A 144179-nucleotide genomic window follows, 5' to 3' on the forward strand; every position below is an offset into this window, starting at 1 on the left:
GCAGGATACAGAACAGTGAGAGAAAGATGCTTTGAGCCTCAGGGCACAGTTCAATGAAAAATAGATCTAAAAGCTCACTGATGCCAAAAGGCAGAGGTTTTGTTCCACCCTCTTTCCCACCTATCCCTGCTGCTAGCCATACAGTTCAGTCTGTTCCCTGGTGTTTGGGTAATTAAACCTCAAGGTCTTCCTTGTGAACGTGTAACACGGACGAGAAAATCTCCACTGCAGGGAAGCCCACATGGTCTGGCTAACAGCAGCTGATACTAGTGGAAACAGTGTGGGTAATAAAGGGAATACCCACAACTGTCTCCAAGTTCTTTTGCCCCTAAATGATAACGCTAGGGAGGAAGATGACCCTCAGCTAGGTTATACAGTAACCAGGAGACTTCCAAAAGGCTCTAAAGAGTCAGCTCAAAAACAAAACAAAACAAACAAAAAAAAAGTGCAAAGAAGTACAAAAGTTTGTAATAGTGGGATAGAGAAGACTATAATAGAGTAGGGGCCAAAACCTGGTTTGACTCCGCCAGAAATCACCCCTCTGGCATCGCAGCCTCTATCTACCTCGGCCGCACAGAGCACCTTTCCCGTCGCTGCCACGGGCGGCCTGCCGCAGCAAGGTGGGAGCCCTCCAGTTCAGCCGCTGTCACTGTGACTTAAAACAACTCCCATGGAACCTATGTTAAGCCCTTTTAATAATTACCGGCTATGACAATCATTTTTGATAGCAAAATTTTGGTGCAGATCCCTAATGGGCTGAGATTTAAGCCCCCTTCTCTACTAGTCTCTAGGCTAGTTTTAGAAAATGAAGCAACTGGTGATCACAGTTCTGCCACTGAAGTTGTGTCGTAGCGAAGAAGTCAGTACTGCTATACAAGAAAGCACTTGTGATGCATAACTTTGTTGAATTTTGCATTAGGTAGCCAAAGAAATAGCAACCAAACTCATAGAAGAGATTTCTGCCAGCTGATGAATTCCATGTAAGAATTGGTGTCCCTGGTCAGGGCTGCCTTCTGCTTCTAACCTACCCTGCCCTATGCCCAGTTTAGGCATAAACTGCTCTCTGCTAAAGGAAAATAATTAAAGTTGTTCTGTTCTCCAGCCCCCTAACAGTGTTTGCTGACAGCAGTATAGTAAGACTACGCAAGACATGGCAAGAAGATATATACATATGTAGATCTATTTTAATTCAGATTCTCCACATAAAAGGAAAATAATAAGAAACTCACTGAGACAAAGTGGACACAAAGAAATACTAAGAGTATATTTTTTAAAAAATTCTAATTCTAATGAAGGTGGTTAGCCTTTCTAGGAAACATCTGTAATAGAGAGCGAGAGAGAGAAAAAAAAACCCTTCCTCTCCCCATACAGTGTGTGACTCCAGAAAAAAAAAGTGTATTTACAGAGCAATTACAGCTGATGTGAAAGAAACAATGTCCACACTGTATACATTGCAGGAGGGTTTTCTTCAGCCCAGCTCAGTGTGATGCTGTGAACGAACGCCGCTAGAGGTTGCAGCGCATCGCCTCTGCTCCTGGAGCACCTGCTCACTCAGTCTCCGCGGAAAGGGAACGCCGCTGCAGGATGCCACCCTGCTCCGTGACGACAAACCAGGCGGGCTAAGGGAGGACTCCTCGTCTCAACTGAAGTGCTACTGCAGGGCCACTCACAGAGCCGTGCTTACATGTCTCAGCTCAAGTCTTCAAAATTAATATTACTGCATTCTCTAAATGATAACCAAGTTATTCATGTATTTTTATGATGCATCAATGTAGCAAATTTGAGCAAGTAGGGTAAATAATGCTATGATATGCAGAACCCTGTGAAAATGTCATTAAGAAAACTTGCATGTTACATGAAGAAATACTGGAATATTACAGTACATTAAAAATCTCATAGACTGGCAGAGCGTCCAGTAGCATTTCCCCAGAAAGCAAAACTAAGGACATAAATCAAACATATTAAAGTCTTGTAATATTCAGATCAACTGCCTTGTGGAGAAAGTGAGAAACAGAAACAGTCAACTTAGTAATAAATTTGCAAAGAAAAATGTTATTTTCTTAGTTTTCACCAACTGATTTACATAACATTCAGGGGGGTTTAAAATGCATCATGACTGCCTCTGTAGTACTTAGAACTTGAAATCAGGACTTTTGTCATATTTGAAAAGGAATCTGTACACTAATCTTCTGTTCCCCATATTAAAACCAAACTCACATTCATGTATGCAGTACAAAGTGTAGCAAATTACTTTGATCACAGTTTTGCAATTTCAGAATATATAAAATGAATATAGATACACATTAAAAAAACCCCTATGAATTAGTGGAATCTTTCTCAAAGTATGTCTCCTTATATATCAGCATCCCCTGAAAAGAGGATCACTGCTATTTTGATTCTTTCAATCATTTAAAATCATAGCTCCATTTCACGTTTTGAGCTAGTAAAGATTGAAGTCAAAGCCAAAAATTTAAGAGTTTTGTATAATTATCATCAATATCTACCAAAATACAAACTGGTTGCAGACTCATCCTTAGTATGACTAAATTATTTCGCTTGTACCACTGAAAATCCCTTAGCCAGATCTTACTAAGCATAAACTTCTAGCAACCTTTAAGCATGACACATTAAGAGTACTGTATCCATACACTGAGTAACCTAGCAGTGTCGTTACCTGTATTTATCATGCAAATTACCCAGCTTGTCCTCTGCTCCATGAAAATAAATAGGTAGATGAGAAACAAAACATTCTGGGCAAAAGTAAGATAACAATAGTAAAAATGTATATATTTAGTCTCTCTCCAAACTGCCGCATTCCCTCGCCCACCCACTGAATAGCCAAAAAACAGGCTTTTGTCACGAAAGATAGCAATTTCAAAAGCCTCCAGATGATTTAGGTACGCATGGCTAGTATTCAAAGAATAGGAATCTAAAAATAATAAAGAAAATCCTGATAAGATTTCAAAATAGCACCAAGATGGATACCTATTAGAATTAGGCTGCAGATTCCAGCCTTCTAAAGCTTTTCATAGTCCGTCCTTTAAAGCAAAAGCTGCCATCAGATATACTTGATATAACTTGGTAATGCCTATATTGCAAAATGACCCCCCTCCCCAATAAGATTATCTTCCAACTCGGATACAGTCGGTTATGTGCCTTGTTTTATGCTCCTTTAGGGCTGAAGTTGCAAACAAAGGATATACAGTCATTTTATTTGACTTTCTCCAGAACATTTTTGAACCTATTACCCATTTTCCATAAATACTGAATATTTATGATATTGAATTTCCCCCCTAACTGGCTGAACAGACAGTCCCCATTGAGGAGAGGCTGAAAGAACAGCTTGAAAGTTACCTGTTGTGTTTAGGCTGCTAATTAGTATAAGCAGGGCTCCAAAGCAGGCTAAGAGCACGTTTTCCCTCATCCATCTGGTTGGTAAGGGAATTAGCTGTACGCACTGTCAGGAGTTTAAAAAGTGCAGGGTAGGACCCTGGAGGAAATGTGAGAGAGTGAAATTTAATGAATTTGTGTGATGTGGAAAGGATCCGTTGCTTATTGCAACATGTGATTCAGGACACAACCCTAAGGGAAAGGGTTGTCATTAATAATATGGATTAATAATATTTAACCATCCAAAAATGGATGAAACTGTAAAATTGGTCCCTGAAGTGAGCAGAGAACCAAAACACATTAAAGAGTTCCATACGTTCCCGGTTCTGCTTCCAAGCATCTGATGGCTACAGTAACAGCGCAGCAAAGGCTGGCTGGGATCATTCCTGTCCCAGACCCGACCAAAATGCCTGTTTTTACCAAGTTGCTCTACAAAAGAACAGACTCAGAACTTAAAGACTACTATTATTTCAGCTCCACCTTAGGTCTGTACACAATCTGCAGCTCAGAGATGCTTCTGCACTACCTGTCTCCTAGTATAATCACCAAAGTCAATGCTTCAGAAGTTTTGTCTTAGAAGTTCTTAAAAAAAAAAAAAAAAAAAAAAAAAGAGAGAGAGAGAGAGAGAGAAGCTTACATAACGAATAACTGAATAGTTTTTACTTAGATAACGCCTACTTAAAACCAATCTAATGATTTCTTAATGGTCTGCTGAAGACTATTAGTGCATTTTTGTTGTTATGAAAAGTTTTAGAGAATATTCTCATAATGAGCATTCAGCTTAATTGCTTATTAACAATATTTTAAGCTGTAAAGTATCCTTGGTATTAAAAAAACCTGAAAGAATACACAAAGACTATATCAGTCTTTCAGAGGTAGCACTGCATCTGCTATGTTCTCATTCTAGCAATTATGCCAGACTTTCTGTAGCATTCAGGTGCAGGGAACCTCACTCAAACAACACACACACACACACTATAAACTTTACTTTGAGAACAGGAAAAAAAAAAGATAGAACTACTGATATTTGTTGATGCAAAAAACTATAAAAAAAAAAAAACCCACCCTGCAATAATCACAGATTATTCAGGAATTTTCTTGCAAATTGATTTGATTCTTGCAACTCTTATTTTTAAAAGAATTGCATGCAAACAGTGATTGTTTCCCTTGTGCAGAAAAGCTCTCAAATATATACTTTTCGGATTTCAAGTTTAAAAGTACATTTTCTTCAAGGAATCTCTTAAGTGTATAAGAAATGCCTCTCAGCATAGTCTATTCAGAGGTCAAAACAACAGAAAAACAAGGTTGAATGAAGTGCTCTATTTTCTGCACATCATACAAGCATGCATGCAAGTTTGCTGCATGAGAAGTAATTTTTCTGCTTTTGAAGGCAGCTTGAACTTTTCAACAACAGGAAGAGCACATAGGCACCTCATGAGCAATCTAATGCAGTATCCTTTAGGAACTGATGTCAAAGAACAGGTTCTTACATTTGTAGGTGCCCAAGGGGCTACAGGATCTTGAGTTTCATCAATGAAGAGCTATTTAGAATATAAAGTTCTGAATATGCTCAGTAGCTTTGGATTCTTGCCTCAGCTATGTTTTCAGGATTTATTGACTACCTAATGCTCTCTAGCACTTTCAAACTCATTTTCTCTAAGTCCCAAGCCTCTAGAGCTCCTAATCTTCTAAGGGAAATTAAAACATGACTAGCATCTCAAATGTAGAACAAATGAACAAAAGTAGTACAACAAAAAACCCAGCTGTTCTAGTGATAGTGGATAGATGAATTGCCTGCTCTAGCAATTGGAAAAAAAATATATAGGAATTTGGGCTACCTAGGTTTCCTTCAGATTAGGTGCAAAATGCAACAGAACGGTTTGACAAGGCTACGATGAAATGCCTAGTTTCCCAAGGGCTGCATATGCCCTCCCTCAGAACGCTGCCTATGTTTTACATTCGAGTCTTTTCACCCTTGTTTTCTGGTTGTTCGTTTGTTCTCTTTTGAAAGACTGCTTTCAAACCAGATCTTTTCTCCAAGGAGTAGTAAGTGGGCAGGAAGATAACAACTTCTTAAAGGAGCACAACCCAGAAAACAAACATTTCTTCAAGCTACCTTTCTCTTTTTTGTACTGCATTCTCAAGTCACTATTCACCTATCTTCCAGCCTATGATAAATGCTGGAAGGAATTAATTTGACTAAATGAGAATCTGTGAAACTTGAATGACATATTACTTCATATGAAAGGGGACAAGTGGGTAAAACATGATTACTGATGATGCTGTACAATCCCAGGTATCTGTAAAGTAGGGATTAGATTAAGACAGTTTTCAAAGTTTTCCTGCAATATATTGTCCAGCTGAATGGAAGGAACGTGCACTCAGAGCTCTCGTTTGTGAAGAAGAAGTTTTAGAAGTGCTAGAATTACTTCTGCAAACAAAGTTACTGCAAACTAGTTAAGAAAAGAATTTTGAGAAGTAGAGAATCCCACGCTTCATTTTATTTTTTTGGTTACAGAATTCAGGACAAGCTGAACATTCAAAACACTTCTCCAGAAACAAGCTTTCAGCCTTTCACACGGATTGCATTGACAGCTGGGGTAAAAAGAGTTGTTTTAATTAGAACTCTTCTCTGGGGAAGATTGGGTAGAACCAGCATCTGTAGCTGACCTGATGGATCTCCAGTAAACAAACAGGCGGGGTGTTTCAATACAAGCTTCAGTGTTATAGAGCATTAAAAAAAAAAAAGCAATTCTGCTAGCATTTCTGACTATAGAGTAGTACTATTTCCAACAAAGGTACCTCTAAAATACAGCTGTTTCAGAAATGAAAAATACAACTAAAGCAAAAATTTTGCTAGCTGCACATTTGTGGTTAAAAATTTTAGACTGTACAAATACAATTTATTTTTCCATATATCCTAGCATGTTTTGCACTAATCCGACTAGATCAACATTATGTTTATAATAGGAAGCTACAGAAAACCATTGCTTACAGAAAACCAGAAAGACATTTTTCTGAGGGAAAATAGTAGTTTGGAAACCCTAACATTTTTGATCAACTTAAAACATGCCCATATGATAACTGGCATTAAGGGAAGATAATTCCATAGTTTACACTATAATGACACAGTTGCATTAAAATCAGACAGGCATATGTATTTAAATATACCATTACATGATGTATTTGGAAGACAACTTGAAAAAATTATGGGATAAGGAAGTTGCTTAGACAGTCTACCACTAGTAGCAGACACCTTCAGATGCCACAAATTTCATAGTAGCAATTACAGCATAAAAATAATTACTCCCTTTTCTATTCCATCTTGAATGATCAATATTCTTAATGGAAGACTTATGAAACTTTTAACTGACCTTATCTGCATCTTCCCTCAGGCTGGCAAACACATTATGAGTATTTATTGCAAATAGATCTGAATTGTCAATATGGTTCCGTTTATAATTCTTATACTTAAAAATTATGTGAAGCTAGATTTCTATATGGTGTTTAGATCACCTTGCACTGACAAACAGGATTTTTTCCAATTATTATAAAGTAACTTTGTTTTAAACGGAGATATTTTTCCTTGAATAATAAAAAAAAAGTTTCAGGAAGTATTACCTGACTTTCAGTAAAGACGTTTCTCTTCTGTTTAATAGTGCTTTTCATGCATCTAAATAGCATCTATATGCTTTGAATGACATTGCCTTACATGTAGTGTTATTTATTGGAAAGTACAGCTACCTCCTAATTTATAGACATGATCCTTAGAAACTGTCAAACTAGCTAGGCTTTTTCTTCACTGGCTTTGGAAGAGAGGCATTTCAAAACCAGGCAAACAAACAAGAACACCACCACCAACTAATCATGAAGTTCTACATATATAGCTTGGGTACATCATATTTTATATTAAAGATCTAAAAGTATAAGCTCACTTCATAAATGTATGACCTCTAGCACAACTTGAAAGTATGTAATATTAAAATCTATTGCAAATCTTTTAACCAAATAGTCTATTTCTTAAAAGTAAGTCCTGTTTCATTCATAGTCTCCACTGTAAAATAAATCAGCTGCTCATAATTGCAATTTTCTCTTTGATTAATCTTTTATTTCATGTTATCATAAACCATACTTCACAACTTTTGGAAACTCCCCAAACTAGGTCATGATCTAACTTTGGAAACTTTAGAGAACGTTCTTACTCTGCAATGAAAATACATAAGGGATATAAGAAATAATGTACTAGTCTTTTCTCAGTTAAACAGTTTCTTTTAAGTTAAATGAAAAAAAAGTTCTTCAGAATGCTAGAATTTTGAAAGATTTATCGAGACTCAAGAAAATATGCTGACTGACACTTCTTTCAGATATATGGAATGAATAATGATATCTTTCTGTTTAAGTAACAGAAAATAGTTGCTCCTGTCACATACAACCTTATGAACTCCTTTCCTCTCTCAATACACTGCTGTGCACAAGATTTACCTATAAATTTGGGTAAAAATTAGTAAAGTAAAAAGCAGTTAAGCTGATACTCCATGAGATAATTAATATGAACAAAAGAAAATTTAGATGGGATGAGAAAAACTGATTTGCATTCTTACCAAAATTTAAACACATAAGATTACACTGTGGTTTTCCAAACAAGGCAGGAACATGGAAACATCGCATCTGGCACACGTGTGTGCGTGCATATTCAATGCTTGCATACCACTTTGCAAACTTCAGATCAGTTGTTCTTATTTTCAGTCTAGGAAAACGGGAAGCAGGAACACTGAGATGATGGGAACAACTCCTAGAAGTCTGCTGTAATCAATCTTTTTGATTTTCACTGACCATACAGAAACTATCTGGGGTTCATTTCCCCATTTGCTGCCCTTCCCCCCCCCCCACTCCAAAGTTGTCAAACTGCAAATAAACCACATTTCTTATAGGCAGGGTGGGGAGAAGAGGGAAAAGGTGAGCAGACGACTTCAGAGACTAGATTTCATTCTTACATAGGAAAGAAAAAAAAAACCACACACTATTGCAGCTGAAATCATATCTGATACCTCAGAAGTACAAAAAGAAATGCAATAAAAAAAGGTTTCAAAAAGTCATCCCTCTAAGATCTGTGCATCACTTATTAGAATATGATACACAAGAGAAATTACGAACCTTCACTTTAATAGACCTCTCCATAGAATATTTCCAAAGACTCCTATATTTATGAGCTTACTGTCATATAACATTCACTTCAAGGAAACCTCTTTATAGTCTTTATGTACCTTCAGTTCAATCAGATGTATTAGTTTTCTCATGTAAGAGGTTCCAAATAAAACTCTACCATTCAGCAACTTGCATCACACTATAAATCTTATTACCAGGAACTCAGCTGTTTGTGTTTGATGAAACGTGATATTTAAAAAAAAGGGATTCAGACTGACATGCTGCATAGCCACCTATCAAGTTAGACAAAAAACTCATAGTACAGCCATTTTGCTTGTGTTGCATAGAATTAAACACACAAAATTTAAACGGAAGGGAAAACATCATATTCTTGAATGCTGCATAATTGATTGCAGTGGAAGGACAGTATTTTATATTTTGCTGATTTTCAAACTATTATTCTGGTATTGTTATGCTGCACTGATACAGAAACAAACCTATTGCAATATAAAAGTTCTTTTCCCTAATACTTTATTAGTAATAAGAACCATTTTATAGTATTAATTTCTAAATTCTATTCATATGAATGAGCAGAATATTTCTCTTCTGATGCTTAAACTTGAAAGACAGTTTTATCTGTTTTGTGACTACACACAGATGCTATGTATGCAAAATGGAAATGTATTAGGGAACACAGCAGGAAAGGCTCTCTGACAATAAATGCAAGAGAAGTCCTTCCCTCCCACTCTGATTTGTACAAATGTTATTAATCCCATGCTTTTATACTATGTATGGATGCAACTGCTGCACTGAAGATCTTTTGCAAAAGATGAATGCTCGCCCTGCCTATGTCCCAGGACAGTCCAAGAACAGCACAGCCAAAAAATATTTTATATATATATATATAAAAAATATATATATTCTCAGGCTCATGGCTGAGAATAGCTCGGGCTCAAGCTACGTTTCCATAGCCATTAATACTGGATCTGAGCACAGCAGCATGAATTTGATTTGTATTAGACATAAGAAATAAGGATGCAACTGCATTCTTCCCCTCAAATTAGGTGGTGCACACAATAAAAGCCTTTGAGAGCTTTATGCTTTACATGTTACATGACAGCAATGGTAGAACAGATGATAGTCAATCTGGCATAAAGCCTGACAATAAGTTAACTGGTCAAAATTCCTAGAAAATTGTTGAGTTAGCAATGTTTGTAGTGGATCAGTGCTTACCATCATGTAGCTGCTACAATCTCGATTAGATGTAGAAGCCCTAAAGCCAGACTGAGTCTGCTGTTGAACCACGGCCTCAGAGCAGCTGAGCACACTTTGAGCACAGCCCCGAGCTGCAGCTTGTTGAGCCAGTTTGCAGGCACCCAGCCGTTCTCTCTGCCTCCCAAGGAGCAACGCAGACTTTACCGCACATAAAGCAAAGGCTTAAAGCAGGACTAACAACTTACTTCTTGTGGCCTTTGTGTTGCACAAAAGATGTTACAAGTAATTTAATAGGTAAAAACAGTATACAACTGTTTCACTGCTTGGCTTCCTTGAGCTGTAACTATGGACCTAATTTACTCCAGCCAAAGGTGGGAACCTTCAAGGAGAAGCTACGTGGACTAACACAGCTCAACGGGAGTAAGTAGGTAAGTAGCAGCAGCAGCCCCGTTCTAGCTGGGCAAAAAAAAAAAAAAAAAAAAAAAAAAAAAAAAAAAAAAAATACAACGGGCAGAAATGATTTGCCCAAAGCAAGACATACAGCAAAGCAGAGGAACCCACGTAAACATAGTTCGTTATCACAGCATAACAGGGGCTAGGTTATTCAAAACTTGTCAGTAAGCAATCAGATCTGGCTATGCATATTCTGAAAACGCACTTTTCCTTCCAGCAGGAAGCTCTCCTGAGCACATCCACGTGGCCTGTTACAGTGGCCCAAATGCTGCAACTCATTGGGTCACTACATTTTGATTATGTGCCTGTGTGCAAAGCAGTATGCACAGATCTAAGTCTTTAAACAGATTACTACTGTAGCCTTATCTTTGAAGTGAAGACTAATTCACGAAGACTTCTTTAGAATACGTCTAACACTAGCAACTCACTCATGTAGATATTTTAATATATTTCATACTTTCAGACAGCTTTTGCAGAATGTTTACTTTTTATCACAGTGAAGGCTGTTCTTAAAACCTTAAGCCAAATATAAGAAAGGTCATTCTCCAAGGAACCTGCAGCAACAGCGCTGAGATGCGCAGAAAGCCACATTCAGCTCAATGAAGAGAGAATTTCTCTTAAACATTTAAAGACGAGTGTGTTAGCATTGTTAAATACTTAATTTCTCATTGAAGAAAGGCCAGCAAGGTGCTTCTCAGTTTTACTTTTCCAAATGTAAACAAAGAAAATTATATCCCAGAAGTTTCCTTTATGCAAGTTAATACATTTGTTGCTCTGTCGACAGATTAGAGTCACCTTGTCTATTGATTAAAAAAAAAAAAAATACCAGTACATTTTCTTTTTAAAGTTGTTTGGAGGATTCACTACAATTATTTTCTGTTAGCAAAAAAATACAACTTAAAATGTTACGAGATCAATATTAATGTATTAAAGGCACTGAGAATTATATCCATATAAATTAACCACTGCGATTAAGAAAAAAGAAAATGAATGCATTAAAGGTAAGAAAAAAAAAAACTTTGTAATAGAGATGTTTCTTTAGAACCTTTGGTAAGTTGATTTTTGGACAATATACAACTCTTACTGCACAAGTTATGATAAATCATTTACCCTGCTCCTTTGATTTTAGAAGCTAGGGATATCAGCTTCATCTCCTGATTTTTGCTAATGTAAAATCTGTGCCTTTTGCAACAATCTACATGCAAATCACTTAAATATTCAGCTTCATTTAATCTGACAACTCAATAATTTACATGTTGATCAGTCTCACTTTGAACACTTGGAATTTACCAACACCTCCACACTTCTACTTACATGTTCTTAATTTAACAAGCTTAACACAAACATGTTTAAGTCAAATTTAGTGGAATCAAATTTCAAGTCCAATTAAGTTTTGTAAAAGCGATCTGAAAATCCACACAATCTATTATAAGGGATGTTTTATCGAGCAGATCACGTAAGGAGAAGCTATTTCAACAAGGAGCATTCCCAAGCTACCTCGGCTTGCAGAGTGTCACGTATTTCAGAATGCAACATGCTCCCCCCCCCCCCTTTTTTTCATGCATTTCCAAAATCATTCTAGCCTACTTCTGTGTAATTACTAAAATGCAGAAGTGTTCTGTTTTGGATTCAGAATTCACAAACTCTGAAAAATCTCTCTCAGGGGATCTGAAATACTATTTTGTATTTCATGCTTTTATTGGTGCAGTCTCTAGAACGGAGAAGACAACCCTTTTGTAAATCCCAGAAGGTCAAGTTAACAGAGCTACTGCATAGCTGAATGCCACAAGCAGCAGCTTTCCTCTTTGAGATACCCACCCTAGGTGTCAGAGCAACATATAGCCAGAGGCCACCAAAGAGTAAGTGGAGCTGGGGAAACTGAAGACTTTGGTAAACCTTAGATACTGAAAGGGGAAGGAGGGAAGCAATGGTGGCTACACAAGAATGCAAATAAAACAGTACTCCCGTTTCTCCTCCTCTTCACCTTCACCAGGCTGCAACACTATCTCCCCATCTCTAGCCATTCAAGACAGCTGCAACCACAGAACACAATAATCAATTTATTTCTTGGAGGAGAAAGAGAAAAGAGAATATGCAGGTTTATCAGCTGCAGAAGTTCCTGGAGTTGTTTGCCTGCTTCTCTTTTAATGCTGTAAGGCTTTATGAAGTTCCCTGCAAAACTGTGCATGCTTACTTGCTGGTTCCTCTTGTATTCCTCACAGCTTTCAGAAAAAAACTGCAAGATTCTAGAATTATGACTCTGATTCCCACTCGTTGATCACAACTTCAGACTGCACTGTCAACCAGAAAGAACGGAGAATAAATGCAAGAAAGGAAGGGCGGGGGGGGGGGGGTTAAAAATTTACTACTTCTGTGAACTACTATCATGGAGGCTTTCAAAACAAGAAAAATTTAAAAAACCTGCTTTTGTACCCCAAAACATGGTAATAGAAGAACAGAAGTTAAAAATCAATCCATACTTGTAACTTTCCCTGGTATATTTTTTCCTTAAGACAGACTGCTTCTCAATTAAAGCTAAGAAGTTATATGACTCCTTTGGGAGTTTTTCAGAAAAATCACTTAAGACTGAGACAGTAATTATTTATGAACAGGTGCCTCACTGAACACGTGCCTCACTGCTCCTTGAGTCATTTGGTTCTTGTATGTAGTTATCCTAAAATGCCAGGAACACTTCATGAAGAAAGCATTCCCTGTCCATTAACACAAAACAATTAGCCATATTATCTCCCTTGGCTTGCCCTTCATCTGAGCAACTTTTTGAAATATCCTGGCTCTACCCTTGCACGCCTAGCCACATCCACTGGAATTGCTGACATTCACAACAAGTTCTTGGTAACATTGCAAACAGACCTGTATTTACTGCCTTTTACACCTCAGCCTCTGCATAAATAGGTTTTAAATTAGAGATCTCCAAATGACATTTTTTTTTCTGTTCAATATTCAAACTGACCAATATAAATGAAACAAAAATAATTTTCTGTGAACTCATAGTATAACTTGTAATAGTCAACAGAAGGAAACATTACGTTTTGCTTTAACTCCTTTAAACTGGATGACAAATTCTAAATGAATATTTCATTCAGAATGAAGACAGAGGACTGTCAAAATGAAGTATTTTATCAAGAATTATTTATCAAGAATTACTTTGCTGTAAACCGTACAGTCTCATAGGGTCAATCACCCTATGATCAGGTCCTCAGATATTTTAGGAGGGTCTGGATTTACCTTCACTTTTCATGCAAAGAATCTAGAGTACTTCTCTGGTTTTCTTCATGGAGTTTGTTTAAACTGGGATATTAAAATAGCATGCCATCCTCAGTTAGTAAAGAAATTCCTAGCTCACTTTCGTGTTCTGATAAGCACTGAAACAGTTGACACCAATTCAATTATCAGCTTTTTCATTAATTCTTCATAGAATTCCATATACTAAAGGTGAAAATTCTGCTTTTAGCAGGACTTCTCTCTCCTGATTCTTTTCCCCTGTGCCTGACAATTAGCTTCTCTTTCTGCGAAACTGAAGCTGCTGTTCCTGATAACTCCTGGTTTTTGCATTCAAGCAGTTCAGGAGTTTGTCAGTAGTTTCCCACTCAGCTAGTATTTTTCAGTTATTGGGTGTATATATGGATCTGCTTCTGAGTATTTTCTCTTATATGCTGCCTTTTTATGATTCAGATTGTTAAGACTGCAGTGAGAATGAGCAAGTAGTCACACACTGCAACCTTGAGTCTCAGAAGGGAAATAATTTACATGGCTCTCCATTCTCCTCTTATTGTAGCTGCACTAGAATGAGGTTTCAAAGTTTTTATGGCTGATGCACATTGTGCATTGAAATGGTATACCATGCCCCTGTGATCTTTATCCGTGCCCTGCCTTATGGCTGGCTAGCCACTGGCTTCTTCTCAACCCTATTAGCCTTACTAAACCAGCCAAAAGAGATGAAGTGCCTTACTTGCAACACACAAAGTAAGAAAGGGTCAAGGCAGTAAAGCAGACAGCTCTATTTCTCAAAATATATGAAGCATTGCATTGCTGTTATCTTAGTTGCACAAAGAATATGAAACAAAAATAGTAAGTGGGCTAACATGAATCTATCTGCACAAAGACACACTAACAGAACAGGAATATTTTAAGTAACCCCTTGCACAAGCAGGTGTAATTTTTGGAGCTTTGTACCCTTGAAGGAGTCTCCTGAGATCACAACTTGAATTTTCCTTGCCATTTGGTTGATACACAAACACATTTGCATCTTAAGCTTGCTTAAAAAAGAAAAAAAAGAAAAGAAAAAAAAAGCACTACTTCAATTCTGTCATCTTACAAGGCTGATACCTAATCACAGATCGATCACAACTCTTTCCAGCTGTTGTCTGACAAAGGTCACACTGATTTGCTTTTGGCAACATGACAAAACTCTGCAATCTGTGATAACCTGCACCTCATGGTCTAAAGATGACCCATCACATGGAAATGCAGGAACACCTTCTCCTGACTTCTGCTGTGGTGCACATTTATGATCACCACGCTTATCCAAATTCATCCTAAAATAACAAGAATGAATAGATATTGTCATAGTTTTCCACCTCTTATTTTTCCCCTAGATAAACAGAAATTGCATAAGTTTAGATCAGAAATTGTAATTCAAAATTTGTGAGTGGTCTTGTATTATTTTACCTTCTACTTTTGTAAATATTTTAGAAGTGTACTGCAAACATGCACTGTAGAACCAAATATATAAGCCTTCTGAATTTGTAAAAAAGTTCCAGGACAGTAGCCAGCCCTTCTAGACAGGGGTCTTTAGGAACAGAGGGCTCTCTGCTTTCCTATTGCTTGCTTAGAAGCTCCTAATGACATTTTTATCACCTGGTGACATTTTTTAATCACCTGGATCCAAAGTCCAACCGTGTTTTACATGATTGTCTTTAGACAAATTTAGGCAATACACTTCAGACAAAGAAAAAGGTTCATTGAAAGAACAGCATGTTCAGAACTGATTCAAGGTGCAAACGGTAACCAGAAGTTAAAAATAAAGAAAAAAACCCAAAACTCCCATCATCCAAAGCCACAAGGTGAATTTAGATCAAAAGATGACTTGTTTGATAATGCTAGAGTTAAGGCATAACATAATTATTAGATCAATTCATGTTTTAGATGAGTGTTGATGCAGTAATTATATCCCCTCAAAAGACTTGCAATTGTAGTTCACTGCACGCTAACATTGTGATATCTTGTTTACGTCTGTATCACTTTCTCACTACATAAGCAATGATTACAAAGATTTAGCAATTTAAAATTTTCCTTTTAACATCTAAGTGAATACACAATGTCCAGATTATTCCATAAAATAGATTTCTTAATATCTGTTAATTGTATTTAGTGTTTACCTAGTGAGGAAAAAAAAATCTAAATGCAGACTGCAGAAACATAAAATTTGTAATATGTTGATAAGCACAGCAGTGAGCATATGAAAAATATGGTGTGCCCCATAAACTTTCATGAAATTGAGGTTATTTTCACCAGTTATTAGCTTGCTCCAAAACAAGACTAATATTAAAACAGTCATCAGAACTTCAAAGAAAATATATTCATACGTATTTTTGATGCACGTTAATCATTTTTCTGGTTGTTGAATTATAGTCCTTGTGGCTCAGGGAGTGGAAAGGAGGACACGGAACAAATATAGGGTGGAAACAACTTTTGTACAAGAGGGGTGGAACTGTTTTCTGGAACATTCTGGAGTTCTTGTTTTTGAGAATTTTAGACTTCTCACTCTTACGTAATTTGAGTTAATTCTATTTTCATTTAGTGGTTGATATTCTTTTATCCCATAGAAATATAAAATTACTACTGAAAAACACTCCAAAGAAAAATGTTTCTACAATATTTAAAAAGTTAAAATCATTTAATGTTCTGGATTAGAGTGCTAACAAACCGAGGTATGGCAACAAAAATTATTACTGAATGCTATAACTACTGTTGCACGTAGTGAAGAAAAATAAAGCCGTAGCTCCATTCACTTCTATTCCCATTTGATTTAAATTTGACTAAGCATTAGCACAGAAATGATTTTGACATATAGCTATATAATTGACTCCTTTTGATTATCATGATGGGACATTACAGGTTATCCTTTACTCCAATATATATACATATATATATATATATATATACATATATATATATATATATATATATATATATATGTATGTAAGGGGACCTTAAGGAAAAGCTGCAGCATAATTCTGCAGACAGCTCTAAAAGAGGAATTACATTTCAGAAACTAGGCAGCAGTGCCTATTTACTTGCTGCTACTTCTGCATTCTTAACAGCTAGATAGGAAAATTGACCTTTTATTTTACATTGAAATCCAGTGTTTAGCTTTCACACTACTTTGACTTTTCTCTTCAACACCAGTGACCTAATACAGCAAAAATGCTATCCAATAAACTCAAAACCTTCCACAAACCGAGCAGGACTTCTTGAGCATCATGAGGCTTGTCACCATTTCAGGCAGAGTTAAACAGAGGTACTGAGAGCTTAAGGGCAGATTTCTGAAGGTGCTTAAACGTAACGTATTCCTAAGCACGCTCAGAATGAGCATTACATGTATCTTCAAGCTGGGCAGTCAGGCTGTAGCAAACTGAATTATCTGATATTTTGATACTTCTAAATGTATTTGTACAAGTGTCTCAGAGCTGCTTACACCACACACAAGCGCAACTACAGTCCTTAACACTCAACTAAAATTACTGTTCTGGTAGGCACATTTTACAAGACCATCAGTCTTCCATAGGACAGATAGTAGAAAAAGAGACTAAGACACCCATTTTACTTACTAATTCTCCTAGCTCTAAAAAGAGGATGTGAAATAGGAAGCAAACAATTGTTTGTTACTAAGAAACAGTCCTTTTCAAAGTGACTTTGCATCTATGTCCACCTCTGTAAAGGTTGCCAGGTATGGTAAGTTCACAGCCGTTTATAAAACAAGCACAGACACCTTAAACCATGGGCTGCACACTAGTGTAGCGTGACCCTGAACCTAGCCATTAATTGTTAGAGCAAGCACACTCCTTAGTCTGAACAAAAACCGCTAGCTTATTACTACACTAATAATTTAAAAAAAGTTCTAAAAAACAGTTTTGAGAGCATCAGAGACTTAAAACAATAAAATAAGAACACCCCCTCCCCCCCAAAAAAAACCACCTTGGAAATAGCTCAGCTAGAATTATAGTGCTTTCAGAAAACGTATTCAGTACTTGGCTTATTATTTACATTCATGTGCAGGTATTCACATTAACTTCCATGGATATCTGTATGCATATTCTGTTGATAAGCAATGTCTTATAGAAAAACTCCATTACTGCTGGACAAAGATCCAGTACTGTGCACCAGCCCAGTAATGTAAGGTCATTCTAATTACCTTCTCCAGACTTTATTCCCCCCTCTGTGGCCCTAGCAATCATGAGGACTCTTTTAAATGCTGATACAGCATTTTACTGATTTATTTTTAAAGATCCTACACATAATACTAATCATAGGCATTGCATATTGGATATTTGCTGAGGTCATCATTAAGACTGTTATGCTGCATACTGTGAACAGGGCAATTCCACAGATTTGATGCTGCACAAGCGGTATGTCACGTTACTGCCTGTGGAGAAAGTCTGTAAGTAGTTTCCAACAAGCCCAGATGTTGGGCTGCTCTGTTGGAAGTCAGTCTCAAGCGACTGCATGGGATTTACTCGTGATTCCCCAGTACCGCAGTCCAAGTGAAGCGAACGACCTCAGCGCAGAGAAGGTGCGCGAGGCTCTCCCGACAAAGCGACCGTTTTTACCTTGCACGCAGTGCTTGGTGCTATGCAACCTAAGTTGCCTAGCATTTTTATTACTTATCTGTACATCTAGCCCATAAAGTTTTTGCTTCTTTCTTTTAAATACCGAGGTGTAAAATATACTCCACCAGACTACTGTCATAAAATATTCTCAATTTAGGAAAAGGAGAAGATTATGGACTGTTCACATCCACCTATTGCATTGCTTGAGGGAAAGCACTGTCAGATGCTCTGGAAAGATCAAAATCTCGTAATTTAACTCCACATTGTGGCTAACAGTCGAGCATCAGAAATGACAACTAACAACTGCAGCATCATTGCCATAATTGCCACTCCGTAGCAAAGAGCCTCCAGAAGGGAAGCAGCAATTACAATGTACTTTTACTACCGCAGTCAGAAATAATGGATTTTGTACTCTGATGATATTCATGCGCTATGAATCAAAAGGTCTGCCCAGCTCAGTAACTTCCTTCCAGCACACAGCAAAAGCAGACACTTCAGAGGAGCATAAAAGAACACGAAGTACACCATCCTCCCCTCAGCGCCCAGTCACTTCGGGCCCTCCCGCAGCTGGATTCATACCAGATCTAATTCTGCAGCCGGAGTGGTTTGCAGGGTACAACCTGTAGCTCTCCCCACAGCACTGCCCTTTGAAAGTTCCTACTTGTTCATCTGTTCCAGACTCCACTTCTGTGACCGAGAGGATAATGTCTTACGCTAAACCAAAACAAATTCATTTATAATAGCAAATATTTAATATGCAAAGCTATAAGTACACACATTGAAAATACAGATTTATATGCCTAGCTCAGATAGACAAGAATTTTCTCCTATTACATCTCTACTAAAACTCAGGTCACCAATGAAAAAATCTTTTCTTAAGAAGATTATAAAAAGTTTTATGGTAGTTTAATTCCATTTTATTTCAAGGAAAAAGGTCACATGGTATTCCAATGCAGTCTATTTGACAACGTTTTTCCATAAAGGGGCAGTTCATTTCCACCCCACACACTTAGAAAAAGACTCCATCACTAGCAGAGCAGCAGTCTTCTCAACTTCAGCAAGGACATAAGCTGCAGTCTCTGAGGACCTCTAAAAACCTCAAGCCTGATTCCTCCTCCCTCCTGCTCTCCTATGTGACCAGGAGGCCAGCTGCACTAACCAAAGCTGGAGGCAACCCTGGTGCATGGTACACCTGCACCAAATGAGGTGGCCAGCACCTAGGCTAAGTCACATGCCACTTGTGCAAGTAACTGAACATGAATGTTAATCAAAATACCAGAGATACTGGCAGTTTCTCTACTAGAGAGCGATTGCACTTTGTTTGCACAGTTGACCTCTTTCAGTTAAATGAAAGAGGCAGAGCCAGGCCCCAAATATTACGCACCAAACGGAGGAACGCAAAGAGTGGTCTGTGGTTGGATTAACTGTTCTGAAAGATCAGACTCAGAAGGTTGTCAGCATCTAGCCTAGAAGTACCTAAACCTGCAAACCGTTTTCGCAAGTGATCAAGCAAACCCGTATGTCAAATGAACTTTACTATCCACCTGCCTACTTAGGATGTATCTTATTTCCTACAGCTATCAAACTGCAAAGACTGTCTATGCATGTATAGACACACACATCATATGTCTGTCAAACAGCAATGCTTGCATATGTATATACATATATATATACACACAAGTTATATATAGTGATATTATAAATTGTTTGTTTACACACACTAGTGTTTGGTTTAACTCTCTGACTCTAAAAAAGGTAACCGAACAAACTAGAAGAGAATCAGCTAAATATTTTATTCCTATTAGAATCTGAACTCAAACCTTCTAAGACTGATAACATTTTTTATTCTCAAACAAGAAAATAAGTCTGGTCTCATAAGCTTCAACACTCACTCTATCCCATTAAATTCCATACAGCAAATGAGCAACTTTTTGAAGGAAACGATACCAGTGGCTAAAATAATCAAGGTACACATGAAAGTGCTAAAAGAGAAAAGAATAAAGAGAGAAAAGATATTACTACAGTTCTGATACTTAGGCCAACTGATCTAAGAGTATCTTTTATGCTTTCATTTTCTTTGATCTGTCGACACCAGCTTTTTGTTTGTTCTTTCAGTTTAATGTGTTCTCTTCTAGTTGAAGAGCTTTTAGTTGTGACCCTCATTTGTGAAAGTTACCCTTGAAAGCATTTCTCCCAGACTACCATCATTCTGATTCCAAGCTAACAATGCTTCCTTTATGCAAAAAAAAAAAAAAAAGTCCCCTTAATCCCCCCACACATCATGCACATACGTCTTGAAGCTCATCTTGTTGAGCAGTATGACACATGCTGTTTCTCAGCTCTTGCTGTACAGAAATCTCATCTACATGAACTGGATTATTTATTACAATTAATTATTACAATTATTACATCAATTACTTTACATCTGAAAGTGAAATAAAAGTGATCTGTTCAAAATGGCTTAGTTTACCATAATTTAGAAAGTCTATACTTAAACACAGGCACACTCCTTTTAGAGACTCAGGTTTCTATACCCTGTTACAAGCCCTACTTGTAACAATAGACTTTTGAACCACGCAAGCACCATAAATAGATTAATTCTTTGAAAGGAAAAAGCATTCTGTGGCAACAGACAACTAAAGGATTATCCAGCTTCATAATATTCTGGAAACAAAAAAAATATCAAGAGGGAAGCACATTCATTTTAACACCTTGATATTCACAATTTTACATCTTCAGACTTTAAATAATAATCTTTCTAATTTCCTATTGGCAATCAAGTGGTCTGTAGTTCTTAAAAAGAAAAAAAAAAAAATTCATCCACAGTAGTTAGTTTTGCCCTTCAGATTCAAGACGAGCTCAGAAACTAGAAACCATAACCTAATTCTCCCCAAAGATCAGTTATGAAATAACTAAAGAAATCAGTGTTAATTGGTAGGTGTGCACATAAAGTAAATACAGCGATTGCTATAGACGATCAACCACGACTTTGGAACAGAGAAGACATTTACAGATACCAGAGGATGCAAGAAGCTTCCTTCCTCACTTAAGAAGCTTACTTGATTAATTTAACTGACATAATACAATTTCTTACTCTTGCTCCACACGTAAGAAGAAAATTTAATCCATCTGCGGTGCTTAAGTATTTATCCCACTACACAATCCCATCTTAAAAATAGGAATGGGATGCAGGGGATGCCTTGGTGAAAATTCTCTCTTCCCATCACATTTCCCTCTCCAGGAGATACAGTAAATTTACCTATTCTAATATTTTTGGTTTTTAGGATTATACTCCCATTGATCATCACGTTTCCAAGACGGCATCTAAAAAACTTGATTAGTAGATATTTACTGTACAAGCCATGACATTCATCTTCATATTTGGACATAAACCTACTAATTCAATCGAAAACTAACTATTTACAGTATTGTTTAATGTTTGGAAATAACACACCAGCTCTCCTCACCAGCTTTCCCCATTAGAACAGAAAGGATGCATAAAAATGACTGTCCAAAGAGCTCTTCTCCAAGATTAAATGCTGTCTGTTAAGCAACTCGTGAGAGTTTATTCTTACTTAAAATTTCAGTTTTTCCTCTGTGTTGAAACAAAACCTCATTGTTGCAGCTTGGAGACAGCTTATTTCTTGACACTGCTTCATCACTTAGTGGCAAAAGACACATTTGAGCTCCAGCGTATTGGAGCACGTGGAGACAAACATTGCCCATTAGAAACAATGAAAGCTAGTATCAGAGAGAGGGGAGAAAAAGAAAAAGGCTCCAAAACAAAATCCTAATTCTTTCCATTGATTTTTCTGCAACTCAATCCCTGGGAGGTTTTGTTAGGAACAGACATAACTGCTCGAACACTTACTTGCATACTAGGAACTTCCCTCGCCTGCCCCAACCATTCACGTGCACAAAGCCCCATCCGGCAGCACAGAAAACAGTGTTGTGCTATACACAAAGATCATTTTTTCCATATAAACCACTGTGCCATCTGGAAACAAGTTTAAACACCAAGCTTGCGATGTTCAGAAAAGCAGCAGATTGCATTTAGGGAAACACTTACACAGAACCCTACAAATCTCTGCTGCTTTTAGTAGACTGCTGGCAATGACTGAAAGAACTCTCTACCAAAAAAGCTTAGGAAAAAAAAGAAATAGATGCAGAAAATGATCCAGCTACAGAACTGTCTTCTGAGGTGCTCCATTCTACATACAGAAATCTGAAGAATGTCAGCCCAAGATTGTCCATGTGGCAAAACACAGAGTTAAAAGATTTTCTTTTTTCAAAGATACCTTTCTCTTCCCTTTGCTTAAAGCAACTGAAAAACTTGATTCAACGTCTATACTTTGCCAAGCTTAACAAAACTGCTGGAAGTAAGTTGAATTAAGAATATTCAGTACACTTCTGTACTGGAATATTTGATCTCCTGATTCATTGTTCCAAGACTTGGAAGGGGGAAAATTAGTGCAATTGTTTTTGATAATTCACATAGAGATGAGTTTATGGAGGGGAGAAAAGAAGAAGGCAAGATTTAGTATCAGGTTTGAAATCAAATAACCAAAAGAAGTCTTAACAATCAGTACCATTACAAAAATGATTACAGACCGCTCCAAATACTACAGGGCTTAACCTTGTACGATCTTGCCCAGAGACAGCCCCAAGCTCTGACGTCCTGAGGCCAGAAGCTCCCTCTAGCAGTGTCAGCCTGCCACTCAGCGCGAGACCGCCTGTCTCGCTCCAACAACCCACTACTCAATGTCTGATAAAAACTGAAGCCAAACTGGAAGCTAACAAAAAAACAAACAAACAAAAAAACCACAATAGAACCTTCCTAGATTAATCCCTCGGTAGTAAACAAAGCAACCAGCATGCTTGTACTTTCACATTCAAATGTTCAATAGGTATGTACTTAAAATACATTTACAAAGGACACAAAGGTCTTTATTTGCATAGCAATTTCACCTTATGTTGTTTTGCATGAAGATTGTTCATAGCTATTAAGAAAAAAAATTCTCTGTCAAAAATGACAGTTTTTAAAATTATTGCTGATGACACTCGATGTCCAAGTTTCTACAGCCAGGAATTCAAAATTAAAAAAAAATGCAATAATGTAAGAATAGCTTATTTCCAATATTGTATCTTGTTCTAATTTTTCAGAATAGTGACATTTGTTTTGCTCATAACATGATAATTAGCATAATTTCATGTTATCCATTGAAATACAGTAAAATTTTTTGTTAGGTTATATTAACATTTTGTTATTCATTTCTAATTATCTTTAAATACTTAATGAAAACATGTCATAAATTCAATTATGGCATTCAATGAAAGAATCGTGAATTACAGTTGAATGAAAATGGTGGCCTTTACTCAAATTTATTTCTTCCTTCTCTGAAAGGTCACTAAACATTCCAAGCTTGAACCACCTGATGCACCAAGAAAGAATCTCTTTGTAGCATTATAGTATAAGCCATAGCTGGCAGTCAAATTAGCTTTCTAAAACACACAAGAGTAAATGTCACAAGCACTGAGCATCTTAAAAAAAAAAAAAAAAAAGTTGTAACACACACATAAATACTTACTATTACTTCTTTGCTGTAGAATCTATGTTCTCAATGAAAGCTTGAAGTTAGAGTTTGAAATTATTGCCTGTTAAAAAATCAAAATAACATGAATATGTTAATTTAATATAGACTAAACTTTGAATTGCAACAGCTAATAAGAATCTTTTCATACCATAAATAAGAAATATACTCACAATAATGTCTTTTTTTTTTCCTTCATGAATTAAGAATCACAATGCAGGGCAAGTAGAAATTATGTTTTAATACAGACACTGTCATAGAACGAACTAAGAAATGCCACCTTGGGACCATAGAAAATTTCAGAAACAGCACACACAAAAGTCTAGTTAAAAAAAAAAAAAAGCGCCTTAACTCATGCTAGTACTCCAGCAGTAGACACAAATTATTACAATAAGGATATGTTCTCTCTTATAACTGGCAATATTAATAAGCAAACGTCAAAGATGAGGACCAGGTCATGCACAGATGCATTGGGCCTTACTGCTGAGTTTTTTCACATTGCAACCATAGGGATAGTATCTGCAGTTTATCTGTCGTACCATGAGACTTTTCAAATATCTCAGATCTGTGAGAAATAGCAATCTGGTCACATTGCCAATACCAGTTCTCTTATTTCTAAAATCAGCAGTTAAATAGCACAAGGTTCTCTTAGAACATTATATTCTGATTTTTGGTATGAAAAGTGCTATTGCTACAAGAAAAACAAAGAAATATTTCATATCACTTCTTCATGTTTCAAAGTGATAACTTACCTTGGAAGTAATCCTTTCTCTACACAGAAATACCAACCTTTGTTAACTGAGCAGTAAACAGTACTACTTGTATCTAACATCAACAAAATTGGGCCTTTAAGATCCATTAAAAGTAGTTAAGCCCACAGTTAAATTTCTGTTCAAACATGCATGATCTTCAAATTCTTCATGTGATTTCATACATGCTGAAGTGTTATGAAAATTTCGTGTTTTATGTATCCAGAGGAATTGACATCTTAACACTATAAAAGCAATAAAAAAACCCAAGATAAACGTTATTTCAAAGCTGTCATTCTAAACTAAAACGATCTTTCAGAGTAAACACTTAGAAGTAAATATTTGTTTAATATTTAGATAACTTCATGTACTGTTACATTTTTTCTTTGCATGTACATTTTTATATTATAAAAGTGAAATTCTGTTGTATTTTAAAACATGATCAGTGTTACATACTCCATATAACACAGAAGTTGAGGTTTAGTGTGAAAAGCAAAATAGAATGTTATATCAAAAAAAACCAAAAACACACCCTTATTTTCACATACCAACATAACTCGGCCAGAACTTTATTTCTATTCTTTAGCCTCCAAATCAAAAAGAAAAAACAAAGAACACCACACAGAAAGAGATGTCAAGATTCACATAATGGTGATATTTATACTTACTATGGGTAACACTAATTAATATTTCAAAGGTGAATTTTATATTATGGTCCAATACCACTTATCTTTCAACAGAGAATAAAAAGGTAATGGTGTCAAATTCTGTATTTAACCTTTGACTTTGAAAAGGCTTACTCCCATGCTTAATTTGAACAGAAATTGATTGGGCTAAATCTGAATGTAAATTATTTAACAGCTTTGCAAGTGTGCACAAATACCAGGAGGCCTTTGTAGGAAAGGCTGCAACCAAGCTTAGACCAGCAGAACTTGGCGTGAGTGCCGCGGTAATGGCATGATAAGAACGAATAAACTGGTATTTTAAAAGGAGGTCCTTGCTGACCTACGCAGCAATAAAGGAAAAACCTGAAACCCCACTCCAAAACACCAACAACAAGCACCATGTGTGCAGAGATGAGATTAGATAGGTGAAAAAAACCACCAGAAGTCTCTGATTGGTAGTGTAGTACAAGACTTTAACAGATCTTTAAAAGGCTTTCTTAATCAGTGGACTAAACCCTCCAAAAACACCTGCCAGGACAACAGCGAGTTTCGCCGCCCTGATTGTGCGTTCCCACTCTCCGGTGATCAGACCTGTTCTGCAATCAGTGCAGATTTACAGAGTAAATCGTTAGCGGCATATAACGATGCTGGCCCAAGTCTGCTGGGCAGGGGAAGGATTGCAGGAGTTTCCTCATTAAAAAAAACAAGCAGCTCTCATTAAAACAGGCTCCTCGGTAAAGCGGTGTTCAATGTAATTTTTAAAAAACACTCCACCCAGTAAGAAATTGGAGCAGACTTTCTGTGCAAATGGCACAAGTAGTAAACAGAAAGGCTAAAGGGATTTGAGGGATTTCACCATATGGCTAAAATACCCGATTTGCTTGGTGAGGTGACATAGTTCCACCGATCTAACCCAACGACTTGTGGAAAGATACGGTCGTATACAACCTATGCACCTATGTGATATATCCTGCTGGCCCTAGATTTGCCAGTCCAAATAAAGAAATTCAATAGACTTGCTCTATGTATTGAAAGGATATGTATTGAATAATCCTCCAGATTTCCCAGAAAAGCTTTACTGAAGTTTTACACTACTAACTTTGAAAGTACAGAGGACATATTTTATGCTTTAGAAACATTTTAATAGCTTGTTTCAGCTGATATGTTTTGAACATGTTAATCTTGTCTCTTGAGCTTCCAGTGTTGGAAGAAAAACCAAAAATGAATTAAGTGAACAGCAAACTAAGTAGTAGTAAAAGATTTAAAATATCAGTTGTGAAAAATATAAAGAAAAAAATTAAAATTTACTATTAAGTAATGAGAGTTCTAATGGGTAATTGGACAGTAAAATCATATTTTTGAATAAAAAGTGAAAGATACAGGAAGAGTTAAAAATATTGCATTACATTATTAAACCATTACAAAAAAGTTTCTTTAAAACAGTTAAACAGGCTTAGTCTGAGGCGTAAGTGTCTTCAGTAGCCATTAAAGAAATAGTAACCAGCATTATATGATAAGCTACTCAAAATTCCAATGGTGAATTTTTTTTGACCAACAATAATGCATATAAAAATACATACGAACATATATGTTCTAAAGGATTCTTGATTGAAAGTAATTTCTTAAATATTTGAATCGACACTGACTCTCTTTCAGAATTGTAAGAAAAACTACCTTTGGAATCAGCCAGCCTTCAGCAATGGCTGACCATAACTTCCAGAGCTCAAACACATTCTCTGTTTTTTAACACGATGGATTTATCAGTGTCACCATCTCTTCTATTCACTATTAGAGAATTAGCATTCACCCTTAACATGCATATACATGTATCGTTATGAAGTTTAACATCAAAAATAGGCACTTACCACCTAGAAATTGTGGTTTTCTACATATCGTATTCAATTTGGTATCCATTTTAGGATAAATACATGTTTCTTTTTCCCTAGAATTACCACTGTGTTTTTGTAGGCACTGCGGTTTGTCTTCTGCTTGGTATTAAGCCACAAAGACTACACTGCAGATACCTCATAATTACAGTCAGTCATTGACAACTCTGATAAAAGGGACAGAAAAAGAGTCATGGGATCCATAGTGACTAAGGCAGCTCAAAGATCTCTGTTACTTCCCCAACAAAGGAAAAAGTAACATTGACAGTCACTAAACCTGATGCCCAGGAGGAAGTATGCATGCACGTCAGCTGATTCAGCTAAACAGCAGTTGAAATACTGATACACCAAATTGGCATTTAATAGGTTCCCAAGTTATATACCTTAAACTTAACAAAATGCATAGATATAATTATTTAATACTATCAATGAGGAGAATAGAACCAATTTTTCTTTCCTTTTTATGAGAACTTAACATTACAGAAAATAAGGAAGAAAAAAGGCTTATCTACAATTTGAGACTTAAATCAGATTATAATGTACTTGTGTTTTTTTTTTTCCAAAGCCACCAAACATTTCCTTTGCCTAACCCTCAAGTAAAATAAATTGACTCATCACTCTCACCTTGAAATACTTTATGCACAGTCAGAACTAATTTATGCAAAGTCTATTTTGATGGCTAATCTTGCTGGAATATTAGATCCATTATAATTTCTTGATTAATTGCCAACTTCATTTGCTGCCCTAAGTTTAAAAAAGTTTAATATCTTGTATTTCAAAGTGTCCATAATAACTTATTGTAAAATGGAGTACTCTTAAACTAGATTGTTTCAATATTTCTGTGCACTTCTCAAGACAGCTAAGAGATGATCACTGTATTTGATCAGCAGGTGTTGGTGATGCATCAGTAGAAGGCATAGGAGATAAATTAGAAACCTACAATTGATGTTAGTAGCCATTAAAACATTAATCAAATAGAACTAATGAATCTGATAAGCAGGAAACTACGATCTCACCTTTTACAGAAATCAATAGACTAGATGCACGGACACAAGGTAATGAAGCTGACAGATTAAACTTCTGTGTGTACACGCACACAGAGACACACACGCGCACACGATCTCCCAGCCCAAGCAAATGCAGCCTTTGCTGGTCTTTGCCTGGCTGGGGACTACAATACGGGTAACGATTTTAATTGTAATTATACTTTCAACAACAGTACAGTCTGAATTCTTATGTTTTTTTAAAAAAAAAACATAGTTGTTGGACTTGTAAATGTCTGAAATGCTAGTTTCTTAAAACAAATTTTACTAAGTTAATTTTGATTTCAAAAGCGTGACATACTCTCTTCCCTAAGCCAACAGTCATTTTGCCTTGAAAGGAGACTCCTCTCCCCCCACCAAAGAAAAACTTGACTTTGTTTGTATATAACATATTAAGATTTCTACTCAAGCAGATTAAAAGAATTTTAAGTATCAGGCATATTTTTGTTAATTTATATAGACATTGTAATGCAGCAAGAGAATAGCAAATGCAAATTCCAAATGGGGAAAAGCAAGATGCAAAGAAACAGCAGCCAGGAAATAAGTCTTGTGTACAGCTTCTAGAAAACAAAGAGCAATGATGCTAATCCACTATGATCCCACTCCTGTTGTCTTCCTTGCTCTTCAAAAATGTAACCAATTCCTGTCTACCATGGCCATATTAGCATATATAATTCCAGCCTAATTATTTCAAGTTGAGATAAGTAGGATTATCATATTATAAACAGGATTATCATATATACACCTTCTCTCCACAAACATCACCATGTTACATTGAACTACAAATTGTATACACCAAAGTGTTCTCAGATACCATATTATGCACAGCTAAAATTAAGAATTGAGGAATGGGACTGGAACACCACCACCAAACACTGCAATTTTTTTTCCTTTGTATTATGCCTAAAACAGCACTTTGCAAATATTAGGAAATCACTACTATCTTCGCACTGAGCTAAGAAGAGATCATCCCACACTTGTAAATTAGAAATCAAGGTCAGAAGTGTTAAATGACTTCTGGAGTAGCATTGCAGAAAGGTGAGAGGAATCAGCATCTTTCCTTCAAGACTCATGATGAAATACAACAGCAAAACTGTAGCAGTAAATCATTTTGGCATAAAGGTTTGAACCAGTAATTGCCACACTGCAAAGTTCCACGCTTTCACCAACCCAAAATTACCAAGATACTTCTTAGTATCACGGCTTTGCTACTAAGTCGCTTCAGATCTGCATCAATTCACATACAAGATAATACTTTAGTATTTGCTCCAAATTCTCATGCTCTCCTGGAAAACACAGTAGATCAAACAAGTGCTCAAAAGAATCCAAGCCTACAGACTCAAGCCCCAAATAAAACCTCTAAATGCATCAATCTCAGGGAAAGATTCCTGGCTGGGCACTAAATGCGTTGGTAGAACACTCTGGCTCATCCGAACTGATTGCCACTTGGTCATCAAAAGTAGTATTTTTGTATTTAAGATGCTTTCCCCTTTTTGGAGGGGAGAAATTACACTCCATTATTTCCTGATAGAAATTGGTTTATCCTAGTTTGGTGAAACAACTAACACATCAGAGTTGTGCTAAGCAAGCAGAGATTTAAAAAAGCCTTCCAAGCACTGCTTGGAAATTAAACACTTCACAGCACCTAGTCAACACCAGTCTACTGCCTTGAACAGGTATTAATACAAGCCACTTCCCAAAGAGGCCTATTCCAGAAGAGATGCTTGATATAAATAAAAAACTTTCAATATCTGATTTGAACACGTCTGCTGCTAACCCAATGACAGGGAATTCTGATAAGCTTCAGATTTGCAGCAGGTGCTATAGTTAAGTAACCCTACAGCTTTCACATTTACAAATATCTTTAACTCTATTCCTTTAAGGAAAACCACTGCTAAAGCTCTCCTCGATTACCTGTCTCAGTAAAATTCTGAGCAAGTTTGTGTAGTCTGGTGAAGTCCACAAGCAAAGCAACTTTGCAAAACTAAGTTAGATCTTCCTCTTCAAAAATTCTTAGCTTAATTCTGACAATACACCACCACAGGTGCAGATTGGGGCCAGCTCACACCTACCAGAGAGAGAATGGGTGCAAGAAAAATTGATATAGACTCAGTCTTATGGCATGTGTACATGACGTTGTATCACAAGGATATAAAAAAAGCTCAAAGTCAAGTGAAAAAACAATATACAAAACCAACACACTTAAAGCTTCAAAGCATCTACCTGTGACCGACTGATGTCCATGCAGTGCAAGGGCAAGATGAGACATATACAACTAAAGTAAAGCAGGATTAGAGAAGTATATGTACATTAGGTTTTGCATCACACACACAAGAAAAACCACACACACAAACAAAACACTCAAAATTGCATAAGGATTAGAAACCAGACCATCCATAATAGAAGCTCAATCTATTTTACCTATCAATGAGAATGTTAAGAAATGAAAAACAGCAATGAAGAAAGAGATGGCTTTTTAATCTTTTATATGTTTAAACGGCTAGTGCCTAGATGCTGAAGTTGTTAAAAATTCTCCAACAGAACTGGATTAATAACCACCAGGAATGATTAACCAAGATACAAAGAAGATTCTCCATCATTCTTGATTATTTACAACAAGACTAGATCCTTTCCAAAAGACAAGCTTCAGTTCAGTGAGCATTAGGATCTCATGCAGGAGGCACTCAAGTTCTCTGATAATCTGATAATCTAATAATTTTTAATATTCTTACTGATCCCTGCTCTGTCAGTTGCTGCTTAAACTTTCAAGAGGCGTTAGTACCATTAATTTTACGATTTGCTTTTCTTCCCTCCCCACCAAACCTTTTGCTGCAAGTATATCTCAATTCTTTTGCTTTAGTTTCTGTAAGAGGTCAATGGAAGAGTTCTGTCTGCTCTCAATGACTGCTGGAGACCATTTCTTTGCCCCCGTGCACCTCGCGTACACACATGAGCATGTGTGGGGAAAAACAACAACAAACTACCACACATCAATTGCAATCCTCAGAAGAGGATGATACACTCATCTAAAAAGTTGGTTTGTAAGGCAAGAATATCCATGATTAAAGTCTATTAAAGTGAAAATGCTCTATATTCTTCATGGTTTGAATTGTTTCACTTAAACCCCAAATCCCCAATCCATATGAACAAGATATGCTGATGATTATCTCTTTTTAACAACAACAACAACAACAACAAACTATAAAGTTCTTTTTGTTTTGTTAAGGAAGTTTTTTAAAAAAGTTCAGGTGAAAAGGTAAAAGCACAGCCAAAAAAAGTTGCATACAATTGAGAAGCGTTAAATAGAAAAGATGACAAAGGCAAATATTTAAATTTAAGCTCTGAATTTATTCCATCTATACCAAACCAAATTTCACACAACAATTGTACACATATATAGGGCAACCCATCTGTATGATCTGTATGATCATCTGTATGATGACTAAACTCATTAGCAATCAAAAAAAAAAATCCGTAACAAAGGAAACTGGTGAAGTTCACATTATGGCTTTTGATTTCCAAAATCTCCAAGGGGACTATCCTCAATCAGTCTGAGCTCTAGGGATTTCCTCCCTGTTTTACAGTCCATAACCTCCAAAATAATCACTTTGTACATCTGGTCGCAATGGAATCTATGCAACAGAAAAATGTGTGAAAACTGAAGGTCTGTATTTCCGTATACTTTGAAGAAAGAGGTTGGAGATCAGCTATTCCAAAGCGGTTAATTATCACCGTATCTACAGTTTACTAACAAGCTACACTGATTCTTTTGGGGCCTTCATATCACAAATTCGTGCATGCGCTTCTTAATGCAGAGTTACGTGTAAGACGCTGGCAGATACACGCCAAGAAGCTATTCACTAGCAGTAAAGTCGAGCAGACTTTTCTAGGAGATGCACACACTTCAGAGTGAAGCAAGGGCTTTTTTTGTTTGTTTGAACAAAACAGCCAGCCTTGTTTTTAGATAGAAACTAACAGGAAGAACGAAGTTCAGTCGAAAGGGCGAAGGCTCGCGGGAGCCCGAGCCGGGCGCCGAAGGCACGGTGGCCTTCGCCTGTGCGAGCCCTCTCCGGTGGGCAAGCGCTCGAGCAAGGGGGCACGTGCCTGGGCGCTCTTGCGTAGCTGCAGCCGGTGGTATAAGGTTTAACCTCATAAACCAAGGGTTGAAACCCGGACCACTACTTGGCCTAAAAGGAAAGCAAGGGGGCTGGATAAGAAAGGGAGAGACTTTTGGTGCAACCATAGCCAGAGTGTATTAAGAGTACTTCTTGACCTGCACTTTTTAATAAACATTTCTAACTACCTTGTCTATTTGAATTGTTATAAAACAGGAAAAAACCCCTCTGTTTTCTTTTTATTTTATCATGGCTGGAGTTAAACTAAGCCCACAATAATCAAATAAATAAGACAACGTTCCTCACCCAGGGCAGCTGTGAGCCTGCTGATTATGCCAAGGGAGCACACTGAGAAGCGTCCTACCTGTCGAGCACACATTCACCTTCAGCCCAAAAGTAAAATTGCTACAAAGGTCCCTATTTCAGCTTCACGTGCCTGGCAGAGAGCTGGCACCACAGAATTCAGAAGAGTAAGAAGTGTTCGCCAGTGACTGGAAACCATTCAGGTCTCTGACAGAGTTTAAGATACTGAGGCACACACAGCATGCTGTTCCAACAAGCTTGAAAGGTATAAAAAAAAGAAAAGAAAAATGGAAAGAGAAAGAAAGAAGAAAGTTAACCACAATAATCATTTCCACCTCTTGTGTCTGCTGCCAGTAAGAGCTTACAGCAGCTGGCTTGTTAGACCGCTGGTCAAAATAAATACAAAATTATATTTAACACTTATTGGATGTTGAACCTGTGCATATAAAAGTGTCTAAAGAAAAAAAAAAATCACACAGAATAAGCATCAGTACATTCAAACCAATTCAAAGTTGCTAGATTTATTAAGTGATGTAAAAAAAACAAACAAAAAAAACAAACAAAAAAAACCCCCACGATTAAGAGCTATTCAACCCTTTTGGGAGGCCTACTCCACTACTACAGACTTGAAAATGAAGCCAAAAAAACACACACACCCTACTTTGGGAAAAAATTAAGGATAAACTAAACCTATAAAGCAGTAATAAATGCATACAAGAATCAGCAGAACAGTTCTATAGAAATCAGTGTTCATACAGTAGATCACATAGAAATGAAACTTCTTTTGTTACACATAGGCGATTTCTTACATCTAGGTATGCAAAGCAGGTCCCTGCATGAGGGGATACTGAGAAGAAAACTTGATTCTATTTCTGACTCAATGTAGGCCCCACGCGTGCTTTAGTCACATTTCACATTGCCTCTTTTGGAGTCAGTGGAAAGTCCACTTTTTCATAACATATTTAGGATTTTTGGTAAATGAGTCAAGTTCTTTAGCAGAATGGCTTAGTAGTATTTTCTGTTTCAAGGTGAAACATAAATGTACACCAGCTGAGGCCAGCCGTGGCTCACGTGTCCACGGCTGCATTGGTGTCACACCACTGAGGGGTGTCAACGTATCCCTAGTCTCTTTTTTCAGGGCCTAGTACAACAGCATCCTGATGCACCTGTACCAATAAATACAGTGTAACAGTAGAGTGTACCTTTCCCCCCCCCCTTTTTAAAAATCACATCTGCTGTCTATTCATCTGCAATTAAGAATAGGTGACCTATATTCAGGACCAAACCTATTGTGTACTTTTCCAAGGTTTTCACACTTCCATCAGTACTTATTTCCCAAGGAGGAGGAAAAAAAAAAAAAAAAAAAAGGTACAAGACTTTAAGGATATTAAATCAAAAAAAAAAAAAAAAAAAAAAAAAAAAAAAAAAAACAGTCCGAGAGTAAGCAACCGTTAAAATGCTATAGATATGTTAAAAAAAAAAAAAAAAGAAGGAGAGAGAGAGAGAGAGCACGCAAAAGAAAAAAAACTTTAAAGGATTGATAATTAACTAAATAACAACTTTTTTGAGGGAAAAAAAAAAAAAAAAAAAAAAAAAAAAAACTACTTCATAGGCCAGAGCTCCATAGTGTCTCATTTAAAATAAGGTTACAACAAGTAGCATTATGGGTAGCAATAATTAGCAGGAAATGCGAGTGAGAAAAAGCAAGTTCATCTTTTAAAAGCATCAAAAAAGAAAATACAAAAAAAATTTCTCTTTTACTTCTCATGTATCTGACATTTCTAAAAGTGTTCCTAAGCCTTTGGAAAGTTGATTTAAAAGAAATCAAACAAAAAAAAAACACAACAAGAAAAAAAAAAAAACCCACACATCACGAATTCAAGACAAGCTTTCCTATATAGGAGGAATAATTGGAGTGACCCTGCTTTCTATGGTTGCTTGTTGTTTTTAATAACTTCTAAAATCAGTCATAACAGTAAGTTCACATTTACTCTCATTTTGTCACTGAAGTTACCTTTTAAAAATCCTATTTACAGTTAGCATTCTAATTCACACTTTTTCAGGTATTTTGTCTGTCAACTTTCCCTCCCATCAGACAAATACTGCTTGGTCAAGAGGCTTTCACCAGATTGAAGCATCAATTTATTCTGCAGCTTCAGTCTACATACATGCAGTTAGGAATTGCACTCATCAAAAATCACTTCATGTTGAAAATACTAGCTTTTTGCAAGCATTCACCCAGATAGCTTTGCCTAAAAAACAATTATGTTCTGAATCAACCTGCGTATATCTTTACTAGTTCATATATGAAGTGGTGAGTCATAGAGAAAACCCCTTAATCTGGTAATATGTTTTAAAAAGTGCAACTGGTCTGCTAGTCATTAGAGGAAAAATGAACTGGACAGGCATTTAGTTCTTTTTACCTTAAGAAACTCTTCCTGAGAGATGTGTAATGAGAGCAGAACGAAGTAGAATAAGTTGGGATGTGGGCAAACAGGACTAGAAGAATATGACAGAAAGAAGGAATTAGGAGACTTGCAGGCACAAAGGAATGGTGATGAGAGAATGTGGTCAGAGAAGAGAACATCAAAAAAGTATGACATAAAAAGAAAAAAAAAAAAAAAAAAAAGCCCAGGGCAAATGTGAAGAATTAAGGAACAACACAGGGGGGAAAAAAAAAAGTAGAAAAAAAGTAGATAAGACTTCAGCTGGAAAGAATAACAAACGTAACAGGGCATCGTGAAACAGAGGAAAAGCAGAGAAGACAACACATTAGGAACAGAATTTGAACTAAAAAACAGTCTTTCAGTAATGTACTCCATCCAAGCAGCAAGGTCCCTCATGTTTCATGTATTTGTCAAGGTCCAGAGCTCACTACACTGGGAGAAGGAAGCCAAGTTCCCTAGAGCTGCGCAGGAGCCTCCCCAGCATGGGAGGAATTAGTGTAACATCACTCCCTTGCAGGAAGGTTTATTAGAAATATTTCACAGAGCAGCTCAACACAGCCTGCAAGGACAGAGCCTTTAATTCCTAGCTGCTGTAACTGACCCAGGAGTATGTCTACCTTTTGTAGTTCTCACTTAAAATTACCTAGCTACTTCCAAGGTATTTCACAGCTTACTAGAATTGGCTTGCTAAAAGTTACACGCCCATGGAAGAAAGCAGGACATCCTTAACAGTACTCCCCTGTCCCCACACTTTTATCCTCACTCCTGACTTCCCTTCTTCTTTGCCATGACTAACATTTCAGTGCACATCTCCATTACTAGCTCCAACATGGAGTATAGCTAAGAAACTGTTACAGTCCCAAGCTGTTTCTACTTGGCATGCTTCATTTGGCAGTGTATATTAATACGCTTTGGGTCAAGCTCTCCTCCTATGTTTTTGATAGGGAATATCCTCCCCTCTGGCAGCACTGGTGGAGGTCACAGAGAAAGATGAGGATGTATACCTTGCTCTTGGATTCTCTGAAATGTGTGAGCTAAGTTTTATAAAACAAAAATGGGTATTGCTTCTTTTACTCATGTTCACTCATCACAGCATCAATCACTTTCCCATTAAGAGTCTCAGGCTTTTTTCAAGCCTTCAGTTCTATCACTAAGGCCCAGACTTACCATTTCCAGAATCAGCCAGTCTCTCTTTACTCTTCTGCTCCAGGGACTGCAGTAGCTACTCTGCTGCTGTCATGGGTCTTCTGCTAAGCCATAAGGCAAACAGTCCTGGTATTTTTTCCTGATTTTACAGGAGAAACATCTAGACTTACTGAGTTTTTTCCTTCAGCCATGAAACACCCACTCTTACAGCTTCTTCATTAGCAGACTATAGCATTGCCTATGCTTTTCTTGCCATTCTTTCTTCTACTTTCATTTCTCTTTTCTGCTGCTTCACCTTCCTCTCTATTTTGCAGCCATCTCCACAAATTGTCCACAACACTTAACCATATCATCTGTCTGTTTTCCTAGAGAAGGCTAGTACTTTGCTGCAATCATTTTCAGGATGTAGTTGATTTCATTTAAAAGAAGAAATACTCATCAAAGTAACCCAAAGAAACATACTCCTATAGTGAATAAAGGCAACAAAACCCAGAAACCTTGTGCTTATTTCAGAGCTGGTCCCTGCAAGTCTCCCCAGGTGTGCTCAATCAACCTTGCAAGGTCTCACCTGTTCACTCTTACCCTCTCATTTCTTTGTCTTTCATTTACTCCTCTTTGCTTCCTCCAAACTTCCCAAATTGCCCGGTAACAAAGACCACCTGACTGACACAATCTTCTCATTGCTGAAATACCACATTACCTCCTGGTGTCTTCAAATGTGACTGGTTTGAGATTTGTGCACAAAGAACACAAACTAAATTAAAGCAAGATGAGTTCCTGCTAGACTGGCTTTGCAGAGGCTTAAAACAGAAAATATATAGTTGCTGTAGTAATAAACATTTTTAATATTGTGAGCCTGTTTTCTGTACCAAAATAATAGTTTTCCTACCCTATCAGGAAAGGGACTTTCAGGTAGGTGCTTTTCAGCTACGTCCTGCAGCCAGCAGAGGCGGCTGCAGAGATTGCTTCCGCAGTTACAGGATGTTACCTGGCAATGTATTTCACTCTGATAGACTGTGGGCTGCAACTCCTCAACAATATTCCTGAACACCTTTTTCACTCAAACTTCCACTTTTTATATTTTTCCTTCTCACATAATCTAGTTACTAAAGTCTCTCTTCATCATACTTTTCCTAGTTTATTCTGTACATTTTACTTCAGTTTAAAATCTGAAACTATGTATAAAGTCAAAAAGAACCCCCAAATTAGCATGTTATATTCAAATCATCACTGTATTCATGACTCTTTTAGTTCACAACTCTCAAAACCTGGGTTTTGACACTGTCAAATTCTCAGTATATTGTTATATAGCAACCTGAAAACCTGATCTTTACTGGACTGCTATAACATCCAAATTATAATAATAAAGTTATGTGCTATAATTTTTCTGCTGTTATTTAACACAAATACTGTTAAAAATTACGTGTCCATCTCCAGAGGCATTTCTGAGAAAACGGAAAGGTGAAGCATGGCTTACCATTAAACAAAATAAAGATATTTCACTGGGAAAGAACTGCACTAATAACCAGGGAAAGTTCATCATACACACTAAAAAGACAATCTGTTTGACTCCGGATGTAGGAAAGTTGTGGTTTCAGGCAATTATGTGAGTTAGCAATAGAGGAAGTAAGAGAACCTTGATATATAGAAGGCACCAAAGAAGTGAGTTTAGCACATAAAATCCCTCAGAGAAGAGCATACATTTGTTCAGGTAAATGTATTATACTCTTGTAATTTAAAGAAGCTGAATGGCTTCTGTTCTTATTTCCCCCAAACAGAATTTCCACTTTGGACACAATCCAAATCTATAAAGTTTTAATGACATTTTGTAATTGTTAGGGAAAAAAATGCTGAAGCTTTACTTTCCTGACAATGTCAGCTATGTAGCTATGTCCAATTTTCCTTTTTCTAAAGTATTCAGAGAAACTAAATTCCTACTTTTTCCTCTTTATGAGCTGCACAATGAAATGAAAAGAATGTGTATTTTCCACAAAATGCTTTGGTTCAGAATGTATTTAAACTTTAATCTTTATGAAAAGAACTATAATTGCAAATGACAATACAACACAAAAAAATCAGTTCAAATAGTTTTACATTTTTTAAGGTAGTTGGCTCCTTGATTAAACAGTCCTATCATTGTCCGTAGTTTTATGTTTATGTATGTTATAGTGATAGCAAGGGTAGAAATTCGTAAAACATACACCAAAAGTATTTAAACTGAACAAGGAGATTTATTTGAAGAGAAAGAACTGAAGAAAAGACAATTCCAATAAAAACTGCATACATGATGTTTACATATATTTACACAATACAATACAGTCTGCCATCAGTTATGTTTTCATTCATTTTCATCACATAATCTACGCTTATTTCTCTGATCGTGTCCATGCCTGCTTACTGACTGCATTATATTTTTCATAAAAGATTGCTCTTATCCAAATTTAGAATATTGCATTACACTCGAAAAAATTACCTTATGTTGCTCCTCCAGGCAGATTTTCTGAAAAAGATCTCTGTAAATGTTTTCTAAAGTAGTTTATATGAGCATTTCTTACTATCAGTTCCACTGAGTTTTCACTTTCTAAGATTCAATATTTCATCTTACATGGCTCTAGCCATCAGTAATGAAGAAGGGTCACAGTTTACAGCATTTATCATTTTGCAGATTTGTAGTGTTTTCCAGGATGAGTTTTCTAGCTCCCATTCACTACCCCCCAAAAACCTATTTTAAAAACTCTGAAGTTGTACAAATAGTATGAATTTACCTTTGAAAATTAAACTGCACCAGTAAAACTGTTTTTATGTTCAATGTAATACAGTTATGAAGACAAAATACTGAAGATTATTTTGTAATGCCTGAAATAAGATTAGTGACTGCAACTCTAGTAACATCACTTCCTACACCTATCAGGAAAATCTCTCTTTACAGTAAATGTCAGTGCAATGAATGTAAGTTTTCAGAAAGAATAAGTATCACCACCAAGCAGTTCATATTCTGACTACTTTCAGAAATGTGATACTGTTTATGTTTTGTGAGATTGAAAAGAGTTTTAAAAATGGCATAATTGTCTCCTACAGCCATTAATATCCACTTTGCAATCATGTTCTGATCAAAAATGAAGTAATATTAGTTTAGGGTTCTGTTTATAGAAAAAAGTAAACAGTAAATATTAGGGACTTGCAGTGTTATCAGATGCAAATATTTTGTTTGTATTCTTACCAATTTCTTTTCCATATCACAAAAATAATAAATAGTTTGTTTTAAATAATGAAGCTGTTATAAATAAATAAATAGTTATACATAATAAAGTTTGTTTGAACTATTTTTAATAGTTTTTTCCTTTTAAATGAGATTTATCTTTTCAAAACTACTATATAGTCTATGCATGAGAGAGGGGCTGAAAAGAAGAGAGGAAATGGAAAAGTACTTAGGTAAGCAAGTGAAAAATTAATGAAGTGATTTATTGCAAAGAAACAACTTCAAGACACTGCGCTCAAGTGTTTTAGAAACTCAGTTTTTATATTAAACTAGCATTCCTTTTGCTCTTGAATTTTTTTCTCACATTTGTTCTTGTACTTTCTAGAGAAATATAGCAACTCTTGGAAAAAAGGAATGATGGAATGCTGACACTGTCTTTAAACGGAAAAAAAATCTGGTTTATTGATTTTGAAGAGTATGATTTTACATACGAAATTTTTTAAACACAGTACTTAACCTTGACTCCACTCCTTGGTGTCAGTCGTTCAGAGCCAACCTCTTGCACCAATTCCTCCTCTAAACCAGATGGCAATGTTTTACTTTATACCTTTACCCTTTGAACTAAATTACTTTGTTCAAGGCATTCTATTTATCCTCCTCACAAGGTATGACAAGCTAGATCAAATGCATTCTACCTTTTTATTTTTAAATGGCTTAATTATTAGCTTGAAAGGAATTTTTATGTTCAAAGACTCTAAAAATTTGTAAGGAGCCTTTCTAGTGAACAGCAGCTTCTTAAAAACAGAGGTCATGTCTGAAGAGTCATTTAATTCACATTTAATCCTGGACTCAGGCACAACATCAACTACTGCATTCACACCAGGTAGCTTAGTAGGTACCTGGCCCACCAGTATCGGTGAAGAACAGAAAGGACTCTGGTAAGCTAAGAAACCATGTGCCTATGCTCACTGAAAAGTCCATGCTCAGAAGCATGAAGTTATACCAACATGTAGCAGCTATGGATTAATTCTGGTGAAAGACAGGTTAAGAAGCTGTTCCCTACTGTAGTTGCTGAAGTTTTTCCTCCTTGACCTTTGCACTACAAGGATGTTCTCTGTATGAACAGGGCCCTGTTCTCAGGGCTTAGGCAAAGCGCCACCTCCTCAGGAGCTTTAGCTTGTGAACTCAGTCCTATCAAGGACCAGGGAGTCTCACACGTGAACACGTGAGTGTTCTGCAACGCAGGTCTCTAGTATGGGATCAGAACCACAGCCACGACGTTATGCTCATTGAATTTCTACTTTAGGCGTATTCCAAAATATTCTCCAGAGTTGCCAGGAAAATCTTCTCCAAATTAATTATTTCGGGAGGAACCAACATTAAATTCTTTCTTTTTAAATGTGAAAGATGTATTTAAGGATAGGTACCAAGAAACTAGCTGTACGACAGTGAAAAAGCAGTTCTCGTGATAACCTCCAGACTATGAAAATGCTACAGTGTTATGATACATGATTTCCAACCCTACACCGCATTTACTAATTTATTTCTGATCTTCAGACTGCTTTAAGAAGTTCTTATATTTCTTCCCCTTTTCAAAAGAAATACATAAATAGTAGAACATGTGTATACATATTCATTTAGAAGTGCACATATCTAATACGCACACACACATACACACACACACACACACTTGAATATTTCTATTCTAATTTTCTGAGGGCTTTAGGACATAAAGAAATGAAGTCACTTTGTCATCTTATAATTATGTCTATGACCCCAAAAGTTGTGCTTCTCTTTGTCTTATAAGGAACAGTACATGAAAGAAAAAAGGCAATATATACAAAAGTGAGGGCAAAAAGATAACAAAAAAGAATAATGAGAAGTAGAAAAACAAAGCAACGATGGCAAGGAAGAGAACAAATAGAGGAAGAAAAGAGAAGAAAAATACCAAAGCATAATATATGCATAAGGTGCATAATATATGAAATGAAGTGAAACAAAAGTCAAATAATCAACTAGAAGCATGAAGAACGGATTAAATAATACAAAATACGAGAATAAAATACAAGCCTATAAAACAGGAATGATGAGATGCAGGAATTAGCCTAGAAGAAATCTGTAGACCCAAAAATGAAAAGAGAGCATGTTCGTATTTTTAAAGTAGGATTAGAAGAAGTGAAATCAGGATGACTTGACTGAAGCTGATCTTGGAAATAATTGCCAGAAATCTTTTGGTACTTCCATCCCTAACATTCAGCTATTCTCCTTTGATAGTTCTTCACAGATTGAACAGATGATACAGTATTTCAAAAGCCAATAAAAGTACTATATGGCCAGAAATAAGCTATCCTAACTAGTGCAGGAAATGCTGAAGCAATTACTATAATGACTCATCATTAAAATTATTCTTCTTTTCTAAAGTGGTCATAGCTGCAAACAGCTTATGATTATCTGAAAGTAGCCAGTCTTCAAAAGAAAGGGCAAAAGTATTTTTGTTTAAGAAGTCAATTGAATGCTCATTGTGCCTTTTACCATTACCTTTTCCCTACCTCAGAAGGGTTATTTCCTCCTTTGTCACCTCATTTATATTCCACGGTGTAAGGTTCATTGATTACAATCAGGAGAAAAACTTACAATGAAGTGAATTAAAAGTTTTATTCACAAAGGCCTCCAGACTTGCAGTAAAAGTTGCAGATAATATCCCTAAGGCTTCTGAGATACGGAATGACAGAAAATTGCTTCATATTGCTTAATTTGGAAACATTAACATAATGGAAGACAATCAATAGGCTCTAATAATTACAGCAAAACCGCACAATTCCCACAAGTAAACATGTGCTTTATGTGGTATACAAATTGCTATCCTGTAAAACGCATAATTACATTCTCTGTAAAGCAATTCATCAGAAAACACAACTATCTTGTTATACTCTTGAGGGTATTTCAAAATTCATTCTGTAATACTGGCAGTATCAGTTAAAACAAGTTCTAAAGCCAAACAATAGCTAGCAGAAGCCGTGACAGTTTTGTCTTCAGGTATTTGAACAAAATAAACAAGCGTCAGAGAAAGCGAATGCTGAAGCCTCGTTCTAGCAGTAACAAATAGGAACAGAAAAGCAATTTTCGAAGGAACATTTGGGCTTTACAGCGGGAGGCATTCCCTCAGCAGCTAGCGCTCCGAGACTGCAGAGCAGGCTCCCAGGTGAGGTGTGCGTGGTTCCTTGTGCCATTAAAATACAGCGAACCATCTAGAAATACGTTCTGGGAACAGGCTTCCAGTGCCAGAGACCAGTAATGAATGATCTAGGTTTTTTTTTTCTTCCCAGCTGAAATCTTTGCTTCTCTTACATTCTTCTCACAGACACTGAAGACACTCTGCAGTTTTATGTACTCTGAAATTTTATTTTATTATAAAAATACTTCAGGAACAGTCTAGTGCCAATAAAAGACTTGGTCACTTATGAGTCAGATTCTGCAAGACCCCTAATTTTGATGAACTGCAGTTCATCAGAAGTTGTAACATAGCTAAAAATAGAGTGCCATGTTTTATCCTTAATATGTGAGCTGAACTCAGAAGAGGCAGCAATATTTAATTATTTCTGTACTTAAACATAGAATTTGAACTAGATTCAGGGCTTGTTAAGAAAGAAGATACAGGAAACAAATTTTGATTTTGGTTTACTAACGTATACTGCAGAAGGTGGGAGAAGACCCTCTGAACACACACACTTGTAATTTTAGGAAAATGAGCGTTCCCAGTGAAGCGCATGGGACGACTCAGAGGTTAAGTGTTCCTGCAGAACCAGGACCCATGTATCTAAGCGGGATACATAAAAGGTAACTGCTAACAATGCTGATCTGTGATTTAGTCAGTCATTTGCCTTATCAGCACAATTCCTGTGTGGTCTCAACTCTGTAGGTTATCACAACATAATTAGCATTTCATATGCTAAAGAGGCTTTCTTTAAAGTACAGATAAGTTAAAGCACACACAAATATGGTTAAACCTGATTTAGAAGAGCAAATCTGAGACTGAAAACGGTAACAATTTCCCAGCATTACAACTAATCACACAGTTTTGCTTTGGTCCCTTTTTAGCTACATTCTGCAACAGCTCATAATTATTTGATCTGACAGCAGCTTGTTCAAGATTCCTCAGCCTGCACTGTCCTAAGCCCTGTCTTGCCAGCAGAAATAATCTGTTATCATGTTGTCCAAGACTATGTCAACACATTCATAGATGTGAGCTACCTAAACCCTAGCAACTTCCTAAAATTTAAGTTCTCTGCTTGTAATTGTGACATCATTTAAAAATAAATATGGTGTTCAATTTTTAATAAGCAAAAGAAGGAACTCCTCCAGAAATTTAACCTTCTGGAACTATACTTTTGCCTTTCAGGTTGTAAAGAAAATGGGAACCTTTAGATTTACAGCCCTGCCTGCTACCATTTGAACTAACACTTAAAACTATAAAGAACATTTTTTTAAAAATGAACCAATCGCTAAAGGAAGAAGAATAAAATTATGCCAATCACTATATTGGGATATCCGAATGTTTTCTACACTTCTAGGAATTATGAAAATAATGAGGATCTTGGATTTGTTCTATACACTAGAAGGTAATGGTCCTTAGGAGACACAGATCATCTATTCCAAATTTCTCAATAATCTGGACTGTGGGCCCTGCTCCTATACCTCTTTGTGCTCTGCTCTAGGTTCTTTGCTTCTTGCTTTCTTTACCCAACTCCTACTGCGCCTCCATTTCTGCCCTCCCTTGCCTCTGTCTCTGTTCCTCCCCTCCATGCCCCTCTCTTCCACTTCTACTCATTTTTCGTGTGCCAGCAGTGCTCTCCAGCGCCTTCCCCGCCCAACATTTCTGTCCTCCAATGTCTTTCCTGCTTCTCCTCTCTTATGCCATTTCTGTTCTTGCTGTCTGCCCTTTTACCATTTTGCCAGCATTTTTCCCCATTACTTCCTGTTATTCTTGTCCTCTTTCTGCTCCTCACTGAACTCCCTGCCTCTTATTTCCATTTCTCCTCCTTTTCTTCGCATTGGGGGCTGACATCACAGGGCTGCCAAGAGGTGGGATGGAAAGTGGAGGCCTTGGTAAGCCCACGTAGCTCTAGAAGCACAGTCCCTTTAGAAACACGGCACTGATAGAGATCATGCTGCCAGTACCAGGAACTGTAACGTACTCAGAACACAAGAATTTCAGCAGTGATCAAAATGAAGCAAAGTTCAATTGTACATATGTATGCAAAGATCCTTCTCAAATAGGACCAAACTGTGGGACTTTTATGGAGTTGCAAACTCCATAACAGCATTAAGATGAGGAAATTTGTCTAAAATTAAGTCACTGTTCCAAAATAAATAATCTTACTATGAAGCTTATTATGACTTGTTGTAAGTGGGTTTTAACATAGGAAGAGCGTATTTTCTCCCATTACAGAACTTTTCAATCACACAAAAAAAAACAATCTAGCCTTTAGGAAGACACTGGAATTGTAAAATGTAATCCCAAACAGTTTGAGTCTGACAATATACAAGCCTTGGGCAGAATGGTTTTAAAATGGAAAAAATTATACAACCGTAAGTATACTTAACATCTCAGCCCATCATAAGTACAAATTTAGTTATTAAGTACCTTTATGCTCGCTGGAGTACAGCTAAATGATGCAACACATTCAAGTACAATCATGATGATACGTAAAGAGAAGTGGCTAGTGCAGAACAGGCAGTAGTTCTCACCCAGTAAACGAGTGTTCATACGCGAGTATCTAAAACTGCCAAATAGAAATCCAGAGCTTATGGATGTTTGAGCTTTCCTAGTACAGTGCACTCTGCTAAAGGTTTCATAGAGAGAAAGTTTGTAATTCAAAGAATGTAGGCAAAGAAATGCCTATTCTTTGGCTCATACAACTCTTCAGACCAAAGAAGGTCATTGGAATTTAACAGATTCTCATTACAGTGTGTTTTCTTCTTTTCCTCTTCTTCACTGTCTTTCCTCACTACTCCATTTTTCCCTGTAAAACTATAATCATAAACACAACAACAACAATATTTAGCTTTTCTCTACCCTGCTGTTCTTACTGTGGTGAAATTCCATTTGAACCCAATGGGAGTTTTGTCTGAGTAAGCACTACAGGATTCTCTCCTTGATTTATAAAGAACAATTCACTACAGCATCTACATGCTATTTCTAAAAATTAAAAATAGACTACATGAAGCTACTCGCAATGAATGCTATTTAACAGACCTAGTACTATCACTAAGAATACATTGGTAATCTTGGAACTGATAGCAGCAGGAGCATTTGATTTTTCTTCTTTTATGATTAATCTCAGTAGGGAATATTTTGCCTTTTTTTCTGGCTATGTCTATTTTACAGAATCCTCATAAGTTAACAAGCCTGTTGCTGAATAGTGATCTCTATAGATTTATTCTTCAAAGCACAGTAAAACTTAATTTAATCACAGCTTCAAAATATCATACAATAAAACTAATTTAATTACACTTAGCAATGGCCACTAGTCTCATTAAAATGCTAATGAGGCTTATAATTATTAAATTGCTTAATGATTGTTAATAGAAATAAATGACAAAATAAAGCTTAAGTACAAAGTCAGAATGCCCTCAGGTAAATTTTCTCAGTGGTAGTTTCCTATGATCCAGCTGGCTTGCAATATTCATAAAAATAAGGAAGATTAAAGGTTGAGGTAAGCAGGAATAAAAAAGAACAATACTGTTGCATATGTAGCCAATCAGTTGTCTGCTTATAAAATATTTAAATATAGCTAATTCAGACTTTCTTTTGCTGGAATCTTCTAGAATATTTGTTTTCTTATCATGTGCTGAAATGAAAAAAATTGAATGTTTATCTAAAATTCCCATATAGAAATCCCATTTGTTTTTAGAAATTCTTATTTTGAAAGTATTTGTAAAGTAGGTTAATAGTATTAGCATCAGTCTGAATACCACCCCATCTAAGAATAAAAATGGGACATCTTAATACTCAGAAATGGAGCTAAAGATTACTCTGCACTATTTAAAAAATTCTCACGGGTCCAGATAGTAAGATCCTCTGCATAAGCAGAAGGAAAGGAGTTCACCTACTAAGTTATGAGAAAAGGAGTTCTATAACGCAAGCATCTTCACCATATCTAGTATATTTACAGGAAAATAACAAAATACGCTGTTTTTTTGCAGCTTAAACATTAATGGAAATGAGCTGACTCAGACCGAACTTATACCAGGGTGTAAGATGAGAAGGGTGAGTATTTCTGGAATGAAAAATATCTGATCCAAATCAAAAGGAGCATTTGCACACACCATTTGCAACATACTTTAAAAGTGCTGTTGATGTCCTAACGTGAAAACACATTTCCAAATCTCAAAAGGCAGCTACTCCTATGTGGCCAGATACTAAATAACTTCCCCCCCACACACACATTTTGACAACTATTTTGCAGCTCTGAGAGTATCAGGCAAAAAATCAGAGAGACCAAAATCCAAGCTCCAACTCGGAAAGCGACAGGGGCACAGAGCCAGGCTAGGGTGGCTTAGCCGGGGTGCGCGACAGCGCGGAGCGATCCCCAGAGCTCTTGCCAAGCGGAGCTGCAGAGCTGCTAGCTAGTGAGGGAACTTCTCTCTGAGGCTTATGAATAGTGACAAGGACAGAAAAGGAAAGGGCCATAGCAAACTTCACTGCTACTTGGGTCTTCTGTGAGGACTATGCTCACAGGAATGTCTGCTGAATGGCCTCTGTCATCCTCCAGTAGGATACATTTGCCTCTAAGGCTGTATTGCAAAAGTTAGCGTATATTCCAACTATCTATCCTTCTATCTATAGTTTACAAATAGAGGAAAAGGAAAGTGGAAGGTACCTGGCACATGACCTGAAAATGAAACAAAAATGTACTTTTAAAAAAACTTGTTTGTAAACATGTATCCTAGTCCTGCTTTTGTGCCAAGTTAGCTTTCAAGCCTGTGGCTCCACATTCTTGCCATGGATCCTTTAAGGGTGGTATCAACTTGCAAGCTAGACCATTTACACTGTCTAGAAATGGAGCACCTGGGGGCTGAACCTCTGAGCACGTGCTGAAGGAAAAGGCTGCGGGCGCTGAGCCCCTTCTCTCAGGGCATCCCCATCGGCAGCACGGTAAACCTGCTTAGAAGAATTCCTCCTTCTGGAAAATCCCAACTGTGATCACATTCACAAGCCTGCATCAGCACGCAGCTCGGAAGAGAATAGCTGTTTTTTTACTGCAGTTCCACATTCTGCTCCCCCTACCCTCACCTTTTGCAAGGGTTTCCACTAGAAACACCCCTGATATTCAGCTCAGAGGGGGGTAGTGCTTCTTAGCACCATGTACTGCTCAACAGCTTCTCCTCAACCACTTGGCACTACCGCATCTGTGTCCTGTTGCTGCAGCCTTTGCCAGACCAGTATAGATAGTGGTGCAACCACCAGCACTGGAGTGGCCAGCATTTGGCTTTTCCGGCAGTTGGGTCTGTTTAAGGAGCAACAACAATTTTCATGGTTTCCAAAAGTAAGTCTCCATCCCCTTTAGGACACACTTTCATAAGCTGGATGTATATCATTGTTTCATATATTATATCCTATATATATTCATTCCTATAAAACACCACCTTTTGTTGAAGTACATTCAGTCATAATTCTAATGGATTCATACTTCAATACCTCATTAGAGAAAAGGAGACAGAGTTATAAAGTCAAAGTCTCCGTACCAATAGAAAATTGGGTAAAAGTAATAAGCAGCATTAATTTAGTGGTCTAACTCTGCAGCTATAAAAAAGACTATTATTTTTGCAGATTTTGACACTTTTGGGTCACCAATAAACTTAGAATTAGGAATTCTAAACTTTTCTAAGATGTCCTCCAATCCTTTACTTTTCTTCATCAACTGGAACACTTTCTCTGGCAAAGTACACTTTCTGAGATCCTCAGTCTGTACCACTAAATGCCATTTTGATCTCAGCTAGAGATGAATCTATCAGTGGAAGAAAACATGAACTGACAGCAGTGATGAAAAGCTTCATCTAAATATATGAAAGTGAACATCTGCACAGAATCAAGAAAGGATAAGGCAAAGGCAAAGGAGGCTTGATATGGGTACCTCAACTCACTGATGTAAGTGAATGTTTTCCTACTTGTGATTTATAATACTAGTTTTAACTGTCAAACATCATGCCATTTACACTGTTAAACATCTTAGGCTATCTTTTGGGTTTAGTAATAAAATATTTAATAAGAAACTTAACATGCTTTGTGACTGAATGCTACTATTTAATTTATCTTAAACTTGCCAATAAATAAATTAAGCCTAGGGGCAAAAAAAATCAGGACACACAAGACTACACATACTTGCACTGCACGTATTCCCTGTATGTTTAGAAAAACAAATTAAATAGTTTTTAAACAGTGGACACTATTGTATTTTTGAAATACTGAAATATAAATGCTTCTGGGTACACGCCTATTAAGGAGTTACCAGAAACCATTTTGGTATTGCTAAAATCCACATTTGGTTTAAATGACTCTCTCAGGAAGAAGTATTAGTTAATGAAAACTTTTCTAGAATATTCTAATGGACTCAGAATAATTCTCTCACTCATTTTATCCATGCACAGCAGCCCACAACTGGAACTGCTGTGCTCTCCCTTCAGTAATTCATCTGCAGAGAGAGTTCATAAACATAGATTTATTCAGTTGGCTAGAGGTTATCAGTAAATTTAAGATATTTGGAGCTATGCTCCTCAAGGCAAATGCTGAGAACCAGTTTTGGGCACATCCTGAACTAAAATTAAATAAACATGTTCTAGGCAGGTGCCCAAACAAAAACTAATGATTTGATAAGTAATAATTTCTATCTGGTTCACAATAGAAAGGAGGAGTCAGACAAAATGTAGGGTTTTCCTTTTGTAAAATTTCTGAAACAAAAGTGACACTCATTTAGTTTCTGAGACTTAAAGAAAGGCAAAGAAAAAGTAATTTCCAAGTTGTATGTAAAAAAAAATAACAAACCCAAAATAACAGCTGAGATCACTCTGAAATAATATGTGAGGAACAGGAATGGATCATCTCAAAATACATGGGAGGGAGAAAAGGTATCATTGTTAGAGAGATCATAGTGAAAGTTTTCTTTGCAGTATAAATGCAATAGCAGAAGAGGAATGTACATATCTAAGATGTCTTCACTAGCGGAGAATCTAAAGTAGGTCAAATGACAAATGCAAGTGTAATTGCAAGGCAAATTGTGTTTTCGTGGGATATATTAAGTGCTGGACAAAAACTAACCGAAACCTTTGTAATGGCAAGGCAATTTAGAATGGCCTAATTCCTGTTCTTTTTCCATACCTACACCCTACTGTACACTTTCTCCATCATGGTGTTTTGTTGCATCAACCCTGAAGCCTTGGAAACCGTTTCTGAATATCTCTCTCTATCACACAGTGATTGATCAGAAATCAGACTGGGCTATTTGCTATGTTAAATGAGGTTAGACTGTATATTTACAGGTAAGAGAAGCCTTTCTTTTGTATTTCCAGTGGAAAGCTGTTTTGCTGTAATAGTCCTACTTGTCAAAGGTAAAATAATTGGCTATATATATATAGTTTTTCCAGTCAAATACATACAGGAGTGACAGCACTTAATTCTGTGTGTACAGTTTTACCATATACACAGTATACAGGGCAGGGGAATTGTTTTACAGAAGTGTAGTGACAGTGAGTTGCTCCACCAGACTGGTTGCCTACTTTGGATATCCTACATGAATGGAGAAAGGTATCTGCGCTGTTGTGATCCTCAAGTCAGTTCAGCAAATCTATTACAGTTGAGACTTGTAATGAAACCATAGGAATTTCTATTCATAAATCAGAATCATTTAAAGACAGATTTCAAAGTCTTTTTTTCATTTGCATTCCCATTGTAATCATTATTGAAGGAGTCTTAGAATGTTCTCCCAGAAATGCAGAAATAGTTTGCTTTAGAATGGCAAAATGCAAAAAAAGTTGATTATTTTATGTTATTTTGTAGTTCCTTATTTTAAGGAAATCGACATCTGTTGAGATTAACTTTGACAAAGAAGTTTCCCTCTAAGTATAGTGTTTCCCTGCGAGGTTAGACATTTCAGGAAAATTCTTGTATAGCTAATAAGATGACCAAAGTTCTCCAGGAGAGGAAATGGAGAGCTTAGAGAAGCCAATGGCAAGGTGCGTGCACGCGCGCACACACAAACGCACACACACACAAATCATGTGCGTCTTCTTCCATTTTAGTTTCCTTATTTTTAAAATCAAACTATCACTAATGTGGGTTTGATCTTTTATTTCCACTTTTATCTACTATAAACAATTGAGTATAGGATGATCATTAGCACAGAGTAGCTCTTTGTACATGAAAAAGATTCTATTCACTATTCAGGATTAAATAGGTTGTTTTTTCTCTTGTGGTTTCTCTGAGCAGTTTCAAACATAAACAATATCTACATTCTACTTACTTCGTATTAGACTCTGTTGTAACATTTACACATTATTCCATTAATATTGGGTTTTTACTATCATGAGTTTTCTGATTTAGCTTATCATTTCAAGAACACTATACCATCCTGTTATGGTGGTTGACAGTACAGTCCAAAGCACTGACACTTTGTTATTTTGGCATAAATTTCAGCCTCTAGTGAACCTGTGGTATCTGTTAATATCTGTTTGTTTATTCTTATTTCTATCTGTACTAACAATATCTGAGAACTATCTATAACCTTTTGAGTGCTTTCTTTAGCACATGAAACTATTCCTTCACTAGCATTAAACTGCTTTTCCTCAGCCAGCTGATTAATTACTTTAATAGAAAGGCCTTGGCATTCTTCTCATTCTAGTGTATAGGCTCATTTAACTTCTTAAAATGTAAGGAATAAATCTTCTGTAAGAACTGAAAGGGCCCCAAAATAAAGCAGTGCTTTGTTCATCTTTGTTTTGCTTGTCTTACTCCTTGACTAAGCCATATGTATTCCTATGCTATTCAATGCTAGTGCTCTGGTGTTTCCTTTCTATACTCTGTCTTCACTCTTGGCACTAAAAAGGTTTTTTTTATATATATATATGTATATAGATATTCTTGATACTAATTTGGTTATTTTAGACTTCATCATTCCATAACCCATCCATTTATGTATTCTATTTTTAGCTTGTAAGTAAGCATGAAGTACATGGAAACAGTCGGAAAATTATTACTTCTAAATAACAATGCTTGCTTATCATTAATTTGGTGCATTCGAAAGAAAAGAGGCTGTCAAGAGTAAAGGTGATATAGGGCCAGTTTATGGAGATATTTATATTTTCTTTATGCCTGCATTAAGCAGATGCAGGCAAGAGCGTATCAATACTAAATGTCAATACTTAAACAAAACCCAAAGCACTTACAAGAACAAGAAGAGTATTTCAGAGAAGAAGGTTTGGGAAATCCTTTCTTTTAATGCTCTGAACCTTCTCAGCAACTGGAGAAGTTTTTCCTAGCTAGCTCCTAAGTAAGTTAGATTATTAAAACCACTTGAGAAAAGTTAAGAGACTAATTAGACAACTGTATAATGCCTCACAGCAGAAGTCCAGAAGTAGAGTGATAACTTCTGTCTCCGTTGGAAGAAATCAACCACCTGCTGTTCTCAGAAGCAAGAAGGAAGCATTTACAGGCTCCAGAGGTCCAAAACAGAACATACAAAATAGAGTGCCTTGAGCAAAAGGTAAGCGAAGATAAAAATGTGAAATCTTTTTGAAATTTTTATTAGCTCAAATAAATCGTAAAAGAATCAAGAAGCTACATTGGTTTTAGATATTCTGAGTGGGAACAGATTACTCCTGGGGTACAAAGCAAGCTTGAGGTGAGATGGATCATCTCATGGCCAAGGGACTCATCTACTTAGAGCAGTACGAGGTTCTGCCAGCTGCAGCAGTCTGCTGTGTTGAATTCTTAAGAAGGTTTCCATTTAGAGACAATTTATATTTAATCTAGTAACATGATTCTGAGTAATGAAAACACCCAATTTAAGTATTTCTCAAAAACAATTTATATATAAAATTTAAGCATAAAATCACCTCAGTTATTTTAAATTCTATCTTATGTGAAATTTATTGTACTTCAGAGCTCTACTCCAAGACTTGGAACTTCAGCAGCATGGAGGACCTAGCATAGGTCCTTTTGTGGTGAGAGGAGAAGGACACACAATCATTTAATTTTAAAAACAGATTCAGTAAAAATGAGTGGTAAAAGATTTACAAGTAATTACTTTCTGAATAAAAATATGCAGGTAAATCACATTACTTATGTACAGAAAGCTTGTATAGTAATTATGACTCATCTAAAACCTTATTAAAATCATTTGTTTTAAATCCAGGCTGAGGCTTAAGTGATGCACATTCCTTTGCATTCCCAAAGTGCACTTTCTTTGCAGAGGAACCAATTTTACTTCAAGAAAAGCTAAAGGATTAAACAAAAAATAGACTGTTGCACATTTTGTCAATAAGTATGTATAATAATTTGTTCTGCATTTCAAGCGGGAGGAAAAAAACAGATGTTATATATTCATGTTTTGAGATAAACTAGATATATTAAGCATTTTCCAGAGATCACAGATACCGGTCTCACTGGATCTCACACAGATGAAAGCTTCTATGATTTTTGGAAGCTCTTGAGAGATTCTAGTATTTCCAACATCAAATGTACTTTATGTGTTTTTAAATACATATTTCTTCTACACATGAGTTAAACCAGCTTGGACCTTAGCTATAACTAGGATTTTACACTTCCACTTCCTCTGCTGAAAAGCTGGTTTGGAATTTCATATATAATTAAAAAATATATATATTCCAGACAAGGTATTCTAAAGAACAGTAATTATTTTCTGTTTCTAGTGGGAGTATTTAATGTGTTGTATCTTTGTTAGTTAAGTTTTTCTTAGCTACAGTGGCCTGATGGCTTGATTATGCTTGATTAACATACATGTCTTTCTCTTTTTTCTTGTTTGTTCCTGTTGAATACCTGTTTAACTACAGAAAATCTTGCTTTCAGTCCCTGTTATATGGTGTTGTACTCTGAATTACTGGGTTCTCACACATATTAATCCAATTCTTAAGTTAATTCAGTTCTTCCTGTATGATATTTTAATTCTGGCCTTTATCAATGAGGATTCTCAAATCTGTGCTATTAGAAAACATTAGTAGCATGCTTCTACTTTCTGTGTCACAGTCCTCAATGAAAATATTAAATAAGATCTACCATCTAAGTCTTTAGAAACTGCTAGTAACTTCTCCTCAGTGCAAGATAAAAGTTAGCAGTGTTGTCTTGCCCTTTCTTTTGCTCAGTTCTTTAGCCACACTACAGCGATTCCGTCTTCTGTGTTTGCTAAACTTCTATTAACAGACACTTTCATTGTACTTGGTGTAATGTGTCACAACATTAAATGCTTTGTTGAAGATCAGATTGATAAGATCTATCCCCTTTCTCTCATCTAGAAATTGGTTCAAATAAATGTTGTGTATACAGATGTGCGCATAATTTTGTTTTATTACTAGTTATTGATGGGTCTCTAGATCTAAAAACAGATATAGCTGAAAGCATTTTTCTTTTTCATTTTAAAGCTGTATATCAACTGGTTTACATTTCAGCGGTTTTATGGCAGTATATAAACCAACGCAACTGGCTAGTACCACAGAATGCAGTGATGAAAAACAGCAAGTGGAATTTCATGCATTTGTATGTATATCTACTTATTTTATGATTCATATTTTAAAGTTCATAGATCTTTTAGGATATCTAAAGACACAACACTTATTTTAAGAGTTGCTATAATACACACGAAGTCCTGCCTACAGCAATATCATGCTGAAAACTATGATGACAGCAGAAAAGAGAGGATTTACTCAGCTAACTTTAAGAAAATATCTAAACGAATGTATCCGTAACAAAATCTGACTCAGAGTAGTAGACTTCCATAAAATATAGTGCAGATTACAATGTAGAAATCTCAGACTAATTGGGATTATGCTGGAGTTCACAACCTCTTATGAATCTTAGATTTTTCACTCAGAGCAAGTTTTTCTGAAAAAGTTATGACTGGTGTACAAGCTCTGAAGCAATTAGCTACTAACTGAAATACATACTAATTTTTACCAGGACATCCTTCAAGATGCCATAGTCAAATGAGACAATGATATTTGAAGAAGAAACATTTGAACTTCGACTTGGGGACTGTGACACAACCCTTGAAACATAGTTTTAAGTATGAGAGTAGCTTTATTCAATTTGATAGATTTACATTAATGTTTATAGAGAAACATATGGTTTTTTTTCTGTTTAAATCAGCATCTTCTGCCAAATGAGTTGTGAAACCTTTTCGAAATATTGCTCACATAAAAAACAAAAAGAACAGTGTTTGGGGAGGAAGGGAGGATAATCCCAGGTTTCCTTTGAAATAAGCACTAAATGCTTGTGTGACTATATGAATGAGATCACTTTCCAGATATACTTGCACCAGTTTCAGAACCAAATGAACAAAAAAAACCCCTTTTACTAATTGCTCTAGATAAGAGTCCATGAACTCTCCAAAGAGAAACATTAATTTTTCATTTCTGCTACCTATTTTCTTTCCCTTTAAAAATAACCACAATAAATCAGATATTACAGATTGAGAAACTAAATTTTCTGGGATTTGGCATTTGTTTGCTTATAATACTTTTAATATTAAACAGGAGAAACAATATTTTGTATGGAGGATTTTTCAGTATTATCCTTCCATGGAATGGATAGGAGTCATCAATTTTAACCCATTCTGCTAATGAGCTAGATAATCTAATAGCTGTTCAGATGTTTAGATAAAAGGGAATGATAATCTAAATTATAGCTCTTAACGGAGAAGAGCAAATGTAAGTCAATCAATCATCTCTTTAATCATTAGCCTTAGTGAACAGACAAAGTAGAACAGGGAAGAATACTAAAACCACCAAGTCATTCCTTTAAGTGATCCTCGAAAAGCTGGGATACAAAACTAAGAGAAAATACACAGACTGGCACTAGCAATTCTTTTACTGTATTTACAGACACCTACTTGACTCCATGGAAGTCAGTGGGAGTCTATCAACAGATCAAATGACAGTTTTGTCAGACTTCGAGAATAGATAAAATCATGAGGTATACTCTAATACCGCCTTCCAATCCTGACTGATTCACTAACATCGATTTAAGAGCCACAGACCAAATCTCAGACTGCAGCTCACGAGTTTCAAAAAAAAAAAAAAAAAAAAAAAAAAAACCAGGAGTAGTTGCTAAATGTAAAGAAAAGCCCAAGGATGCAGCATTCGCATAGGATGAGAGCAATCAGAGTTAATATGTTCCTCTACCTTTATCATACTTAATTTTATCACATCAGGATTATACCTTAGCAATCATCCTTGAGATAATTATGAGAGAAGAGATCATTTAAACCTTTTCCATCCCACACTTTCCCATCGGTTTAGATTGAATTCTTTTTTAGCAAACACTGATTATTATTCTCTGATTGTCCAAGGTCTAATGCCGGGGAGATGATTGTGAGCCTTTTAAATTTTATTGGAATATAAACAACAATATTATAAATGAAATTTTTATAGCCTTGTATCATAATGCAGTGTAAATGAACTCTCCTCACCCATCTCTGCCCTATCTACACCTGATCTCACTTTCAACACAACTTCAGTATGACATTTGGCATGACTTTGGTACTCTAAATTGAGTCTCATACACCTAATGAAATTATAAAACTTTGAATAAAAATGGCTGTACAAGTAGGCTTATCCTTAATTATATATGGATCTTGTACACAAAATAGCAGAGACTAGTTTGCTATTTTAAAGTTAATATATCTCTAAAATGAAAACTTTTTTAAATTCAATTAATTTATTGCCTATGGTATCTATATGTTTTGGAACAAAGACTCTAAAATGTTGAGAATGGTCTAGATTTTCAGAGGATAAATTGTTAATGAAAATCCTCTTTTCAGAAAGTAGCCAATTTCTTGACTTCTATAAAATTAGCAATCATCACAGGCACCAAGAGCTGATTGATGAAGATAGCTGTTGCCTATGATCAAGAACAACTTAAACATATACTGACCAAGAATATAAAAAGCAAAGTGAAAAAGACATGACAGACTTTGCAAAAGTTTCAGTGAACAGAAAACTATATCTCAACACAAAAAAACAATTTGTATTAGCTTAGTTTAGCACAAGCTGAAGTTCTAAACTGAAATTCTTCAATTCTGAAGAGTAATACTATATGGAAGATTTAGTTTGTGTTTTTTTTTTCCCATGGCAAACTTATTCTGTTCTCTCTTGCTGAATTCCTAAGCAGCAGAAGAGAAACATGAAAGAATTTCTCTTTCACCTCTGTGGTAGCTCAAATTACCTCTTACTTTCACAAAATTAAGAAAGTAAAGTTCTTTATATACATCTTGTCCTCTACAAATTACTGTGGATGTTAATTGAAGAATGCAAAGAGTTCATAACCTGTTATGATTGTTCTGCTCTTGGTTAACAACTGAGGATTAGGTGTAGATAATGAATTTATTAACTTTAAGCAAGTCCAGACAAAAAAGCCATGAAAGATAAGGAAGATAATATTGCAAACACAGATTAGTCTGTTGAGATAGTAAGCTGCTCAAAGATTCAAGAGGAGAAACACTGACATGGAAAGGTACGAAATCCCAGAGTAAATCAGAGAGTCGCGAGGCAACAACTCAGCAGCACCAGTCTGAGTAAACATAGACATAAGGTCTCACATGTGGGTGGTGAGCATGTTGATGCTTATTCTACTGGCCCATTAGTCCTAGCTAACTATATGAGGCAATAAATAATTGTTTTATACTTTTAAATTGTGTACAACCTGATTGCAGAGTTTCTTTGTAAATGGGAAAAAATAAGTATGAGACGAATATATGGCAATAGAAAGACAAAAAAAGTCCAACTATAATTCCTAAGCATGTAATTAGAAAGAATATAGAAATAATAAGCTAGTACTAAAGCTAAAATAGTAATGATTACCAAAGACTTTCTGTGGACTTTACTCAGGTGCTTAATGGACCATGTCAATGATTTGGCACTGCATACTTGTCAATGACTTGACCATTAGTGTGCTATCTCAAAGGTCTTTATTTAGAAGATGTCTCCTGTTTTGTAATCTCCCTATTACATTTTGAAGAAATAAGCATATCAAGGCAATCATTCCTCCTTAGGCAATTCACATATTTAGAGCTTAGGAATAAGTGAAGTGGTATATCAGCAACCATTCAGCATTCTGCCCTGTTGCTGGTTGAACAAATACTTTCCACTATACTATCATAATAAAAAGTCTACACTCCAGGGACATAAAATAAGCAAAGTCACCTCAGTTCCACTGAAGATACCACAGAAAAGCTCAATAGTTCAAGGCTCTTTATGTGTGTGTAAAAGTGAGCTTTACTTATTTTGCGTATTTGTCTTAGAAGAGCACTAGTATCATTGCCACACTGTTGTTCTAAGAGATACACATACTACATTATTATGAAACAGCACTTAGCCTGTGCTGTCATAGTTCAGTAATTTCATGAACAAGCCATGGGTCTGTAAGATAGCTTTTGTAATAAATATATTAAATAAAATCCATTTAAAGTATTTTAAAAGACAACTAATAATGATCTAAGTTACAAAAAGGACAATACTAGGGACAAACTAATTTCCTAAATGTAACTTAGAATATTACCCCCTTTTTGGTGGTCTTTTATACTATGTAATAACTACTAGAATTCAAGTAGAAGAACATTGATATGGATAAAAATTCATCTCTTATTGTTAACCATCTTCTTAGTCATAAATTGCATAACAATATTTTCAGAATTTAAATATGCAATAAATACTGCTGTATTTAATAATAAAAATAGCTGAACAATGAAATTATATTTTTGACTAAATAGCACAAATACATGTTCGCCTAAAAGATACTGCCCAGTCATTTAGTGTTCTGAATGAATTTGCACAAAGAACCAGAGTCACACTGAGCAAAAGAATAGTTTTGAAATGCCTACGCTAATGCTAATTTCCTTCATCTCCAAGCTTTCTTTGTCTCCAGGAACACTTCTTCCTGCAGATTGTCTGTTCCAGGCAAATTCTGTACAGAAAAGGAACAGTTGCTGAGCATGTATTCTGCAGAAAGATTTCTTTTAATCCCAAGTACTGCACTGAATAAATAAAAATTCTCTGCTTTTGAATTTTAATGTTTAAACCTCACATAAGCAGATACAGTGGATCTCTCCCAGAGTGGTCTGTTGAAATGTGCTGATTGTAACAGCACTTCGCTTTTTTTCCATAAAATATCTTGTGTTCATGACTGCAGCAGAATCTAGTCCTTACATTACAGAAAGTCCTAAGTGTAGGTAGTATGATTGTATGTAAATTATGAATTTCCCATATAAAAACACCCTGCTTTTTCTCAACAACATCCAGATTATCTCCCCTTACATTTGGTTTAGAATTTTAAAAGTCAGTGTTTAGGATTCCCCAGAGCCACGCTTCTCCTTCCCTCTGTGGAAAACTGTTTTTAAAATAACTCACATTCAATTATACAGGTCACTTATGATAGTGACTTTTCTTGGTGAGCCTGAAGCAAAGTCTGCAGTATCTGAACCATGAAAAATTATGTACAGTATTTCATTTTAAAGATGTGCCAGATTAACAGAAGGTAATTGGGGTAGATTGTGAATGGTAGCAGCTGCTTTATTTGCAAATGCTACAGACACCGCTTCTTCTTACTTAGAATTTCTTTTAGGTACCTTCCTAACAAGCATTGTATTTTATTTTTAGCTGTGTCACCCGCACCAATATTCCTCATTGAATTTTGTTATTGTTTTTTCTTGCATCAGTTTAACTCATCACTACTAGAACTGCAACACTTTTATTACTGTTTTATGTAAGTAAAGGAGAATCATGATACATTTGAGAGAGACAAATTCTCTTTGTAATCTTTTCCTTAGATTTGAAATCTGCAAAATCTGCACTATTCTAGTATTGTTAAGTATATCTGGGCAGAATTTTAAAGAAGTATCTGACAATAATAAGCATTAAAAACTTAAGTTATGTTTTGGAGGATTGCACAGGCAAAACAAAGCAAAACAACTCTTCGCCCCATCCCTCTTTGTATTCTTTACAAAAATAATTCAAAGTTACTACTCTAGCATTAGTTCTGGATTAGAAATTAGCAGATGAGCAGAATAATAATGACAAATATTAAACCTTCTTTGCATGTATGTATAGACAAGAAGAAAACTGGGTCATTTTTCGAACTTTCTCAGGAATTTACTTAGACAGTTTGCACACAGTCAGGTTTTTTGCCTCAAATGAGACTTCTCCGACATGTTAGATTCTAATCTTCCTTGACTACATCTAAGAACATGTACCACACCATGTTAAATATAAACACCTTTTGGCCAAAAGAACAAAAGGTAATTTTCCCACTTTCCTCTCTTTCATATTGAAATCTATTTAAAGTGCATTTGAGCAGACTGAAAGAAAATCCCCAAACTTTAAATTATGAATCTTCCTTGATTATTTCAAAGATTTTTATTTAATATAAATACAAGCTGGAGGAAATAAGATGTCCCATAACATTATGATATCAAATATGCAATTTGCAATAGCATTCCTTTATTAAAAACGCCAATTATCATTTCACATAAAATTTAATTGAGGTCATTACCCTCCTGGCAAGTTATTTCTAAATTCTTTCTTCTAATAAGATTTGTTATTTTAACATTTTCCACATCAATGCTTCTTTCACATCTATATACCTCTTATTCATTTATAAAGATAATAGAAATCACCTATCATTTGGTTGTATCATTGTACTATTAATAAGAAAGCTATCTATTTTACTGCTTATCTGGGAGATGAGATTATAATTTATGTGTAAAATTGCAAATGCCATCCTCTTAAAGATGTAATTTATTACTATAAAAATTATATTCATTAAAATATTAGTAATGCAAAATAACACTGATGTTATGAATGAACCTTTTAAGATTGTTTTCTTTTGTAGTCTGGATTAAAATGCTCCAAATACGTATAACTTTCAAAATACAGTTCATTTTTACAGTGTGCTTACTGCATCATTGCCATGTACTTTACAAAGTTAAATATGGCCCCGCAATTCATTATGTAGGCAAACAAGGTAGGTCATATTGTTCACTAAGAGCTCAAATAGTTGTTCCTCTTTTACTAAGAAATAATATATTCTCCAGGACAACTAAGATCATTATTATTACCTTGGCGGTTTTCTAAGCCTCATGGGATGCTTTACTTCATCAAAATACATGTGGTGCAGGGTACCTTGGCTGAAGGGCATAAAGCTTTCTTTTGTCACAACAAACTTACCTCAGGTATGTTTAGCATTGACATGCAAGTAGTAAAGATATTTAAGACACAATTCTAATTTTGGTTGTTCAGTTATTTTATACATTTAGGAAGGTCATTTATGCTGAAGTTTAATCTAAACCTAGCTCTCGCCTGAAAATCAAACTAATTAAATATATTCATTCTTATTGTAATATTATGTATTTAAACAGAACATTTTGATATACAAATGTGTAAAGTAAGAGGAATTAAAAATACAGTTAATTTTTCTATATTTTACTAATACTGGGCTTATAATTATGCAACCACGGAAAAAATTGTTCCTAGTAAGTAACATGTATGTTCCCATCCTTCGATAAGCACGTTGCATCTCAGTGCTACCAACAGACACTTTAAATCACTGCTTCAGCATAAGAAGAGATCGGAGACAACTGTTCAAGCAGTGAAGGACGTTTGCACAGCTGCATAATTCCGCTTCCAACACTGAGGCAAGAGCTGCTGCTGTCACCTGCTCCGTCCGAGACGGGGGTGACAGCAGGCCTCTCCTGGCACGTATGCAGAGCCTCTCACAGAGCTAGGGCAGCACAGCAGCTTCTTCAGTACAGGACAACCTAATTTTATTGTCATGATGGCGATAGCTGAGTGAACACAGTAATGGGGTCTTAAGTGGACCAGGTGGAGCACATAATCGAAATTAACATTGCTTTTTAAAGCTCACTTTGCCTGTAATTAAGACCTTTGTAGGCAAATGGCAGCTCAGGACCCAATGTTCCATAGGTGCCAGTTTGCTGATTTCTATCAAGCCACAACAATTTCTATTATTTCTAGACCAGAGCAGACACTGAGAATGAACTGTTTTGTCAAAACAGGCTTCCACGCACGAAGACGAGAAGAGCAGTGTGCTAAAGCTTGCTTCTGCTGCACTCATTTATTCTGAAGCTGGCCATCACTCAAAAAGCCAGTGCCAATTTAAGGGACCAAAGAATCACAAACATTTCTGTGAAGTAAAGGTAAGGAAATGTGGCTAAATGCACTGATAATAATTACATTAGTATCTCTTTCATTTGCCTAATTTTCCTGCTTGAAAACTCTACTTTAAGCTCACTAGCTTTAATATTCCTCCTTTAAAACAGTGATGCCACTCTGCCTTTTCTGAGGATGGATGCTCTAAGGGGGGGGGAAAAAAAAAAAAAAAAAAAAAAAAAAAGAAAAGGAAAAGAAAAGAAAAAGAAAAAAAAGACAAGGCAATGAACATGTTTATTTAAATTTTACATTAAATAAAAAAATAAGCAAAACTGTCTTTGGTGGCACCATTCATGCCAGCAGTGTGCAATGAGTTTGCTAAAGACATGTTGCTGCATCGTGTGACTGCCTTTTAATGCCGTTTTGGATTTCTGCCAAGTTTCGCTCTTGTATCCACCTTCTCTCCTTTTCCAGCTTCACCCCTTGGATGCCCTGGCATCAGGGCTGTGTGAAACACTGTACAGGACTTAGAAATCATCTAAAGACAGGTGAGGGATAGAACCCATCCCAGGAGGAAGAACATATTGTTTCATAATGCTAATGAAGACACCTGAAGATCTCGCTAAGAAAGAAAGGGTTTAGTAAATAATCCTTTAGGAACCTCTCTGCAAATGTTTAATTAAGCAGTGCCCCTATTATTTTAGGAGAGGTGAGAGGCACCATGGAATAGGATCCTGCTGGAATTCAACAAGTGTGAATCCACCACTCTGACAACGTACTCTGCTAGTGCTGGCAACAGAGCTAGAGGTACAGCTTCCCCTCCAACATGTCAGTACTGCACACTGCTTTCAAAAGCCCTGTCTGAGACTGCTCATTCAAGTTCGCTATAGGACTGACTGTTTTTTAAATCTATGCATATATGTTTCTTACAAATGTACCCATTTTTACATTAACCTTTTAAAAATGGAATGTATTAATATGTAACTTAAAACTTCATATTTAGAATAGTACACAATTATTTCAGCTTCTTATTTAATGCTCCTACACTTTTTGTGTAAACTGAGCTGTATGTGTTTATTTTGCAGTTACACTTGTCAGTTTAGCAGTCAAATTTCTGGCTAAATTCCAGGCACAAAATCTTTTTAAGGAAAAGAGCAAAAATGCCCTCAGTTCTATTTTCAAAAGCTATGATGAGTCTGAGGTATTAACAGGTACACCATCATTAGAAACAATGCCATAGTGGTGGAAAGGAGGTGGAAACCACAGTATAATATAAAGCATTATAGCAAATTTATTTCTTCCAAACTCAACGTCAGTGGCTTAAAGTCATTTCTTCAGTAGATTCAAAGTCATCATGGGATTCTACAATGCTTTTCATGGGAAAATTGAAATATGACTTCAGAAATACATAATGTAGAATGATTGGAGAAAAAAAAAAAAAAAAAAAAAAAAAACTACTATACTGTCCTGTAATATGCTTGCCATCAGTAGCACACATGCTGTTAGAAGAGTGAAATAACTTCATTTTATAATATACTGAGCCTTCTTGGGAAGCAGTTATATATTAAATACACTATTAAAGAAAAAAGAGGACTGGATCAAAAGAAGTGTTGCTATGTTCTTTTTCACTGAAACTATCATGACTCCAATTGCCTTCTTTTGGGGCATATGTGGGCAGGAAGATTCCAGAAATAAAAGAATTGCAGCTTTATGTCATTTTTGATCTCTGTATTTGTAATTTTTGTGTAAGGTTTTCCCATTATTTCTAATAGTTTTGTATTCTCTGAATTTTTATGTATGTTTTAAAAATATTTATTCATCAAGAATAGAACTACTCTGTTTTATTCTGAAACTCCTAGTTTAAAAAGAAAGCTTCTATCCTACGTGAAAGAATATCAATAAACAGAGGACTGTTTCCATCCACATTCTATTACTACTTTCCACATTTCTGTTGATAATGATCCTGTAAAAGCACCTACATGGCACTAGTTCAAAAAACAAAATATAAATAAATTATCTAGTAAATAAAAATTAAATTGTGGATTCTTAAACTATTCAGTTATAGTAGCAGTTATGGACCGTATGTTATTATTTCCAAAGAAATCTTATCCTAATCTATTTAGCTATCTATATATCATAGACATCTAAAATATTTACATGATGACTATTGCACTTATAAAAATTCTGTAACTTTTTCTCCACTTAATGAATGATTTAATCATAAGAAATTATAGTGCAATATTTTTTTCACACTTTTTACAGAAGGGAAGAAATTACAGAATGGAAAAAAAGAACAGGAGAGATTACCATTTTGCACGCAAATGCTTTCATTTACAAGGAAATACAGTATAGAAATTTATGTGCTTACAGTGAACAACCTTTGCCACAGACCATTTAAATGACTATAATTTTGCTGATATAAAAATTTCCTGGGAGGGTAGGATTCTATTCCTGTACTTTCATTGTCCGACGGAAGGAAAGGATATTGGTCCATAGCATTCAAAGGAGGAGAATCACGTAGGCACATGTAAGAGCCCTTCAGATGTGTGTGAATTTACGGGAGAAAAAAAAAACATTTTTGCAAATATTTAACTAGATCTTGCTTTGGTAAAAATAATAATTCTGTATTTTGAAAGCATGAACTGATCCCCTCAATTATCTATTGACTTTCAGATGTATCACACAGTGAAGAAAATATATCTCGTCATTCGTGAACTGTCTGAACTTGATCAAGCATATCCTAACTCATACCGACAGAAACCTGCATGATCTGTTAGGTATGGAACATAAAACCTATGTTCACTTCAGCTACTCTGTGAAGCCTCATAAAATTTTGAGAGAGTTACACTAAGCTAATAATATATTGCTGCATCAATTGAGGCAAGAAATACCCATAAAAGTGTTCCTTTTACATGCACTAAAGACTCCTGAAGGGAGAGGAGGGGGAGAAAAGCAGGAGAACTAGATTTTCCAGTGTAGCCTAAGTAATGAGGTCAGACGGGCTTTGTGCAAACAGTAACACTTGCTTTCTGAGAAGAAAAAAAGTGAATATCAGAAATTAATAAAATTTGATTATCAAAGTTAGTATTTTTAATAAAAACTGACTTGCTAAAAAATACATGGGGGTGTAAGAGTTTTGATTTACTCCATTATGTGTTCTTATAAGCATGCCTTAATATTGTATCCAGTTTTGCTACTAGAGGGTTATAAGGAACAACTCAGTGAGGAAGATGACAACGTATCTGTGCTGGATTGCCAAACAGATGTATTGACGGAAGGCCTTATTCTACTGCAGGATATAACAAAGTAATAAGTAGATAATCCATGTATAAAATAGATATCTTTCAACTGACTCCTTTTTTAAAAAGTACTTTCATTCTATTAAACTTGTGTTTAATTTTTCTATCAATTTAATAACATAAAATATATTTTTAAAACTCAACTTTTACAAACTCAAAAAAATCCTAAACATTCAGTGAATGAACCTCTTAAGTCTTTTTTGAGGTAACAAGTACAGACATCCCAGCTAGCTGACTTGCACATGGGAACCCGCCCATGTCAGATACATCCTTCAGGTGGAAAATCCCTATCCATCCCTGTTTAAATCACAAAAAGCTGCTTCATTCCCAAGCATTAAATGACTGGTCTCCAGACAGCAAGTTTTTGGTATAGTTACTGAACTTTAAAGCTGCATCCTAAAACATAGTGTTCACAGGATACAGGAGTTAATGATTCCTAAATGCTCTGTCTACTGAATCCTGCCAAACAGTGCTTCTAGGCAAGTTTGTGCAGAAAAAAACTTCATGACAATATGACCGGCCCTATCCTGTGGTTTGGACCTCACACTTTCTAAAAGCCACATAAATTACAGACAACAGTGCTTAAGCTTGTACTCTTCAGTCGCCTTCATTCAGTCCCCATTTCCATGAAACTGGGATTTAGTGTATTCTGGCACACATTCCCAGCGCACATTCGAGGCACAGTGAATTAGTGCTGGCCAGCTGCTGAAGCTTCTCCATAGCCCTCAGCTCCAATTTGGGATTCCTCTCTGAGAGTTTTGCACGCAGTACTGTACAACTGCCAGGTCTGATAAGGCCATTGCAACAGGTTCCTATGTGGTATTATGCAGCAGGCGGAGGAGGACCATGATATCACAGCCACTCTCACCTAAACCAGTCCACTCATCCCACAGCTGAGATGCACAGATGGCAGGTGGCTCCTCATGTTTTGTATCTTGCTGGCTAAGATTTAAGCCAGGATGTTATTCCAAGCAGGTCGGATAAGCCTCCAGAGCTGCCAGGTGATTTTGGGCTGATCCTGAGCAAAGTGGATCATGTGTTGCCCAGCTTCAGCTTGAAATTCTGGCTCTTCTCACGCATATCAGCCAGCATGCCCAGGATCAGCTCCTTGTATCTTTCCATATCTTTCCATGGGAGACACCAGCATCTTCTTCTGTTGGGACCTTGCTCCTGGCTGCTGTCAAAGATGAGTTGGCAAAGGGGCACCTCAGGCCACGGCAAGTGCTGGCCCTGCCCCAGCCATGCTGGACAGGGAGTTGGTGGGGCATGCTCAGTGGGCTGCACCTACAAGCTTTTGCTGACTGGTTCAGGTACTTAGCTAAGAGAAGGGTAAAACTGAAGCTTCAAGACCCAGCTTTCTGGAAAACATATGTTTTGCATTTCCAATAAAAAAAGAAACCAAAAAACTCTGCACATACACACAAACCTCCCCCTCCCAAAACTATGGATTAGTATGTTCCCTTTCCAGCTTTCAGGCTACAAACTGCTTGTTCCCCTTCCGACCCTATCAATTTGCATTCCTGCCTCAGCTTCAGCAAGAAGATAGAAATGCTCTTAACTAGAATATTCCTTGGTATAGGGGTTAAGACATTCTCCTGTAATTTGGATTCAGTCTGCTTTGAGCTATGAAGAGTTTCAAGCTCAGGTCTCCCTGAATGATTCCTGCTGTATTATTATACTCCAGCTGCTTGGTTATGAAAAGAAAGCCATCGCAACGTCTGTCTCAATCTCAGAGGATGTCTCAAAAGAGAAAGAAAGGTAAGAGTTTCACATCTACTAGCTCTCCCTGCTCTCGGTGGAAGATGTAGACAATTTAACCAATCATCTGGATCACTTTTTGAAGGTACCCCATTTCTACCTACTTTAGACAATGAAAGCATTTACATTTAGATAGACTGGATCTTTCTTTGTGGGTTTTCAGAGGCATAGTCTTTCCTCCACTAAATAGGCAAGGCGTTAAGCAAATTGCATACCATATACTGCATATATACTGTATGTCAGGAAAGTCTGACCTGGGTTCTGCAATTCCAATGAAGTATTGCCTGAACTAGATGGGAAGTATCGTACCCAGCGTGAGCAGAGTTAGAAACATCACTGCAATCTCTCACTGACACTTTCACCGGCTGCAATAGATTGGGTGACATTTTAAGAAAACTGTTACCGTACTCTGAGCTAACTCTTGAGAATGGGGTTGGCATTCTCAGCTTTCAACTAGACTCATCCTGAAGCAAGAATTATGCTTTTGCATATTCTTATCTTTTCCTTTAAAATAGTCATGTAGCTGGCCAAGGTCTTTAACAATAGCAGGTGTCTGTGTCAAACAAATACTTGCTTTAAAATAGGAATGTTTCTTCCTCAAGATATATGTAGCTGCTGAGCTAAAAAAACAGAAAGAAACTCAAAAGAAAAAATTAAGAGTCAGTTTCTTTCCTTGTTAAAATGTTATGACAAGTCAGTTGAATTCTCTGTGCTCACCTCTAACCATGGAAATAGTATTTTGTTACTTCATGGAAACTTTTAGTTACTAAATTAATGTGGACACTGACTTGGAATGGCCTGTCATTATTTAACTCTGTTATTTTCCTATTTTCCTTCTAAGTAAAAAAGCAGAAGCAGTAGTTACTGTAACAGCAACATTTGCAACCCATATAATAGACACCAAAGCACAAAAGCAATCAAACAAACTCTGGAAGTAATTCTGAAAGACTAACTGCCAGTTTTACTTTAATTAATAATTTTTATGCTTTGACAGAAATAGAAATTTTGGCTTTATAATTGAGGATATATCGGGAGCAGGGGAGAGAAATCTGATAAAAAAAGAAATGTAATCAGGGTTGATGAACTTCTGAAGAAACATGAGCAGAGTGTTCAGGGAAGGGCAGGTAGTTCTCTGCCCGCTATGGGCGAGTCGCAGGTTGTTAACAGCTCAGAGTCTGGATATACCAGAAGCACTACCAAGGAGACAGATGCCTACCTATGCAAACAGTATGGACATTTGAGTGGTCTGGAAATCTGAAAGATCTATATTTGGGCAGGACACATTCATACAGTAACATCTTATTTACTATTCAGATTATACATAGCAACAATGTAACTGAATGGATTACTCCTGGACTGAGTAAAACACTGTCCTGCAAATAATTTAATATTACACTCATCTCCATCATTACATTTTAATTTCTCTTTTTATTTAGAAATACTTTATTTATCAATAAAATATTCTGATATAAACTTTGTTAGTAATAATTTGTTTTTAGCCTTAGTATTAAAATTCCAGCCCTAAGCCAGGAAATTCCTCCTCTACATACATATATATGCAAGTTTCTCCTATGCAAAAATAACATCTAATATAGTTTTTTATTCATGTTAATAAATCAGCAAGAAACTCAATGAACATGACAGCATTTGACAACTAAGGTATGTATTTTATAAGCTTACTAAAGAAAAGTGCAGTGTGCAGTAACTCAAATCTTTGATTTATCGAACTGTTCAACATGGGAACTGGTGGACACTAGTTAAAAGTGAAGCAGAAGGAAGTGTGATTGTTTCAAAAGTAGGTACAGCTCACTTTGTGATCTGAAAAACTGAAAGACCGAAGTAAAAACAAAGATTTCTTCCCTTTGCAAAAGATAGTACTGACACTATTAATAAGAAAATAAATATAGAAGTAGATCTGCTAGGAACACAGGCCACCTTTTGTTCCTCGTGGGACTAGAGAAGACAGAAAGAGGGAAGGCTGCCAGTACATAAAAGTAAGTATCAGATAGGAAAATCCTAGTCAATATATTTTTTTCCTTCAGTCAAGCTATTTTTAATACATATAGTCCTGTCTCTTTCTAGGAGACATATGTTATTGGAAAGATTAGTTTTGCACTACCTATTGCTTCTGCCAACCTGCATCAAAGTAAATTTAGAGATGTGCTGACAGTCTAATACCTGCTATCAGGTTCCACCTGTAGATAAGAGGTGAAAAAGCATCTGTTGAAGGCCACCCTTAAAAAAATTCTTGGTTGGATTACAATAAGTTCTAAAAACTTAACTTGCTGGGCAATTTTTTCACAGAAGTCAAATGGTAAATGAGGGAAAACAAGAAACAAGAATTGGTTGCAGAGTTCTCATCCATACACTAAAAGCGAGACCAGAGCATTAGAAGGCTTTCATGAATTCAGCCATTATTAAAGAGAAGGGTTGGCAACACAAAGCAGCAGGCTCACAGTGGCAAATTAATTATTTTATTGTAGAAATTTGTCTTTCAAGTCACTTTCTTAGCATTTGAGCAGAATATAGTTTAATCATCTGAGGCCTGTAAATAAATCCTGTTGTTGTACCTTATTATTTCCTTTTTGTGTTTGGGTTTTAGCTAAATTTAAGTAGAGGAGATGCTTCTTACTTAGACTTAGGGGACAGTATGATATTTTGTGATGATAACTGGTTCATTCATTTTCTTTTCTCTTAATTTTCATTGAACTCCAATTCCTACACTAACACTTTCTTTTGTAGTTTACTAGAATGATGGCTTCTAAAAAATAAAAAAAATGATTTTGCCAAAGTTATTTTATTTTCATCAGGACAATAAAATATATCCTTTTAAAATCTGTTTCACTTGTATCAGTGTAGTTTTAAAATCAATATAAAACATTCTTTAGCTTGCCAGTGGACTGACTTATGTGAGCTATGTAAGTGCTCTCCCGTAACAGAACACTTTTTTTCCCACACTGGTTAGTGTGTCATGTATCTCGGAAGTCATGTGACTGAAGTATCAAAACATTTCAGATGAATCTTACTTTCCTTTTAACTACCTTCTGTAAGTGTCTCCTGCTTTCTTTAGGAACATAGTTGAACCTTCTTTGTTTTTCATTCTCAAAGTTTTTGTAGTCACAGCGGCTCTATGTCATTTGTAAAATGGAGAAACAGTTTCTAATGCATTTGGAATTAGTGCTGCTCAAGAAGGAGTCTATATGTATAAAAAGTTATTATGCTTATGCCAGTTTACATCCCTTCAAGGTTCAGACTTGGCAAACAATATTTCTGATTAGGAAAAGAATCTGTAAAAAATAAACAGAATACATCTTTCTGATCATAAATAAAATATTCACACTATTATTATTTTCTAATTTAAGAGTTTAATATTTTACAATTAGATATACCTCTGACTTTCTATTTCTTCCAGAACTTTTTTCTGTCTAGTTTGTAAGTTACTTATCCACAGACAACACTTACTAGAACAGATGTGTGGGAACATTATTTTTCATATATAATTTTGTTTTTCACTTGTACATATGCACGTTCTTGCCCTCAGAATTTATTTTATGATCAGTATAAAATTACCACTAACCTATTACATCTCCTCTATACAGACGGGTCTTAGAGTTATGATTTAAAGAAACAAGATTAACTGGAAGACACTGATATAAGAAGCAATATTTTTTAGTTTTAATCATGAATGTCAAATAAAATCTGTAAAATGTATGACACTATCTGAAAAGCAAATATCGCAAGCTTACTACTTGTAATAAAGGACAAACTCACAATTTGTGGGATTTGAAAAAGAACTTCCATTGCCTTTACCTAATAAGTGAGGAAAGTAACTGGTAAGTAACATGCACAGATTTAGTTTCTGCAGTTCCAGACCAGACTGATCTCCTGAGAAGAGTAAGTATACATTCCCATACATACAAAGAGAGTCCTCTCTCTCCAGTACTACAGGGCTAGGTATGAAGTGATTATTCCTCTCCATGAAGCACTCGTGAGGATGCATCTGGAGTTTGGGCTCCCGAGCAGAAGAGAGATCCTGCTGAACGGGAGAGCCACCAGCCCAGCAGAGAGCCACCAGCCTGGTCCACCAGGCTGGAGCACTTGACGGATGAGCAGTGGCTGAGGGAGCTGCACTTGCTCACCCTGGAGAAGAGAAAGTGCTGTCTTCAGCTAGCTAATGGGTGGTTATGGAGGCTAAGAAGTTCAAAGCACAGGCTCAAATCTGCCTAGGTTAAAAAAAAAAATTCCATAGTAAGACTTGTAATCTTCAGCACTTCCCAGAAAGCTATGAGTTACAGCCAAAGGCAGTTGATGTACACTTATTTTTCTGGATTTTGGTAATATTATGGAAAGTATTCATAAAACATACCGAGAACTCATCCTTCCTCTGGCCCTTCCACGAACTGCACATATCAAACACATACGTGGAGGAAAACAGCACAAAAACTGATTTTGGACTCTTATGATACAATATAACTTTGGAGACATTTTTATGTCATAGAAATAAATATTGTGAGTTCAGATAAATTAAAAATGGAATCTAAAAATGATAGTTGTAGGTCATGAGTTCTGGCTGAAATGCTCCTTCATGCTCCTTCCAGGCCTGAGAGTTGTCTCATTTAGACTTTTTTTTTAGGCTAACATATATGTATTTTATATATATATATATGTGTGTGTGTGTGTGTGTGTGTATAAATTTAGCTTTATTACGTGCCTATAAAGCCTGTTTAATTTCTAGGAAGAAAAAAAAATTAAAATACATGAACTGAGGACAGGACCCAACCCATCAAACAAAGCCTAATATTAAAAATTTATGCCAAGAAGCTTCTTGTTTAGTTTTTATATCTAAAACACATTTATTATTTCCAAATTCTATTTTAAGTAAATTGTAAAATAAGGCAGAAAAATTTTGGCATTCATTAATTCTTAAATGTAATTGCAAAAAAATTGAATGGAACATAAGTAGAAAAGTAAAATACCTATAAATGGTATATAAATACATCCAGATCTATACTACTCCAAACATTTAAAGTGTTGTATATTTAAAATGAGATGATACTATTTTTTATAATCATTATTTCAGTCACTGAAAACATTTTGTTTTTATATATTGGCTGTCAGACATTTTGCAAAGATAAGCACAAGTAATAGGTTTACTCTAAAATATTGGCTTGGCCTGCTTCACAGCCAAATGTGTCACAGAGCTTTGGTTACTTAGAACACGTCAAGTATATCAAATAATAAGATTCCCATAAGAAGAATACTTTTTAATGTGCTTTTTCTTTTAAATACACGGAAGCCTAGAAGGTATGTTTTTTTCCTACTAAGTTACTCCTTGCAATAAAAGAACAGTGTACCATATGTACACCAAAATGCATTCCCAGTAGATCCGATTGTAAATGAGGGTGTTTGGGGAGGGAAGGGGGGCAATAAATGACCAGACATATTACTGAGAATTTCCGCACTGCCTAAATTCTGTGCCAGCACTGTGTCAACAAGAGGGGATTTATTCTAGCGGACCTCTCCGCTCGGCTATGCACTTCCTGTTAATGAGATCAATACCTATGTCTATTAGGAGCTGGTTTAATATTATTAATTAAGGTTCATTTAAGGTTCACTCTGGTTATAAGGTAAGTTTTTTTTTTTTCCTCATCCTTTAAAAACCACTTTTTATACTTAGTATTCATTTGTAGGTAGGAAGTGATGTTCATTTAAGTTCAATGTTTAAAGTCAGGAGTAGCTACATGACTAAGAAACTGACAGTGAACAAAATGGATTTTAAAAAAAGTGCAAAGTGCTTTTTATTTTTCTTTTATCCTCTTACAATGCCTATACACTTTCATTTCTTAACAACATAGGTATAGCTCCTTGGACTTGCATGGAAAGAAATCTGTCATCGTGGCAAATCATTGTCTCTTATGACGTGTCCCTTTCTTTGCTTTTAAATGGAAGAAGTTCTCTGTTATAAACCTTGAAAAGGAAACAGTTACAGCTGGGAAGCAGGAGAGGCCACAATGCAAGGCGTGTTAAGCTACCGCACGTTTACACAGCGAGCTGCCAGCAGCAAAGGACTACACGAAGGCCAGCTCCCATGGAATCACCCAGATTTGTAGCTACTCAAAATTTCCAGCAATTAATCTTTTGTTAAACAGCCAATTACGGCCTTAGCTTTGATGAAGTTGAAATGCCTGTGTCATTTTATGTTTAGCAAACAAACTTTGTACGCAGACCACTGTTCAGGTAATACACAGCTAGGTATCGGCAGTCAGGAACTAAACATTCATCAGACGTTATTTATCCTAGATTAAAGCAGACAACTATAGAAATGACAATTCAAAGTAGCTTTTACACGAGAATAGAATTCTGAGGGCATGAGGGGGGTTTTCTGTTTGTTTGATTTCATTACTGTCATTATAAACTACCACGATGTCCCTGGAAGCTGAATAAAATCCATCCAACTACTTCCTTTAAAGAGATCAGTTAAACTGTCAGCTTAAAGGCTCGTCTCTGCATGGTTGATACCAGCTCCAGGAACTTATCTGTGGTAAATATTCCACACTGAGTAGGTATCATGTAATATCTGATGAACAGAAATAGCTCAAAGTTTTACGATTTTACTTGTATAATACAGGAAAAAAAAAATGCATTGAAGAAAAAGATGCAGTATATAAAGACGTTGGCTATAAAATGTGTTCTGGGGGAAGCAGGCATTCACAGAAACTTGTTTATTATTTTTGTTGCATCTTTTTGTTCAAGAGAAAAAAAACTGGAAAAGGCTCTAATGATAGGTAGTTTTACATTCAACTGCAATCTCAGATCTCTTCCAAGAACAAACATGTTGCTGCTCCATGATTTTAGTAATATTTTCAGTCTGTGTCTTGCTTAGTTTAACAGACATTAGTTAAATTAGCAGATAATTTCTGCTTTTAAGAGGGGTGACTTCCTAATTCTACCTAATTCTCAAGACGCTTGCACACTGAACAGGGATACAAAAGTCCATGGCTTGAATTCATCAGATCTTAGTGTCTTACAGTCCAACTTTGATCTCCCAAGGCCCAATAATAAACTTGCTAAACAAAAAATATCCAGAAACAAAACCTAACTTTTCTATACAGAGAGAGGGAGAATATTTCCATATTCATATGCATATTTTTACTATTATGTTATTTGATATATTAAAATATTTTTCACAGAGCTGAATATAAAGCTAAGAAGTATTCAGCTAACATGAGAAAGACTACTCAAATTTGTGAGGACTAACAGAAAATATTTGAAATCCCAGAAAGGTAAAAAGTGTCTTGAATTCTTGTTTCTTTCTATTCTTCATTCTGAAAGTACATTTAGTTACATTGTCCATCTTTTTTGCTTGCAAATAGGAGGGTAGTAATTTGCTTTTAAAAATTCAAGAAAGGACAGAAAATTAAGATTCTCGTGTAATTCTTAACATTAAAAGGTAGGGCTTAAATAGACACATACAATATCATGAAACTCATGATTAGATTCTAACATTGCATTTGACTATGCACCAGCACTAACACAGAAAAGAGGTGAAAAATTATTTGGATTTGTTCTAGTGAGACAATCATGCAGACCAAAAAGGGACGTAATAATCTTTTTTCTTTAATCTTTTATATTGTTCAAAACAAGAACTGATACTGTGTTCCATGTGTAATTCTCACAGTAGGAATGTACAGCTGTAAGTATAACATATCATGTTATGTTTTACATAACATAAAATATTGTTTAAAATACATCTAACCTGAGTCTCCCTGACCTGTTATCATTCATGCAGAAAGCAAACAAGAGAAAGCAGCAATTTAAACTCCACAGCATTAATAGGAAATAAATTGAAGTTGAACCTCTACCTCCTACAAAATTCCATATTGCAGTCTGAAGTAAAACATATTGATAATAATTTACAATAAACTCAAATGCCTAATGTGATTCTCTTTCTAATTGTATTTCTACTCCTTTCCAAAGGAAAAAATAATGTTGTATAAACAACGCTTTACTTGCGGAACAAAATTAGCATGCAATAATCTTATTAATTCCAGATAAGAGCAGATAAATATATATACTGCCCTTTAGCAAGTTGGTTTCAAATCAGCCAGTCCTCCTCTTAACTACAGCACACTTACTGACCTGAGAGCAAATACAGTGACCTCTTATAAAATGCATCAGCATTGTTTTTTCACCTTTATTCCCCAAAACTGGCATATGGAAGGCCTAAAAACTTCATATTTTTTCTCTTGTAAAACAATGCAGCTACTGTTTCTACATTCAGCATTAGAGCCAGATTTATCTCTTATTTAGCTATTTTAATAATAAAAGGATTCAGATGTAATATATAATACAACATATTTCTTATTCTTTGTATTTCATAGTTTTTAGATGACTTAGATAGTTCTAAATAAAATCATGGATGGAGATAAATAAAAGGGGATGCCTGCAACAAGCACATATGTTGTAAATAGATTGCAAATTTAGCTGTCCACTGATATGGACAGTGCTGTTCTCTACAACTACAAATTTAAAATACAATTTGTTTTAAAAGTAATAATGAACCTGAGCTAGTCTTTATGAATTTGGGAGGCGAATGTAATGTTTTGAATTAATCACTAAATAGATTGTGACATATTACATTCCTGAAAGAAAGTCTGGCATCTAAAAATTCATAAATTTAGTTTCCTTAATATTATATTCATATGATTATTTTTCAGAAAACCCAGCCTCAAAACCCAAAGTCATTTTACTGGACAGCGTTAATTTCTTATGAGAGTATCTTATTATATTGGATAATATCCATTTATTACTTGAATTTAATTTAGAATTTAATTTCATTTTAATTAAATTCTTCCTACATTTTGAAAAGACCTATATCTAACTGCATTCAACTTCATAAATGACTTTATGCTAACAACCAATTTATCAATGCGCTCCATAGGGATTTTATATACAGCATGAATACACAAGACCAAAAGGAGAGAGAGAAAGGGGGATAAAGCTCATTCAGCAATATTACGACATGCAAAGGGGAAAAACGTTATCTATTTAATTGATCTAATTTAGATGAAAGAATTGATGACATCAGTTTAATTGTTCTGATAATCACCTAAACATTCATACTCTTTATTATTGTTTAGTCATATTGTAGGAACAACGTTACGTATTTAAATGTTAGATAATTTAAAAGTCGGAGAAAATCTTACTACATTTATTTTTATTTACTAACGTTATTGATCTTGAGATCAAGCCTTTTTGTTGTGGGTCTTTCACAAACAAAACTCCCTATTCTAAAATGTAAGAGAACATCACTGCACAGCCAAACAAATGAGTCATAGCAGGGAAAGGAGAGACAATGTGAAATGACTTGGAGGTGCAGGGTAACTCCTAGCTCATCAGCAGTTCTTCCCACAGCCTACCAACTGCCATCATCACATCATACCCCATAAACTGAAGCATACACATTTGAAGAAGTAGTTTGAGTCTAGAAGATCTGAACTGTCATGTTCTATGTTTTGATCAGGTACTTCATCAGGATTAGGCTTGATCAGGTCTTCCAAACATTAAGAGAAATGGAACAAATTTTAAAAAGCATGATCCAGATTTTGACTGCCTCAATTCCACCCTTAGCCTTCTGCCTAATGTTTTCTATTTGCTTGTTCGAGGTTGTGATGGATGTTTCAGAGCATGTTTGTTCAGAATCTTCTAAATTTGAAACTTTGTTGGAAACATACTAACTTTAGTGAGAACTCCCTCAAACATTCATCTGGAAATCTCCAATGACTGTACTTCCAACTGAATATAGGTCAAGAATTGATACCAACTTATTTCCCTTATATGTTGGCGGTACTACGAAAGACAAAGTGCATTTGGATGTGAAGAAGGCAAAGCTAGCAGGATGGGAACAGTATGCAGGATTGAGTCTAGGTAGTACATAGGTGCATTTCTGTCTGCCTCGATACACGGTAGTCTTTTAGGAATACAGGAGATCAACTCGAAGAAGAAATACTTGAATCTAACTAATAAAAGTTGTGAACAAATAATTACCCAAAGTGTTTACTCTCTCATAGAAAGCTTGCCTATCAGGTAGTTCTGAGTGGAATTCAGCTGACTACACGAAATGCTGGTACAGGCACTTGAATCTCTGAAACATTTTCACAAGGAGGGCAGATATAACAGGGGATATTAAAGAAATCCATGTCCTCTAGAGCAGGAGCTGGAGGTCAAGAAAGATACCAAGGGCATTTTAAATGGCATTAGATGGCTAAGTTTTGACAATTGAATCTTACCCTCCTTTCTTTAAATATTCTCTTCTAACTTTCACCTCATGGTGTTTAGCATGTTTAATGTTTTGGCAAGCACTGTGTGAAAGAAAACAAGAGAAGAATTTGAATCTCAGGCTGTTGCTACTATTGTAGAAAGGAAATATATTTACTTAAACACATGATTTTGAAGTGTATCTTTTAGCATCTATTCCTGAAGGATTTAAAAGGCATAAAAGTAAGTTCAAAAGTAGTTATTTTCTTATCTTTCAGCAGTCCCAGTATTACCCACCATTTTCCACTCCTTTTTTGTTCAAAGGTATTTTTGTGCCCAGGAAGCAGAGGAAGTTTCAGAGGTTTATACTGTGTGTAGTCTGCAAGTGTCTGCGAGAGCATCTCTCACTTTCTTCCTTGACTTTATTAAACAGAGTTCATCACAGTCACTGGCTACTTCTGCAAAGCAGATGAGCAGAGCCCCTGAACTGAGTGAGTCAGCAAAGAGAGAAAGGAGGCTGACTACACTGAGAGTTCAATTATGGGAGAGACCCAAGGGATAAACTGTAAAAGCAGATTAGCACAGCTACAAGACAAAATAAAGTAACCACTTGCGCACTTACCTAGAATAAAATAAATGCAGAGAGAATTCCAGGAAGATGGAAGACTTTCCAAGACACTGCAGAAAAGTCACCAGGTTAGAAAACCTCACCTTGTGAAATGGGAAGTATAGAGCTGGTGCAAGAGGAAATGGTGGCATATCCCACTTCTCAAAAGATGTCCAAGCGCATTAAGCATAATCTTGTTGAGCTAGGGAACCTAAGTGAAAGGAAGAGGCAGGCTGCAAGGATGAGCAATCCTGCTATTAGGCACTCAGCTTGGTTTGTGATCCCAAAGTGGAAGGGCTACTGAAGCAAAGTTTAAATGCATGTTTGATTAACTTAGTGAAAAGGTGTAAAAATTATCAGTAATTGACACATTTCTGGAAGATAGGAAGCTTGTACAGGAAGGACAGACTTTCTACAAACTGGGATTAAATACAGGCTGCTGGATTTTACTATCAAGAGGGTCATGTAAGAGTTTTGAAGCTAAAGATGACAGAATTCAAACAGGTATTGTAGAAAGCCTTCAACCAAGATGTGGTAAAGGTTGGTGTATGCTCATACATGTATCATACTCATGATGAATCTAATAGTCACAAAATCCAAATAACCTGTATCCTAAAATGTTGGATAGACAGAAGTTGGAAATATTCAAGCAACAAACAACAAAGAATTGCCTGAGTATCCTGCCAGTGAAACAAGGGACAGAGAAGCAAGGATACATGTCTAAGAAGTAAAATAATGGAATGAGAATGCCTGGTTTTACATAAGGTTATTGACAGAATAATCAGATTAGAAGCTAGATGGAAGGATGATAGTCAAAGGGACATTAATATCACAGTGCAAAGTGTACACGGAAGACAGAAGAGGCTGTTACTATTGACTGGACACTCTTTATCAGTGAGCATAGTGCACATACATTCAATACATCCTTGCAGGAGCAACAGAAGTAAAAAGAAAAAAATCTCTATGGGTATACTTAATTTCCAGACGGGGTACTACAATAAAATGAGAAAACTTATTGAAAAGGAAGAAAAGGGGGTTGCTGAAATGTTAAATCTTTATAGATGTTGTAGAAAATATAAAAGATAAAATTCTGGAGACTCAGAACAAATGTGTAGAGTCACAAAGAAATGAGGAAGGTCTGAAAAGAAGCCAACATAGCTAAACAGAGAAGATAAAGATTAGCAGTGAGAAGAAAAAGGGAAGCTGTGTCTAAATGAGTAAAACAGGGACAACCATAAACTCTGGCATATTAAATTAAAAAAATGTAAATAAGACAGGCCATTAAAAAGTTTGAGGAATAAGTGCAAAAAGCATAAAATCTAGTAATAACAGTATTCTTTTTTAAACATATCAGAAGCAGGAAGTTCACCCCAGAGCCTGTAAGGCCAACAAAAGGTCAAGATAGAAAAGAAACACAAACAACTAAATGAATGTTTTGCATCTGTGGTCACCAACAGCTTTTGCAGTTGCCCACTGTTTGTAGAGGACTTAAAGAAAGAAGGTAGAAAAATGAAACTATTGATAGAAGAGGTCATGGAATAAACAGATAAACTGGGCAGTAACTAAGCCCAGACAGTATTAGCAGAAGAGTTTTAAAGGAACTCAAAGATCAAAGATTTGAACTACTAATTATGGTGTGTATAATCTCACTTAACACTGTTTTCAAATCAGAGGCTTTGAAAATAGTTAACCTCGTGAGATTTTTTAACAGAGTTCCAAGAAAGATCTGGGGAACTGCAGACCATTCAGCTGACATCTGAAACTACTGTAAAGAATGGCCCTAGTGGGCAGCCCGATAAATACGACGCTGCGGAGAAGAGAGAATCGTGCTTTGCAGACCCACTGGTGGTCTCTGAACATGCATGTGGTCACGTGAGCAGCAAATCTGGTTTATTTGGGTTTCCATAGGGCAAATGGTAAGATTCACCACACAAAGTTCATTAAAGAAATTGGCCATTGTCAGACAAGAGAAGTTTCTTAGAGCAATGATTTGATGAGAGAAAGGGGCAATGGTGAATTATCACAGGGAATGGAGTTGCAATGAATCAGGATTAAGACCTGTGCTGTTCAAGACATTCAGACCATAAATGACCCAGTTATGCAGGATAAGGACAAGAGCCATCTGCTCTTAAAATTTATATGACCTTCAAAGCAACTACACAAATTCATGGAAGAAAAAGCCATTCAAGAGAGGCATTCTGGCTCCTGAATTACAAATAGTTGAAGATGGGATTGTTTTCTGGGGTAGTTTCACTACGTAACTGCCCTCTTCCTTAGGCAACTCTTACTGGCCACTGTCAGATAGAGTGATCTGGCCTAATGGGATTTCTGTTCTTACAGACATCTGTTTCTGAACAGTAAAATAGACAAAACCTGAATAAAAATAGCTAATACTGAAATTAAACAATCAGGATGGAAAAAACAATATTAGTTTTTTTTATGAATATTTTTATGTTCATTTTTTAATTCCAGAAGATTAGAACCACTACCAGAAGTATAGTGCAGAGTCCATGGATAGTTGCTTTATAGATGAATAGATGCTGTGGCCTGCCCCTAAATAAACGAAAGCTCTTCCGTGGCATCTTTCGTTGAGCATGTGCCTGAATAGCTAATCTCCACTGAAGACACTCTATAAACACAGAAGACAGAAAAATAGTGTTCTTGCTGAATCTAGTAATTGCCTAGTAATGAGTAGTGTGGAGGGCTACTATGTCTGCATAACAGAAATTTGGCTTTACTTAGAACTCGAGATCTATTTTTGCTTCCTATTGTCCTCCTCTATACCTGAAGGTGGCAGCATCAAGATACTAATACTTTAGCAATTTTAATCAAACATAGCATCAGTTACTTTTAAAAACAAATTTAATTTGCAATTTAAAAATGAATGGTTTAACTAACAGGTCCTCAAAGGATTCAGGGATCAAGGGGTTATACTGATTAATTTAAAATAATGTCTCGATTACTCTACTCTAATCATGCACAATAGAATATGTGTTCAATAACACTTTTTGATTAATAAATGCAAATTATTATGTTCTAGATGAACAGCTTTCTTAAAATACATTCATAAATCAAAATTTAAAAGCACAGTATCCCCTTGCTTTTGTTATGGCTATTGATATCCTGCAGAGAGCATCACCTGTGCACTTCAATAGTATCTCTTCAGATCTTTAAGTAACATAAATGTTGCTTCTATATCTGGGACCACACAGGGACTTCAACCACTGCAGAATTAGTGCGGTTTGCATTCAAGGAAACTAAATGCACAATTTGGGATGTTGAACACCAGGATCAGTAAAGATGTATTTTATATCAGAGGTCTAAGAGCAAACAAGTGAGAGAATGATACAAGAAAATACAGGAACATCTATTCTGGCCTAGATTATTTTATGCTATACAGGCTGAAGATGCATCAGGTTTGGACAGATGAGTAGCAATGGAAAGCAACTTTAGCACCCTTGCATCTAAATTTTATATGTCTATCAAAAATATTGCTTCCATTCAATACTCCCTGAAATTTTCCAGGGTAGACCTCACTAGGCTATGTGCATGTAACATGATTTTGAAATTACCTGAAAATGTCTCATTAACTTTTTATGTATAAAAAGGAAAGTAAAATAAAATAATTTTATGGAGATTCATACATAACCCTCAAACTGATATCAAAAGGTTAGTATATAAGAAAGTAATTATGTACCAATATAGGTGCCATTAAAATAGCGTTGTAACAGTCAGATTAGGAGATGTACTTACTTACTGTCAAACCACAAAGATCTCAGGAAATCCTGTTAGATGAAAATAGCTGGAAGCTAAGAGATTCTAAGGTGAAAGATATCATATATGTTTGTCCTTTCCTACTTGTATGCTTAAGAATGTTTTTGGAATATTGTTGAATTCTGAATTAAATATGCAGGTCTGAGTCTTATACCCTCTCACGTAGCCTCGACAAGGATCAGGAAACATGTTCTTTCATTAGAATGTGACCCAAATTTCAAAGGCCATTGTTAAATTGGATTTAAATATTCTATATGCAGCTGAATTCTAAGAAAGATAATTTTGCATCTGATGGAGGTAGACAAGAGTATTGTAGGCATGTAAGTGTGAATGGTATAGTACCTATTTGGGAAGCGTATTCGTACAGAAGTATTTTGTAAGCACAAAGGGCTTTGTGGTTAAAAGAAGGGGGTTACATTTTAGACTGAGAACTGATTAAGCCGTTCTCTAGCACTGAATCAGCATGAGAGACTCACTACATGGTACAGGGAAAGCTGTGTAATTTCTGTCCTTTTTCCCCAATATTCATTAATGTGGTAGTAATCTAACCTGGAATAGCCACCTGTTACTGAAATCACATGACAATTCCCTTTAATAAGACTGTTCCTTCAATCTCTTCAAGTCTTACCCAGTATAGTTCACTGCTGAAAACATTCAGCTGAAAATGTTACATAGCGAGGTTTTTATTCAGGCTAAAATTTCTAGAAATATTTACTCAAAAAGTTTTCTTTTAAATTTCAAAAGAAAGCTAGGGTCATGACATTGTGTCTACTCCAAAATAAAATCAGTTAAATTAGGACTCCAAAGTTTTGAATCCAGGGCTTTAAACACAGCAGACAACCTTTCTGTTAAGGATATACAGGTTCTCTGGGCCAAAGAATTCTTCCAGAATTTACCTATGTCACAAGCTTTTATAAAAAATAAAGTTAATAAATAGGAATTCATCTCAGAAGAGTTCATTGACACTGTGTTTTCAGGCTTCTCACAAATCTCTCCATAGACAAATGAGATTGCACATAAATAATCCCAAAGAATGATACGGAACCCCAAGCTAAGATGACTTTTCATGTAATAATCTTTTCTAGAAACTCTCAGATTGGGAGGAACTAGACACCAGAACTGGAAACAAGCAGCTTGTGAATCTTTAAGTTTACAACTGTATTGATAACATACCAGGGTTTCAGGAGGAAATATTTCTCTGACAGAATTTCTGGGAATTTTTTAGTTTGCTTTGTTCAAAATCAAAGAACATATACAGTCAACAGCAGAGAGAATATTACTGAAACAGTAAAGTCAAGCACTCAAGCTGAGGCTCTGTTTGCCAACAAAAACTTACCTGGCCTACATTGCTTAGATGGATTATAATGTAATCCTTAACTACATGATCACATACACTCTTTCTGAAACGCTTCAGCTTTTCAAGGACATAGCTTGCAGAAAGAGGAAACGATGGTTTGCTAATTAACACAGTTGAATTGCATCTTACGGAAATAGTGTTTTTCCTGAGATTTCAGTAATTGAGGAAAGCAAATTTCTCATACTTAGTTCTATGCGTAGTCCTTATCTTCTGAGTACCTGATTTGCAATGATATGGTCCCATTTGCAGAAATGTTTCTCCTTCACAAATGAAACTGAAATTGATAGGAATTTTCTGTGAATAAAGCATTATGCACTGCTTAAGACTTTAAGAAACTGGGTTCTAAGTATTACCCGTACTATGGATACTTGTGACTTTGTCCTCTAAGTAATTCAGTTTTCTTTCTACACAGTGGGGTTAATTTCACCCCTCACCCACAACGGTGTTATGAAGATTAATTAGTGTTTGTGAAAAACTCAGATAATATAATGATGCGCACCACAGAAAAACTCTAGAGGAAATTAATCATTCCCTCTTCAGAGCAGGAACCAAACAGACCAGAGTAAATAATATATGGGGCAATGCAATGAACAACGAGAAGATGACAAAATATTGAAAAGCTGCTTATTAGCTGAGCACTACTTATTCTGTGTACTTAATAAGGAAGGGGTGCCGTAACTAAAGACTGTCATAATCCAAATGCAAGAGGTACGAACTAAGAGTGGAGAAATATTTGAATTCTGCATCTTCATAATTCCTGTGTTTCTTGCAAACATAGTAATGTTCTCTTAATTTTTTAATAGAATAATAAAGACTATGTTAAAATACTTTTTTTTTTATCTAAACAGCTTAAAATTTCTAAAGTATTTTAGTATTCAGTAATGGAAGACGATATAGCTAATTACCATTTTAAACAGCTATTTTGAACCAAAAGAAAGAAGAAGACAGAACAGTGGATAACTCACTGCCTGTCAGACCTGAGATCAGAGCCAATACAAATTCACTTCTTATATGTTGAGCTGTCCATGAGAGATAACAATATGGAATAGAAAATAACCAAACTTGATTTTCACTTCAGCAGGCCACATGAGAGAATATAAACAATATTTAAATTGGAATAGGAAAATAAACTTATAATTACTACGGTATTTTCAATAAAGTAATTTTAACTGCTGAAGTGAAAAGTGCAACTTATTAGACATGTAAGGAGTACTGTTTTTTTTCTGAACTCCTGTTGTTCTGGACTACAATATATTATCTGACTATCTTCACCAATTACAAACCAGAGTATTTAGCAACACAAAGTGCAGTTAAAAATGCTTTAAAATGATCTTCGATAAATGCAAATTTAAACTTTTGCTCCAATTTTCAGGTTTCTAGTAATAGAGTATTTGAGCCTTATAAATCTTAGAAATCTAATTAGACAATGTTAAGTTCTCTCTAGCTGAAGTCACAGATGTTTCATACTGGGAAAATCAGCAAGCCCCAGGGTTTGTTTGGTCTAGTGTAGTGTCAAATTTTCATGGATAATTTAATAGCTAATAACTCTAATTCTTTCCCGTAAAACAAGAGATGATAAATAATGATTGCTTTAAAACCATAAAATTAATCCTCTAGGCTAAGAAAATTTTCCAGAAACTGTTGAGGAGATTAATTTCTGGTACTTAATGTTTCTTTATTGCCAATTGTCCCTAAGTTGTATACACCCTGCAATATGACAGAAAATGCAAATAAATATACTGAAATTGTGCATTTCAGAAAGAATTAAACATCAAAGATCCTGTAAGTATCTTAATCTGTTATGCATACTGACGAGTCTACAGTGGAATGTAAGACTTTTCTTTATACAGGGCTCTACTATCAAAACTTTGTAGTTACCTCCAATGTTTCCTCTAAGAAAATACCAGTTTCTGTCTTGAAAAGAGATTTTCTCTTGCCTTAAAAGTTAAAAAAGAATAGCATGATCCCTTTTTTGTTTCACAGAAGTGGTAAATAAAAAGCAACAATTATTACTGTTTTAAATAGAACATAGACCTACAAAGATGATTAATATGACTTCATATTCAAAAGTCCAGGATTTTGTGAGAGGACGCACTGATTTTTTTCTGAAGAATGTCAAGAGTAACTTTTAGTTGGTTTTAATACGGGTAATAGCAGGATCATTCTTATTTGCTTTTATAGAATTGTGTGCAGAATCGTTGCGCAGAATGAAGTGGGTGTATCATGTGAGTAACATGCCATTGTATATTCTTTTAGAAAAGCCACCCCATCAGTAATATAGGTTTGCAGATAATCGTCCATTTTCTACATTCCATCATCATATCAGTTCGTAACAGTCTTTCTCTCTTCTGTTTTTTAAATGCATAGTAGAAAGGTTTAGCTTTAAGCAAAATGGAAACAGAGTGCTGGCAATAAATAAAGGTTTGGAAGAATGCTTAACTCTGGAAACTCAACAAAATTCAGGAAGCATAAATTCTAAAGAGATACTACGATATTTGGGAAGAGCAGTTTATCTAATCAAAAATAATGTGCCAAGTATGAAGAGACTGTTACAGAACTGAATTTTTATGGATAACATTTACAAATTATACCACCACTGAAAAAAATTATACTGAATATATACATTTTGAGAGATAGCATAGATTAAAAAGGAAAAGGATTTCAACTGACCATAAATAAACTGACCAAAAGACAAAATGAGATGGTCTAACCAGCCATTCTTCAGCTCTTAAGTGATTCTTTCATGTAACTGCTAGTTTTAATTAGGAGAAGCTTACTGTGAAGAACCTCAAGGACACAGAAAAGGTTGGTACATTGGGAGGTTAATGGTAAATCATCTTTAAAGTTAATTAATTCATATGTGAAAGGAAAATAAACGATTCAAACAATTCACATCACACCTAGAAATACTAATGAATACTTGGAATATGAAGACCTTTACATTAGTATTAAACATTGCTTGTTCCTCTGATCTACAAAACTTTGGAAAGAACTATGGAACTATTGGCACGTAATGAAATCAAAATCAAATGCAAGTCACAGTTCTTACCGAAGACTACAAAATAGCCTGGAAGATTATTTCCAAGTCTGCTCCCAAGTTCTTGCTACATCTTCTAAATGCTTGCTCAGAAGACACACATGAGACTTGCTCAAAATCAGCTGCTCTGTGCTAAGAATTCAATGCATTTAAATTGTTTCTTATTTGACTTTGTCTTGCCTAAATTCAACTCTCCTTTCAAGGATTTACATTAGCCTGCAGCCTTAGATACATGGGTAGTTTATTGTACTTTAACAACATATCACAGAGAGCTGTGGTAACTCTATGTACAGCAGATGAGAAGTAAATAAAGTTATTTTAGCTAGTAATTAAAGGATAGAGAACTACCTTTTCCCCCTTATATTACTTCTGTTTAGGACTGTCCACAAAGGCAGTTACTGTGTCTTAGCAGATGCATGATAACTGGCTTCCTTTCTCTCGAGTAAGATCACATTCAGTCATTTCTGTTCTGCCTTTTTCTCTTACACAGGTTAAGACAGTTTACATCTTTCCAGGTGCTGCAGGAGTAACTATCCTAATGCGACAACATCTGCCTCCTAATTCAGCTGACATAAAAATGTTTTCATGAGAAAAGGGATTACTGAAAAAGCAATAGCAAGTCATTACCTTTTAAATTCAGATGCACTAATCAATACACAAAATGTAACAAGTCTAGCTCGAAAAAAAAATACAAAGAATATATATTACATATTTAACATTAACATTATTTACCTATTTAACTTTCTTCCTGCAGATAATGGTCAGACTGCCCATCTTCTGCAGTCTCAAAAGCCCCTGATCTAAGTTTTACTTTTTGTTTTCTATTACACCTAAGGAATTGTCTCCTAAAACAAGTTTGCCTTGGCTTTGTCTTTCCACAAGAAGTAACAACCTAACCAGCCAGCTCCTGCCCATTCCGTGTACTTGGCTTTTGGGTGCCGATCTGGAAGTGGTCCTCAAAACAGAAGCAGGTATTACTTACAAACAAATATTTAAAAGTCTAAAATAATTGATCCATCAAACAGTTATTCTGAGTGTTTGTGTTTCTTTATATCATTTTTCTTTTTCAGAGTTGAAAGCATCGACTATCTGGTATGTTTTTAATGAACCCTTTTGAATACTTGTTCTGCTGGTATATAAAGTGTACTGATGAAGTCTTAATTTTTGCCACACCAAGATGATACAGATGGCTCCTAAGAATGTTATCTATGTATCTTATATATATATTGGTAATTATATGTATAAAAACCATTATTAGCAAGGATTAGTCTCCTTCAGCATCTGATTTGGTTGTCTCCATTGCTTCCAAAACCCTAATCTCCTCAGGTTGGTGGGAGACCAGTCACTATCTTCACGGCCAGAGGGACTGGATATGGTGCAGCATGTCTGAATGATCCTAGAACCTGCCTCGGAAGGAGAAGGAGTCCCGTGAGGAATCAGGGTATTTGGACACTCTGTACCTAAGGCAAAGCAAACTTAAGGATCAGCTGGATGGTACAGAAGGAAGAGCCTTACGCTCTGCCTACCAGACTGTTCCTGGAAGGCCATTTAGACTTTCTTTAGTGAAAAACTTGAGGTAATAATATCTAGTTGAACTTTGGCCTTCTGCAGATTTTATGAGGATGCTTCATCCCCAGAAAAGAGTCAGATTTATCAGCAGAAGTTTTATGTCATTACTTGTAAAAAAAAAACAGTGAATTAAATGCAATAGCATTTCTGTGGGGTAAATTACAGCAAGAAATTGGTTGTTTGGGAATTATTCCCCTAGAAAAGTTAATTTCTTCGTATGCATAATTTTAATACTTAAAAGTAATTAGGAAATACACCTCATAAGCAATTTTAAAATAAAAAAATACAGTAATTAGTGCTTTAACGTATTTTTGAAAATAGACACTTTGCTGTGTTAGTTCTTAAAGGAAGTTCTTCTAGCATATCAGTTCTGCGACTTTTGAACAAAGCCTCCACATTAATTAAATGTATCACTTGGCATCACTTGGTTATCACGTGTTGTATTATAAAGTGAGTAGAAAGTAAATTTTGAAATATCAGTACCTACAATTTGTTCTTTTGTTTTTAAATGAGCCTGGTAGCTTTACAAGGTGTTACCTGTCCTTTGCTCCCACAAACTACCTCTGCTTGGAGAACCTTAGCAATCACCCAAAGATTCTCTCTTTAATAGTAAGAAAATTCCAATCACACCACTTAAATAAGGAGACACTTCACTGCCATGGTAAACATACAAAAGCAGAACAAAAGAACAAGCAAAAAAAAAAAAAAAAATATAGGGTTATGTCATTTCCCATTTCACACAGATGAGGTAACATTTTGTTACAGGCCACTTAAAACAGACAGAAGTTATTAATGATGCCTCTGATTACAAAGCCTCTTACACCTTTAGGAAAAAAGATGCTCTTGCTTGGGGTTGGGTTTTAGCAGCGACGAAGCTATTGAAGGCCACTGCTGATGTTGTTTAAGACCTGTATTCTTTTAATTCAGTCATTGACTTTCTTGTTGTTGCTTTTGCCAGCAGCAGTTTACCTCTTTCTCATACCAACTGTATTAAGCTATCAAAACACCATGTACAGTTATATGCATGTCTAATCACATCTTGCTGCTCAATTATAGCTTTATTTTTAAAGTCATACATTTTCTGGATTTCTTAAAGCCTTTCTGAATCATAATCATAATTTCTCAGTGGTACACAGAGATAGAAGAAGAAGCAACAGACACAAGCTGGGATACAGGAAATTCCGATTAGATTAGGAAAAAAGCTCATTTTTTTTTTTCCAGCAGGGTCTATTACAGCGGGATCTCGTTGGAGCTGTTCCAGACTCGACTGGACATGGCCCAGCACCCTGATCTAATCAGACATGCTCTGAGTAGAGAGTTGGACTAGATAACCTCTAGAGGTCCTTTCCAACCTCATTTATTCTATGAGTCTATGAAAGCAGTTGCCTGTGTTTTCCATTAAAATAATGTAAGCTTTTAAAGATCTTAAACTGCATGAATAGGATGAGGAAGGGAAAGAACTATGACCATAGCCCAGCTACTCTCAGTATTATTGACCCATTTTGTTCTGTTTCTCTTTAATACAAAATACATAAACAAAAATGAAAACCAGGATTGCCACTTTTACTTTAATCATTTGGATTAAGAGTTCAGCTCCATGTTTCCTCACCTGAACTTTACAACACTTTATTAGTTTCTACAGTGGGCATCAGTAAGGAAGGAATTAGATTTGAAGTGGAAAAAAAGTGGGTCAACCACCTGCATCTGAATCCTGGAAAGGTTTTCAAGGCATGGATACTAATTTCTTAGATGTCAAACTTCTAATACAGAGCTATAATCTCGTATTCACGTTCAAGTGGGATTCATGAGCAGCACCTTTCTTCATCAAATTGTAAGGCTAGTTTAGGTAATTCCTGTTCAGTCTTCTGGTTATTGTGAATACATTTCTCAGTCCCAAGTCTATCCTTGGAATTGAAACTGTGACAATTAAGAACATAGTGAAAAGAAACTTTCTGACTCAGTAACCTTGACCAAGCTGGAGAAGCCTAGACTTCCCTCCTCTTCTCTACAACTTTCTCTTCCCATTTCTTCCCATGAATGAGCCTGGACTCCACCCGCCCACAGGCCAGGCCTGCACCCCAGATCCAGTCCTGGGGCTGTGCTACCTCTCGCAGGAGGCAGGCAAGCAGTCTGCTTCAATCTCCTTCAATCCCTTAAGAGTGTGGAAGTGTTCTGCTGTCTTGCAATTAAATGTAGGATCAGTAACATTACTTACTACAGAATCACAAAACAGGAAAAAGTTTAAAATAATCTATAAAAGTTCTCACTCTATATTGTTGTTTACATTTTTCTCTAAACATTCAAAAATCATCAGAATAGTAAGATATTTGATCCCTAAAAACATGTTTTGTCAAAATAAAAAAAAATATTAATTGGTGGCTATGGGATTTATTTTGTAGTAAAGGAAAAACAACTATCAAATGGGCTGAAATGCTAATCCGCAATTCTATCTATTTTTGCTGAATGTAGTTTAAAGCTTTGATTTTAAAAAGGAAGTAAATATGGCTGTGATAAGCATGTGATAAGTATGGCTCTCATAACATGAGCTAAGCCAATTATGTCTTGCAAACAGACTGACTGAAATACCCTCTTCATAGGAAACTGCATATTTTTACCTACTCACAGTTGTTACTGCATGATACTAAAACAGGGAATGGATGCTTTATCAGTTTATACCACTTGAGATGTATGAATATTACCTTTTAATTCAATGTGATACCTATTCTACCTCACTGATACTAGTTTAAGCTTACTTTTACACTTAATAATACAATGACTTGTCCATTGTTTTAAAACATAGTCTAAGATAAGATAAGGAGTGTCAACATCGTTGTTACTGTTTCTTGCTTTAGCAAAGACATCCAGCTATAATGCTTATAAAATGTGATCGATTATTATTATCCATAATAATAGTTGCATTTACCTATAGAAAAATTCTGTATTACCACCTTCTAAGTTTGTGCTGTACAACTGGTTTGTGTTAGAACTTAGCAAATTATTTGCAGGTGATGTCTAAACAGGAAGAAAAACCATATAAACGTGATCTGATATTCTAGCCTGACCAAACATGGTTTTGTTTTTCTACAGCTCACAGACACAATATTACTACCTCTTCAAATGTTCTCATTATACAAACGTGAAAAATTAATGAAAATAGATCATTATTCAGCATCTACTTCCGTGAATACTGTTGTGCCCTATACTGATCACCATAATGTCATAACAGAGTTTTGCTATTGCCTTTGATGGCATTAGGATTATGTGCAGTGCCTAAATGTGCATGAATTGACTTCTGTTGACTGGGTGCAGCTTGGAAAGGACTTTGACTGCCAACAGCTAACATGCTCTTCCTTTGAATCAAGTGCTACAGGCCTATGTTTTTGAAGTAGTAGGATCAGAGTTCTTAGATCTGCAGACTGTGAAGGGTGTTAAAGTTTTTTATTGATTTCAACTAATTTCAGAGCTGAAGAATGGTAAAGGTACTCTTTTTTTGCAGGCAAAACTACAGTGCTTGCTCTTTTCTATTTTAGATTTATATATTTCTTTTATAAGTGAAATGTGAAAACTGTGGTGAATAATTTCCCACAATATTCTGTGGTCCACGCCCCATCAGTTTTATTATTTACTGACTGGGATTTTTTGACCATCTCAAAGTAGAGTTAAAGTGTCTTAGCAAGCATGTCTGGTGATTACATTATCAGCTGCTATAATGTAAGTTGAAGCCAAATGCACTGAAAAAGCCTTAGATACAAATTGATATGGGGAAACCCAATGCAGAGATTTTCTTCTGGGGGAAGACAATATATATGCTATTATAATATACAGAAAAAAAATGTATCCAAAATAACAAGTGAAATTGTGCAGTCATTTGCAGAGAGAGAGAAAAAAAAAAGTAATGCTCAATAACAAGCTCTAAAAGTACTAGTGGCCAAGAAAATGTAAGTATAGCATAAAAAAGTATTGCATCATGATTCTTCCTAAGATTTGTTAAACAATAAAGAGTGACAACACGTTTTTACATCAGATATTTCTTCCAAAAGCACCAATATCCTTCTGATACTGTTATTTTTAAGAGCTGACTTAAAAATATTTATGCATCATTTCCTTACTGCAAGCTAAGGTATATATAAGGTATATTTAAGGGCTTAAAGTCCTCATAATTATCAAATGGTGTAAACAGCATCATTGCAGATTATTAAGAATGCTGCTTAATAATTCAAACAGGGCACTGCACTGTGAATGTCACATCAGGATATTTACATTTTTCTGGTGGCTGCAATATTCCTAGACTTTGCATTTAACAGCACTATGAGTTATTGCTTTATCACAATCTGTGTAGTATCTACACACAGTAGACTAAAGGATTAGAAAGGTTGCTTTGATTTAAATAGAATTGATACAAGGAATGCTCAGCTATTTTGTATTTCCATTATAAAAACCTATCAGTGTGAACAGATGTTCTTCACGTCAAAATTTGGCTAAAAGCTGCCTTGAATTATACAGGGAAAATCAAACATATTGCTGAAGCCCAAACTAAAGGAAAGTGTGAATTCACAAGGCCCTTCCATAGCACGAGGAGTACTGCTGCCTCTCTGAACTGCACACGACGCAGGAGAGGGCATTTGCTTGTTTTGGAAACTTCTCTGTGCATCCCTAAAATGTCTTAAGCCAGTTAAAAAAGAAGGGAAAAGTTCAAAGCTTTTCACCTGTGGTAAAACGCTTGCACAAAGAGTAAGACTTTCTAGTTTTAAATCTTTTAAGCAGATTTAGAAAATTCACATTTATAAAATCATGTATATTTAAAGATGAATTATTACTCATTAAAAACAGATATTAAACTCATCTATTTCTAGAATCAGAAATTAAATACCATACACAGTGTATAATGTTCTTTGGGCCAAGTCTCTTCTGCACTTCTCAGAAATGGGTTTCTTCTTTTCTTAGTGGCTGTTTTTTAAAACAAAACAAGGAGACTGTTCTTCCAAAGAATACAGCTGCTTGTCACCAGTAAGATGCTACTGGTTCCACATTCTGCATGACAGGAGTGACTAAACCCTTGTCTGCTGGAAGACTTCAAACAGATGCCTGTGCTGAGCATTTCCTGATTCACGGACTTAGATGTCTCCCTGCATGGCGTACAGGTATTCTGATCCATTACTTTGAGACTCCTGATGCTACAAAAAAAAGTCAGGGATCAAAACCCACTTACCCTCGCCTGCATGTTCTGCTTTGGGAAACAAACTGCCTCCAGGCCAGACTGTGGCATTTTCTAAGAATACGGAAACATGCAAGGTCTTCCCCTCTCCTCCACTTTTTGTTATTAACTGTCTGTGTGCCTGCTCGTTAATCAGAACACATTTTACTGGATAGTTTCTAAATAGTTCACAGGACAATGCTAATGTGCCTAATCTAAAATATTTATTTTTAGTGAAGGTGCAAAAGTTATGGTGATGCTGCTGACACATTTTATTCAGCTATCTATTCACTACACAGTTCAATCCTTAAAGAGGACAGACTTCTTTAAGGGCGAGTTCAGATCTAACAAATTAAATTGTGCCCTGCAACATCTGGAATGGTGGCAAGCGAAGGCTATTACAGTTATATTAAGGCTTCCAGATGCTTTCTAAATTATGACATTTGTTTGGATTTAACAGTAGTCTACACCTTTCTTCAGAACAGGACATTTTGAGACTGTGCTTCCCTTTAATATACTGCCAGTATCATTTTAAAAATAGACTAAGGCCTAAGGTAATAGCATATGTTAATTAGAAGAAATCAGACAGGAAAAGCAATTACCCACTATAAATAAAACATCCAGACAACCTGTCAGAAAAATACAGTATGAAAGAAGTATTCTAGCCACTGATAACCACTACACCTCTGTGGGTACGAAAACGGACAAAGCTGAATAAAACGGCCTGGCACGATACCAGCCCTGTCTATTACACCAAGTCTTATTACGCACATGGGCAAATGCAACCTCGGACCCGCGTCCAGATTCTTTCATAGAATGGGATTCCTTTAGAAGGGGGTGTTAAAATAACTTACCATATTGCAGCAATTTCTTACATAGACAGTTGTCTTCTTTTTCATTCAGTCATGCGAATGTTAAAAGCTAACTAGTTACTAGTTGGACTTAGACTCTTCATACAGGTAACATTTTATCAGTGGTTTGTAAATAAATCACATCTTTCTGACCCCTAAGCTGCACTTCTGGAGTCATCTCCTTTGCTTGTTGTCAATACAACAGCCAACTGGTGATGCCTGAAAAGTTCCTTGAATTTTATTATTTATGCTCCCTCTATATTTCAAAGAAGTTTTCACCTTTGGTAAGAGAAAAAAAAAAAGAAAAAGAGAAGAAAAAGAAAAAAAGAACAGGAAAGCAGGAATAGAAACAAAAAGAAAGAAGAAAAGGAAGAAGAAAAAAAGAAAAAAGGAGAAGAAATGTAAAGATTTTCCATCCAAGAACTGTAAAAAACTGTATTTGGGTAAAAATCAGTACAATGACTGATATCATATGCACAGCTTGAATGGCTTATGTACGAATTCTTTTTGTTGTAAGATTTCTCTGTGCAAATCACAGAATTATTTGTAACTTATTATTGGTATTGGATCATGTTCAAAATCACTTATCAATTGGATCACATATCAAAATATCATGATGTAAATAACCTCCATACCAATATTACTGCTGTCTGTATCCTCAATATTTTTTCCATGTATGTGCCCAGAAGGGAATAGGTAGATTATCTAGATTTTATTCATATGTTAATGCTTGCACCTGATAGTTCATACAGAGATGTAATTTCTTAAATCTAAACCATAAGACTTGCTGAAATATATTCACCAAATCTGTGTAATTACTTTGCAAACATTAGGTGTGAAAAGCAAAATAAAACATCTCCCAGAAATTACTGTAACTGAGATTGCAAGAGGAAAACATTTTTGTAATGTTAATGCTATATGCATGGCATTTATTTTGGACTGATTTCAAATGACAATATCTCATTTGTTTAAAGACTTGGTATTTCTTTAATATGCAAGCACTCTTTGGGTCATACATAAAGATAATTATGAATGAGTAATTAAAACAAAAACAAACAGGCTAAAATTGATTTGGAAGCAAAAGTATTTGCGATCAGATCATCACTCCTATAAAAGATTACGCACTAGGGGTTAGACATTAGGATTTAGAGCTCTATAGCTTTCTTGGTGCAGGCAAGTGCCATAGAAGAGGACTATTTTCCGTAAGAAGAAAGGTAAAGGAAATTATATCAGCTTTCAACAGGCTTCCAATACATTTCGAAAGCTTAGACAAGCTAAGATGTCACAGATGAAATACTGACCTGGAAGACAGAGATAACCCTGAGCTGGAAGTATGAAAATACATATATCCTTACTTCCATTTCCTAGTTCACAACAATGAATGGCAAAAGCAAATATATTATCAATCCTTAGACAGCAGACTGCAAAAGATATTGAACACTTTGAGAATCAGACAATATTGATAAGAATGAACTATATCCTAATTCTCACAGAGAAAAGGTTTAGTTTCCTATGGTAGTAAGTCAAAGGATAAATGGGCAGTGGTTTTATAAGGAAGACTTGTAAGATTCTAGGTACAATTTAAACTTCAAAATTCCCTGGCTTTTTATTCTTCGCACTATCACTGCTGTGGTAATTTTTAGCCAACTATATGCATGTATCTTTTATAGGTATTATACAGTAATGACATCAAAACTACATTCTTCAACTAGTATCAGTCCTCTCTTCTCCTTATTTTTTACGTTAAAGTTCAGTTCTTACCTTCAGATCTAATTATCACAAGGCCGATGAAAGAATTTTATAAGGGTAAATTACATCACTTAAAAGATCAGCGGCCTCTGCTGTCAGTCAGACAAGAATCACTGAAAACTAGCGAACTATGTTGTTCCAAAAACACTCTTAAATGAAGACCTGGGTGATGATTCAGCCACTGAACCACTGAAACTAATAGCTATCATCAATGTGAAGTATGCAGACAGGAAAGAATAAAGAACATTAGCAATATTGTATTAAATGCAATTTATGCAAATAACATTCTAAATAGTTACTTCAACATTACTGCTGATACTAACATTTACTAAGTCTGTGTCCTTTTGTAAGATTTTTTTGATTTCTTATTAAATCAAAACTGCATATACTGGATCTACTTTGCCATTTTTATTATTGAAGTTCACCTCATTTTCGTGTACTACTTTGTCCTCACGCTAATTGTTGTAGTTATATTAGTACTGGTACCCAGACAGATAAAACCTTCTGATGTTACACTGAGTGATGCACAAAACAGCGCTCTCTTACAGCTTTTTGACTTATCTAGTTTAAGAAATTCTTCTCTGAAGCATATTGATCTCAAAGTTGTTTTCAAAGACTCAAAAGAAGATCTGTAACTCCTTTATTCAGTTTGAAATAGAGGCTAAATACCACGGGACTTTGGAAACAAATTGTGGAAAAATAACTTGTCTCGACCTTTAATTAAGTATTACCACAATCCTCTAAGTGCAGATTAATGTTTTCTGTTAAAGACGACATACCTCCCAGGCAGAAGAATGATAAGACAGATCAGCTATCTAGCCGAATGCTGCCTGGGAAGCATTATACTGGATGTTTCATAATTGAACTAAATCATCTGGCTATTTAAAAAACAGCCTCTCTCACCTTTGTACAAAGTGCAAAACTTTACCAACTGCTGCTCACATTTCTTTATGCTACAAGATCACGATTGCTGAGCACATTCAGGTTTATCTATCATTACGGTGCACTTAAAATATTCTTTCTTTTGAGAATCAGTGCTTTTGCAGGGCACATGTTTCTCATCTAAGGCAGGGCTGTGCCAGTCAAGGTAAAACTAAGACCATAGCGGTAAAAAATACAAACACAAATACAGGAAATACATTCCTTCCTTCAAAGAAAAATGAGAGTGTTTGTGGTAAATAAAAAAAAAATGTGTGACATAGAAGAATACTAAAACTAAAGCAGTAGTTTTTAAGACTGTTTTGCAAAGCTTATCAATGCTATTTATCTTATTAAAATTGTAATCTCTTAGCTGTCATCATACTCTGGAGTTCCACAGTCTTGATTGACTCAAGAAAACAGGAAAGATGAGTAAAACTCTCTTGCTCACTTTCTCACCCTCCTCCTCCCCACTTGTTTGCTGATGCTGCCGTAGGTGGACTTTTTGCTGTTCCTGTTCTGAACTCTCAACTAGATGCCCCTTAAAATCTATAGGAAAGGATACAGAAAGTTCACAGGAGTCCCACTTGTGGATACCCTGGTTATAGCAGGGATTAATTAAAGAAAGAAATAGGAATACAGTATTGCATTTCATTCTGGCACTTAAATCCTATTGTGCACGGATACCTTTGGAACAGTCTTTTGGTAGCGCTGCCATCATTACTCAGATTCGTATAAGAAGGGGCATACATGGCTCTCAGTCGGCCTACGTGTTAGCAGTAGCAAAGTAACAAACCAAATCACAGGGCAGTAGTACAGCTTTGCCTAAGATGGCTAATTTGTTAGAATGCAATTTTTCCATAAAGAGTTATTTCTATCTCACTATGCAGTAGGCTGACACCTGCGGTTGGCAGCACCTGGTACTGCTCTTAATGAGTTCACCAGTGTTTCCAGTGAAACTGCTGACTTCAAAAACCATGATGGTACATTTGCTACATAAGAAAAAGTACAAACCCAAATTCAATGGATTAAAAAGGTCACTGTAAGAAATTTGTTACTTTTCTGTGCTAATGATGTAGTTAGACTGTAATTGGTAAAGAGAAAGGAAGAAAAGATAGCTTCTACACAAATTTTCATTGTCACAAATTCAAAAGAGTAGTTCTTTCATAATGTATATCTGCAGCAAAAAGTTACTTTCCGCTCACAACAATTTTAAACAGTTAATAAATCATAGTCAAATTCATTTAAATTGGATGGTCTGTAATTCTGTCTTTAAACATTACTTGAACTATATGGATTGTTGGTCAGTAAGCATTCGGAAAGAATTCCGTCTTTCTACTGCAGGCTTCAGTGACTGAAAAATAAAAGAGAAACTGGATTTTCACATTGGTTGTAGGTGATCTGCAGTGATATCACTGGTGCCTACCAAAGAACTTTCACCTCAGATCACCAAATCTGGGAATATTTTTCCCTGATAATGTGCTATTATTTACAGTGCTTTACACGTTTGACGCAAAAACTTAGGAATTATTATTCATCTACGTATCTACAACCTTTAGCCTTCATGGTAATTCCTATCCTTTCTTTTTCCCTAAAAAGCACAGGAAATAGCAATAAACTTGTCTAATGATCAATGCTTACTATATCTATAACTAACAATATAGCATATATAATATTTATCACAAAAATATTATAAAACATTTATTATGAATTTATCAATTTTTGGATTACTACTAACATATGCCAGATATAGCATCGATTCTTTGTAAATTACTGAAAACCAACAGTTTCCTCGAAATTGCACATGAAAATAACTTCATTTTGCAAGTTATATTTTGCCAGCTGTAAATGTCAAATCAAGATGATAGCATATCTGGAAGCTTTGATGTCATCAGGAGAACAGTATTCTACGTATAGGAATGTAACTTACAATCCCAGATATAATCTCATTCTTCTGTACCACTGCTTCTCCCACACTTTGTGCTAGCAACACAAAACCCATTATAAATCTGATACAAAACAAACTGAAGACCAAGGCACAAAATTCATTAACCTGAAAAAAAGTCTCTTCAAGTTTGATTTTTCGCAATAAAACTCAAAAGCTTTGATGTTTTACATGATTGTTGAGGTTTATTATGAATATTTCCTGTAATCCAAACTTGGCAAATATAAAATAGAATTAGATTTTTATGTATTACAGTTTAAAGAGATCAAAAGCCTTCTTTAACGTCAGAATTTTATATAAAATAACAATTCACAGTAGAGACATTTTCAAAGTCGCTTTATAAATACAATTTCAAAGCATCATTTTATTTAAAAATGAAATATTCACCTGAAGAAACTAAATATAGGAATTCTCTTTCTTTCTTCCTCATTTTAAAAGTATCTTTGACAGCTCAAAAATACTACATTTATCCATAATTATCTTTTCCATAGCGTTATTCCTAGATGTACTACTTCCAGAAGGCAATCCCATTCATCAGCATAGTTACTGTAAGAAAGTGTGAAGTGTGTTAGAGAATATGGGATGAGTAACACGTATTTCATTGGTATATCTTATGTAAACATGGGTTCACTGTGATTGTGTACTTAAGTAAGTCCATTATCTCAAAGACTGTATCAAGTTTGGCATCCAATGAAACAAAATGAAACTAAAGTGAGTGATAGTGGTAGGAATTCACTATCACATGATACATTTTTCTACCCTCATTTTCGTTTCTCTCTCTTACCTGTAAGGACAGAGAAATACTCTTTGCAAAACACTAATGATTAATAATGGTTGAAGTTATATGGCATATGTCATACTAAAGGTATGCTTAGAGTACTTTACAAAGAAAAAGTTAAATACAAGGTGTAGCATCATGTAAACTGCAAAACATGCAAAAACAAACCAAAAAAAAGAAATATCATTAAGCTTATGGTTGAACTAATCACAAGTTTATAGTAACAATAAATATGCAATTACAGTTTGACTGTACCTAAACATTATGCTTATAATTTTCCTTTACATTCCTTTGGCACAAAAAACTCCATATAAAATCCAAACACACTAAAATCAATAGGAAGTGTTTCATTAGATTCAGCAGATTTTGATCAAATTTTACATTTGAAAATACTTTTTAAAAGTAAATCAATGAGGAAAATAGTATACAATTTGCTCAGATTTTCCTGGTATATACTGAAATAATCTATGGGGTACCTATATATGTTCTATGCCACTGCATCTGAAGAAATCCCCTCCAAATGTTTCAGGTCTTATCAAGTGTCATAGATGTGTAAGCTTATTCAGTAAATGTAAATAAATAATGAAAACCTTTACATAAGGATAAGATATATGACAAGTAGGCAAATTGTTGTTACTCAACAGAAAGAATTAAGATTGTCGGAAGTTCAACCATCTGGACTTGAAATACCAATAGCTGAATACGAACGATTAGAAAGAAGTATACCTTGGAGTGCTTCATTTTATGAGACAGCAGTGGTAGAAGCACGTTTCATCTTACTACTGAAAGAAAACTAGCTAGAGCCCATTAATCACAGAAGAGTATAGATGAAGTTAAAAGAAAATAAATATGAAATACTTTAACAGATAAAAATGTCTAATGAATTTTTTATTTCATAACTTGGAAAGTAAAACCAGTGCTGGAATATGACCCAGAAAATTAAAAAGCTAAAAGCTTAGATCTAAATCGTTCTAGGAATGAATGCAAATAGACAAACTGAATAACGAGTAAGATCCTTGACAAAGGTTTACATGTAAGACTTAACCTGTGACAGAGGCCCCTGGTTTACATGACAGACTGACTCTGAAAAAGTGACCATATTAACTAATTCTAATATCAATTAATTGCCTTCATTTTTATTTAAATAACTATAACAGAATACCACAAGGTGAAAATACACAACAAAGGCAAATTACATTTAATTATAAGATAACAACATGAAAATATTTTGGCCTCAGAAGTTAAAAAAACAAACAAACAGCTAATTAGGTGAAGTACTTAAGAGACCATTAGCAGCTCTCACATTCAGCAGTTTTCTATTTTGCATGTTCCACTGCAAATTCTGCATGTACAATTCAAATGCATGCTTTAGTTTATCTCGGACAGAAAGCCAATTAAAAGCCTTGCTTAGTGCAAAGAAACTGAAAAAGATAAATTTTAACAGTTTTGCTCAGGTTTATGTACTGCATGTATAAGAAATAAAAAGGGAGTAAAACTGTCAAAAGTGAAGTGTGTGTGCATGTGTACCTTCAGTAGCTGAAGAGAAATGAGCCAAAAGACAGGACCCCATGTGATACAGAAAACATCTGCTGTGAAAAACAATTATTCATGCACAAGATGAGTTACATTTTTCTTTATTCACACATCTGTAGGAAATTTGCTACAATTCATTTCAGCTGGAAAGGGTTTTTTATCAGTACCACAGGGGATGAGGAAAACAAGCAGACATCCAGTACAAAGTGTTTGTATAGTGGACTAACAACATCTTGAAGCAGGCACAGAGAGAGCGAGATACAGGTATTGCAACAGGTCTGTCTTGCCTGACAAAAGTTCCCTATACACTATTAAAAAAAACAGTATCTTGAAAACTAGCAGACACACTCAAGAGAAAAGATTTTAGAAAATAACACAGCACCCATTGAAACACTGTGTGTTAGTGGGGGTAGAAATCAAGCTGTTTCTTCTTGCACAACGTGGTGAACTGAGGAGGGCAGAAAGGAGCCAGGCGTGTCTCACACTACTGAAGGCGTTAGGCTAGGTCTGGTTAGCCGGTGCCCCGCTTAGGGCAGGTTTTGTCTGGAGCTTTCCCTAGCCCCAGGGAGGTGTACAAGCAATGTGCAGACCAGATTCTCTTTGAGACTTGCAGCAAGGGAGGAGCTGGCCTTTGGTTTCACTGTAAACCCAAACATTTTCATTATTGCTGCTTTTCATTTGAATTCAATATCCACAGGACTCTTCCTTCAAAACACTTTGAAATATTCAGCCACTAATTCTCATAACACTCTTTCAAATTAGATATAAACGTGTTGTTAAATGAACGGGAGCAATAACAAAAAAAAAATTACACTTTGCAAAGTAAGTCATCCTTGTATATAATTAAGGATGATTACAGCAATCCTCAGCCGAGGGGAGTGTTTTAATGAACTCTCGAGAACTGCAGATGTGAATGCAGCCCCATTCCGAAGGGGAAGAGAGAAGAGCAGGGAAAGCTCATCAGTTACATGAAGCATAGAACAGAAAGTAAAATAAGAAGTCCTGAACAGAGCTGGAGTTACAACGCTCTGTTATAGACAACGGGAGACATTTGTACATACCTAAAACAGCAAGTGTAACAGAAGGAGTGCAGCAAAATGCCAGGAGGAAATACTCCTCTAAAACAGTGTTAAAATAAACTATAACCTCTGATTTAGTCACCACTTGAAAATACAAATGTTTATACCTTGTTATCTGTGGTAACTTTAATCTCAGTCAAACTCTTGTCTCTCGTTTGATATTAAAGATCTGGGAAAAGTGACTGATCTTATACTGTCTTCTCAATACTCTTCATATATTCAGCAGTCGTGGTTTTTTTCAAAATGTGTTTATGTTGATTGTTTTAAGGTGAAGCAATACTTCAGAGGTTGTATCTGCTTCTTGAATGATTGTATATTTAAGATTTTTCCAAGGGCTTTCTTTGAGAAATAAAAGCAGGAACATTTGGAGAATTCACACTCTTTATGCAGAGTAAATCATTTAAATTATAGATGCTCTCTATGGAAAACAGAATATATTTAGACCTAAGGCATTAGAAAAGAAAGACAGCTACTTTAGATTTATCTCCTCAATGCAAGACACTTTGAAAATTTCAGGCAAGACTTACTGCAATGTGTACTGTTATATTATTGTTTCCTGTCCATGATGACACAGATTATTCAGTTTGCCCAGAATAAATCATCGAATGTAAGCTGGCTGCCCCTGGAAGAGGCCAAAACTTGTCTAACTTACAGCTCTTTCTCTCCTTCCCGTTCACTCTTAAAGTTACTTTGTCTCTTACTTTGATGTATTTTACCTTCTACCATGTGCTCAATCCTTCCTTCTGTCTTACTTAACAGCCAGCTTGCATACAAGAGGTAAGTGAGCATTTCCCCATCTTTACAAGCACATTTATATTACCATCCTTGAAATTTCACACCAGAATCCCAGTTATGCCAACATACTGGTATGTTCCCAGTTGCCTAAGCATACATACTGCTCCCTCTGCAGAGATGAGCCCTGTGCATGCTTGGATTACATATGCTCTGTGCCCATCCCAGTGGCCTTCAGGTAAAGCTTAGAACATGACCATGACAGGCTGTTCGGGAGCAAACTTAGTTGCTTTGCTGCTAATGCTGAATGGAAAATGTATGTGGCCCATTTCTCCAAGAGAGGAATACATGGGGGGGGGGGGATCTACTGCTGCTCTTTGACTTCCATGGGAAGCAGAATAGCTCCAGACATTTTATTGTAACATATGTAAGTAGTAGTTAAATATTAGGGAATAAGCAAAAGGTAATTTCTCTACTTGTATTACATGATGCCAGGAGGGAAATTATAGATTTTGTAAATAGACTGATGCACAGTACACTAACAACAGTTTTCAACACACTAACCTTGGCTTTCTATGGCTGCCTTGACTGTCATTGATTTGAGCCTTAGGAGCACAGCAGATTGAATTACATGCTGTGATATTTGTCAGTGATATATTTAGCTTCTTTCTTGTCCATGCACTTTCTATAGTCAAATAGTTGTGATTTTTATGGATAGGATTAAATGGCAACTGTAACAGTTTGTGAAAACATTTGTTCCCTAGGTTCAATATGAACCGATAACTATAATTATTTGCTCTCCCTTTCAGCTAACTATAGCTACGTTTCTGTTCTTTTACCTGTGAATTTCTATAATACACACCTGAATTAATCTACAGAGAACATAGTAAAGATTTATACTTACTACTTTCTGAATACAGTCTTTAAAGGATAATATGAAAGTAACCCATGATGACATCAAATTTTTCCTTTTGATATCTGAAGTCAAATGAACTATTGCTGTCTCTCTCTAGAGAGACATTTTTTGACATGTTTATTACAGCAACCTCTGATCTCAACAGAAGAAATACACTCCAAATTACTGAGGAAAAATACAAAATACCAACTCCAAAGGACTGAAAATAGCTTTCAAAGAAAAGGTAAAATTAAAAAGACAGTATAGTAGCAAAACTTGCCCCCCACATTTTGTATTACTTTGAGGAGGAAGAGAAAGCAAATGCAGAGAGAGAAATATGAATTCTCTTTAATCTGTCCAGTCCAAAAATACTGAGCTTCCTTCACCTTGCTAAAAAGAGAAGACAAAACTGCAGGAATACAAAATATATCTAATGTAGAAATTTTATGTCTTGAAATAGTTCAATTTAATTACAATTAAATTGTAGCATCTTTATACTGTTTCAGTATATCCTTGACTAGGGCGGATTTTCAGTCAATATAAGTAGCGTGAGGTCAAGGAAAGCTTTTATCATTTATAGACTCTTGCTAAACTATGGCCTTTGCTGCTGCATGCTGACCTGCAGATTGAGTGCTCTGCCTTTATCACTCCGAGACTGGGTTACCCACTGAACCCTGCACACAGCTGCCTACAAAGCTCTTTTGCTACCAGAATGCAGCAGCAGGCTTTTATCATGATTATATTGTGAAAAACTGCCTACCGCCCATGAAGTGACAGTTAAGAGTCAAATACTATGTTTAATTAGTTCCTCATGCAGGATGTTACAGCAGAATAGTAAATACCAGCCTTTCGATATCTTTTATATCATTGCATATCTTAAAGCCGATTAAAACATGAACTCTGATTTTTGTGTTCATTTCTGAAGCTAGGTCGATCTCCAAGCTTTTGCTTTGGTTGGTAATCCCATTGGTTGGTAATCTTTTGTCATTTGGTAGATATTCCAGTTTTAAAAGAAAAGGAGTATTAGTAGATTCTGTTTTACATTTATGTCTTTCTTTTCAGTTTAACAAAGAAATATTTTCCTGAGCGCTGAAATTAATGGACTCCTGTCAACAGTTTTAAGATGTTCATAATGAACATACTCATGGAATGACCACAAAATCTACATTTTCTCTACTGCTGCGCATTCAGCTAACAGCTACAGTGTGGAGGCCTAACAAATAAAAATGAATCAGATGAAAAATATCAAAAATAAAGCTCTGAAACTGGATCAAAGTAAATGCTATAGCAGTAAACTGAATGTCCAAATTAAATACTGCTACATTGGAACACTTCTTCATGCCCTGTAAGCCATGTGGTGGTTACTTGGGCCCCCAGAGTATGTCCCTGGCAGGGCTGACCAGGGCTGTAGGGAAGCGGATCTCTCAGCAGTCTTGCAACGTAGCCATCGGAACTGAGACACTAAGTGAAGCAGCTCTTCACTGTGCACTCACTTTTGGAGTGGATACTGAACACTAGACATTATCACACTAAAGAGAAAAATAAAAAATAGAAGAAATCATCATGAGTAGAAAAAGGGAACGGCTAAAAGATCCAAAGGGTTAAAACCTTCTGGACAGCTGGATGAAACTCAAGCTGTGTCTCAATTTAGAATTGCAAGCAATGTTTGCCTGTCAGAATAAACAAACTTCTGAAAGTTGCTTTTTTATTAAAAAATGACTCTGATGCCCTTCAAAGTTTTAAGGATATTTGATTAATGTAGACACAGAGTATAATAGTGAAGCTAAAGCACAAAATTTTGAGGATTATTGTATCCTACACAAGCAAGAATGAGAAAAGATGTATCTTTAATTGGAAAAGATGTAATTTTTCCAGATGGAAAAGATGGATTTTTTTTAAAAAAGATAGATTTTTTCGAAAGGATTGGAAAAATGTATGTTTCTACAGAAAGAATGGTGAAACCATACCTAAATTTATGCCAGATCTGCTCTCAAAAACAGCCTTGCACATTTGCAGATAAAAGGGTAGGCAGTAAACAGTTTGCAAGTATGGCAAAAAGGAATAATAACAGCATGACTCGTTCATATTAATTTCTCAGAGTGCCAGATAAGCTGCAATAGCAGGTGATTACATGATCAGCCTTAATTATATATTTATTGTTTTTAGGTTGGACACTAGTGCATAAGTTGCTATGGTATCAGAAACAACATTAGAGCCTCTAATAGAAAGCAAGAGATATTAAAATGCAAACAATTAAAACTGTGGCCTTATTTCCTCTGAAGTCATACAATGATTAGATAATAGAGAATTAGAAAAGAATTTGTAACAGTATCAAGAAAAAGGGTGCTCATTGTTGGCTTAAAAGTCTGTCCAGTCACAGGTTTCATCTAAAGAACATTGCCATTAAAGAAGAAGAGAATTCATGCAAATGAAAAAGAGCTTTAGAACATCAACTAGGGAAAATGGAAAAAAGTAAAACCATCCTAGTATTCATACCCTTAAGGAAAACGTTTTTTTTTTTCAAGCTTTTAATTAAGAAAAAAATCCCCTGGGCTTTGCATAGTACTGCATCTGGACTTGCTGCTCAGAAAAAGATATTAGTCTTACAAAGACTGAAAGATGATGTAGGCTGTTTCCAAAGATTTTTCCTAGCCATATGCCTCTCGGGATTCTCAATAGTGTCCTTAGAAAGATATGCAAGGTTTGTGCACACTGCATATAAATTTTGGAAAACACGGTTTTCATGGACTCCCATTTGCGATGTACTTGGCTCTTCAGTTTTTCACTGGAAAACACAGCAAATTTTTGATGATCTCCTTACATGGGGGTTTGAGCTGAAGGAAAAACAAGAGCACACAAGCACAGTAAAGCTCTGTGGAAAGCTATCAGATTAAACTAACAAAACTATAAATTGCATTTCCTAAAATCTGAAGGAAGCTATTTGCGTAGCAAAGTGTACTTATAGATTGCATTAGGATAGGTGACATCGCTGACCTGTGAATGAGTAAGGACTAGAGAGCTTATGAACTATCTAGCCAGAGGATGGTGAAATATCGAGTAGAATTCATGTCTAATCTCCTTTCCGGAATAGCAAGCCCAGCAGCACTATTGCATAAAGTTCAAGAGATCTCATTCTTAATAGAAATCTTCAGAAACAGAGATAATTAATTAAACAGATATGTATCCAGGCAATTAGCTCAGAACAATCTTTTACAAGGATGTCTTCAGAGACAGTACTCATGAAGTAACCTAACAGCAACACAGTTAAAACTCAACACTGGCAGGCTTTGCTTTCTAGATAAAAACTGAATTGGTGGGATCATGAATAGGTATGAACTTGGCTAACATAAATGAAGACCGTTGAAGTTCTCTGTCTCTTAGAGATTTTCATCCTTTCTCTAGAGGTGATTGACCTGATTGCAAACCAGATCCTGAATGACCTTAAATTAGAGCACAGAATATTCAGTGCCTGCAAGAGAAGAACAGGGGCAGACAGCTGGGGCACTGACCCATTTGTCAGCGGTCTAAGTCCATGTGTCAGAGCCTAGAATGTCAAATTTTGGAAGCTATTTTTGCTTTTGTTCACAAATCTAAACATTTCATATTTTTATTCATGGGAGGCATAAAGTACTTATTTCCATTGCCCCAGAGGGCCCAACAGTCCTCCTAGTCTTTTGAGAGAAAAAGGAATTATTTTTCAGTTACAAATGTATCCTGGAAAAAAAAAATGAAGTGCAAGTTTTCTATCACTTAGACTGTGATTAATTTGCTTACAGCAGATTTTACATTGCATTTCATTTGCTTAGGGCTAGTTTCTGGCACTGTCAATTACATACAGAATCATACAGAATCACTCAGTTATAGAAATCAGGCGATTTGTCAGAACCCCTGCAAGTGACAACATCAGCATGTACAAAAAGTCTTACATTCTTTCTGGTTCCCTCAAGAGAGACAATTTCATATTGTAAAGGAGCAGAACAACTTAAAACTAAGATAACTTCCTCATGATTGGAGACTTTGCTATCTGCACTGATCAACTTACTAATAACCTGCAGAAAGTCATACTGAAAGGTACATTAAGTGCTGAACAATGCTTCATCAGTGAATTCTTGTGCATTTAGTGGTCTCAAATCTTGCACCTGATTCAGACATGACACAAGTTATGGGAAGTTCAGAGATTTTGATGATTTTCACGAGTGTTTATCTCATCCAAGTATTTCTGGGCCAGAGCTGCACTGCACCTAGAATACATGGAGAGCCTTTAGGCTGCAGGGAGACAACCATTTCAGCTCTTTAACACTCAGATATTCTTTAAGTAGAAGAAAAAAAAATAGGTATTTGACTAGAAGAGACTTATCATCTCTTTTCAGTTTTTACCTTCCATTTGTACAATAAAGGGCTTAAATAGCCTTCTTTTTAAATAGACTACTGAATAAAATAAATACATATTCCTTTTAAAGAATGTATGCATTTGAGAGATTACTTTCTGTATGTACTGTGCTCCTCTTGTTGAAAAGATCTTGGTAAAAAGAGTTTATTTGTTCAGGAACATTAAGTGACAGAAATATTCATTTACACTGTAAGCACACACAAGAGCAATGCCTAGCAAAATGAGGCACTGTTCCTGGCAGCTCTAGGTACTCCATAGTTACTACTCTAATATTGCCAGTGACTCTGTCTCTGCATGGGGGAAAAACAGAACAAATAGATCAGCTATATTACTAACTCATTAAAAGATTAAAATATCCCATTAAAATTCAATTAAAGCCTATTAGGGTTCCTTGGCACATTTGGACATTCCCTCTCAACTACAGCTCACAATGTAGGCATGTTGTGCCCCATCAGTGAGCCGCAGCCTCACTCACAGTGGAGACTCCCACTAAACACAGCTCCACAGCCTGCGACGTGAGCCGACTCATCACCTGACGACTCAGAGTCGGGCGAAGGCAGCTGGTTTTCTTCCCAGACTTGTAGATTTGTCTTGAATCATTACAAGCTAAGCTATCTGTGGAATAAACTTTCTAAAGACTAAAATAACCGTCACCTACTGTTAAAAGAAATACTGCAACAAGAATGTGACTTACTGACTAATGAAGAACATGATGAGGAAACACGACATGACCATTACCAGGCTTGAATGTGATGTCCCTGATTTGATCTAACATAGAAAGTTTCATCTTCATTTTGTCCTGAGTGGATATAAAAATACATCTCTGCATGTCCAAAGAAACAAAAATCTATTCAAAACTATCAAATCCAAATCCTTTAATTCTGCTGATTCCTTCATACAACCACTACCAAATCACAGTGCTAGTTTTCTACCTGTATCTACAAATTTACACGGAAGACATAATTTAGACATTTTAGGCCAGAAGAAAGAGACTGACCCATGGAATGATCCACGTATATACCAGGCTGTGAAATTACAAAGCATGATGAAATGAAATAAAATAATATGTGCTGTGTTAGAAGTCAAATTTATCACAAGTATCAAAAATAAGCAGTGTTTTTCTTTTTGTCTCACTTTTAATTCTGGCAAAGCTTGATAATTTTAAATACCTTTAGGGTCATAGAAACTTGGCTAGCAGAAGCTACACAGAGGAGGCACTGAAAGCTCAACTAAAGAAAACAAGTATATGACAGCAATGTCCACGTTTAACCGTTCTCAAGATCAGATAAAATTCTGATGTTTCCATTAGCTTTAGGGAGTCATAATTGAATCTCATTTTTCCGAAGTAATTGGAACAGCTACAAAACACTCCCATCCCCAATTTATATCTTTTCTACATTAGGTAGGATATAAACAGATGGGAACAATTATTTCTCTTTTGCTGTGCCATTCACCTGGACAATCCTTTCAAGTATTGCAAAATCTACCTTTTCTGTCAAAAGGAGAGTTTCTATGATAATTCGAAAAGCAGATTTTTTTTAAGTTGATGAAGAGAAAGTTATATTAATGAGATGGAAAAGAAGACTCTAAGAATTTCAGTCCTGCAAGAACTGTCTTCTAGTATCTCTAGCTAGTTCATTCCAAGGGGTGCTCCTCTTTCACTTTTCCATTGGAAGCGTTTCTTTTTACATTACAAAATATTTGTTACCAATATCCTCATGAAGATATTTGCAGCATCTCCATTTGATAAAGTCCTACTACACTGGTTGTTTCTTTAAATTCAATGTTCCCTTCACCATGAACTTAAGTGTAGATGGTTGGGTTTTTAATTAAATAAAGTGAATCTAAGTCCTACAGTCTCTATACTTTGACTGTAAAGGCGTAATAAATTAAAAGGTTTTATTACCTGCACTCTATTCAGTGGAGGAAATGTTCAGCTTAAATAATGCAATTAAAGGTGAGAAGAGAGTAATTTTCTACAAACTCTCTTTGGTGGTTTTATCAGTAGGAGTCCTAAACCTTTAAACACCTTCACAGTAGCAGTCTGTTCATTTATCACTCGCAGGTTTTATTTTAGCAATCATTACAACCTACATCAAGACACTTCTTCTAAATGTCATAGACCTATGGGAAGTCTGACACACACATAAGATACAAATACTTAATTCTTTAACTAATAGTAGCAACATTTTTTGAAGTCAGGGGTTTCACAAGGTTTTAGTCAAGAGTTTTGATCGGTGTGATATACTGATTATGCAATATATTTTTTCTTCTGAAATAAATTTAACAGCTTTCATAAAAAACAAGATACAAATCAAGATGTAAATTATGTTTGCTGTCAAAAGTTCACTCAACACAGGATGCTATAAACTGTTCAGACGCATACATACACACACACACACACACACACACACACACACATATATATATAAAATACTTGCCTATACCAACATATAGAGTAAGTCCCATTGGAGAAAACAATTCATCTATATCTGCATATTGTTTTTGGAAGCAGAAAATATCATTTCTATTGCCAGTACACACAAGTTATAGAGCAACTATGGAAAGCTATCCATGATAAACAGCAACTTATTTCGGTCAGTGAGAATTACACTCCCAAACCTTCAAATACAATTAAATTAATTTGTTACTTGTCCTTTATGAAACAATTGTAGAAGACTGCTTAATTCCTAAAATATATAAAATAATGAGATACCTTAGGAGATTTGGATGTTTGCAGTGGAGGAAACAGGGAATTTTGAAAAACTAGTACAGCCTCTGATAAGACTTCAGTTTGTAATGTTTATTATTTATGCTAAGTGCTGTGGAGCCAGAAATAAAACACAACATGACAGAATAAGAATGAATCATAAATCCCTGAAAGAAAAACCTGGAACATGTAAAAGGACTGAACATGTAGCCATGCAATTAATAAGGCACCTAGAAGTGCAAGAGTCTGGAAAACACTTAAAACTAACAGATCAGAGGCAAAAGTAATTTTTAAAAGTACCTTACTACTTTCATGAAACCATCCTGAATTTCAAAGGAATTTAGATTCTATAAACTTGTGCATATCTATTGCAATACTAGATGTTTGAGGGAAAAAGTTAAAATCACAATTTCACAAACAACAAATAATTGGGAGGCTTGTTTCAATGATAATAATAACCAAATATGGTTTATATTGTATCTGAAAATCTTAATCATTTAAAGAATTCCAAGTATTTCAAGTAAAAGCAGATTTATTTCAATTAAAAGCAGATTTGTTCAGCAGCATGTAAGTTCCAAATAAAAGTACCTATCTACAGAAAAGGGGAAAAAAAAGCAATCAGGTAGGGTTTGTTGAAAGATACTTCCTAAATGAGATGTTCAGTGCAATTTCTTGACTCTAGCCTAATTCTGATACTGTTCAGGTGGATGTGAAAATGAAAATACGCTCAAATAAAGTATCAACAAGGCTGAGAGAATCTCTTATTCCAAACAGAAGAAAAGTGCTTGCAGGGAAACTCAAACATGCTATGTGTCTTTTTGCTTCAAGATAAAACATGAGTTTTAAACAAAACATTCAGACTGATTATTTTCTAGGAATCTTTTTGGTTTTTTGTTTCATTTAGCAAGCATGCAAAAATGAGATGTAAATAAAGAACAGGCATTTTAACTTTGAATGAATTGTCAATATTCTTTTAGGTGCCTTAATGCTCAGCTTAGGACATTCATTTATCTTCATGCATTATCCACACAGAACTTTCCCTACATTTTTACTATTTAAGTTGTACCCTCTACACTCTATTCTGTAGTTTGCTCATGCCCTTGACCCTTCCATCATGTTTTTGTTCTATTTAGGGATTCCAACCAGTCCTCAATCCTCTGAGTGCACACTGCAAAATTCTTCTTGATGTATTTTATGGCCTTAGTTCTGAATAAATTTTCAGACGTATACTAAGGAAACACTGAAATGCTCTTTATAATATAATTTCTTTCACTATGAACCTAAAAGAGATTCAGGAAGGTCATTCCAGGTTGCTGAAAGGCTTTCTTTATTCTAGTGCTCAGACTCTGGTAGCTGGTCTTAAGGACTGCAGAGCATCGTGGTAGCTAAGAACAACCAAATTTTCTCTTACTGCTTCAACGTCCTACTGTTGATGCAAGGAACCCTACATGAAAACATTATACATATTTCTTTTCCCCTTTTGGTAGCTCATGTTTCAACTCATGGAAATTACCAAAATGCCTAATTTCAAATAAATCAAAACCAAAACAAGTTAAGCATGTTTTTAAAGTTATTTCTTCATTAGAGAAAATGATCAAAACACTTTAATTCATTTATCTAAATCAGGTAGTAAGTCTAAGTATTCAAGTCTTATCTTTAAAACAAAAATCCTAAGGAAACTGCAGCAGCCAATTACTGCTATTTCTGTGCATTTCTTGAAAGATAAGAACTCAGAATGTATAAAGAATGCTTTCTTTCTGGTGATTTATCAACACAGGCGCCTGCCTTGGAAAAGAGTAAATTCAGCAGGAAAGGGAGTTTATCCTGCAGTAACATAATACATACTGGCTCATAAAAAAAAAAAAAAAAAAAAAAAAAAAAAGCACAAATTTTAGGATAAATAGTGCAATTCCTGGATGAATGCCTGACAAGAGCTATTCATGTATCAACATATCAAGCATCTTTCATTAATTTGCCTTATAAAAATTTTTTTGAAGTCCTCAGAGTTACAAAGATGTATTCCAGCTAAGAACCTAGCTCTTATACACCTGTTTTTGAATTGTGGTTATGCTGTGATGCTTCAATTGCACTGTAACAATGTTAATGAGTCTTCAGTTGGACCTAAGGCATATTTGCAATGTGTCTTCATTGCTCTCTACTGATACTATATTGGATATAAGTTACTAAAACACATCCATTAAGTCAAAAGCACTAAATGCAGAGGACAGTTTTAGTACCTGTTGAAGAACTTTGTCAAATAAGAACAAGCATGTTCAGTATGGTCAAATATTGCAACCATAACATAAGACAGACAGTCCTCAATGAATCCTTACGGAGAGTTTGCACTTGGACAATGCAAAGAACAGGGCTATTAAAAAGTCTTGTATTATCAAGTCTCCTTCAACAGTCACACAAACATTTAGCGGACTTTTTGTAAGAAGTTTAGCCTGCAGACAACACAATCATAATTCAGCTTTAGGTCTAGGGCTCTCGATACTCTTAAGAAAATGACAGGTTTCTATACATATACTATATACTATATACTATATATACTATACATATATACATTATTCAAACTGGGGCATCACCTATTTATTTTGTACCATATCAATACATTTTAAGAGCACCAGTTCCATTTAAAACAGAGCTGCTCCCCAAGTACCATGTATGTCTCCAAAGTTTGATGGAGAAGTAAAAGATAATTCAAATGAGCTGTTTCTTGCTAATGTGGCAGATAAGAGCCAAGCAGAAAAAGAGCAAAAGGGAAGAATTCTTCTTCCTTGACCTGTGATCCAATCTGCCACTGCCAGTGAAAAATATTGCACAGTGCAAGATCCACATAAGTTCTCAGCTCACAAGGGAGTCTGAAGGTCATGCCATTTGGGAAAGATTGATCTCCCAGAGGCACCCAGCTCCCACAGCTCAGCAAGATGTGGAAGCTGAAAGCTCTTCCTTGTCACAGCTGCAAGAAATTGCTGAGTTTATTAGTGAAATCTTGCAAATATAAGAGGAAACAGTTACCTCTGAAGTAAGGGAAGGTTTCAGAAGTACACAGTGGATGTGAGGTGGCAGACCCCCTCTTAGAGATCCCACTGAGCTTAGCAAGATCCTCACTTCTGTTTAGCTATAGTTACTGTTTCCCCATTTTTACATAATTTTTTCCCTTCCACTTTGAGCACTGTATATACAAACCACACATGCTAGTTTTTAATTCCTGGTATCTATTTTGTGCTTTCCTTACATAAGGAAGGAAACCCAGATTTTTAGACTAGCTTTTAACATTGCTTTAATCTACAAACAACATTTTGGAGTAAACACTTGCAAAGGGCAGCATATGCTAGTATGTTCTCAAAGCAGAGGTGACAAAATGAATCCAAAGCCATAATCTGCCTTTAGCTCTCCATTTTAGTCTCAGGGAAAAAGGTTCAGTACAGCACACTTTCCAGGACAGTTGTCTTGGAAACTCCACTATTAAACGATACCGTTAAGCACATGTGGGAAGGTGAAGGCTCTACCCTCTCATCCTTCCAAGGCCACTGGAGAAGATCTGTAAGTGCCTGGAGAGTGTTTTGTTCAATCAGAGTACTTCTTCCAGTGGAAGCGTCAGTGTTCAGAGTGATTAAGGAAAAGATATTGCCTTTCTCCCTGTGTGCAGGTTTGATTTTAAACTAGATCCTTCATGGGCTGGACTTTTAAGAAGATTCAAAGACACATAGGTGTGTATGTATGTATGTATACACACATATACGCACCACTAAACATAATTTTCTCTTGGTAATGCCTACATTAGGCTACTATTGTCATTCCTCTACTGCTGTCACTGCAAACCAGTGCAGTACAGTGCAGGATTTTTTCTTTTTTGACCTCTATGTGTAGCCTGTATTGATTAATCCTATTTTCTGCTATAGTGCCTTCATTTCTATATGATTTCCTGAAATAAAAACTTGCAAACTGACCTATGCTGGTTTGATGAAGATTAGTCATGAATGGTATTTTCAGCATCTGCATATGTATACTCTGAGTAGATCTACTGATGTCCTTTTGCTGTAGAACACAGTAAATAACATAATGTTTAATGTTTTTGTATATTTTAAGACTCTCACTGCACTTTCAGTGGGGCCACATGTTGAATTTGCATGGAGATGAATGCTGTAATAACAGCTGTAATAGGCTGTAGAGCCTACACTCACCCTTCTACATAATAATACATTTATAAAAGGATTAGCAAAATCAAGAGCCAAAGTTAGTTTTCCCAAACACTGGTTATTTCTTCCGAACATCATTTAGTAGTAGCTGCAAGGAGGTCAGAAATTATCTATTACTTCCATATCATAGAGAAAGGTTCTACATCTTTGGTTCCAATCGATGTCTGAGGCCAAAACAAAATGTTTTGATGATATTATTCATAGCTGTTTGAAGTCTGCTACTCAATTATGGCAAGCTATAACACAATAGAAAACTTTTATATTTTATCAAAAATCTAATAAGTCTTGCTTTCTCATGAATACTCATCTCCTTGATTTAGCTGTCACTTTTATTTTCTCTTTAATATAAACAAAAATAGATACTTGTGCTTGTGCAGAAAAAGACTAAAAATATAAACTGAATATACCCCAGACACTCAGAAACAGCAAGGGAAAGAAAATAAACATTTCTGATAAAAGTTTGCTGGTTTTATATAATGTTTTATATAATATTTTATATAGTGGAAAATCATGATTTCCTAATGGTTGATATTAGTAATGTGATAGGAATCAAAGAGAAATATTTGCTTCCTCAATATGAGCTGGCAAAGATGGTATGTTTTCTCTGTATGCTGAATATTAATAGTTGCTTCAAATTTGTTCTGAAGTTTAAACGAAGCATGTGAGTAGATCCGATATAGAACATGTGGAAAGCTTAGAAATGTGAGAAACATGTTGAACTACTGAATGTACGCAAGGAGCAATTTTCATAAGACGATGCATTTTTGTGAGAACATGAAACATATTAGAAATACCTTACTTCAAGAACATCTGCTTGTCCCATGTTATGTTGTTTCCCTACATCATGGAGGCTTTCAATACACATAAGCTTGCATGATTTCAGCATCACCTTACAGGACAGATACAGGCCAGACATTAGAGAGCCTTTTCCTGTTGAAATAGATGTAGCTGCCTTCATACTTTCTTAATTCTGATTTCAATTGCTCTTACATTGTGAAAGGCAGGGCTCTTCCTGAATGACCATGTTCTGCCTTTTCTTTAAGAGTGCTTTTTTCTTAAAAAAAATAGAGTTAAAATCAGAAAAAGCATTTTAAAGCTATAGGCTCCTAATTTTTGTTTTAAATGGTAATTTGGTACCTGAAAATGTAGGTATGTTTTTATACATCCTTGTTAAACTCTAAGTGAAATAGACACAAATAATGTGTACCAAAATCAAGAAAATGCTACAAAAATTTGATGGTAAAGTGGCTTACTACTATAAAAACAAAATGAAAGGAGAAACAGTAAAAATAAGATTCATTTGAGCCTTGAAAAGCTGCTCTAATCTTGAATCACTCCTATCAAGCATTCTAGAGCATGAACACTTTGAAAGATAAAACATTTGCTTTCAAAAGTAGGCAACAAATACAACAAAGTTTTTCCAGATCAGTTCAATTAGGCTTTAAATTCTTTTTTTTTTTTTTTTGTGTGTGTGTGTGTGTGTGTGTGTGTGTGTGTGAATAACGATAACTTTTGGAGTGAGATGTTTATTTATAATGATTTTAAAATCTTTTAAAAATCCTTTATAGTTTTAAAATCTTTAAAATTTTTTACTTACACAATTTGGAAAAAAAGCTCTTTTTTACAACAAAGGTTGTTATTTCTTCTCTGATAGATCTACTTAAAGATACACATTTGAGTAATTAAGACAGTAATTTTTTCTTATCTTGTCATTTACAAATGTATATGGCATCTATACTAGTAGATTTGATTTTGTTTATTTCTCTGGATAAAACGGATTTATTCAGTACTTCTTTTCAAGCTAATCCCAAGTTGCAAACTGTTCTATGTGCTCACCACAAACCCCTAACTCCACTGAATCAGTTTGAAAGCTGACTTAAAAGGTTCTTTCTTGATAAATTTTTGTAAACTCACTGTTAGGCTACAGAAAGCATTTTTGCCCAACTGTTACGTTGTTGTGTTATCTAAATCATGTTTTATGTCAAGAAAAGATTGTCTGTATATCACAAAGCCTCAGTGAAAATTGAGCTTAGTCAGGAATAAAGCACTCTCTTAATGTGCTATGATATAATTAATCACCCAAAGTTCAAAAAATAAAATGTGTCCTTTTGCAAAGAAAAAAAAATGACCTGGCTATTCAAGCTGTGGTAGAGTGACTTCTACATTGCAGAGATATGACAATATGGCTCGTTATTTCCCTGTGCTACCAGGAACTAGGAGGCAATGTTGCAAACCAATCAGTGATGCAGCAAGACAAAACAAACTGCTTCTTACTGACCTCATCCAAGCGGTAAAGAGTGTTATTAAATTTAGAGGGAATATATGTCCATTGATTTTATGTTAGAATGTCAAGCACTTAGAAAAGTGCAGTGAGATCTTTGAGAACTTCTCCAAAAACGCACTGTAAGAAATAAGCTAAGATATGAATAACAGGGAATAATGAGGGGGGAAACATGAATAAGTCACCACCATTATATTAGGTCTACAGAGAGTAAGCACTGAAGGGACAACCAGCTCATCTAACCCTATCTCCTATTACTGTGGGCAACCACAGCTTAAAAACTCATTCATTGTGTATGTTCACTTTTAATTTGCCTACACTACTGTCACAGAAAGCAGTTCTAAACCTTGTGCTTGAAGATGAGAAACTTACTTACAGTTTCCAACTCAACATGATTTGTACTTATTGTTTGTTTGTTGATATTCTTCAACAATTTCTTTTTTTTCTCTAACACTAGTGGACATACCTTCTCAATTCATGCATTGAACATATCTACTTTTTTCATGACTGCGCATTTTGTAATCATCTGACGAATACAGCCTGGTCTTTTTTTTTTTTGTATTCCCGAAAGATAAGATTAAATAACAAGTTATAGCAGAAATTTTTAGTCTCTCAGTGTCTAGCACTGCACTTCACAATGCCATATTCTTGTAGAAAACATTGTGACAGCAGTGCAAAGGAAGAAATAATAAATGTTCCCTCTATTGCTTGCTGTCCAAATTTTGATAAGAAAGCATCAGAATTTTCATTCCCTTAAAAAAAATCCTGCTTAAAACCAACACTCTAGCAGCAGATCTATTATCCCATGACTCACAAACCAGGATACCCTGCATTCTGAAAAACTTCTCACACAGTGAGAATCGAACCCAGCAACTGAGAACAACATTCACATGGTAATTTCTCATAAAAAGAAGTCTCTTCTACACTCATTAATTACTGGAGACCTAACATTCATGACAGTATTTCCCTGTCTGGGAAGGAGGGGAAGTCTTGCAATTTAGCACATTGGCTCAACGTTCTTTTTAAAGGTCCTTTTTTAAAGGAATGGTCCAAAGGCTGTGGATAGCCTTGCCCTGTATGCCCATTTTGCATGAGAAGTTTGATGTCCTTATCTGTACCTGAATTTCAAATGTATTAGCCTGCATTGCCTGTCCTAAAAGGAGTAATATGAAAGAAAACCAAATACTAGGTCTAATAAACATTGCTTTGATTGGGAGCCTGCATGGCAACGTGTGGTTAACTCAGTAAAATTCTAGTGCATCACATTATACCATCTTGTATCATCCCCTCTAAAGACAGTATCACAGTATAGATTAATGCACACACGGAGTACTAGTTATTAAAAAGATTCCACATTGTTCTAAGACATTCAGGCCCACTGTACAATATTCACACTTGATACGGTCTTATTACCACCACGTTAGCTCCTGTGGTGACTCTTACAGTAGTTACAATCCTGGGGTGTGTGTGCTTATAACAGATAGAACTACATAGTTTTAAAAAGGATTCTAGAATTCTTGGTAGAACAGCAAAAAAGTATCATTTTGACTAGCACTCCTCATGTGATTCACATGGAACAAGGAAGCACTATTAGAAATGCTGGATGAGTTACAGAAAACTGATACAGTCTAGAAATTAAGCAAAGGCAAATCAGACATACAGCACAATGAATAAAATGAAGCAGAATGCAAAGGGGGAAGGTAATCACGAAGGGAGACTTTCAGAAGAAAGGACCAGAGAAAATGAATGGAGTGAAGCCAATGGAGAATTCAGAAATACGATGAAGAATGAAAGCAAAAACTAAATGAAATAATTAATAAAAGCACAACAAGTAAAGACAGAAAAGCAAGTGTTAAGAAAGGTAAATTAGGAATAACAAAGACAAAAAAGAGTATCACAGAAAAAAATGAGAGACAATACGATAAACAGAAGATGAAGGATAGGTCCTGGGCCTGGGCCTTCAGGGACACATACATGCAGAAGACCATCGTCCTGGGCCCACTGTTACTAATTTAATTACTAGTGATATTCCAATCTCTGCCTTCTCTGCTATCAGGCTGCTCATTGCAGACCTTCAAGGAGTAATGTTCACTTCTGATGATTCTCCAAGCTTGGTAACTATAGGATTTCAGTGCCTTAGGTTTGTGCTTGAGAAATTGCTCAAAATAAATTGTATTTTACTACAGTTACAGTCTTCCGTTTCAGGGGATGGACAGACTACAGATGTGATCAACTCCAAGTTTTAACCTGATTTTTCTGTCGTTTCAAAACTACTGTTTATTACAGAATAATTGCTTCTTCAAATATATCATTTTTGCATCTTGAACAATAATTACTGCATATCAAGTTGCAAAAAGCTAGGCATAAATGATGCCTCTGAACAGGTGAAGAATGCAGATTAAATTTAGAGCCTGTTAAATGGGGCTGCAACACTTTAAAAGACAGCTAAATACGCTGCTACACATCACTGTAGTACCTTTCAGCTGGAGTACCAGTTATTCATATTCTATTACTTGTAATTTCAAGCAAGCAGAAGGAAAAAAAAATTCATTGACCTTGAACAACCTCAAATAAATTTGGTCTATAAAATTTGATAGATCCTTCCTACTAGCTGCAGTATCTTTTTCAATATGCAAGTTCTCTTCTAAGAATAATAAAAAATGACCATTTCATCAAGCTTTTCAAACTATCAAGACTGACTGATTTAACTGAAAAAAAGTTCACTATAGTGCATGGTGACTAGTATTAATTACTAATTTTATGCAAAATGACATGGCAAATTAATTAGCGATGAGCTATTTTAGTGGATACACGCCAAACCTCACATTGTTTTGGGCAGAAGTAGCATGGTATTAAATATTTAACATGCTGTGGAATATTCTGGTTACACTGGTCAATCATTAATTTCCTTTGATCCCTAGAAAGTAATTTTTGTTGCACTCAGCTGTAACTGATTGCAAACAGCTTTTTTATTCAGGCTTCTAATGTACTTTTTCCCCAGTTGCTTTCCTCTGATTGAAACTATTTGTAGTTCCACACTTTATCATAAAGCACAGCACCATTGCTTTTCCGTGACTAGGTACTAATAGTTATCTAGTACTATGTTTTAATCTGGTTTGCATTCATAGGGTTATTTTGAAAGAAATTCTAGAAGTACAACAACAGCAAATATTTGAAATGATCAACTGAAATTGGAGAATATCAGAAATGTGCACAATAATGTTTTTAAATCTGTAAAAACTAAGAGAAATCTCAACATTTTACATTTTAAATTTGCAAAAATGCAGTTAAGTTAAAAAAAGCAGACTTTTTTACTTTTTAAAAGGTTGTGAAAGTATAAGGGAATGATTGCATCAATATAACAGAATATTTTTATGTGGAAGCCAAAAATTAAAAATCAGACTATCTTAACCATACATTTTGGGCAACGTTTTATTACCACACACCATTTTACTGATTTGGTCTTAAATCTGGGTAGCAGTTTTTCTTCAAAGTAGTCTGCAACCTCACTGGCATCAGACTGCTGAAAATAGAAAGCATTTTATAACTTTTTTTTTTCAAAAAAAATCTGTTATTATGGAAATCGAACAATATTTGGAAATGCTGTAAAAATGTAGTGAAATATTCTAATATTCAGTGAAATATAATTAAAACAGTGAGATTAAATAAACAGCTGAGTTTGGAAGGGGCCTCTGGAGACTGTCTAGTCCAACCTCCCTGCTCAAAGCAGGGACAACAAGAGCAGTTGAGTTTTCAGTATCTCCAAAGATAATCTTAAGTATTTAACGATTATATGTATTCTAGATTTAAGAAGCAAACTAAAGTAAGACTTTTAATTCACATGTAAAAACTATCTTCTCTGTTTTTCAAAAGATTGCCAAACATTATGGCTAATCATCATTATTAGATCATCAAAATCAACACATTATATTGAATTTCAAGACTTTTCAGATGTTTAGAAGAAAACAGTATTTCTCAAATATTCAATGAGAGGATGAATTAATAAAAAAAAAATCTAGAACCCCCCCGAACCATTTATAAAACTTTGAATCAGAAGGCATTAATTTGAATTTTGATATCAAAAAGCATTAATTATTCACTTTTGAACATTGATATACTTTAATTTTAGCTTCCCTTTACAAATAAAACTTAAATTAGTAAAGCTTTACCCTAACAATATCCTCATGTTATCTTCATGTTTCTGGAAGGAGAGAAGGAAAGAGGCAAGGGCATGTTAAGAAAATTAGTACTTGTCAGTCCTTGCTACAATCAAGCACTGGGCAACAGCGATAGGTGCTCAGCTGGAGTAATAAGCTCTTCATCTTTCACTTGTCACATTCTAGTGTGATTTATGTCCTACGACAATTTTGGAAAGACATGTAATCTTTGGAATCAGCACCATCTCATTCTCCTTCTGTGGATAAAGAACATCTTCAGGCCCTCCTCCTAAAATCCCAGGTTCTGACATCTGACATACAGCTTGGCATCTCTTTACATGAAGCTTCTCAGTTATTACCTTCGGTAGCTCACTTTCCTCTTCTTATTCCAGCCTAACTACTTCAACTTTTATACGTAATACTAATACATGAAAGGATGTAACTAACAGGCAATCTTCTCTCTTCTTATTAAAATGAATAAATTAAAAAAGTTAACATGATGGAAACATCTTTTACTTTGTTTTTTAAAGTTTAAAACACATATAAAACAATATTAACAATGTGTCATATATAAGAAATGTGTATAACAGCTTTGCTTCTTATTGCCTACCATTTATACCTATTATTCAACTCTCAGTATGTTTTATATCTAAATTAATAATAAATTAAGACATAGAATTTGATACTTGCTTATTTCAAGTAACTGTTCCACTATGAAAGAAGTGAATGCATTCTACTATATTTTTGAAGTCTAGATGAACACTGACAGGGCACTGAGAAAGCACGATTATTTTTATTTTCATTTTTCAAATGACTTATATACGTTGCAAAGTCTTTTTTGATGGTGTCAAGATTTAAATGGAACATCATAGTTCAAGATGAAAAAAATGCAAGACATGCATAAATTCATTGTACTGCCTTATTTAAATGTCTTAATTAGAAATGTGATATATTTTAAAGAAATAAATGCCCTTTTTTATTATGTTACACATAAAATTGTCACTGATATTGATTGTTAATTTGACATAACAAAATGAACACAGGAAACTATTATCGTGATGAAAATATATGTGCTATTTAGTATTAAGTAAATTAATTTATGCAATATTCATCATTTCTGTATTAGCACATGTATTTAGTTCTGAAAATTCTTGACAATGTTTTGGTTTAAGTTTTGCTTTTTATAAAAAAAAGTTGGAGGATTATTTCTAAATTCATAGAAGAAAACCTATCATCAGTGTTGTCTTTTTTTTTGTCTGTCTTACTACCGTCCTCTCACAGTTCAGCCTCCATGCTTAGATGTGTAAACTGCTCCATGAATGACTTTACCTCACCTATTTTACTGTTTAATGAAATGTTGCTACACTGTGGGGTCATTTCAACTCCCTATTTTAAGGAGACATGAACATAAGAGATGCATTCTGCTAAAGAAACATGCCTGGATATAGATACAGTCTTCATTGGATAATTTTCTCAAGAGAACTGGGGTATATTTATATTATACTTTGAATAAATTTTCTATATTTGTAGGGATGGAAGAATAGAGACTTCCTTTTCCTGTGAGAATAAGGCCTCTTTTTTTTCTAGAACAGCTGAAGACATTACAAAAATTGTAAAATCAGTTATCATCTACTGCATTTGAAATACTGAATATATGAAATGTTTGAAGACAGCAGTTTTGTTAGTGATGAATGAATAACTTGCAATGAATAATTTATTGAGCAAATTGAGCCTCTTTTTCAACTTCCAAAATACACACAAGCAGATCACGATTTTTGCTCATTTATTCATTAGCTGAAACCATTTGCCAAATTCTTGTATGTGATACTTGTAACTGAATATTGATTGTGAAGGGATCTCTCCAAGCACTCCACACAGGAGCTAGGTTTGTCAGCTACGAGATAACTCACAGGGTGGTAAAGCTTCTTCACTGAATGGATGAGTGCCTAAGCATTTCCAACACAAATACGTACGTGGATTTCAATTCTGGTTTATACATATTTTTATGGAAATGACATCGCAGTTCACCTCCTGTGAACTTCATGTTTTGTAAAAATCAATTGTTCACTGTGTACTGAGGATAACAGCAAAACACCAGCCAGAGCATCAAATGAAATTCCCACGGCAGCTGAAATATATTCCTTTTCTTTAAAGATGAGTTGATTTTTTGTGGTAGGCGACACGGGGCGCTGCGGAAGATCACGGGATGTGACGTCCTGACGAGGCAGGGTTAAGACAGGAAAAGACAGTGCGAGCGCGTATATAAAGAATTATAACGACGCAATAAACGCCATTTGCCGCATCCTCCCTAGGGAGTCAGTGTGGTGTGGCCCAGGGGCGGGCGGGGTTGCGGGCTCCTGACCTCACCCTAACTCTGGGTATTGTTGCGACGGCAACAAAGTGGTGACCCCGACGTGATAGGGTGAGGGTGGTCGCCGGGGCGACGGGGGTGGCGCCAGACAGACGATGGAAGCGGTGATTAAGGTAATTCACACGTGCGCGAAGGAATGGGGAACTTCTGTGAAGTCGAGCGCAATTTCGGCGTGTGTTGAACGCCTAATCCAGGAGGGTGCTGTACAGCGTCCTGCTGACATTCTTATCTCATCAAATTGGCCTCGGTGCTCCGAGGTGTTAGCAGAGCGTACTATGTCCGGCCACTCGGGAAAAGACCTTAAGGCTTGGGGTGTCGTGCTTACCCTGCTTCGCCGAGCGCGGGAGGAGCAGGAGACTTGGCAGGCAGCACGGGGCTTGCTGTATGACTCGCAGCCGCGGGGCACCCAAACGGGGGACCCCTCGAACTCGCCGGGGGTATCCAAATCGGTGACGCGAGCGGCTGATAGCGCCGATGAGGACCATTTGTCCCCATTGGAGCCGCAAGTTCTGCCGGTGCAGCCCGTGTCGGCTGCAGCGCCGCAAACACGTAATCCTACACCTCCTGGTTATCCTTGGGAGGAGTTGCGAGCCGCCCATTACACTCCGGGCGAGGGAGGATTGCCTCCTGTCCGGGAAGAGCCTGAGAGTGAGGCAGACGCCTCGCGTCCATCGGCCCCCATCGACAGGCGTCCGGTGGTGCCTGCCGACGACTGGTTACCGGGATGCTTGATTAAATCTAATTGGGGAGCCGAGGGAGCCCTGGGGGGAGAGAGGAGTAGGACAGAAGCTGATGCAGACATGCAGAAATTAACGGAGCAGTTGCGGCGTATGCGCGGTCCATCAGCGGCTGCGCACTCGTCTGAGCGACAAGATGTGGGCACAACGAGGGCGGGGGGTGAAGGAGAATGGAAAGAACAACAGGACGTGGGGAGAGGTGGTAGTCAAGACAACCCAGGCAGTCAAGGCCACTCAGAACTTAGCTCGGATTTGCGCAAGGTGCTCGAGGTGCTGCAACGATTGGAGGAAGAAGTTGGGAGGCAGAAACGTATAGTGCAGCAAGGGGGTGGGAAGCGAAGCAGTGACACAATCCAGCTGCCTAATTGGGACCTTGTTGCTAAAGATGTGTTGCTATCTGGTTTGGCCGTCCGCCCGGGAGCAGCGGTACAGGTGTTCCCTGTGACTATAACCGCAGCGGGGATGGAGTGGCGGCCTTGGGATGCTAAAGTGATTACACAATTGATTAAAACAAAGGCAGAACACGGCCTGAATCACCCGCTCACGCAGGCAATGCTTGATAACCTGTTGGGTGCAGGCCCGGCCACCCCGGCGGACTGTCGCCAATTAGCGCAGATGATTTTAACACCGACTGAGAATGTCCTGTGGAAAGAGCAGTGGGCGAGTAGGCTACATCAAACGTTGATACAGGCGACGCAAGATCCACAGAGCCCCCTCAGGCACTCCACTTTGGGGCGCTTGAAAGGGTCTGATGCAGGGCTAACCGCCCAACAGCAAGCGGCCAGTCTACGGACTGCAGAATTGAACGCCACAGCGCGGGCAGCCCGTGAAGCGTTCAATGATCTGCAGCGTTATGTGAAACCCCCCGAACCACGGACACAGGTGAAGCAAGGATTAATGGAAAATTTTGCCGATTTTTGCAACCGTTTGCAGGCCTCCCTAGAATCGGCAGCAACCTTGCCGGGGGAGGCCAAGAACGCAGTTATGCTGGAGTGTATTCATCAGCAGGGCAATGAGCAGACTAAGAGCGCACTGCTCACGGCGCCAAAAGGAGCGTCGATAGGGGCAACCATAAAGCATGTCTTGGAGCATGCCCAGAATGTGCCGTCCGGAGTAACTTTTCCTCGCAAATGCATAGTGCATTTGTGCCCCACTCTACTGTGCTAGCGGCCATGATAACGAAGATGCGGACGGCCGCTCTGCGTATGTTCGGTACCGAACCCTCCACTCTCTGGCTCCCGTATAAAACCCAGTGCTGGGAGGAGTAATTATGCAACCAAAAAAAAAAAAAAAAAAAAAAAAAAAAAAAAAAAAAAAAAAAAAAAATAGTGCTAGCTTTAGAAGGATACCCTGGGAAGATACGATGTGGGCCAACGCTCCAAGGTTGGACTCACTTGCGCATTATTCACCCATCCGCGTCAGTCCGAGTACTGACGCGACCTCAACCAGGCCTGACAGTCTTTACAGACGCCTCGTCACAAACGGGCCGAGCGGTAGTAGCATGGCAAGACAAGGGTGAATGGCAGTCTGTTTCTGCCCAGGATACCGCTCAATCAGTACAATTTTTGGAGGCAAAAGCCGTGTGCCTGGCTCTCGACTTACCGTATGAGGGCCATGTAAACATTGTCACAGATTCTATGTTTTCTTTAAGCTCCTGGCCTCCATGGCCACGCCCGGCTGGGCGGGCACGGATATTGCCTGTATGCTTGAGAACCATCTACAGGATCGCGGAAGTACTGTGTCCATATTACATGTAAAGAGCCATACCAATGTCCCTGGATACTACCAAAGGGGTAACGCAGTGGCAGACCAAGCCGCGACGCGGGTGTACACCCTTCAGGACGCGCGCGCACTCCATGACCACTTTCACATAGGTGCACGTGGACTAGCCAAATCGTGCAACATTTCCATCTCAGACGCAAGAGCAGTGGTAGCCACCTGCCCATACTGTCAACATAGCCCTTTGTGGGGGGCGGGAGTTAACCCTCGAGGTCTACAGCCTAACCAGATCTGGCAAACTGACTTTACCTGGTATGCGCCCTTCCAACCGCAAGCGTGGCTTGCCGTCACCATTGATACGGCCAGCACGTACCTTGTAGCTACCTGTCACCGTAAAGCAACCGCCAAAGCCGTACAATCTCATTGGGAAACAACAATCGCTGTCTTGGGACTTCCTGAGGTCATCAAAACAGACAATGGAGCCGCATTTGTTGCTCATAGTTCCCGGGAGTGGGCCAACAAATGGGGCATCCAATTAAAACAGGGAATTCCATATAACAGCCAAGGTCAGGCCATAGTCGAACGTACCCATCAAGTTCTGAAGCAACGCTTACGGGCGCTTGGGGAGGGGGACGGATTGGGCATAGGTGGGAAGCGTGTCCCCTTACCCCTCCAGGCCAACCTTTTAGCTCGCGCACTATTTGGCCTGAATCATTTTGTGCGCGGGGAAAATCGAAATGCTCCGGTCGACAAACATTGGGCCAAAGCAGCGGTGGAAGACGGCCCTCCAGTCAGGGTTCGAGATCCTGAGTCAGGGGTCTGGGAGGATGGTTGGACCTTTATAACAGGAGGAAGAGGATATGCGGCGATCCGCAAGGGAGAGGCAATACGCTGGGTACCAGCGCGGTGGATACGTCCTGATGTCCATCAATAATACTCACCTTAGTTCTCAAGTGTCTTTTGCAGGTTCCGTAAGGAGGAAATACGTTCTTGTGACCGGCTGATATCATGAGAGCAGCGTCGCGGGAAAGAGAATGATGCCGAGTTCACAAGGATTGGGAGTTGCTATGCACGCTTAGCTTTGCTTTAGGGCTTTCACACTGGCTTGAGAATTACAAGGCTGCAGCCCGCTTACAGCACTGGCATCCCTGGCTTTGCCGCATGTGTACGCAGCTTGCGGCGTACAATTAATGAGTTACGGCGTCCTCACTCTGGGTATCAACGTCTCATGATGATTCAAGAAACAACAACTGTATTGTAGCATGGAGAGGGGGACTTGTGGTAGGCGACACGGGGCGCTGCGGAAGATCACGGGATGTGACGTCCTGACGAGGCAGGGTTAAGACAGGAAAAGACAGTGCGAGCGCGTATATAAAGAATTATAACGACGCAATAAACGCCATTTGCCGCATCCTCCCTAGGGAGTCAGTGTGGTGTGGCCCAGGGGCGGGCGGGGTTGCGGGCTCCTGACCTCACCCTAACTCTGGGTATTGTTGCGACGGCAACAATTTTTAAAATCAACACGGCTGAAAACAAAATAAAAAGCAGATAAAATGTGTCCAGCTTCTTGGTCTTCTAAACTTCATTTCATACACGGTGCCTGCATTATACAGAGTACTGACAGGGTCCAGACAAGGCTTTTTGTAGAGCATCCCTACTTAGATTTCTGTATTTTGTAAAATTAAAGCTCTTGCCAATGAAGGCAACATTTATAAGGCTACTAAGCTTATTATTAATCAATCTAATCAATATTACAAAGCTATTACTAATCATGAAAACATAACAATACTGAGCAATATAAACATGAAATTAATTCAGAATGGACAGATGTCAAACCATCACGATCAAGCGCAGCATCTTTAGCAATTTTGTGCAACTAGACCTAGGCAATGCTGCTTGCCATTTTCATCAATAGTCTGTTAGTAAATAATAGTTTCTTAATATATATGTCTAAAGTAGACAAGTAGAGAAATAATGAATGATGAAAATGAATGATGAAAAACAATAAGCAAGAAGTCAATCTATAAAGAATGTAGATTAAAGTATAAGAGTCCATATTCTGGAAAGCTTTTTTTTTTCAGATTAAGGCAGATCCGTGTACATAGAAGTGTACCAAAAGGGTTTTGGGGGATTTTTACTTGTATAAAAAGGGGATATGTTTAGACATAATGAGTACATAAGCAATTTGTGACACTAATACAGCAATACTGTATCCAAATCCGATATTATTATTTTAAATCTAGATAAACTGCAAAAATTACCCTAACAAAAACAACTTAAGGATAAAAAAGATACTTTAGAATAAAAGAAACATCAGAAGACTAACTGATTCAATTTATTAAGACATGCAGAGACAGTCTGCACAGGAAGCACAGGTACAGCCAGCCTTATCATCAGCCAGGTCAGAATTAAAACAGTGCCTGCAGAGATCGTGCCTCTGTACCATTTCCAAATGCTCTTGGCGGAGCAATTTATAGTATTAGTAAAAATGCTATATTGCACTGTCCACTAATTCTTGTTCGTTGAATGAAAGTCAAAGATACCAGTTGGCTCAAGAAGCAAAACAACCCTAATTATGTAGCTCTGTGCCTGTGATAATAAACCTTTCCAGGCCTGACCACAAATAATTTTAATCAAGATACCTAGCCATAGACTAGGCATGAAAGCGGACTGTAAGGTGTGAGCTTTAAAGAGTAAGAATGTGGCACCACTGGATCAAATTATCAAAAACTGTATTCTCTTTCTCTTGATGGTCTCAAAGAAAGACTGGATACCTCTTTGGAAAATATATTTTTTCAAAACACATTATATGTTAATAAAAAAATAAGTTACTACACTCAGTTCAGTATTTGACATGAAGCTTAATAGTCTATGAAGGCAGCTATACTATATGGCCACTTAGGACTAGAAATTAAATATGAGTAATCTATTAATTTCATTTATTACAACCTGCCACGTTCGTTCCTGTTCATATGCTATGGTCACAGCTGTGCTACTTTCCTGGTAAAATCAGAGCTGTGCACGGATATGAATTTGATCTCTGTCCTCAAACTAATCACCTGGAAAACAACTGAGTCATCAGAGAATCCAAGGGTGCCTTCCTTAGTATGCTTTCCAAACCTCTGTATTCACATAGATGCCACAGAAAGGGGAGCATAAGCAGAGCAAAGCAAATTCATTTGGTCTGAATTTATTTCTGTACAATATGTTATTCCAGTGCTCAGTCAGTTTTGACTGAAACATAGATAGATCTGCTCGAGTACACACTTCTATATTCTTTTACAGTCTCTCTAAACAGGAAATTAAGACTTGAGAACATGAGAAAACTGTAACTGGGTAGCATAAAACCTGTTGGCCTGAAAGTGGGTTTATTCTGAGCCCTAATATATTTGTGCTAAGAATTTTACCTATAATCAACAACTTTTGGAAACAATATGATGGTTTTACATTTACAGCTATTGAAAAATATCTATGTAAATTCTGATAAACAGTACAGATCTGGTACATAGAGGTCTGGACAGGAAAATAAACAGATTCCTTGAGGAAGGGAGGGAGAGAAGGGGGAAGGATGGAGTGTGTGTGTGTATGCGTGTGTATGTGTGTGGTCACTTCTGCTAAAACACTGATTACCAGTTTAGAAATATCTCTGTCTGTTAAGCCATCCTTAACAAAGTATTGAAATAGAGCTCAAAAAGTAATGAGACATTACTTTTATAAAAGTAATAAAAGTATAAAGTGTTATATAAATCATCTGCACTTTTTTTTTTTCTTTAAGCATGTGGTCTTCTACTGTGGTATCTTTGCCTCTAAGAACCTAAGAAACGCCCATCTTAAAATAGTTTAAGGTTTGGGGGCAATTATTAGAAAGGTGAAAAGGAGAAGCCTCTGAATTCTCTAATAAAATACTTCTGAAAGTAAACCAATCCATTTCACTCATTAGTAAATATAATCAATGACAACAACTACTTTGCACAAAAAATGCAGAATGAAATCCTAAGAACACAGAAAAGGCAACTGCCAATAGTAGTGAGGCAAGCAGAAATGACACCTACAATTTACTTGGAGTAGTAATCTGACATAGGAAGATTTTGTAATATATTAATATTTAATAACAGATACTGTTCGTAATTAAACCTATAAATAACTTTATTTTAGAATATAGTTTGAAAGACTACTAGCTGAAGGAAATAGTAGATATTTTATCTTTCCATTCGCCAATCCAGCTTGTTATCACAAAACCAAAGAATATTTTTTCCAGGATACAAGACAGCATATAAATAATGTTGAGATTCATCTGACCCTTTTGTCACTACTCTGCTCTGCTCTGCTCTCCTGTTTGACAAGGAAATAAGGTTAGTAATGGTGTTACCATAAGAAGACCAGAAGTGACAATAAGGTATAGAAAACACAAATGCAAAGGTACTGAGAGCAGCTGTTATCACCTAGTTGTGGGTCAAACAGTCATAAAACATAGGTGATACAGAAACTGGAGGAGTAAAAGAAATGGAATATAGAGTGAAAACATAATACAGATACACAGATAGTGTTAAAACAGTGTTTTGGCTTCTTTGACCGGGGGATGAGTGGGAGGATGACAAATGATAGATCCCCTCTGGCAAAAAAATAGAAAAAGAACATCTTAGGGGATTGCTCTTCAGCTCTGTGACACTGGTCTTAAATTAACTTTTAAGACAACATGGCAAGTTTTTTAAAACGCCTCACTGAAAAAAACAGATACTAAAGGTCAGATGAGAACTTCAGTAGATGTTGAAGAGTTCTAAAGATGTTATGTGTTTTTGAGCCACACAACAGACAGCAGCACAAAAAATAACAAAAACAAGGCATGCACAATGACTTGACGATGCTGAATACAAGCACTACCTATAACCCTGAGTTCTTGTTGCCCAAGCACCCCCAATTAAATCCTGCCTGCCTCCAAACCAAAGGACTGCATGACTATTTGCTAATAGGCTAAGCAGTAAAATCCATGCCATGCTTAAAACACTATATATTTTCCAGTCAGAAATGTAGCAGATGATGAAATAGCTAACAGTGAGGTCAGCTAACAAAAGTAATATTAAGTCTAGTTTAGCTACTCAGAAAGTCTTAAAATGTAAGTGAAAGTCCCTGTGGGTGTTTACTACAGATGAAAAAACCAAAAATTACCTCATGGAAGAAACCACTGTGCAATTTTTATACTTCAAAAATTACTTATCATTGTTTTCCTTGAAAAATGTTTATTTCCTCCACTAAAATATGCTTGTTTGCAAGAAGGTATAATCAGCTCTTCAAGCACTAGCAAGTGCCAGATTCCTGATGTGCGTTTGAGCTGGTGTTTCAACAGCAGTTCCCTTAACACTGAACTCAGATGTTGCTTCTGTGCACGACATATGGATGACTGCATACTATCCGTGTAGACCTGTTGTTGCTGTAATCCTTATTGGTGAGGATCATCTTATCCTGTAGCACACCTGACTAAGAGGACTTACTTAAGATTGACATGAATACCTTCATATCATTTTCTGTCCACTGTTATTTTTTCAGTTGTCATTCATTGACTTCATCTAACTTCTTTAATACTTCCTGCATAGTGGATTTCTTATTTCTGACCAGTGTGTTGTACAATCATTGACTGCTCAAGAGATAGAGATTGCTTGATGGTACAAGTAATGAAGTATTCTGAAAAAGGGGGAAAGAGTCTAGGATTTAATCCTTTCTGTGAGAAAGAGAAGAATTTACTGCAAATGTTTCATGCTCCAGGACACAAAAATCCCTGAAGGAAAGCATCTTAACTAACTCTTCAGGAGAAGATCATCATACAAGCGAAAACAAACAGAACTTTTCAGAATTGAAGAGATACTTATTTTGTTCAAATCAGTTAAAAAGGGACAGATGATTTTCAATGAAATATTCTTCCTGTGAGATGTCAGTAAAAATTACATATATCTGTTACCTGATAAAAACACTTAGAAACAAAGCAATAAATTTCATAAATACACTCGGGGAGAATTTTGCGTGCTGTAAAGCAATCTTGGGATGAATTAAATAAATTATTCTTCCTGTTCTACATGATATACAACATAACATGTACATTAAAAGTGCTAATGATCAGAAAAATAATTCCCTTGAATGGGCTTTTACAGACGCTTCACTTCTGAGTGATCAGAAAGATCTTGTATTTGCTGAATGTACAAAGATTTGGACTTTGGTGTGAATCTGTATAAGGTACAGTGATATAAAACAAAATAATAATAATTATTGATGATTTATAAATCAGTTCCTAGTCTGAACAGCCCAAGAAACTTGCAAAGAGGAATACTGTTATTCTGTGTTACATTTGAAGTAATTGAGACAAGGACTTGCAAAACTCCTGATGCAAAGTCCATTGGCAGAACAGGAACTGGAGCCAGGCTTTGGCAAATTATTTAACTGCAATTATTAGTACTATGACGTTGTTTGCAAAATAATGCAAAAAATTCCAGCTGTCTATGCTTTTGATGTAGTATGATTTATGTGAATGTATCAGTTTTCTGGATTCCTTTCTGATTTGCCACACACCTATTTGGGGTTTGGTAGGAGAAAAAGGTGAAAAGCTGAACTGACAGATACACTACAGATAGCCACTGAATTCAAGAGGACAGGTTGCTTGGATATTGGAGAGCAGGAGTGCAACTTCTCCCTATTGTCTGCCATTCCATCTATCCCTGCCCATGCATGGCACGAAAAAAAATTGAAATTTCATGCAGCTCAGAATAAAATGACTTACTTTGTTTCAGAGTCTTACTGTGAGATAAAATTATTGACCTTCTTAAAAAGATAGATTGATATATAGAAAAAATACCATTTATCTGCCATATAACAGTAACAGTGCTAGGCAGAAGTCAAAACTGTGCACTGGAAAATTGTGCTCACATCGCCAGGCTGAATTTGGCGTTTAATGACCACAGAACAGTAAAACAAAACAATATTGTAGTGCGAGAAAATGCCTTTGACAAGAGTAATTACCCCATTACTTTATATCATGTACAATAACCCTACTGATATTTTCATAAGATTTATCCGTGCTCTAAAACTGATGTTCCACCTCCTTAGTTCTGGGTACAGTTGAAAGCAATGAATATACCAAGAAACAAATACAAACTATTTTTTTCTACTGGTTCACAGTAATAAAATAAATGTATATATGCACGCTTTTGTTATATATTGTTAATGATTATTTCCACAGATGAACAGGTACATTGATCAACTGCAGAAAAAGTACTCAGAGGTACGTATTTTAGCTATTTCTGTCCAAGCCAAACACAGGATTTAGAAAGGCAATTGTCTTCTGAGAGTGACATGGCTAGAGATTTTGAAATACTGGTAACAGAAAATTTTTGAAACCTTAATGGAGCATAAAAAATGTCTTAGAAATACTGATGGAAATGAGAGTGTATTTTTAAAAAAGATTCCAAGCCCTCAAAAGGACTTTTTGTGTAAGAAATTAAGTTTGCTTAATTGACAAACATTTAACCAAAAATAATAAGTGGATATGGTTACTTTCTCTCTCCTTTTGTAAAGCATACTTTTCATAACTGCAAGTTCAATAACCTTTAGTTAATGCTATTGATTATGAATACATTTTTTGAATCTCCTCATCTTTTCTTTTTAATAACACTTTTTATATAGAGGCATCCTTTCTGATGACTGTGCTTGAGGTCACATTCATTTTTTTCTTGTTTTTGAGCTTCATTTTCTGTTTTGCTTCCCCATAACAGAATTTATGTTCAAATGATAAACTGCAAGCACGGAATAGCAAAAACAAGGAACCTATCATACCACAGTAGTAGTGGCACTGTCCATCAAATACCAGCACTTTCTCAAATTAACTATTTATATATTATACTAGATTTCAATTATTCAAATTCATGACAGAAATTGCAGAAAGCTCTATAATCATAATAAACTCTATATGTAATAAAGAATGTGATTTTGTCAATGTTGTGTTAATTTGTGTATGTAGACCTATAATAATTAAAATCTGAGGTAGGCAATATTTTCTTGATTGAGGTGAAGCTAAAATACACGATCAAATTTACTTGAGAAATAAGAGTGCAGCAACGACTCACAATCCGAAGTGGAATTATTATGGAAAGCCTGACTTAAGAATATATTTGTTTTATTTGGCAGGTTTTTTAACTTACAGAATGCTAAACAAGTCCTCGTTTACTTAATAATCATCATGGATCACTACCAAGCTTGCATATAGGCAGACTATTATGAGCTGTTTGAGTTTGGCATAACATGACACATTGAGACGCTCTCTTTTACTCAGTCAAAACTACTACATATCTCAACATCTGAAATCACTTTTGAGAAAACACACCCATTCCTTGGATGACGTTCTGTCACAAACTACAACAAGTAAATATGATTAAAAAGCACTGAATGAAAAGTCTTTCAATAAAAATATGCATATAGCCTTCTCTCACTAAAAAATAAAAACGGCATTTGAATTATATGCTATACTTCATAATCTCCTTTACTCTATAATTTCTTTTATACAAAAGTTTTATTTAAGTGAGCAGTATAGTACAGAATTTTTGAGGAAGTGGACGGTTCAAAAACAACTACATTGAAGTCAGGAGAGCAACAGATTGAAATGGTTACTAGATCTTCAGGTACATATTCTGGATCCTTTTAGCACACGGAAAACATGCAAAACTAATCTATAAAGAAGATAAAGCAATAAAACTCCCCCCTACATCCAACTAGAACTACAGTACTGCCTAATACTACTGTTTTTCATTAATGCATTTTAAAATTAAATTACATTGGATTTTTCTCTTCTCAGTAATCAATAAAGCTCAGGATGGCATTACAGACTGTGATATCCGATCTGTGGCAGACTGAAGCACAGAGAGAAGTGCCTGTTTAGCAATGACCTGAGAGCACGCTGTGCCCAGGAGAAGACAAGGAAGAGGATGCTACATTTCTCAGTAACATACCATCACCTCCTTCGAAAATACAGAAGAAAGGTATAAGGGAGACATAGCTTATGGAGGTCAGAAAAACTCACCTATGTTTTTCCTGAGAGTGTAAAGAGGGCTTTGCAGCCAACAAGAGTGACAAGGCCCTGAGGGCTCCACGAGCCTTAGTGGCCCTGGCTGGGGGCTAGTGTTCCCTGGGGCCACCCCCCACACCTGCCCAGGGCCCGGGACCCCATTCCAGCTCAGCCAGCTGTCAGTCCCTGCCCCCCATGAGGCCGTAGGGGCGTCTGCCCCTGCCCCGTCTCCTGCTGCTCCCCGAAGCAGGGGGTCACCCTTGGCACCCGGCTTCTCTCCTCCTCTGCCCTTCCTTGGGGAGCTGCCCTGTTCTCGCTGCTTCCTGGCACAGTGGGTATATATGCTTCAAAAATTACATTTGAAATTACACCTTTTGAAATCATTCAGTAAAATCATAGTAAATTTTAAGAACACTTAAGTCCTGGAAGTGCTTTCAATCTCCTGAGTTTCATCATGTACCCTACCTACATCCCAGTAAAGTTTTATTTTTCTAAGCTGGCTAGTTTGATAAAATATTATTTAAAGTAGTACTTAATACCAGACTCTGCTCTTCATTGATGCTGCTCTATTACCCCAGTGACCCCAATATGATCTTCCTCTTTTATTATATAATCAGGTAACAAGTATTTATTTCATGATTCTTTCTTAAAAAAAGCACAGTATGATCCTACAATTTCTTAAATACGATTGTACTATGATATTTTAGAAGATGACAAAGGATATCAAATACATTCAGAAGGATACTTTTTAAAACATACTTTTTCCCTCAATTTAGAAGTAGAACCTGAGCTGACAGGTTTATCTAGGCAGCAAATAAAGTCTTTGAAGAAACAAGAGACAAAATAATATAAGAGATATTACTTTCTCTGTGTCCACATAGGATACTATATGCAGGCAAAATGTTTGGGCTTGTGCCGAGTAGCCTGCAGAATCAGGGACTAAATCAGTGGCTAGGAATTGGAGTTCAGAACAACGAACAACTGTTCTTACTCTACTTTCAGTATTATAAATGGGAGAGTAATACACTGAAGAAATGATAATGACTTTTTAAACAGTGTAGCATTCTGAAACATAGTGGATCAGGCTAACAAGTTAACTCTAAAAGATACTGCAGGGAGACAGGAGTCCACTGAGCTTTCTGTCGTACTATCCAAGAAGAAAACATCAGAATCCTGTTGTACCAGCATTTCTCTTCTGCAGCTTCTTGTGCTCTAACTTCTTGTGCCTATTTCTTTTGCATTTCACTGCCATGATCTCTGTTCTGTTACCCCATCAGCTTCAAACTATTTGCTTTTCATATTCTCAAGTGTAGTCGTTTTACCTCCCATCTGTATTATCTTCTAGACTTGCAAATTTTTTTTCCAAGCTGTTCTCAAGTTTTCTTAAAGTACCTTTGCACTTCAGGATATATGAAATCTCAAATCTTCAGTTCTTACTAGCAATTATTTTTCTGTTCTCTGAATCTTTGTAAAATTCTTACAAAATTCTTAGCCAAACAAGCAATGCATTCACTTATCTGTAACATTTTCAAACTTGTCCTAATTACTGTAAGACAAACGGATATTTATCTTTTCTAAAATAAAACTTATATCCAAGTGGTGATACAGGTACACGTACAAGTAACAACAGAACATATTTCATTCCTGAAAAGCTTTGGTAGAGAAGTAGTGAAAAAGAACCACATTTTAGAGGTACTGTTATGTTCTACTCTTTTTTCTTAAAATGAAAAACATATATATTTTTAACTGAAAAGGAAGTGCATAACGAATAGGTAAATATTTCTGTATATAGGAGCATATGGTTTTCTTTCTACTCTACTCAAATCTCCTTACTCAGGCAGTTGCTTGTTCTGCAATCTGTTACCATGATGACACTGTTTATGCTACTATAGCTAAAAATGTGTCAACATTCCTTTCGTAAGTCATTATTTTTAAGGTTTTATAACTTTTCCATAAAGTTTCATATTGAAACTTGCTACACAGAGTATAAGAACTTAGTCTGGAAGTGTTTGTTTATTCTTAGAAGAGTTGAAAAGAAAACAACTTGTTTTTAAAGCAAAATAACATAAAGACATAATATTCTTCTCACTGTTGTCTTGTAACACTATAGACTTCAACTTGCCTCAATTTCAGTTTTTTCTAACCAGTTTTCTATCAACAGAAAGTATCTTGTTGCAAATTTTCCTATTAAGAATATTCTGGTAGAAATTCCTGGTCTTCCCTAGAGCTGGTTATCCTATGTTGATCCGAAACAGTACAAAAATAGAAATTTTCCAGTATTTATATTGTCATCACTCCAGAACATTCCTTTTCTGAGCAGGCTCCAGGTTCATCATAGTTCTCCCCCAAAATGTTTTCTGAATAGTTTTTTTTCCAAGAGAAGTAGCAAACTATTTCCCCACATTGCATTATTTTCATCTTCTGAAGAATTGTCAAGATTTTAGTGCTATTCTTCCATTTCAGTCATTGTATCAGAAAATGTTTTCCTTTCATAGTTTGCTCATTTTGTTTAAAAGCTCTGAGCAATAAAACTACAGAAAAATGCCCTGAATCTTCTCAGCAAACAGCAAGTCTGTAACAAGTGAAAAAACATACAAACTGTATGAAAAATGAATTAAATTCCTGTCAATGGTACTGGAATGCAAATGAAGGCTAACCATAAAGGGTCACGCTACAAGTAAACACACTGTAAGCTGCTAATTATTAATTTCTATCAATGCAGTTAATGTGAAAATAATTCCTTTTATAATAGTCATGAAAACCAGAATATTGAATGACCTTAAACAGATCTACTTCCCACACCCACTGAAAACAGCATACTGATTTCTCTCAAATGAACAAAGGCAGCAGAGCCACACATGCAGTTATGCGCTGCACTTTGCTAGTGGTAGGTTTCTTCACACAGTTGATGTCCCTAGTGATTTAGGACTATTTGCAATGGAGCCTGGAGGACATGGGCTGCTGTACGCTAATGCACTTATTGACTCTCTTCAAAAAGAATCTATGACACTTTTGTGCTGGATAGCAAAGAACAAATCAATTGTCAGTTGTACTCTGGCGGCTGTAACCAGATTATAAGATTAGAAGGCTAATTTGCAACTTGATTTGCTGTCTGACAGCCTTGTTTGGGAGTTTAATATCTCGGTCATTTCAAAATGTATTGGTCCGGAACAGTTTGTAACTTCATATACAAGCTGCTGGCATAGACACATTTTTCCTCAGCAAAAAAAGGATTTCAACCCATTAAGTTATTTTATTTTTAGGTCTAAAGCTTAAAAATACTGATTTGCAAATGTAATCTGGCACAGTTGTAAACAGCCTTGTTCTGCCTTTGGCTGATATTCATTTAGATAAATATTTCAGATATTTGGGGGTTTTAGTTTTTGCACAGCAGTTGTCGACACTCTTCCAAATTTAACTCACAAATAACGTGGCACTTCTGCAACCCACGCCTCACATTAGACATTTTCAACATGTACCGTGGACCCAGCCGCTGTCGCACGGGTTCTAGTGCCGCTAAATGGAAAAGAGCACGCCCGACTAGACTTCTTGGGCTTGGCTCTGAAGGGAAGGCCAGTGACCGCCACAACTGTGGCTCAGGTCTTCCCAGGACAGTCCTCCCTTCTTTTTTTGCTTGTCCCCCCCTCCCACTCCCGGTCCTGTATACTTCAGGGAACATAAAGTTAATGAATAATTTATGTGTTCATACATAAAATAGTTTTCAGTAATGATAGCTTCTAGTGAGTTTAAAAATGAAAACCAGGAAACTATAAAAGACACGTCAAAAGAGCAGTGAACAAGATTAGTATCAAGACACACCTGCTCGTTCTGAGTGTTCTCCTGAACGGTTTACGGTTGTATCAAATTTAACACTATGGCACAAAGCACAGACAGCTGAATACCTTATTCTATCCCTTCTGTGCACCAGTACGAATTTTAACAACATTCAATTATTACATAATTGACAAATGTTCATTACTTTGAATTTCCCACCAACCTCCAAACCACTTCTCAATGAAGTAAGCATTCTTTGATACATTTTTATTATGGTCACAAAAATTTTACTTTGTGACATCAAAAAGAATATTTTGCCAATAGAGAGAAGGACCAAGAATAACAGCAGAAGAGATTCATAAACGAATTTGGGAGCTTAGTTCTTCACAAATATGGACAAGCTACAATGCAAAATTAAGTGGATAGCCTGTTTAGATAAACAGGTGATGTCTCTGCTTCAGATACAACTTCTAGCTCCCTTTTATAAACACATGACGTAAGGCAGAGTGCTAAAACTCTGCTTTGGGTAGTTATCTGAATGTTGTACAGAACTGAGATTCATGGAGAATCTGAGATTCTTTCATGTTGTTTTAAAGATTTTTTTTATAGGTAGGGCTGTTTCTGAAGTTTGAGGGTAAGGATCCTTCTGCATTTTAAGTTGGGCTACACTACAATGGACGAAATCTTTTTTCTGCTGTTGAAAAATGAAAAACACTTCTGAAATTATTATCAAAGTAAGCAATCCTTTTATAAACTAAAAATTCAACTCAAAATAATTCATTTTTGATGAGCAGTTTTAAAACTTGAAAAATTAATACTTTGAAGTTCATGACAGCTTTTCTAGTTGATGTATTAGAACTAACCCTAATGTAATGACACCTTTTTTCTGTCAGGACCTGGAGGTGTATTGTAGGACAAATATTAAATTGTTACATTGCATGTAGATGCTTAATAACTGGTTCAAAGTTTGAGTATCAGGATAAATATGTAAGGGTTATAGTCAGATTTTGGAGCTGGAACTAAACAATGTAACCAATTGTTTCCAGTCTGTAATCACGCATACTGAGAAAAGGTAACTTAATTTGTTTTGTTACAGCTAATAAAGCTGTGGCCAGTTTCTACTACACTTCATTAAATTATGTGTTGTATTTTCATTAGTGAGTGGCCTTCATATAATCTTGGTCACATTATGGTAAGGATGTATTTCCCTCATGGCTTACTATATTTTATTGCTTCAGAATGAAATCCTAAACTAGCTAAAAATATTTGGGTGCTATTGTGAAATATGTATGTTTTATCTGTTCATTTACCTTTTATTTATGCACTACTAAAGTTTTCTCTATCATTATTTTATAAAATAATCTTTCCCTGGTTGTACATACATCACAGATGAGGTCAGTTTGAACTACTGTCTCCAAAATTTGCAACTGAAATGCTGAAATCATCTTCAGCTTCAGACCATCATCAAAACATGTCAAAACTACAATACTCCTGTATGTTGAAAATAGTAAATAGAAGACCATTTTGAACTATGTCTGATTCCGGACCTCAAAATCTCCCTTCTTTGTCTAAAAAAAAAAAAAAAAAAAATCTCCTTACATATCTATGTCTAAGTACTGAACAAAGATTAAAGTTTCAGTTTAGGGCTACCTCTATTATGGATCTAAAATGTCCACATATTAGGGCTCACCTTCCCTCCTAGTCATCAGGAGAGGAAATGCTGTACAGATTTATTTGGTCTGAAGGAAAATGGACAGGACATGAAAGTAGCTGATACTCTTTTCTGCTGGAGGGATAGAGCTATAGAATAATCAAAGAATTAAACTGCCAGTGCTAAAATGACATCCTTCAAACATCAAAAACATAAAGCAACTTCACAGTTGAGACTGTCTCTTTTACACGTATATAATACAGAAAGTAAATGATTAGGAACTGTAACTGCATAAATATGGAAGGCTAATCACGATAACGATGAACAGGAATTCGTATCCGAACCCCTCAGAAATCAATACAAATCTTTCAGCTTACTTCTATGAACTTTGGAACCTCCTGGTTTATTACAATCATCTATACTTTTAGCCTTCTTGAGCTTCATTTTTTGTTTTTACCTGATCTCACAATGGTTTCTGAAGCTTAATTATAATCTCTGAAAATTACATAAATTTATAAATGATTTAGAAATCCCAACAAGAAACTGATATGAAAGAACACATTTTAATCTTCTATGCAATTATGTAAGACTAAAAAGAGTAACAACTGGAGCCTAAAGGAAGTGGTAACAATATGACATTGCACTACTAAATACTCTTAATATAATTAAAAAAGTTAACACAAAAAGCAGCAGAATACCAGCGGTCAATAGCAAACCATGCTTCAAATGCTTTAAAAGTCTGCATTTCTTTTCAGGAATACACATGCCCTAAAGACATTTAGGTACTGTACACGTACTAATTTATGAACCTCTACGTAAATAAATGTGTCTTATGAATCTGTATATAAGCAGTTGTTTAAAAATTTGAATCAGGCTTTTTTTTTTCCCTTAAGGAGTGTAGTTAGTTTATTTATTTCACATTTTCTTCATTGTCTTCTTCTATAAGTGTATGTGCTGTTTGTCAAAATCAAACTTGGCATAATATAATACCTTTATTTTACAGCTCCATTACTTTAAACTGGTATTAGCCTGATGCCAGAAAATTTCAACCAGCAGCTTCTAGATTGCTAGATAGGCTATGTGATATCATACACAACAAACAATTCATTCATTTATGGAGCCAAATAAAGTAAATTATACACACACTGCCTGAAATTAGGGTCTGTGTTCAGGAGTGGAAAAGAAAATACATCAGTGTGTGCTGTTTTTCAGCCTCAAAACTGGTTCAGAAAAATCACTGTATAGCTGTTTGTGCTTTTCAGGTCCTGTTCCAAAAGGTCATGTCCACCTTCAGCAAGTACAGTCATTTGTACCGTGGAATGACGAACTAGAATATCATTTTGACTCACATTTTAATCAGATAGCATTTTATTGACAATTTCAATAACAATTATACCAAGTGTGTGATTAGCAATAGAGGTACAAAATGTAGAATGTATTCTCTATAGGGAGCATGTTCAGGGGACAGTAGTGGGGGAAAGGGTGAATTAGTGGCAATTAACAGAGAGTTATCAGGAAATTTAATGGATTCATGATTCTGCCTCATACATTTAAGGAAGTACAATGAATTAAAAATGCCATTTTAAAAACGTTTTACTGTCAGTACCAACAGATTAATCTAGTATTTCCCAGGTTCCAATATAGCTTTACAATACCTAGCAGTAAAAGGCTCAGATTAGGTAGAGCAAGTCATTTTGAAGTGCCCATTTCTTTGAGCATGACAGAGTTTGTTCCTGAGAGGAAGTAAGATAAAGGATAAGATCAAATGTGTGGAGAAAGAGAAAAGAGACACTGACAGTTCAGGGTAAACATGCAACCTTTTTCATTTTTAAATAATACATGAGAAAATACTGCAATCTTCGTAGTGTTCTGCAAGTTCTTGGTATGACAAATGCTGCATATAAAAAAGGAGTAATGAAATACAGTGATTTGAGGGGTAGCTATGAATTTTGAACACAACTGCAGATTTCCAATTTATCTGGGATAATTACTGCATGCCTAGAATAAACCCACATATCAAGAATACACACATATATATTTATGCAGACTGACAAAATAACTATTTTTAAAATATGAATGAGAGAGAATTATTGCAGCCCATGAAACATAGTAAATCCAGCAGCTTATTATAGTACTTTACAATGAGCAATTCTCACATTATGTTATCTCTCTGAATATAGTATTAGCTACAGTGACTATTAAAAACAAGAAAACAACCTCTCCTTCCCCCCAAATCTCTCTAATGGCAATACAATAAAGACTACTAAAACTTCATATATAAAAGTTACACATATGTGTATGAATATATGTGCATACATATATAGAGAGGTTACACTGCAACTGTTAAACCTTTACTAACATTTAGTTTAAGTCAGTTCACTGTACATTTTATTAACTTTTCTAGTAGGCAGATAAAGACAATGCTGCAAACAACTACTCTACTCTGCACTACTTTTGGAGGTAATTCCTCCAAAATTTTCATTGAAACAAAATAAAGAAGATATATTTTTCAGCCATTTCCAGCATTTTGCAAGTAACACATTATAAATTATAAACTTTGAATAATATCAATTGTGTGAATCAATTTCTGATTCCATTTACCAATGTAATTTTAAAACCTACATATAGTCTTATGTTTTCTAAGAGAAGTTTAAAAGCATTACATTTAAGAATTATTCTCACATCTCTTCCACTTACTCAGAGATTGGTCATCCCCGTTAGTGGTTGTGGAGACACTCCTACAATCTGGCTGTCTGCATGAACAAGGAGTAGTATTTAGTGGCTCAGGAATTCAGGGACCTTTGCTAACCAGTTGTCTGTAACAAAGTGCTATGCAGATCATACTCCAGAAACTACAGTTCAATTCGGGCGTTAGTAATCAGAGACATGATTATTGCTTTTGACAAAATGTACATTTATTTCTGTTAAGTACTGGTTAATTTGATAGCAATATACTAAAGAAAGAATTACTAATATGCTGCAGTATTGGTCCACAAACACAGCACAGATGGTAATGGCATATTTAACTTTTCATAATTTTAATTCATTGAAATTAATTGAAAAAGAATTTAAATTAATTCCTAGTTATGGCAGGTATCAGATAAGAAAAGTGTTATTTTTTAGAAACAACTGATACTTTTTAAGAGCTCCACAGTCAATGAGACTTTGATTTCAGCTGACCAACTTCAGAAAAAAATACATAGGACAGTTTTCTGTTGATCCTAGAAACTATTAATGATCAGTCTCAACTGTGCTTTTGACATTTTTACCCTCAGCTTACTAACATAGACTTCAAGGCTGCAAAAACTAGATTAAAGTAATAACCCACCAAGTGCTGCTTCAGGCTACAGTTTTAGATGACACAAATCATCTTTCACTGGACACCCTTTACGGTTTCTAACATAAAAAAGACTTTTGCTGAAAATCAAGAGCTTTCATATTACAAACTGTCATTAATCTCCAGTACTGGTCTACAGGCTTTCAAGCATTTGTGACAACACTGAGACTATCTAGTAAAAATGCTTTCATTGGAATTGCAAAATCATGCAACAATTAATTGAAGAACTCCGAAAGTTTAGCAAACCTTATTTGCTACTTTCTTAATGGTACAATTGGATTTAGAAAATAATTTTAACTATTGACTTACAATTTTATATTTGGCCTTTATAGAATAAAAATTCAGAAATATAGCTTTTCAGGTTTAGTCATATAATGGATAAATGTTTGCTATATTCAACATATCAGCTATAGCAAGTATTTTCTGCATATATTTAGCTGAAGATAAGCCTATCCTGAAGGCTAAGCCTGAAGATAAGTAAATTATATTAGTTATACATATATATATACATATATATATATATATATATATATATATACATTACATGTGTCTGAAGCGGCAGGAAATGCAAAATAGTTGACAAAAATCTTTCCTTTTTTATTAAGATTACTATTAATTTTAAAATAATTTTAAAATAAGTTACAAAAGCTACATCCAAAACATGTAATATCTTCCAAACAGAGTTATCTGGAAAATTCATCTCTTATAATCACTGGAGTAAAATCCAGTTGTAATACTGGAATACAGAATAACAAAGATCAAAATTCTGAGCCAGGAAAAAACATCTTAGCAGCAGAGCCTAAATTTTAGCCCACGATGTTATGTTTAATATCCTATGTATCATTTTAAGTCTTATAAAGATAAGAGGCAATTCAGAACAGTATCA

The sequence above is a fragment of the Rhea pennata genome, chromosome 4, assembly GCF_028389875.1.
Source record: "Rhea pennata isolate bPtePen1 chromosome 4, bPtePen1.pri, whole genome shotgun sequence".
NCBI lineage: Eukaryota > Metazoa > Chordata > Aves > Rheiformes > Rheidae > Rhea > Rhea pennata.